The following is a 120,945-nucleotide window of genomic DNA, read 5'->3' on the forward strand; positions in this document are numbered from 1 at the left end:
ATTTGTTCAAGACTTTATAGATTATGATCCTCACTTTATAATTCTAAAATGATATTGGCAAAATTACAGAATCTATCGATGACAGATATTGATAGATAACGATAGAATGTGTGTCTATCAATGTTACTAATGGACACAAATAAAAGTCTATCATTGATCGAATTTGAAATTTTGCTATATTTTATAATTATTTTTGTTCATTGTCTTATATTTTCTTGGACAAATAATTATATTTTTGTTCATTCTATATTTCTTATAACAAATAATTATATTTTTGTTACTAATGGACACAAATTTCATACATTGAAAAAAATACCTTATCTTATCGTGATACTTATCATCGAAACATATAATTATTTCGTTAAACGCTCTCTAAAACATTTGCATTATTGGCCACCAAGTAAATAGGCCGTTTTACTTAAATATGGTATGACAGGCAACCAAATGAGAGGGAACAACCCTTAGCAAATTTTCTTGAGCAAATGACAAAAGTGAAGCATTTGGTGAAAAAACAAATCTCAAAATTTAGCTAGAGACCAAAGACCTCAAAACTCAAGAATAATAATGTAAACCAACGTTTTGAAACTTAAATAACTAAATTGAAATTAGATTTAAATGTCAAAAAAAAAAAACTTTTATTTTCATATATATATATATATATATATTAAATTAGCATTTTGCAGCAACATCATAGCGAAAGAAAAAAGAGGTTCATATATTAGGTTATTGAAAAAGAAAATAATAGTGTGGTGTGTTGTTATAAAATTGAGATCCTACCACCACCCACCTCATCACTATACTCTCAAATTTTGGTTACATTTATATTCTCCATATTAATATAATTTGTCCGTTGGAAAATAATTCATTGATTAAAGTATGATGAATTATTTGAGGAGATATGCAGGCACCATTGTCTTCTTCATCTTCAAATCAATCATATGTTAGCTCATATATATATATATATATATATATATATATATATATATATATATATATATATATATATATATATATATATTATTAATATAATACTATTGAAATATTTGATATTTTATCGACAAATATTGATAGAGTGGTGTTTACAAATATCACAAAATAAATTTAATTAGATTTTCGCAAGGTTAATAAATTTAGCAACAATAAATTTGTGGGTATTATTTCGCAAGGCTAATTATTTCATAGTAAATCATAAGAAAAATTATACACTACAATTATTAGTGAATGAATACTCAAATGGAATGAATATAAAATAAAAATTGTGGAAATAAATAAAATATCATTTTTAATTAAATATAGTAAAATAAACGAAAATATTTACAACATAGTAAAATTTTGGATTTTATCAATGATAGACACTAAAATATTAAAGACTTCTATTATTGTCTATCAATATGACTGATATAAGCATATATTAGTGTCTATCAATATCTATCACCGATAAAATTTGAAATTTTGCTATATTATATAAATATTTTGTCAAATTTGTCGTAATTGACAATTCCCCATGAATAAATAAACAACTTTGTTTATTTATTATACGAATTGCTACACTAAAAGGAAAAAGCAACTCTCCTCACTATTTTCAGAAGTAGCAAGCGAATAAAAACCTAGCGAGCTACCCAATTATAATAAAAGAAACTAAACTAAAAAGAGCAAAATCTAGTGCTAGACGTGATAGGCGGGTTGCATTGCCATTCCACATACACCTTGTGGGGACTGTGTTCCTCGTTGCGCTTCATATAACTATTCATTCCCCATCCAATTTTTCATTGGTTCATTATTATCCAATAATCTTCCTCTTCATCTGTTCTATACCTCGTTACCACTATTGTGTGGTCAATTCTATATCCACAAAAGTTACCCTCCCTACAAATAGTTATCAATTTTTAATTTAATTAAAAATAATATCTTACATGTTGAATTGATTTTTGTCAAAGCAAGTTTAAGCTAACTTATATAGGCAATTACTCAATTGTATGATCACTTCTTTTCCCCTAAAAACGGGTGTGGTTATAGAGTTTTTTTTTGCTTGATTATAAGATACGTAGTTAAAATTTACTCATTAATGTTATTTTTTAGTGGTTGGACGGTAGATTATTTACTTTTTATTAAAGAAAAACTAATATGGCTTTTCTTAAAACAACTACTCTAGTAAAAATATATTCTCTTTAACTACTTTTTAGTATTACATAAGTTTTAGATTTGTAAAGAGGAAAAAAAAAAAAGTAAGATTCTATCTTTGTTCATTCTTGAACAAGTGACATTAGTTTTTTAAAAAATTAATATGATTTTTCTTCAAGGAAACAAAAATTTTTAGTCCATTTAATTTTATATCAATCCAATTATTATTGCTAATCAATTAATTAGGTGGCACGCTTTTTAGGCATATAATTAAAGTAAATAGTAATATGAATCTTCTATTTTTAAACATAAATATCACGTTAATATTATTAGTCAACCTCACTTTAATCAGTAAATAGAGTTTATCAATTTTACTAATATGTATTTGTTTATTTAACTTTCAAAAGTATTTAAAAGATTTTATCTTTTTTTTTAAAAAAAAAAAAATCTTGAAATTTAAATTTTATATATCAAATAGTTTTTAATTTGGAAATGTTTATAAACTAAGGACATGTTATATATTAAAAAGTTTGTTTTTATTTAAACTCTTCTCATAACAATGTCTAAGATATAACCAAAGTTTGGTGAAACTATTTTGAGTTTTTCGTAAAAATATTTCAACCTTTTTTTTCTAAAATGTCTTATTTTCAAAAAAATAAACGCTTAGTTTTAATTTGAAATTTGATGTCTATTAAAAAATTACAAGAAATCAAAATTTTTTTGTCTACTAAATTCATGCAATGTTAACAAATTTAAAAGATGAGGAACTAAGTTTACTACTTTGCAAGTAATTCAATAACAGCCAAATAAATTTAAGCTTCAAATTTTAGAGGAAGAAAACTTGTAAGTACTTGTAACTCTCTACCCTAATAATCCAGTATTCCCCTTCATTCTCTATGACATGCATAAGTTATCGATTCATGCATGTCTTGAACATTTTTCAAAATGAAGATTATCCTACAAATTAACCCGAGTCTTTTTTACATGCTTTGTTCTCACTCATATATTTTTAAGGAAAATTTTTAGTAGGCCATCCAACATCTCCAAGCTTATAAAGCATGTTTAAATTTTGCAATTTTATTGATTGAGTCACTAAAAGAGAATTAAGGTGCAGTAGAAGTAGTAAACTTTCAATTCTTTTTAAGTCTTTATTAACCATAAATTCATATCCTCATGATCCCTTTCATTCAAATGTAATTTCGATTCATTCATACCAGTTTGCTCCTAAACTCAAGACATTATACACCATTTATATATTTTAAGGATTTATGTGAAAATTTTCAAAACGTGTCGTTTAAATAGACAACATGGATCAAATTTATAACATATAACTTAAGGAGAAAAGCTGAATTTCATAATTTAAAGTTCAGGGATACAAAAGATTCAAACAATAGATAATTTCATAGCTTCTAACAGATCTGTATGCCAATTGAGTTGTATTCATTTTAATACAAACACCGAAAATTTAAAGACAATAAAGTTATCATTTAATTGTTTTATGTCAATTAATATGTTCCAAATAGAGGATGGATTGGAAAGTCATCAAAACCATATAAATACTTATTTGCTAACTCAATTACCTGCCAAATCTTTTTGAGTTAACTCAATTTGCATTCTATTAACTTCAACTTCAAGCAGATGCTCAATCCACTCTCACATAGTGTCAAAAATAAAATAAATAAACATGATAGGTTTGTATATTTGGAAATAAATTCATAGTCATCCATTAAATCAATTAGTCAAAATGACAGTTAGAACTATAGGATATACTCTAATGAAAATGGAACTTCTCATGCCAACATCAAACATATATCGTATACTTACTTCCTGTGAGGGATATCATCCTCATCATTGTCACCATCTTTATCATCCTCTATCAAATGCCGAATTATTCTCTAAATAATATATTTCCACATATCTTTTGAGTACAGGAGAATTTGAACCATTCGATTCAAGGAAAATATAAATTAGTTTATAAAACTAATTATTATATTAAACATACTTTTTAACCCATATTTATGTTTAATTTGTTGAGCTGATCATTAATTCAGAAATCATGTTTCACATGATCTAAATTAGAAACGTACGTAGTTGGACAAATGTATGAGCCAATTTGTATTAACAAATTGAATATATAAAATATTAGAAGTGATTCATTCAACATAGTTTTATATATATATATATATATATATATGTACTTCAAAGATATAATATCTTTTTTCTTAAAAAAAGAAAGATAAAATATAATATAAAGTTAAAAACCTAAACACACTGATATCCATATTATAAAATACTAAATTTTCTAATTCAACATAGTTTTATATATACTTTAGCTAAATGTTAATCACTTTTATTATGCAATATAAAAACAACAAATTTTGTTTTGAAATAATTTAGTCTCATTTGTTTAAAAATATTCAATTTAGTCCCTTGTCATCAATGAAATGGAAGTGGCCAATGAAAAAACTACTTCACATAATATACAGAAAAGTTAGGTTTTAAAACCTGAAATAAATAGTGTTATTTTTTTAAAAACTTGAGTGGGGAATTGAAGTGTTTGGTCGAAACCACTTTTCTTTTCCATGACAATATATAGAAGGTAGATATAACAAAATGAACCAAAATATTTACAGAATATAGTTAAATTTTATATTGTATCAATATCACTAACGGTCAATTTGATGTGTATCACTCATAAACTATAAAATTTCGTTATATTTTATATATATTTTAAACACAATTTTGTTATAAGCATAATTGAAAAACATTAATAGTTATAGGAAAGAAAAGTTGTTAGATTTATCTGGTTGACAATTCAAATTATGTTTATGTTTTTTCAAATTCACTAAGCTGCAAATGTTTACCATCTAGATTTTATTTCTAAAATTTGTTTTCGGATTCTATAATCCAAACAATGTACAGAAAAACAATAACATTTTTATATTTTTCATAATATTCAAAATAATTTGAATTTTAAAATTTGCAATACATAATTATATCAAGTAGAGATAGGTTTAAATATGCATTATGCAATATGTTATAAATTATGTTAAAGTGCAAATTTGATCTCTATAATTTGGATAAATTTAGGAGTTAGTATCTATGGTTTTAAAAAAGTGGACATTAATCTCCATGTTGTGATATAACTTTATATCAAGGTCCTACGATTTGTTAAAAATCCTCTTCTATTTATGATTTATGAAGCTTTTATCAAACTTTATACATCATTAGATAGTAACTCAAATTTCAATTAATCTTATAGATCATAATATTATCAAAATAATACTAATTATACAAAAATTTTAAGAATCGTTTTCAAATATAACAAAATAAACCAAAATTTTTATAAAATTTAACAAAATTTTCGTATTCTATCCATAATAGATATTTTTTTATAGACATAGTTGAAGTCAACATATTATTAATAAAATCTAATTTTTTTTTTTATAATTTTTCAATTTTAGAAGATAAAACATATCAACAAATAAATTAATAACATTTTATTATCAAGTAATATTTTAATTTTGCTACCAAATATATTCGAGGAATTTTAAAAAATGTCAAATTTAACAAAATATTTACGAAACAAAATTTTGCTACATTTATAAAAAGTTTATCTATCGATATAGAATTTAAAATTTTGCTATATTTATAAATATTTTAATTTATTTTACTATATTTAAAAATATTAAGATTTCATTGACCTATTATAGAAAAGTAACTTGAAATTTTTTTGAAGTATATAAATATATTTTTGAAATGAAAATAGAGAGTGTCTAAAAAATCAGATACGTACGTAGACACTATCGCCATCCCAATTCCACTCCGTAGGAAGTGGTTTGTGTTTTATTCTACGATCTCTGTGATTTTGTGAAATTAAAGGAAAAAGAAGAAGAAGGTGAAGATGAAACTAATTTAAAGCAAATTCTCTATTTAACTAGCTAACCCTGCCTTTTCACTCAAGGGTCACTTTGAATTTCGAGCTACTTTATCCTCCTCATTCTTCTTCTTCTTCTTCTTCTTCTTCTCCTTCTTCTTCTTCTTCTTCTTCTTCTTCTTCAAATCCGACAAAATTATAAAACAAGCTTTTGTCTCCATCCAACTTTCAAACTGATTTTCTGTCAACCCCTTTTCATCTCTCCCCTTAAATTCATACTCAGAAACAAAGATGATCCAGAAAAGCTCAGAACGATCAGGTATTCCATACATAGTATATACATAATACCATTGATTATTGTACTAACTGTTCATTTCAATTCTAGTATTCAAACCCAGAAGAGAAAAATAAAACCACCATTAGGTAAAATTGAAATTACTTTTGAGATATGGGTAATATATCTTATAAAGAATAAACAATGTTTATGAGCAGAGAGAGTGTCTTAAATGCTAATGTCAGTCTGTGTATTAAGCTTAAAGAGAGAGAGAGAGAGAGAGAGAGAGAGAGAGAGAGAGAGAGAGAGAGAAAGAGGCCAGATGGAAGGCATATTATTTGCAGAGATTTGGGTTTTGCTTTAAAAAGTAGTTTCAATTTATGAATATAAGGGAAACTGTTTAAAGGATTAATAAATTTCAAGGTATTTGGGGTTGTTTAAAACGAGCTTAATCAGTGTTTTTGAAATCTGGGAGTTTGATTTTTTTGAAGAAATAATTTATGGGTTTTTTGCAGAGAGGAGAAATGATTGAAGGGTAAGAGATAGAGAAAAAAAATTAAGAAAGGAGTACACAAAAATTTAAGGTGGACTTTGCTTTTGGAAGAAAGGGGAAGAAGAAAAAGGGTTAAAGGATAGCTCTCTCTCTTTCCTGACTTGGAATGTGATATATCAACGGAGAGAAAAAGGGCTTTTTATCACTACACAGCCAAAGTACTCTGTGAGTTATCATCATCAATATGTATAGGACAGTAACCCCACCTGCACTCCATTCAACCTCCTCCTTCTTTTAAAGTTTAACTCAGAATCCCCATTTTTTTTTCTTTTTCTCTCTCTCTTAGAGTAAAAAAAGTATAATGGAATCCACTGTGTTGTAACCATAGGTCAAAAGAGGATGTTGTGTTTGTATAATTAGTCTTTGTTTCAGAAAGGAATGAAACTGGTATGGAGGTGGTGGATATTCAAGAACAAGCCTGTAGGTTTCCACGAATTGGTAATGGTAGAAATGATTCCAACAAGTTAGGGCAAAAGGGTATTGTTCAATACTCCCCAGATGATGAAGAAGACAAGGAATTTTCGAAAAGGGTCGCTATTGTTACTTCTGCTACTGTTAATCCCACCGGACGATGTGAACCAGGTGGCATCGGTGGAGTTGGTGCTAATCGTCTTCACGGATGGCATCACTCATCTCGTATTATTAGGGTTGCTCGAGCTTCTGGTGGTAAAGATCGGCACAGTAAAGTTTGGACATCGAAAGGGCTCAGAGATCGTCGAGTTCGGCTTTCTGTCGCTACTGCGATTCAGTTCTACGATCTTCAAGATCGGCTTGGTTTCGAACAACCCAGCAAAGCTGTTGAGTGGCTGATCGAAGCAGCTTCCGACGCCATTGCTGAACTTCCGTCTCTGAGTGGCTCTTTCCCTGAAACTCCCAGGCAACTCAGTGACGAGAAAATGGGTAGCGATGGGGCCGACCAAGGGTTTGATTCGCCGGAAATGGAGCTCGACGGTGACCCAAAAAAACACCAACAGAATCCGAGACAGCAGCTTTCATTGGCGAGGTCTGCTTGTAGTAGTAACTCAGAGACGAGCAAGGGCTCGGGATTGTCTCTCTCCCGCTCCGAAATCCTAGTGAACCGAGCGAAGGCACGTGACAGAGCAAGAGAGAGAACTGCGAAAGAGAAGGAAAGAGAGCAAGAATCTCGTGACGCTCATTGCATTCCCAACAACCCATCCTTCACTGAGCTTCTCACCGGCGGTATCAACAATAACGGCGCCAATAACACCACCAATCGGACGAATTCAGCCTCGCAAAACAATGTAGTGGAGCCGAATTTGTTCGACAAGGCAACGGCCATGGATTACTTAGCCTCTTCTGGGATTATAGCCCAACAACCGTCGTCGTCTTCATCTTCACGGCCTGGCCATAATCAATCTGCGGGATTTTCAGGGCAAATCTTTTTGGGGAATCCACACCAATTGCCGGTGTCGATTCCACAATTTAACATCTCAGCCGCTGAAAATACTCAACAGGATCGGCTTCAACATTTCTCGTTCGTCCCAGATAATTTGAACGACTATAATCTTAACTTCACCATCTCTGCCGGCCTTGCTGGTTGCAATAGGGGGACCCTTCAGTCCAATATTTCACCGTCTCTTTTGCCTTACCTTCAGAGGTTTCCTCACTTAGAGGGATCAAACGTACCCTTTTTCATCGGAGCTGCATCGCCAACGACGGCGACGACTCCCGTACAGTTGGAAAATCACCATCAGTTGACACCAGCATTATTTGATGGTAGCTGGCAACTCTGTTATGCTGATGGAAGCCATCACTCAGATCAAAAGGGTAAAGGAAAGAACTGATGAGTTCTCAGAAAGCACATTTCTTCCACCCCATTTCCAGGTATTCCAAAAACCCGTCACCCATTGTTCATCTTTAATAAAAAAATTCTTTTCCATCCCATTTTAATCAAACTTCATCATCTATGATCATGTTCCTGTTCCTGACTTCCTGTCTGTTTCTTTTCTTCATTCATCGACATGGTTTCCTTATTGCTGGAATTCTTGACATTTTGGATTCATGTGCTGCTGCTGTGTTGTGTATATCTGATTTGTTTTCTTGATAGTCACAAGAACAAGAATTATTGGACATATACTTTTGTGGGTTTCATATATTTTAATTTTTATTGGTTGATTTATTGTTTATTTATTAATGATTCCTGCATGGATTGGTGTGAGGGTTGTTGTCCCCCACTGGGCACTCCCCCATTGTGTTGTCTTGTTGGTTTCCCTTCGCTCTAGCATCGTATGGTTATGTTTATGTTTATATGTCCATGACAGGTGTTAGAAAGTAGCTCCGTCTAACTATGTTCATGCCATGTGTTTGTCACTGAGTGAAAAAAGCGCACTTTCACAAAACAGGACAACTTTTTACTATTTTCCTCTTCTTTAAATGGTTGTTTCAGTGTTTAGCCATCTAGGGTTTCATGGGGTTTGGTGAAATGCCCTAGGCCTAATTAGGTTCCTGCTGATTAGTGTTCAACCAACTAAAACGAGAGTAACTATTCCTTTGCTTTGCCCTAAGGGCTATAAATATAATATTTACCTGTTCAAGACAAGTTTTTTGAAAATATGTAGGTCACCTATTTTGAAAACCTAATAGGTGAGCTATAAATTTTACCGTTGTGGTTTATGAAATACATAAATCGTATCTTTATATCTTATAATATCTTTGAAATAACATATAGTTTATTTTAAATCCCATTTTGACGAACTACTAGGCGGAGTTTTTTTTTTCACGCTACTGCATAGGGTGCTTAAAATTATATTTAAACATAGGGATACAATTTGCAAATCTTATAGATCAGAGTGTCACTTGCATGTGCCTGACAAGTCAAACAGTCAACTTTGAATCACTTCTATGCCATTAGGTTCGTACAAGACCAGTCTCACAAAGATTATGCACGCTAAATTTAGGTGAAGAAGCCTTGGTGGCCAAAGTCATGTATCTAATAAAAGATAACTGCTAAAATCAAAAGAAGTTAGATATATAAAGTAAGTAGGATGTTTAGCTGGGAGAGGAAAAATAGTGTTTCAAGTTGTGGATGGGAAATGTAGGCAAGGTTTTTTGTTTTTTGTTTTTTGCATTTTGTTTTTTGTTTTTTTGTTTTTTGTTTTTTTGTTTTTTGTTTTTTTTTTTTTTTTTTGCTTGTAATGGTTGACTTGTCAATATCTTAGTTGGAAACCCTTTATCTAAGGAATTTTTCTTTAGATTTGATATTTTATATGCCCTCTTCTTTCTTTTCATTTCATTTTGAAGGAGTTGTTTCTATAAAATAAAATAATTAAATAGGATATTAAAAGTGAGTTTAAATAGAGTTTTTAAGATGTTCAAGTATTTCGTTGAGCTCGGTAGTGTGAGCTTGTAACCGAACATGGGTATTGAAGTGGTTGGATGTTGGTTCGGTCCACAAAGTAGGATCTTACTAGGATAATCTCTACCCTGCCTGTTCCAAGTAGGGAGTTAGGCCTTGGCTTTGGGCAAAAGTCCAAAGTTCGCGCCACTAAAGACTGAAGGAACCGCGTGAGGCTGGTTTCACCAAGGAGTGTACTCTCATCTTTACAAAAAAAAAACATGTTTTACTTTTTTGAACAATTAAGCATCAGCATATAGTACAATTTGACCTTTTGAAAATTTTAGAACAACTTTTTACTACAGTGTATTTCATGATAAGTTTGAACGATAGATTTAAAACAAATGTGTATTTCATGCATTTGAATGCACCTAGAAATGAAAACATAATATTGTAAATAAGTAGGATACATATTAAGGAGTTGATCGCAACGTTAACCACAATCAATTCATTCTTAGATGAGTGCAATGCTTGTAAGTATTTGTGCTATGCATGTGCATGATTCTTCTAAACAACCATTTTTAGACTCACCATATGTAGGCAGAAACTACTCGTGCCTTGGTATTTCACTATCACTATGGCAAAGCTGAACTTAGCCTAAAGAAGTAGGCCAAACGTTGAGCTAGTTTCTGCATACTCCAATCTCACAGGATACCCTACCCCAATCTTATAGGATACCCTATTAGACTCAAACATTTCAAAGTCAAAGAAACTCATAGTTCATTGAATCTTAGATAGGTGGCTATTGATGGATTGAACTCATTCCTTTTATGTTATTTATTATACTCATAGTTCTTTGACCACTAGACCAATGTATGATTGATAATATTTCAAAGACATCTCAAATCTTACAACATTATATAAATTGCTAACCTATGATCCTCACATTAGATCTAGATGTTAGATATCTTTAAGTTCTTAAGTTTTTTAATGTTTGTTTCCTGAGCTTTAGATGGTAATTTTTTTCCTGTTCAAGTATCTTCTTGAAAGAAATAGAAATATGGAGTACATTTTAGTTGTAGACAACTTGTTGTGAACACATGACACATTTTTGAGCATGCTAGTTTCTCTCACATCAACAACTTGCTAAGAATAGAAGTGCATGCTTTTGAGCCACTCTACTTTTTCCACTTTTCGTTTCACATTTTATTCTGATTTTGGTGGTTTGACATTCAAATTTGATTATTTATACCTCTTTCGTGGTCAATATGGAATAAATTACATGCAAATCAGAATTTAGCTAAGAAAAGTAGAGGAACAGCCTTTTAAGGGGAGAAGAATCGAAGTGATTTTAACTTTAAAAAGGAATTCATTTTGGAAAAATCAAATATAGATTCTTCTCTACGTAACTTTAGGGTTTTTAATAAAAGAAACTATAAGAAGATAGTTGAGGAAACTATTCTCTACAGTGGAGATTGTTCTATTGATACCATTTGATACCCCAGTTTAATCATGATCTTTTCAGCCTTATGGAGTTGCTGGTTCTAACTTTGTTCTATTATTTCAGAAAACATTGATGGGTATCTTCGAGAGAAAAGGAAATTAAAAAATCAAATATATTTGTCTAATGTACCAATTTTTATCATTGTCTATCTAACATTTCGATATATTTAAAAATATTTTTACTATTTAAAACAATCTCCTTGTTTTTTAGTAATATTATTATAATTTTTATAAAGAAAATTCAATCAAACAAGGTTCTAGAGTCAAGGTCCCTTGTGGGTGCCTGACTTTGGGTAAATCAACAAATAATTAACATGAACTGAAGTTTACAACATTTGAAATCGAGGTCCCTAGTTGGGTTTAAGTTGTAGCTCTTATTTTAAAACACTGATTAGTTCAGTTAAAGACGTCAGTTTGATGGATGATGGATAATTGTTCAATTATGAAAAAAAAAAAAAAGGAATCAATAGGATTTTAAAAAACTTTTTAGGATTGAAGTTCCCTTTTTCATTTTGGAGGTGAAGGTGTTGTCAAAATTTAACACTGCATGTTGGGTCACTGTGTAGTTGAATGTCCAATGGGCTATTGGGCTTAACAAATTAAAAAATGCTATTGGGTCATATGGGAGGGATCAAACAGATCTAATGAAAAATAAACAAATAACCATTTGATATAATTAGTACTGCTATCTACTTTCATTTTATTTTATTTTCCCTCTAGTTGGCACTCTCTTCTAAGTTCTAACTAGACATATTCAGCTGGCTGTTCATTTAACTACTCCATAGTTATTTTCTTGTTTTAACTGAAAAACAATCTAATAGCCCTTTCACTCTCATCTGTAATTAGAGGTTGAAAACAACCATTCCCTTTTTCATCTGAAATTGATGATCAAGAGAATCTTTTTACAATTTCTTTACTTACTGATATGATGGAAAGTTGAATATAATGATTGAGATATTATTCATGAACTTTTTCCCTTTCTTTGTTTTTTGTTCAAAAGGAAAGCTAAAAGTAATATGTTTGACTTTGTGGTGGTTAGAGGGCCCAATTCAAACGGCTGAACTTGTTAATAGGACCTATTATTTTTTAAAGTAGGGATTGAACTAGTCAATAGGAGCTATTGATTTTTTAAAAGTAGAAAATGCTATTCTTTGATTCTTAGTTATTGGGTACTACCTTTCTTTCTTTTAACAGATTCAAAGCCTTCCATGAGATGCAATTAACAACTCGTCAAATCTGGTGATGATTTGCATGTTACAGAACAATATCTTTTGAAATATTTTGTGCATTCTGGAAATATCCGCATCTTAATAGAAAATATCTTTAATGACACAGCCCTGTGATCTACATTTGGCAATCTGTTCCCAATGCTTTCAAGTCTAATTTTGGCTGAAAATTTTCACCCAGAAACCAGTTTGTAGTATTATTTTCATTGATTTCAGTGGATGCCATTTTCTCTGGCAGGTTGTGATGGTGGAAATATGAAGATGGAGCACCAGAGAGTGGCCCTGCTCATCGTGAGTCCTCCATGTTCAGATCTCCACATTTTTATGCTTCTGAAACACTTGATTTTTCTTTGCTTTATCCCATTTTGAGTTTCTAAATTCCTTCTTTACCTCTCGCATTGATTCTTATTATGTTTTCAAGTGTTTATGTGTAATCTTTCCACAAGCAAATGCATGTTTTGTTGGTATTGAAAGTAGAGACGTAGAACAAACACAAATTTATGTGGAAACTCTAGTACAGGGAGAAAAACCACGATGCTGATATTTCTTGTTATTTTTTTACGATAATAAAGGTACAAAGGGGAAAGTATTTATAGGCAACACAAGCCTAATTAAAATAATAAAAAATTAGGGTAAGGTAAATCTCAACTACCCTTGGGCTTTCAAACATGACCCAAGCTCACTATTTCTAACACTCCACCTCAAGTTGGGACGTAAATGTCGGAAAGAACCAACTTGCTAACACATGAATCAAAGTTTTGTCTGAAGAGCTCCTTTGTGAGTATATTAGTAATCTATTGGCTTGAAGGAATGTAAAGGGATGCAGATGCTACCACTATTTGGTCTCTCTTTGATAAAGTGTGTCAACAGTCTCTCTTTGATAAAGTGTGTCAATCCCACATCTTCTATCATATTGGATCAAGTTATTGGCAATGCTAATAGCTACTTTGTTATTGTAGAATAGTTTCATAGGCATCTCATAGTCTTGACAAAGATTAGACATCTTCTAGAGTCAAATTTTCTCACAAATTCTCAAACCCATAGCCTTATATTCGGCTTTAGTGTTGCTTTGAGTCACAACTCCTTACTTCTTACTTCGTAAACAATATCGAACTTGGGGTTGAGACTTGCATGAAAAAAAAAATATCCTATCAACCTCCTCGATCCTGGAGTACTTTATGCCATCCCTACGACAATTCCAGACAATTTCTCTGCATAGATCCATATTTTATCGGATAAAAGAAAGTCTGTTAAAGAAGGATGTCACATCCATTGTCCCTTGTTTGCATCCATGAACTTGTTTTTGCAGAATGTATAAACAAGTGACGTTCTGAAGCTTGGAATACAATTGTTGAGTCGTATCCCAAATGTCCTTAGTGGTTGCAGCATACAGTAAGAGCTTGTCAATCTATGGTTCTACTATTGATTAATGTGGACCGAATAAGAGAGTCTTTCCCTTTTTAGCATCGTTCTTGAGGGTCTCCCGATGTAGGACGAGGTATCTCCCTTGTCAAGAAACCAAACTTGTGGTACCCTTCAAGAATCATTTTAATAGACTGGGACCACAAAAAATAGTTGACCATTCAATGTCTCCCGTAGAAAATATCTTGTAGATTATGCCTCTGGATTAAACATAGAAGAGAACAAAACAAATAGTGGGGTTATTGGATTTTTAGAATACACCAATGAGGTCAAACGGTTGTTGGACGAAGCACCTAGCGTTACCTCAATTGCTACAATTTGCTGTCGTAGCATGTCTAGCTGGTGTGCGATGGACCCTACTCATGGGCCCTTGACTGTACTAAGGACTCACCTACCTCAAAGATCAAGTGGGCTAGAATTTCAACCTCGGAGCAGCCACTAAGGTTTGTGGCTAACCCAGCAGGAGGTGGTACAATCACACTAGCAGCAGAAGACTGAACAAAGGCAAGCAACTAGGCAAGTCCCAACAATGGCAGTGTGAGGGCTAGGCGGTGCGTATGAGGGAATCTAGATCGGCGATGTGTGAGGGGCCTATCCAGCTGCTAGTTGTCGAACGATTGTGGCTGGGTAGTGGGTTCTGAAGACACTAGAACAACTCATCCCTGACGGCATTGATTCAAGCATCAACTGCGGCGACAGTTGCATTGATGTCAACGGTTGTCCCCCTTCAGCTAAAGTTCCATTAGGTGTTTGATTTTTCTTCCTGTACTAGAGTTTCTACGTGTTTGTTCAATATGGTATCAGAGCTGGATATCAAAGAAACCCTAGACAATCATCCATGACGGCATTGATTCAAGCATCAACTGCGGCGACAGTTGCATTGATGTCAACGGTTGTCCCCCTTCAGCTAAAGTTCCATCAGGTGTTTGATTTTTCTTCCTGTACTAGAGTTTCTACGTGTTTGTTCAATATGGTATCAGAGCTGGATATCAAAGAAACCCTAGACAATCATCCATGACGGCATTGATTCAAGCATCAACTGCGGCGACAGTTGCATTGATGTCAACAGTTGTCCCCCTTCAGCTAAAGTTCCATCAGGTGTTTGATTGTCTAGGGTTTCTTCGATATCCAGCTCTGATACCATATTGAAAGTAGAGATGTAGAACAAACACGTAGAAACTCTAGTACAGGAAGAAAAATCACGACGTTGATATTTTTGTATTATTTTCTTATGATAATAAATGTAGAAAGGGGAAAATATTTATAAGCAATGCGACCCTAATTAAAATAGTAAAAAATTAGGGCAAAGTAAATTTCAACTATTTCTAATAGTTAGGTCATAGAAAAACCATTGCCAATAGCTTCGTTTAAGAGTGATTCTTTTGGGTTCCCTACAAACTAATCCTATATTCTTTTATAACACCCCGTCGGTATTTTCCCAGCTATATCCCATCTAAATCTAAGCACAAACTCCAAAAGCAGCTTATCTATATTTCTCTAGTCTAATCATCTCTAACATTCTTTCATGTCCTCTCAAACATTTCGTCTAAATCTCCATACCTCTGTTCTTATCAGGTATTTTACATTCTAAAGTTTTTTTTTTTTTTTTGGTTAAAAGTAGAACATAAACCAGTCCTAAAACTGACATGGATGAACAATCTAATCCGTGGAAAACTAGAAAAACCATTTTAATTGCACCAGAAATCAGAAACCACAAAGAAACTGCATTTCACCGCTTCAATTTGTGATAAGAAATGAAACAAAAACAAGAGCGCTTATATACTACCCTTTGTTATTTTCATGTGATTTAAGTTCATTTTGAACTTAGTCTCCGAACTCACTAAGATGAATCAAAATTGGAAGTGGAAGAACCAAAATAAACATATAAAATACTGGGAGTCTAAGTTGTAATTAAACTTAAGTTGTAAGATAGTGATTTTATAGGAAAGAAATAATGGCTGAAAAAAGTCAAGGGGGTGGAGAGAGGAGAGGTGGGAGGGGAGGGGGCGTGCGTTTGATTTCAATGAAGACTTTATTTCACGTGCATTCTCAACTCTACAAAGCTAAGAAAAAGAAGACGTTTCATGTGACAAACAGCTGCACATAACAGCTAATTCACTCATCATCATCATCATCATCATCATCATCATCATTATTATTATTATTATTATATTAATTATTTGCATTATTGTTTCAATCTATTGGCCAAGGGAGACAGAGTCTTAAGAAAATTTTGTAGATTTAAGCAGCTAAGCTTTCATTATTTAGCCAGTAATTACATGGATAATCTCCAACTATGACAGGGAAGCAAAAATATTCATAAACATGGGACACATGTGCTTATTATATTATTTCTCATTTCTATTAATATTCTAACAGAAAATCATGTTTTAATACTTAAACCTATATTATTCATTCAATAAATAAACAAATAATCTACATGTAATGTAATGACCATCTAATAACAATTATATAAGAGAAACAAGAAATGATTGGTTAATCCATTTGGTTCTTTTCTCAAGGGTATTGCAACGTTATCCAATTTGGTTCATTAAGGGTTGGATTCTTCTGCCAAAAGGAAAACAAAATCGAAGTAACTGTAGATTTGGACATTCTCAAATTGGTCAGACTTTCAACTTGAACTAGAACATAGAAAGAAATATGAGTGATTCTCATAATTTGCAATGATGGAAATGGGAGCACCACAGAATGTGAAAATAGGACTAGGCAAGGTTAGGGAGTGGTGCACTAGTTCAATAGTTGAAAAAAGTATCACTAGCTTACATTCTAAGCCGAGTCGCATGGGAGACGTGGATACTGTGTGAATCAATCCATCTCGCAATATATGGTACGTGCAAAAGCCTAAGAGCCACCTGCAATGCACCTACTAGCCGTCTTACGAGCTTGATGGAATTTTCTCCAATCATTTGAGTATTAGTCAAAACATTCCAACTCATTTTCTACACTATCATGATTCATGGAACAAGGAAAACGAAACTACTTTTCTTAAGTGGAAAGCAGTGGATAAGCCATGGACACACCTGACCTACCAAAAAAAAACCACAAAAAAGTTGTTTCCTCTTCCTTCACACTCAACAGTGAAAATGGAGCATAGGACAGATGACATATTAGGAACAAGATAAGGTCCATTTACAGCAGACACACACAAGGCCAGTTTTTGAGTGTCACTTCTAAACCTGGGTAATGAAAAGGCTTTAGCTTTAATCCAAGAATTTGGCACTTACAACTCAGCTTCTCATATTATGCCAATATTCCCTGTCCCACTCACATTCTACATCTAAATGATACGCTCAGTTGCATCATTGCACAATAATGAGAAATAACAGTGTACAACTAGCCAAGACTCACCAGTCTTTGTACCCCTCTTGTTAAATCTGTTCAAAGACTGTTGCTTAATAATAGACCCTTTTCCCAATTCCATTTGTTTTTCTCTCCTAGCCCTTCCCCACATTATGTTTCATACAAGAAAAAGAATTAATGACATATGTGTAAACAGCTTTCAGGCCACAATGAAAATTATTGAACTAAATTTAACAAAGGGCTTACATTTATAAACTTCAAACTATATCACATGAGATCATAATGAAGTCTTCTTACCTACAGTATTCACATATACAGGATGGACAGAAGTTAAAAGGGGCTACAAACTCAAAGCTTTTACAACATCATTCTCTAGCTGTTTGTCTGCACTCCAAATAGCAAATGCCTGTAACAAAAACAACCAGCAGATGCATTTTTTCCACTATCATCTTTACCAAAAACGGTCAACCATTTCGTATTATAATATTGCCAACAACGAATGAGTTTTCTTTCTTTTTCCCCCTCCAGTCAGAAGTTGGTTTCATTGTTCTTCCAATAAGAATTTCTTTCTCATTTTTCTGAAGGTAAGCAATCTCCTTCCCCCCGTTTTGCACCGTTGTTCTTCTCTATACCTGAAAACCCAAAACTCTAAAAGTTACAAAGTAAGAACAGTTAAAGACTAAGTTGAGAATTAAAACTTTGCAAAAGCCACTATTACATCAGATAACTAAGATTATTATAATGCATTCATATGATGTACTTGAAAAACATATATATTGACCTTTTCAAAAGTAGTATGAACTATAAAGTGAAGCTAGTTTTGGATTATGATCATGTTCAGCTAAAAAAGACCCAATAATTCATAATAATTGACCAATGTATTGTTGTATCATTACAAACCGAAAGAAAATATGCAATAATAATTATAACTTCCATATTCCTAAGGTTCATTTAACCCAAAAAAGAATCCAAATGAGCATTCTACAGACCATGGGGTAGAAGCCATGGACCACAAGCAAATTTGATTGTTCATATTCACAGACATAATATAACAAATATCTAAGTCAATTAATCTAGTCAACTTGCAAGAATCTAAGGCTAGGAAATGCTTGTAATTTGTATGCATTAAGAGATTACCTCAAATTGCTAATGTGGTTTTAGAAAGAGTTCATCTCAAGGCAGTATGTTCTCCTCTTCACTAACATCTTTGCAGCAGTCCTATATGGTTCTTCAAAAGCAGTTGAAGCCCAAGAGCAATCAGACACATCCTTCTTCGCCGCAGACTGTTCGCTGGGACGGATAGCGACAAGTGTAGCGCCCTTCAGTATCAACCCATTAGGCAATTCTAAGTGTGTGGCATACCAAAGTCTCATATTCAAAGCTGGTACGAGAGTTCTCTTCGAAGCGGAAGAAGCAGACAAGGGCTTCACCCTCAACTCCTCAAGTTGATCTTTGTTCATACAAAGCACCCCTTGTCCATCCGCATCAGTAAGAACCAAACTATCCAAAGTCTTGTGATCTGCTATTATTGGTTGCAGCAAATAGTGCCTCGCTGAAGCTGCAATAAGCGAACTAATCGTCCATACTACTCTCAATTTCAGACCACCATTGGTGTAAAAGGATTCGGGTATACTTCCATTATCGTCGCTAGCACCGCCATTGCCAATACAGAATCCCCCATCAGTCCCATTATCTTGACCAATTGAAGGTTTGATGGAGCCCGGTTGAATCACCGAAGAAGCACCCAAAATCACACAATTATCCAAAGTGGATCCGAAATCAGCTCGCCATTTCAACAATACCCCATCATCAATACCCAATTCCCCACTCGGAAGCTCGATCCGAAGGAATCGAATCTCATTGAAATTCTTAAGAACCTGAGTTGGGGAATGATGGGTGACCCCACCTTGATCAATTTCACCATCCTCATCGGTACCAACCGCGAGAGATGAGGTAGAGGAAGAGGATGCCAAACTAGAGGATGCTCGTGTCTGACCCAAAAACTGGCCCAACGCTTGAAGGGGCTTAACAATGCCACCAAATACAAAGCGAAAAATATTAAAAAAAGGGCCACGAGATTTACCAGACGAAGAAGAAGAAGAAGAGGATTCATCATCAGAAATAACACAATCCACACGAACAACAACGTTTTCCACTTGAGGCACAAGACAGTGAAACCTTCGAGAAACGACACAGCATCGACCAAGAGCCTTAACGTCACCAATCTTGTTGAAAATAAGAAGAAGAAGGGAATCAGGAAGACGATCAAAGTGGTCAATACAACAAGAGGTGGTGGAAATGGAAGCAGAATTAAAAGAAAACAGAGAATCAGGTTCTGGGTAGATCTTAGAAGTCAGATCTAGACGCAAAGACGACATTATTAAAGGGGAAAACAGAGAGGAAGATGAAAAAAATAGCGGAAATTGAAGAAAAAAGAAGACGGGTAAGGCTGAAATGAAAAGGGTAAGAAGAAAACAGAGATGGGAATTGCAGAGGAAGCTGAAATGGGTATATAAAAAAAGAGGGGAAACAGATCTGAGGGGGAATTAAAACCCTAAACTTTGGGGAAGAAGAAGGGAATTGAGAGATGGGGAAAGAAAGGGTGAGAGAGAGGAAGAGAGATTCATAGATCCATGGATTTGTCTTTTCAGAGAAGAGAACGACAGATGAAAATGAGAGAGAGAGAGAGAGAGAGAGAGAGGGAGAAAGGAAAGAGAGTTGAACAATGAATGAATTGAGATGAGAGCGTAAACAGAGGAAAAGCTGTGTTTTTTGAGAGACAAACAATTAGGCTTCTTCTCCTTCTTCTCGCCTTTTTCTTTTCCAAAAGTTTGTTCCTTTTTCCCTCTCTCGCTCTCTATTTTGCGGAAAAAAAGGAAAAACATCTTCCCTACTTTAAACCTTAGATTTAGGATATGTTTTCTCTCTTTAATTATTTGTTTCTTTACGCTCTCAATTCTTTTCTTTTAAACCTTTTGTTTAATTATTTACGTCAACCATTTCTCCATTTTGGTAAATCATTTTCCTTTTTTTCTTTTTTAAATTTAATTTTCAATTCTTGACTAAATTTCAAAAACATCAACCTTCTTTCTAAAACTATATTTTTTTAATTTTATAAAATTTATCATCAATAAAAAATCAATTTTTCGTTATTAAAAAATATTCAAAGTATTGTAAGGGAGTAGAAGCAACATATGTTTAATAATAAAAAATCAAGAATAAAAAATAAAATAGTTATCAAATAGAATCTTTAACATTTATGCATCAACTCACGTAATTTACAATGTTATTTATATAAATTGATATAGTGTTATTGGTATGAGTATAACTTAACTAACATGCAACATATCTTAGTGATAAAATTCCGTTGTTCTAATAAAATCTACTTTTAATATATTACTATAAGGGTATGAAACATTTAACCTTATGAAAAGTGATAGGAATTTTATTATTATTATTATTATTTTAGTTTGGTATGTTTTATTCGTAGAACTATTCTTGGATGAATTTATAAACATACAAAGAAGAAATATAAAGAGTAATTCCGTGGGGGTCAACCTATCCGTTTAAGAATAGAAGAAAAAGTTATAGGCAAAATCAATCTTTTATTTTGAAAAAATGAAATAGTTATGTCTAGATAATATCAAACTCGATTCAAATTGATACAACCATGGTATTAAATTTTTCATCATCGTGTCAACATGTCAATAATTTTAAATGTGAATAGATAGAAGATTGAACCTTAACTTTTAGGAAGAAGGAATATCATATCAATTATTGTCGAATTAAGCCTATTTTGACACAAAATTGAAATAAATTTAAATTTATAAATAATAAGTTAATTGATTTTAAAATTTTAGATAAATTACAAAAACTATTTTTAAATTATGATAATAGTTAAAATTATACCTTCAAATTTTCAATAGTAATAATTAGGCCTCCATATTTCTAAAAAGTGTTGACATTGGACCCTCAAGCTTTCAATGATAAATTAGGCCTCCATACTTCTCAAAATTAAATCCTCACACTTATATAATAAGTATAATTTACATAATTATATGAGTTCGGTGGTCCAATTTTAAAATTTAGATAAGTTTATAGACTCAATTTTTAATTTTGAAAGTTTAAGAGTATAACTGCGACTACCATCATATTTTAATTATTATGTTATAATTTGTCCTGAAACATTGAATTTCTTGAGAGACTTGTCTTTGGCACCACAAGTCGAACCGAGAAATTTAAAATATCCCGAAGAAGATAGTACATATCAATAATTATTATGTTATACTCACTTTTGTAAGTTTTAAACTAACGTGTAGATGTAAAATTGAAAGTTTAAGAAGCTATTAAGTAATTTTAGTGACACAAACCTCAAAATTCATTAACTAAGTTATTCTAAATGCTTTTTCCTTTGATAATAGTTTTTAAAAAGAAATAATAAAATAAAAAAGTTATATATTGAAATAAGTATAAAACTATTTTAAATTTAGGTATTATTGTTATATGCTCATATGATTTTGGCTACGTTACATTTAATTTTTTAGTTTGATTGATTCCATTATTATTACTATTAATATTAATTTCTATATGAAGCTATCGATCTTTGACGTGTATTACCCAAATTGATTGAATTAGTAAGTCTTTTTCCTTTTTTTTTTTTCTTTTAATTTCAATTTCCACATTTATATAATATCTTCATACTTTTCAAAAATGTTAAATCTTTCCCTCACCAAATTATGTTAACTTTCTTTTTTTGGAAAAAGAAAATAGATACAAGCAACCAATCATTTATATATTATACCTTATCAATCTATATTTTTAATTAATATGATCAACCACTCTTATCACTGTTTTTCTCCCTTAATCACCCCCCCCATTTTCTACCCATAATTATAACTATAGGTGAGAACTTTTTTCCATAAAAAAAAAATAATAATAATAATAAGAAACATCCTTTTAGAACAAATCTTTAATATGTATAGAAAAAAAAACTGGAATCATATAACTTCTTTAGCCTTCTTAGTAATGACAACATTCGCACACTAATTACAAAGTTTTGGAAGAAAAAAAACAAAAGAAAGAAATATCAATGGTGCTTGAGATTTTCTATGTTTCTTCAACCCAATCATACACATCTTCATTGAACATTGATTGTTTTCAGGATCATATGTATAACTTTCAAACAATCTATTTCATTAAAGATATATCATCACATTATATTATTTAGGTATCAAGAAAAAATGGTAAGAAATTAATTCTTAGATAGGTGGCCACCATAGATTAGACGCATGGCTTTTTAGTTAGTTATTGAGACTATTTTTTTTTTATCACTAGGTCAAACCATAATGGTTCATTCCTAAATTAGTATTAAATTATATTCAACGTAATATTTAGTAATTATGTTTTTATAGTTTTTTTAGGTCAATTCACGACCATTTGGTCATCAATATATTGAGTTCTCTCGTTGGTCATAAATACTTTATAGTTCATAATGCATTTGGAACCATTAAAGTTGAAATTTAATTTTAAAAATGTTATACCAATCAAATATCTAGAAATATGAATTACAACTTTATTTTAATTGAATTTCGTGTTTTCAAATTTATATTACCAAACTTGATAAAATTGTTGTTGTTCTAATTCTAAAACATAAGCCAATATCTTTTTAATCAAAATGATAAATGAAAATAAAGAAGCCAATTGTTGTAATAAAACCTACACAGTTTGTTCAAACGGAAGATAAAAATAAATGTAAAAGTTCGTTAGATGCCATTAGGAAAGAATATATACACCATTAAAGAAGAACAAACACGCTCACATAAGTTCAAAAAAAATAATAAATATAGCAAAATAACTACATAGCTCGATTTACATGCATCTGTAATATCAATCTTAAAATAAAAAGGTTAGATATAGGATTAGGTTTTGTAGCAGCGTAAATTTTGAAAATCTCCACTCTACGTATGTATGTATATATATCTTTTGTTATAATAATAGTAATAATTTAACGTAAATTTACTACAATCGTACTAACCCAAAAATATTTAAAATAAATCATGCAATAAAAACCAAAACTAAATCATCAAATAATACAAAGGAATAATTATTGATGGAATTAAAATGATAGAAAGAAAACAATACATATAAATATATTTATAGTACAAAGTAATGTAAATATACATACATCAACAATACCAGCCTAAAGTATTTAAAAAAAGGCACTAAATAGCCAAAACTAAAACATACTAAGAAAACTCCAAATAATACCCCAAAACCATTAATTATTCATAAAATTAAAACGGTCACATCAAACATAATATTCATTCTATGATCATCAAATGCAAACTATTATTAAATTTTGTAATATATATATAAATTTTTTTTTAAAAAAAAAGAAAAAAGTAAAGAGAGAGAAAAATGAGAAAAAGATATGGAGGGGTGTTAAGGTGGGGACAACCAGTGCATAAATTTGGTGAGGTGGGTTTAGGGTCAATATAGCCAAGTTGGGTTGGGCCAAGTGGTCTAGGGTCCTATCTTTAATTAATTTAATTTAATTTACAATGTATCACTTCCTACTTATACGCCATCATCATAACTAAAATACTAATCATAATTTAAACTACAACAATCATTTCCCATTAATAATTAATTAATATTCTTCTAACCTCATTCCTCAAGTCCTACATCCATATATGTGTACAACTGACTTAAGCATGTTTTTAATATAGTAAAATTAATCTAAATGTAACAATACTCTAGAATCTGTAAATGATAGACATTGATAAACACTAATACATTTTTATCGGTGTCTATTAAAGATAGATTCTAAAATTTTGCTATATTTATAAATATTTTCAATAGTTTTGTCATTTACAATAATTTTATACTTTATATTTTTCCTTATTGTTTCTTTTATCATTCTCACCATAATATTAAAAAAATGACATTAATAAACTAATATATCTAAACCAATTGAGTAGGGCATGCTCATTTTTTCCATAAAAATGAAGCCAAAGTACCTACGAGTAGGGATTCCTCATTTACACAATGAAATGGGAAGGGTGTGAAGAAAGCATTCCATACGTTCACTCTCGAATCTTGTTTATGTTGGTCTTTGTTGTGGGCTTGACGACTTTGACCACTAATTTGCTTCTTCTAGCTAGTCTAATCTTGATATTTTCTAAGTTGACTTATAAGAAATTCTCACATTGATGCGTTGTTAAATCTACTGCGCTTGATGCCTAAATTAGTAAGGAGTGACTAATGCATCTTAGCACAAAAATAGTAAAGTTGGATTTCTCTTTGAAGATTATTTAGTCTCTCCATTTGGGGTGGTCAAATGAGAATAGTTATAAATTTTTCCTCTAACACACGTCTACATTTATCTTTGATAGGTTGCAAAGTATCAATTTGGATCTAGCTCGATTATTTCTTGATTTGTACATATTCACTGACTTGACTAGTCAATCTAAACTTTAAAGCACAAACATTTTTCTTTTTGGAGCATGTGTTTTCTTATACTCCCTCTAGATATCCTATGGATTTGGACTTCCTCATGAATTTAGACTTTGCCTTTGACAACTCTTGACACAATATAAATTAAACGGAGACAATATTTATCATCCCCACCCATTTTCCTTTTTTCATATACACATATATTATACACACATATATTCATTTATTTATTGGAACATCTATGTAAAAGTTTATTGTTTAATAACTAAACGTATGTTTGAACCATATGGTCAAACATTTCCGTTATAGATAAATTTGATAGGTAAAGATTTCGTTTACTTGAAAGATTTAACCAATGTGTCTTTTAATTCAGAATTTTCATATGAAATTAACCATTTAAATGAAAAATTAACTATATAATTAAAGCATCTCAATATAATTTATTTTGTTTTATTTTAAATTCAGAATCTCCGAAGATGAGGCCGAAGGAGAAGTTTTTGTAGCACCTAGGCCAATTTGAAATCCAAATTTGGCAAGTAACAACTCTCACTCCGGCGATTTAGCTACAACATTCTTATTTGTTTTGAAGGCTCATAAAAGTTAAAGTTGTTTCCACAAACTAACAAGCATCTTATAAAATTTAATTATCTAGTAGATCACTCTAACATATTATTAATTCAAGCTAAGCACACTTAATTTTGAAATTCTTATGATTTAGTCACCGAAAAATAAGGTGTATCTTGTCAATATAGATAGTAACTTTCAATTTTCTAAGTATTTTTAAATCATACTTTCATATTCTTAGGATCCCTCTCATTCATATATATAATATCATTTTATTCATGTTTTCATTCAAACTCGAGGCATTACAACTTTATAACAATAGAATTAATTATAAATACATGAACTTATTTCATCCCTCCCAAGGTTATTAATTAGTTTTTTTTTTTTGTTTTGGAAAAAAAAGTAAAAGAAAGAGTTTGATAATGAGGAAATGTAATTAAGTACATTGATGGTACTAAATGAGAGAAATGGGGCATTATATTGTATATTTAAAAGAAAGTGGGGACAAAGGAGAGGTTGGGGTTCATAAATGAAGCACCACATTTTGCTTCTTCTTTTCTTTTGTACGGACCTTAATTCATACTCCTTTTCTTAATTAATAATTATGATCCCTTTCCCCTTTCTTTCTTCTTCTTCTGCTTCTTCTTCTTCTTCTTCTTCTTCTTCTTTCTTTTTTCTCTTAACCACACCACATGCATGCCTATGCCGACACTTATGTAATAACATTAAATTTTCCCATTCCCTCAAAGATCTCACGTGACAAATTTCAAAGTTTCTCTCTTGGGTACTTGTGCTTTCTCTACCTCGATTATAACAATACTTTCTCACACCCAATTTACTTTTCTACCCCCACCTTTTAATATATCAAATAAGATGTGCAACTCTTCCTTCTTTTAATATATCATTCTTTAGTAGAATAATCGTAGAACGAGAGGTCAAGTGTTCGAATCGTTGAGTTTAGCTTTGTAACGAATGTCTTTTTTCTAATTAACTTGGATTTAGAATTTTGATTCGACATTTTGTTGTCTTGACATTCTTTCTTGTCATCTATAATAGGATAACGTCATCTTTACTTGTCTTGAAGAGTTTTTAAGAGTGAAGATCTCATCCCACAACAATGATCTTAAGATTTTCTAAATTATTATTTTCTATATTGTCTTGATCTTTCTCAATGTGATTTTGATTCATTTATATATCTCAACTCATCTCAAAGAATGAAAATTGATTAAAAGAAAGTGAACGGTGAATCCCACCTAAGCATCAACCATCAAGGGTTGATTGAGTTAGATCTAATCAAAAGTAAAAGGAAGAAAAGAAAAACATAGTATTCTTTTTCACACGTGCTATGTCTTAAAAGCAATTAATACTAAATGAAATAAAAATAATTGAACAAAGAAAAGGAAAAACAAAAGAATAGAGTAAGAGAAAGTACAAAAATATAGTGTGGGATTGAATTTCCGTATGGTTTAAAACCGTACCATATCATATGAAAACACAATTCATAGGATCATATAGAAATTTCCAAAATTTAATGTTTGGTTACGTTCTTTGAATATGGATCTTTATTTTCTTTTTCATGATTCATATCATAAAAATTTATTATTCAAAATTGAAATCAAAATTATAGTTTTGTTATTCAAAATGTGAACTCAGGCACAAAAAAAAAAAAAAAAAAAAAATGAATTCAAACGTGAAGAAGTACACATAGAGTATCAGTTATAGAGATTTGAATGTTTTCAATAATAAAGACATTCATGTTTCTTGGTTTCAGAAAAGGAAAAATAAAACTTATGTTACTTAGGTTATAATAAAAAGAAAAAGAAAATGACGGTTTCTAATAGTTAAGACACTGTTAAATAATTATTTGGTTTTAATTAATTTTTAGTTTTTGAAAATTAAACATGTCGTTAGGGTTATTTTGGACTAAAAATTATTAAGCTCAAGAGATTGAAAATTCATGAATAAGATTAAAATAGTCATGTTAATTAATTACGATGAGAGCAAAAGGAGTGTAAAAAGTAGATCGAATAAAAACCACAAGAAAAGAGAAAATTGGACCAAAGTGGCCTAAGGTGCCCAACTCATCCCTCAGTCTCCCTCACGAGACTCACTTCTTTGTGGGTCATCATCTTATCGCATATATATTGACACCTCTCCAAGTACTTTCAAATTAAAAATATTAAGATTTACCCATCTACTATAATTAAGGTACTATCACGCTCTACTAAAAATTAAGTTCTAGTCCTTTGTTAAATACTAACTTATTGGAGGTTTTGTGGTAGACACCACACCAATATCACTCTTTTTCTTTGTTTTGCAGGTTGTCTTTCTTTTCCAATATTACAAATTTATTGATAAAAGCACGCAAAGGTCTACAGAACATAATACGAGTCAAAAGTGAAAACTAATAACAAAAATGGCCTCAACCAAGACCAACATTGAGTCTTGCCCAAATACCAAACGACAACATGCTTTGACCTAGGAATCATTTTAGGCTCGAGATAACACCCAAACAAGATCTACTCGGCCTTGACACTAGGTAGGCCCTAGATCACAAACATGACATTGAGCCCATCCCTTTTACCCGATAGGTTATTTCTAATTATCGCAACTCCGAAACTCTAGAGAACAAACTAGGTAACTTGAGTCATACTCTCAAACTCTCTATCCTCTACACATTGTTTTACTCTTCGTCTTAAGTATCAAAGTGAGTATGGAAAATACAACACCAATGAGGTGACTTTCTCTTTTACATGTTACATTTTCTCTTCTTTAAACAAATTCATTCTTGATGACATCATATGAAGGGTGATTAGATGCATTTTCCTCCATCCAAAAAAATAACTTTAACTATAGTTCAACTGCCATGTTATTATTCGCTCTCATAGAATCTGTCTCTTAGAAAATTTAAAAGCAAAAAAAAGTTTTTGGTAGTGTAGAAATAAATAAAGTAGGTTGAGTACTCAATAAAATTTCTAAAAAAACGTCGCATCTTCATTATATGAAAAAAAATAAATAACCAAAAAAGTGCACGGTGTGAATCAATTTTAAATACAGCAATCACATGATGCATTTTGTTCCCTTCTCTCCTTCCAAATGGATGGAGATCACTAGAGTCATGTCATATATATATATATATATAAGAAAGATACCATCAAAATATACAAATTTAATGCATATGTTGATGATTAAGTTATATGTCGGCCATACTATATCTCTTTAATTTCATATTTGATAATCATCCAACTAATTCAAATAATTCTTATATATTAAAAACTAATCCAAATGATTATATGAATATAAGATGCATGATAGCTAACAAATACAATTTTATAGGTACCATAGCCTAATTTATATTATTTCACTCTCACACCTTGTATTGTAGTAAGTGATCAAATTCTAAAGGTAAGAATCAAGGGGGGGAAAAGGCCAATGTAAATCTAAAAAGGGGAAAAAGAATAAACAAAGAGAAAAAACTTTAGGAATCCAAATAATTTAATGGAAGAGGTGTGAGTGTGGGGATTCCAAAGTAGATGTCAATTTTAGGAATACATTTAATATCAAATGGCCTAACCCTAAGAACATGTGAAACAAAAATGTGTGCATGTGATATTTGATGATCTCACACCTTTGCCATTCTTTTCCTTTTTTCTAAATTTATGAAATGAAAAGTGGACTTTTGCAATTCAAGTAATTGTGTGGAAGTAAGAAGGGTGTGGATGCCTATTTTTTATTATTTACTATTTTCTTACGTTAAAATATTATTTTTGATTGTTATATACTTTCGTGTTTAAATGGTTCGATTTTATAGATCACGTGGCTCGTTTATTGTTTATCTAATTGTTCAATTTTTACTTCAAAATTATAGTTGTTGTTATTTAACTAGCTTTGGTAAAATTTAAATTTAAAACACTAAATTTAAGACTTAACAAAATTATAAGAATTAAAATTGAATGAACTCCATAGTATAAGGATCAAAATGGTATTCTTAGACCATTTTTAAAAGAAATGAAACTTGAATCCTTTTAGGTCATTTCAATTATATAAGTATTTGTCATGTTTCACTTGATTTGATAATTTAGGGCTAAATCGGTCTAACATCTTATAAGTTGTTATGGAATATTTATAACAATAATATCGATTTGATTCAATAACTAATTGTTTGATTGTACTACGGGCACATATAATATAATATAATGTAATGTATTATAGACCTAAGAGCTATTTGGAAAATTCTTTTCTTAAAAATAATTTTGAAGTATAATCAAATGAGCGTAAAAGTTTCTTTCTTTTTCTTTTGCCTGGCTAGGTTTTTGTTCTAAAAAATAAATAACTTTTTGATAATCATGAAAAGGGACTTACATGCAAAATGTCTATAAATGTGTCCTTTAATAAATAAAAGTGCAACTAGGCAATGAAAAAAAATATGGCCAAAATACCATTTTAAATTTAGTCTATTGAAGTTAAATTTTATTAAAATTATTAGTTTGATAATAATAATTACAATTTTCATGTAACAAAATATAACATGTGAATATGTTTTCAAAGTTAATAATAAAGATGCTTGTAAATTATAACAACAAATTAGTAATAGATACTAAATTTAAGATTTATCGAGTTAGAAATTCAAAATTATAAAAATCAAAATTTAACAAATTTCAAATTAGTAGTATGTTAGTTAAAAAAAAAGTTTAAAATATCATTTTAATTCTATATTTTAAAGTTTGTTCAATTTCAACCTATGTGTTTTCAAATATCTAATATTAGGTTTAGTTGGTTTCAATAAATCTTAAACTCAACTATTACGATTAGATTAATTTTATTTTTAAATTATACATATACATTAGCATTTATCAATATAAGTCTTAGAAAATATATTTACAATATGGTACTTTCTTACATAAGAAATATCGTTAATAAACAATTTTCAACCAAACTTTAACTTTGAGATACTAATTTAAGATTTATAGAAAAATATAAATACTTAAATGGAACAAAACTTCCACAACCAAAAAGAATATTAAAGTATTTGTATTGCACTTACGTCATAACATAATTTAAACAACTAATGATTTTGAACTTGATTTTTAAACAAATCCAAAGTAATTAAGAATAAGAAAAACAGAGATAACGCCAAAAATAAAATTCTCAATATTTACATATAGAGATATGAAGAAAGAATAATTGGATAGAATTACATAAAATAAATCTAAAATGAAGAATGATTGGCCAAAAATATGATTAATAATCCAGCTAAGCTTTCTTATATACATATATATATATATATATATATATATATATATATATATATATATATATTGTCAACATACATTAATGTAGTCCAGCTAACATATCATAAGAAATTTCTAGGACATGACCCACAAGATTTTTTTTTTTTTTTAATTTTTTTAAACAATTCTAAATTTAATAGAGAAAGAGTATGAAATGCTTTTTCTTAATATAGCTAAAATAAAATAAAATGTTTTTATCTCTATTTGAGAATTGAATGTTGTAAAATATAAGAGTGGTGTGCTAACTCTTTTTCTTTTTTTTTTTTATAAATCTACAACTACCAAAAGCTTCTCATTATTGTGTCTCTAATGTGTCCCTTCTTTTAGTGTAAAAATGTTCATGTCTCTCATATTATATACATCATTTATTACTACTATTATTATAATAAACCCATTTGTCTAAAATTTTGAATGATTGGAAAAGTTAAACTTATCTCTAATTATATATTAACCTTTTTAAGTTTGACAAATCCTTATTGGATTAAAATATCGCTTTAGTTCCTTCATTAATAAATTAATAAATGTGATCAAAAGCGATGATTCAATCAAATCAATAAAATTACCAAATTTCCAATAGATGGCATCCTCTTCCTCCACCTTTTCTTTTATAAAAATGAGGATACAATAATACGATACTTACCAAAATAAATAAATAAATAAATATTCATTTTTAAATATCTGTGATAGCCTAAGCAAATCACATTTACTTATCATTAACAGAATCAGACACTAAAACCAAGAACAATTGATAACAGACAAAATTCTTAAAGCCATGCCATTGAACATTATATCTCAAGTAGAGTAGAATATCAAACCACAGTGTCGGTCTACACTCTACAGTACAAAATGTTCAAGAAAAACTTGAGAGAAAACCCACTATTTATAGGCTTCTAATTGAGGAATTCAAGTAGTAGATGAGAAGTTTAAGAGATTTTAATCTTCAGAAGCATAAAGGTTTCTTCCACAGCGATCACATATGTTGGAATCACTTGAGGAAGCAGTGTGTGGCTTTTCCTTCATCAGCTTTGGAAGATCAATTTCCAGCACATCATTAAGTGCCTTTGACCCTTCTTTCAGCTCATCCAAACTGCACAATAAATGCTTTACCATCATCAGAGCACAAAACATATAATCACTTTGGCAGACAGTATTAATTATGTTCATCATTTTCAGTTGTGAAGTTTTTCAATGCTATAATTAAAGCTCTCATTCAGATCATTCAGCTTGTTCTTGGCTTTTCAGTGACTATTTCCTCGTCTCTACATCTTTCCCCATTTATTCACTACAGCATGACCTAGTCCAATTTCTTGGCTTCTTGAAGGAGTCAACAGAGATAACTCTCTTTCAGGTTCTCTCTTACTTCCTCTCTTCTTTCCCCATTAGCCTACACCACCAAGTTTGTCTGAGATTTTCTTTTTAATATATTTATGAGTTAGTGTATATTTTGACCAATCTCATGGGACAACTCGCATAATCTTACAATATTTTTGGGTGCTGCGTAAATTCATAGGATATTAAATCTAAGATAGGTTACCAAACACAAGAACCTTCCATTATTTACTACTAGTTCAATCCATGATGGTTTGTCCACGCCAACTTTTGACTGATCTCATGTGACTGAGGTGATTAAGTTAATGCAATGATATTACTTTGAGCTTTTCAAAGCTTTCATCAAATCCATACAGTGGACAGATAGCGCAAAGCATGGTGCTAAAGTGAAGATAATTGTTTAGAAAATTTCATATCCACACAATTCTGAGTTCACTGACAGATAATGGAGCAAGTGAAAGAAGAACAGGTCACAAGGACGACCAACGAGTAACAGAACATTCAACCAAAAAATAGGAAGGAAATATCTAGAAGCACTTCAACCGAGCTATCCTACTTACTGTACTCCAAAAAAATCAGTTTACAATTTGTTTGTGTTAAATAGTACCCATTTGTTTCTTTTCTTTTCTTTTTCTCTCTGTCTTTTCTTTAATATTTCTGGAATATGATTAACAGTAAGGTATATAAGATTTGGCATACCTTATGGAGAGTGGAGGAGTTAACCGAATTATAGTATCATGTGTTGGTTTAGCAAGAACCCCTCTTTCTTTCAACTTCATGCAAATATCATATGCAGAAACAGGAGATAAAGCTTTTCCTTTGAGCTCCACAGCATTGAATAAACCTCTTCCTCGAACGTTCTTGATGTATTGTGGGAATTTTTCCTGAATCTTGATAAGCTGATTTCTGAGCTCCTCTCCTAATGTAGCTGACCTGCATATTATGTTGAAACCAGTGATCAACATTTCATAATATCATTCAGAGAAAAAACTAAAAGAGTGAAGGAAATTACACATATACATCTTGAAAGTTTCCTAGTTGTATCAATGCCTTGTCTTAAATTTATCATACCTCTCAGCAAGTCTCTCATCTTTGATCACTTCAAGTGATGCAATAGCAACTGCACTTGCCAATGGATTTCCCCCAAAAGTACTATGCATAGTAAGACAAGGGCCAAGGTCAGTCTTAATTTGACATCGCAATAAGAGCAGCGATTCCATAAAATTTGAGAAGAGAAGAAAAACAGATAAAAGATTGCCTCTAAAAAGGCTTTAAAAAACCCGTTTAACTAAAAGGTACATATGAACTATTCCATTGTTTGAAATGAAAATGTCTTTACACTCATTTTTACTAATAATCAGAAGCACTATTCAATTGTTCGAAATGTCAGATTTTAAAGTTAATTATTGCCGAACAATTAGCTTAACTCCATCCTCAAAGCAGACAACCTTTTGCCCCTTGTTCCCCTAAATTGTAAAATTAAAAGTACCAGAAACTAAATACAACAGTACAACAGGGACATGTGGATAATTCTCCTTTCCCATTGACTTTTCCATCCTTTCCCTTTTTTCTTAGCGGCTTTCAATTTAAATACAATTGATAAAGGACTGACATCCTATCCTGTTAAAAAAAGCAATAGTAAAACTTGTTCCCAATAGTACAAGAGTCCATAATTATAATATAGGACACAGTATAGATACAACGGAACGTGTAGCAGATATCTAGCTCATGTTACAAAGGGAAATATCACCACTGGTATATCAAACATCACTCCTCAATTAAGTTAAATACATCACCCCTCAACTCAGTTGAATACAAACTCAATAATGTACAAACTGCACCTGTATATATTTATAGTGATCGAAGTAGATAGCTCTTTGTTTAAATGTATTGGAGATAATATTTTCTTGAAAGAAAAACTTTTAGCAGTCTTTGCTGCCTCAAAGAAAAACCATCCTTCTAGATGGTTTTGGAATTGGAAACATTAGATGAGAAACACTGTGCTGCTGGCCAAATGGATCTGGTATTCTTCTTCCAAACAGATTCTTTGTTGGAAAAAATTATTGTGAGCAAATATGTTAAAGAAGAAAACAGGTTGTCCTCAAAAAGTTGCAACTAAAGTTAGCATTAGAAGCTCTAGGCTTAGTTTCTTTAACATAAAATCCTCACCCAATAATTGATGTTAAGGATGGGGACGATAAGACCAAATTTGGCTAGAAATATTTGGGCCTTGGCCTCTAACTGCAGCCTTTCCTGGATTATTCAATTTAGCTTAAAGTAAAAATGAAGCAATGAAGTGTGAAACGTAGAAAATTTCAAATTGGCTCTACAATTAAACTCCAATTTAGTGATGTTTCCCATGTCTTGTTTCTCGTTTCTTGTTTCTCCTTTTTTAATATGATAACTGTTTTTTGCCACTTTTTTTCTTTTTCATTCTGAACATATATATGTTTAGTAAACTTTTTTTTAATTCTTGTTCTATCAAATTCTAACTAAGATATCAAAAAAATTTATGTAGTATTTACGTTTAGATGTTTATTATGCACTTTATATGTTGACATATTTATATTTTGAAGAAAAGAAGGAAAGAGCAACAAGGAAGAAGGGGGAAAAACTTGATTTTCTTGCTTCCAAAATTTCTACAATTTCGGTGGCAATGGTCAAAAATGAGAAAGTAGAAAAATGAATGGTTACCTAAGGTTTTTGTTTCTCAAAGATTAGAAACAAGAAATGAAAAACAAAAGGCAATGAACCAGATTCAGTAGACTGGTCATTTGTGCAGTTGTGTGACCTCTGCTCGACAGTTTTAATACCTCTCTAAAATCTGATTAAATAACTACAGCCCATAAGATTCATTCTACTAATCACTGCCCTCAACTACCATAAATTAGAAAAGGAGCTCCTTTGGAAGTAAACAATTTTTCTTTAGAGGATAACTGGAGACTAGAATGCAACGGTTAGAAGGTAAGAACGTCTTTTTCTAAAAAACCATAAAACAAGTTACAAACCTCCCATGCTCTCCAGGTTGGATACAAAGCATTACTTCTTTGTCAGCAAGGACAGCACTTACAGGAATTACGCCACCTCCCAATGCTTTTCCCAATATCTGAAATGAACAATCATGTACAAGTTATATCTCAAAACAAACGTTTGGTATATCCACAAGACAAATCAATAAACTAATATCACAAAGTTCAACTCTATAGCAAAATACAATTCACATAGGTACCAACAAGAAAATATGAGAAATAACTAAATTAATTAAAAATATTAACTTAACACTAAATAATATAAAATGAACAACTAAACTAATGTTTATGCAAATATACTAACCATCCAACAATTCTCATACATCATTTCTTCTTAAACTTACAAAGTTTCTAATGCAAAATGATTTCTTTTAGAAATGAAGGTTTGGAACAAAAAAAGACTGGTATGACAAAACATGACTAGAAGCATGGTTAAGAAGCAGAACATACAATTCCTTTATTGGTCCTTTTTTCCTCCTTTTGGCCCCAATTTATAAGCCAATTCTCAAGTCTACATATGGAAAAGAAAAATAGCAATCTCCCTCAAAATAATAATAATTAAAGGAAAAGGTTAGCGATCTAAATATTTTTGTGGAGTAAGATTCTGGACAAGCTTTAGATACTAGATTCTGGACAAGCTTTAGATACTACATTTCTAATCTTCATTCAGAAAAAATAAAATGAAAAGATAACAAGGAAACAAGAATCTGAATTCTGATATAATATTAAAATTAAATTTCCAAGTGATCTTTGCAAATATCATACAAAGTGCTTTCAAAATAAAATACACTAGAGCATATTCTAGTAAGAAGTTTTCCACTCATGATATTTGTTCATAAAGTCAAGTGACCTTGAGACAAACTTTATTTTGTATCACAAAAAGATAACTTTTTTAAGAGAAGAAACATATTACGAAAAGATAGCTTGAATAAGAAACAAATTGGCTAAGGTATATAATTAAAAATGTATTAAATGACAACTTCACAAATTAGGGAAAGTAGTGGGCAGCGAGTTACAAAGCTGATCATTACTATATTAGGGAGATCTAATGCATTTTAGAATACTAAAAAGAAAAAAGGAAAAAAAAATAGCTAATTGGCCATTGCTTTTATTAGACTACCCTAATACTCCAGAATGAAACTACAAATGAGGAGTTTTGATTAACTACCCTTTATTATATATATATCCTTAGTAATGGCAACCATGAGAATCAAATAGAAAAATAAAAAGCTCTATCAAAATTCAAAAAGAGAAGTTCAATCATGCGGATTGTAGAGAAAATACTGGATGTGAAATAGGGTATAGAAGGAAAAGGGGGAGAATGCATTACCACTAAATCTGGTCTGACATTTTCCCAATCACAAGCCAATAGTTTTCCTGACCTTGCTAAGCCAGATTGTATTTCATCAGCAATCATTAAGATATTATATTTTGTGCAAAGATCTCTCACAGCTTTCAAGTAACCATCAGGGGGAATAATAACCTGAAAGAATATCAAAAAAAAAAAAAAAAAAAAACCAGAATTAAGGGAAAAAAAAACTGTACAAGGCAGATAGGAAAAAAGGTAGTATTTTGGACCTTTCATAAATAAATTAAGAGTTTGTTGAGGTTAGTTCTTTTAGAACTAACTTTAGGATTGAGTTAGTTTATTTTAGAACTAACTCAAGATACAACAATCAACTAAGAATAACTAATCTCAAGATACAAGAATGGTAATTCAAGGTACTCAAAAAATAGCTAAGAAATATTAAAGATCTTTAAAGAAACATCAAGAAAGGAGGATGTTCTACATCACATATGATTTTAGTTTTCCACTTTCCAGAACGCAAGATGATCCTTCGGACCCATTATTTTATTATTCATAGTTGGTGAAAACTTCCAATATAAATGCAGCTGAAAACATCTACCAATCAACCATCAGTAGTGTAAAAAGATTTATGTCCAATCATACATACCCCTGCCTCTCCTTGAATAGGCTCAAACAAAAACCCAGCTATTCGGTCACCGTGCTCTGCATTCATAAGAATCGCAAGCAATAAGTTAGACCAGATGCCAAGTATAAATCCCCATTGCAAGCAAAAAACAAATATATAGGGCTGTTTTATAGTGGAAATACACAAACAAGATGATTTTTTATGATTCTTTTAGCAACAGATTTCTTGACATGTGAATTGCAAACACAAGGGTGACGATGTCTTGGAATAATATATTCTCCCAACCTGTAAAGATTTTCTCAAGGGCAACTGCATCACCAAAATCAACTTTAAGATGTCCAGGCAACAAGGGACCAAATTCACGGGTAGCTTCATTGTCACAGCTCATGGAAATAACACCCAACGTTCGGCCATGAAAGCACCCACAACATGAAACAATAATAGCCTGCATATTTGAGAGAAATGATAGGATATCAAAGGTGGTCGTTTATTATGAAAAAATTATGGAGATAAGTTTGTTAATTTGTTAGCACAACATAACTTTTGACATGGACTTTTTTAATTGTAGATTTTAAGAAAAGTAATTCATTAAGCTCCTTATAGTAACCATGTGCACTTAACATCAATCAAGTCTGGATCTCAATGAAGCCTAATATGTTAAATATTCCCAACTAAAATGGAATAAAGACAAACTTTCAAATTTTGAAAACCAGAAAAAAAAAAAATCAGTACAAAAAAATTCCTCAAACTATACCTCATCTTTGGGAATTCTCTTCTTCTTGTAACCCCATTTCCTTGCCAACTTCAAAGCAGTTTCCACACCTTCAGCACCAGTGTTCATTGGAAGCACCATATCATAGCCAAAAAATTGTGTTAAGTAGTCCGCAAAGAGGGGGAATTTATCATTATAGAAAGCTCGAGAGCTAAGAGTGAGTTTTTCTGCTTGTTCTTGGAATGCTTTCACAATCTTTGGATGACAATGTCCCTACAGCCACAAGGCAATAAAATAATCAAGTAAACATTTAATAAATGATAAAAACAAGTCGGTTAGTGTTCAGTATTTAAAAAAAAAAACCTATAATCAGAATTAATAATGATAAAGAAGTTTGACACTTTTGAGACAAGTTTTCAAATAAGAATGACAAGAACCTACCCCCATTTACTTTGAGATGAAATAAGGAAGCACGTTCACATTTAGTTCACAGAACACGTGGAGATCAATTACACTTATGTACCTGATTGACAGCAGAATAAGCTGATAGAAAATCCAGATATCTCTTACCCTCTGGGTCCCATATTGAGGATCCCTTTGCTTCAGAGAATACTACTGGAATTGGATGGTAGCTGCATAAAGTTGTAAAGATAATCATCCATAAGGACAGAATCAGCGTAAGGAAGTACATTTAAAACTAACAAAGGACATAAATGTAGACAATCTACAGTCTACAAGACAATTCTTAGGGGAGAAAGTAACACAAACAGCAAATTCAAGGACATTTGATGTGGCATAGACTTATCTAAACAAATGCCTGCTGCAGATCTTCAGACATTCAATCAGTAACAGGGCTACAAAAACTTCTTTATCCAATCAACAATCTAAGCACCAGAGACTCACATAAACATAAATCTCCCAAGATAATTGGTATCTTCTGATAGACAGCTTTTTCAAGCATGGAACTCAGAAGCTTGCTGTCTCCACGGAGAAATCAAGAGTAGTATTTCTATAGAATGAGATGATCCACTAAAGACTAAGCATGTCACCAAGAAACAATAAAGGGGAGAGAAACAGAGAGAACCTACAAGCTAAAACATCAGAAAACCTACAGAATTCATTCAGTTCAAGATAAGGGCACGAGTTCAACAAGAAAAAAAAAACAAGAAAAAGACATAAAATGGTAAAGCGCAATCTCACTTATGGGCACTATGATCTTTCTCCATATCGATGAGCTTCTCAGAAACAGGAAAAGACGAGGCACTGCTTTCAGGAACCATAGAAAATGGCCTCCTTCCTCTACAAACCAAGCTGACCAAACACTTCAACTGCCTCCTGGACGCCATTGATGACAAGGTTTTTTACAGAAAAGATTGAAATTAAACAAATTTGCCTTCTGGATTTCACCTCACAGCATCCACACAGCGAAATATACAAACCCAGAACCAAAGATAAGGCCTTTTATACGGCAAAGGTACGCTTTTATGAGACGGAATCGAGTAGGTTAAATATATCTCTTTAAAAGCGATTGAACTTGGGAGCCATTTTGCTTAAAATAAATATCCCACTCGTGGTTGATCGCTGTCGACTGTTGCTTTTGCTTGTCTTGACATTGTAGGACCACATTATAAGCAGACAAATTTTCTCTGAAAATAATTCGTATTGTACATCTACATAGTACATACAGCCCGTGAAGCAACCTCGGTATTCAAAGAGCATAAATTTGCCTATAAAGTTTTGTATTATGGATTTAAATAATTAAAAATTGGATCTTTACTCCATGTTTTATCAAAGAAATGAAAAGAAATCAGGAGAATAATAGATATGTATAATCCTTTTCAAAGAACAATTTTTTTTTACTCGCTGGATTGTAACAAACTTTTGTAATTTGAAGGAAAATACAATATTTTTACCAAATAAAAGAAGAAGGTATAGTTGCCCTACAAACAACAACAATTATTAAAACAAAATGAAACAATAGTTTGTACCACATTTGAAAATGTTGATTTGTTAAAGAAAGGCTTACAAGTTACAACAAATCTTTCAAGTTGAGGTTAAAATTTGACATCAATATCATTTTAGTACTGTATCTTAACAAAGAAAGAAAAAAGGGTTAAAAATCACTTTTGTCTCCAAACTTTTGTATGAGTAACATTTAAGTCTTTGAATTTTGATTTATAATGATTTAATTTCTGAACTTTTAATTTTAATTGAATTTAATCAATGAACTTTAGTATGTAATAATTCAGTGCTTCTACTTTCAAATTTATAGCAATTCATACCTCAACATAAACAGGATTTATTAAAATTTGATGTCAACTTTTACTATTATATGATATAGATATTATATTTTAAAAAATTATTAAGTCCCTAATTAGTTTATCGATTTATTTATGCAATAAATCTCATTAAATTTTTAAACTCATTTCTACTGTAGGAACTAAATCATTACAAATTTTAAAGTTCAAGGGATTGTTATATAGTAAAATTTTAGATACTAAATTGTTATGAAATTGAAAATTCAAAGACTAAGTCGTTATAAACTAAAGTTTATGGATTAAATTGTTATTTCTATGAAAGTTTAAGGATTAAAAGTGATTTTAAACTTTCAAAAAACTGTAAATCCCGAATCTTAAGAAACTTGGGATTTCTAAAGAGTTTGTAAGGTTAGTTTTGAGTGAGATTAATGTGGAAAGGTAAGCTTGAGAAGTGTCATTGTAAGTGTGACATGGTAGGTAGAAAAAAGGAAAACTAAGAAGAAATGGTTTAATAGTTAAAGGAAGTTAAGTTGAAATGGGAAAAATTTTGGTCAAGTCCATGGATAGGCGTTTTGGGCTTGGTGAGTAGCCAAAAGAAGAAGCAAATAACCTCCAAAGAGGTTATCTAGGCAGTTAGACAAAGGTCGTACGCACCAAGCTTGAGTTGTGTGTGTAGGCGAGAAGGTTGAGATAACCTCCAAGTGTGCTTGGCGAGTTGGCCTTGCTAGGCAAGAAGGCATGTCTTTGGAGGTTGGTTGGGGCATTTAGGCTCGACGAGGAAGCTTGCTTGGAGGTTGGTGTGGCATTAAGAGGTTAAGCGTGGAGGGCATGGCTATGCGAGAAGAGATTTGCAGCTTTGTTAAGTGAGGTTAATAAAGCATTTCCAAGGGCTCAAGGCATTTTGGTTGGGCCTTTTGAGTGAGGTTAGGCAAGATGACGAAGAGGTGGTGTCGGTGAAGAACTTTACAGGTGTAATGTGCGTGCCTAGGTTAAATTGCGGCCAAGGGTTCACTACAAGAAATCGGAATTCTTCCGACGCAGAGAACAACGTCGGGAGAAAAAGCGTCAGAAATGAAAGGATTTTTTGAAGCCCAGTGTAAGATGTCGGGAGAAAACATTATTCTCGGTGCCGTAAAATATACGTCGGGAACAACTTCGGGCATTATATGTTTTCCCAATGCCATGCACCATGTGTCGGGGTAGGCGTCAGAAATTACATATTATCCCGACGTATCGTGTATGAGTCGGGAAAGATCTGTCTGAAATTAGGTCACATTAATTATGGTAGACATGTATTCCTGCTGACGCCATGGATCATGCGTTAGAAATAAGGAGTAGTCCTGACACTATTGTTGTGTGTCGGGAACGGTGTCGGAATAAGGGGCATTCTCGACATCATTAGTGGGATCTCCTGACATTTTCGGGCTGCATTGGGAGATCCCTATAAATTTCATTTCAATTATGTGAAACACAGAATCGAAATGGTAAAGAAAAAAAGAGAGAAGCAAAAGGAAGAAGGATTCGCCGCCGTGTGTCAAGGGCATATTTGTCCAAGGTATTATTTACCTATGGCCGTATACCCGAATACCCCCAAATCACTTTATCTTTATGTCTTGAAAGTAGTCTAGGTTAATTTTTTCATTTTCGTGTCACCGAGCCACAGTGTGACATTTCGGCTTTTTCATATGCAAGCGTGCCAAGGCCAAAAATCTCAATATGTACTATAGAAGGTACATGACTAGTCCGACCCCCACCCAAGCCTTGTCGCACTCTTTGCAAGTTAAGCTATTTTCTTTGCAATTGACAGTCTTCAATGCTTTCTTTATGATGTTTTCAACTATTTACCTTCTCTCTCCCGTTTTATAAAAACATTTTCTCAAGAACGAGGAGGGATGCTACATCATACCGCGAGTTTGTCCGCAGATTCCGAATTTCGAACGACTGACTTATTGATCGAGCTAAACAAATGCCACACAATCGTGTTGAGAAGTTACGATTGTGACACCGTGCCCCTCGTCCGTCATTGCGTCGTGCCCCTTGTCTGTCATTGCCCTCGCCGGTGTCTGCCGCCCTACATTGAAGTAAGTTTAAAATTGTTAGTTTTTAGGTTTATTTAGAAAGTTTAGGGTTTTTAAAAATTTTTGTTTTGTAATAGATTTTTGTTTGTGGAATGTATTGTTGTATTAAATGTGTGTTGAACTGAAACTTTCAATGTTGTTGAATTGAAACTTTAAATGTTGTTGAATTGAAATTTGAAGTGGTTTGAATAAAAATTTTAGGGGAGGGGGGTTTCAATGGAAAATTTAAAGTGGGTGGGGGTTGGTTTAATTTAAAATTTGAAGTGGTGGAGGATGAATTGAAAATTTGAAGTGGGTTTAGTTGAATTTAAATTTTGAATGTGGAGTTTAGAGTTGAATTGAAAATTTGAAGGGGGTGGGGGGTTTGAATTGAAAATTTGAGAGGGGCAATCCAATTTGTTTTCGTTAAAGTTTATGTAATATGTGTTAAAATTTATTTTGTCTATTTTGCAGTTATGATAACCTGTTTATGTTGAATAACTTTGTTGTTGATTTCAGATGGCTATCTTGCAGTTATGGTAACATTTTTTTGTTTTGAATTTTGTTCTATTTGGGATGGTTTCAAAGGTGATAGTAGGATAACTTGTAAGGTAGCATTGTTGGAAGGGGTGGGTAGGATGCGAAGATTGAAGTATTTTTTTGTTAATAATTAAGTTGTGTTGACTATCCTACAGTTACGGTAGCCTCTGTAGTTTGAAGTTAGTTTTAGTGAATTGAGAGATTGTATATTAGTGAAAAATAGTGAAAATTCAAGGGAGTAAGTTATGGATGTAAGAGGAGAGAGATATATTTCTAATCAAACCTATTTATGTTTTAGGGACTTAAACGATGGACAAGGGTTGGATGAAACTATGAATAAGTTCTCCCTTGAGTATAAAAAGGGAGTGACCCAATTTTTAGAATTTGCCAAGTTTCACGTTGATGCCTACGAACGATTAAGGTGTCCATGCAAGAGATGTATGAATTTAAATTGGAGCTCATTAGAGGGTGTGGAACGACATCTATGACTACTACTATACATAATGGGTGTATCATGGAGAGTTATTAAGCTTTAGAGGTACAGAAATCTTTGAGGAAGGAACTAGTAGTAACTCTTTTGATGAAAAACTAGTAGTAGACAATTTAATGAAGAAAATGATATGTTTGGTATGTCAAATTATTTACAAGTCTCAATTGAACAGGAGGAGGAAACGGAGGAACGTCATTTGGAAGATGAAATGTCGATGAATATTGGGGTAGATATAGATAAAACAAACATATTTCATGACTTATTGAATGAAGCACGTAATGAGTTGTACCCTGGTTGTTCTGAATTTTCGTCGTTGAATTTTTTGGTTAAGTTGATGTATGTGAAGGTTCTAAATGGTTGGAGTAACAAATCGTTCGACATGTTGTTAGAACTTTTAAGAGCAGCGTTTCCAATGTGTAGTAGTACTATCCCTAGTTCATTTTATGAAGCAAAACGAAAACTTTGTGACTTGGGCTTGGGATACGAGACTATTCATGCATGCAAATACAATTGTGTATTATATTAGAAAGAGTTTGCTGATTTGCAACATTATTCTACATGTGGCGAGGTCGGTACAAGGTTAATCATAATAGAGAAAAAAAATTATGCACGAGGTATTGTGCCACTTTCTTTTGGTACCGAGATTACAGCGCTTATTTGTATCGCAGGAAGGGTCTGCTAACATGAGACGACATAGTGATAAACATGTTGAAACAGATGATATGTTGAGACATCCAGCTGATGTAGAGGGGTGGAAGCACTTTGATTCTAAATTTCTTGATTTTGCTTCTGATCCACGAAACGTACGTTTGGGCTTGACTTCATATGAGTTTAACCTATTTGGTCAAATGAGTACCTCATACAGTATATGGTCGGTTATGTTACTTCCTTACAATTTACCACCATGGAAATTTCCTGTCCGCTGCCTTAAGTGGGCAGACGTAGGCAGAGAATACATTGAGGTCGTCAAGGGCAACCTCCAGGTAATTAAGTTACATTATACATTTATGATTTCATTTGAAACATATATAAGTTAACCAATCTAATGTGTTATTTTTGTAACGTGTAGCAGTTTTTTGTGCTTTGATTTCAATGATCAAGCAATGAATAGGTTTGTTGAGCATCAAATGCTCAACATCTTTAAAGAGTTTTGGGCTGACTGTCACAGATACTTCAAAAAGTACTGCGACTCCAAGGAGGCTTGTGCCAACCCACCCAACATATTGGTGGGACGTGATGAGGATTGACACTTCCTCTGCAACCACTACATGAGCCATGCATTCCAGGTGAATGATTGAACCATTTGTCATGATTAATTATGATTTCAACTTTTAATATGTATAAGAACTAAACAATATATAATTGTTTTCATGTAGGAGCAATCACGCGGACGAACAAGGTTACTAGACAGAAACAGTCTTACAATCATAGCAGCGAGTCAAAGTTGTTTCTACAACAACAACACGAGCTCGCTGAGAAAAAAGGGAAGTCGATCAACCGTGTGAAGTTGTTTCGAGAAACATACGTTCGAGCTGGGATGTTCGTGTTACAGGTCGCAGAGGATGCGCATGTAAGTTATTGAAGCAATACTTATGTCCTTATTAATTATCCTCTTTTTATGTTACCTAACTTAGTTTTTAAATTTGTTGCAAAATCAAATGCTGGAACTCCAGTCTCAGCTTCCCCCAGAGGATAGTCGGTTGCTCTCTGGAGATGAGATATGCGATCAGGTGTTGGGTAGACGACCAGGCTACTCAAAAGGCTTTGGTTGGGGACCCAAACCGAAGGTCTGCAAGACGATGAGTGTAAGCAGTTCCACGACGTCATGTCCGCAGTCCACAGAAAAAGAGATTGAGTTACAAGCTAAACTTAATGAAGCTTTGGAACAGATTGAAGTACAATATAGAAATTACCAAGCGTTAGCTTCAAAAGTGCAACAAATGCGAAAGCTGATACAAGACTTGACTCAGGCACAACAAGGACCACCACATGATCCCCAGCTTTGCGATACATATATATATGTCTCCATTATTCTTAAGTTTTTGCAATAATAGTATAAAGTAACAATATAGATTTATGTACTAAATTTAGTTACTTTGTATCATTGTAGGACCCACAGTGTAGAATGGTGCGTACGAGGCTCATTAGGAGACATATGACTTTCCTTGCGCTTTTTTGTATTTTGAATACTATATTTTTTGTATTATGAACGTTATTATGTTTTTCAAACTTCTTTGTATTATCAATATATTTTTTTTTATTCAATTTGTATTTGTATTTCGTAATTTACTAATTTATTTTGAATTTCCTTTAATTTAATCTAAAACGAATGTGATTATTTCACAAAATAGAGGACTTGTTTAAGGAAAATATTTTAGGAAACAAATAAAAATTTAAATATTAAAAAAACATATAAAAAGGAATTTCTGACGCAAACAACGTTGGAAATAGGTTGCACACGACACGTCAAAAATAGGTTTTCCTGACGCACATCAGACGTCGGCTATAAGTACGTCAAGAGAAATCATTTCCAACGCATAGAGGAACGTCGAAAATGATCACGTCGGGAATTATGATTCCCGACGTGTGACACGTGTTGGCCAATCAGATGTCGAGATAAAGTTAATTCCCAACGCATTGTTGGTGATGCGTCAGGAATACTTCTCCCGACGACCTTTTCTATGTAGGAAACGACGTCGGGATATCTTTCCCTGACGTTTTTTTTCACTTTTTCCGACGTTTTTCTGCATTGGGAGTCCCCCCGCTTCTTGTAGTGGTTTAAGCTACCATATGTGAGTGACGAAATGAATTTAAAGTTGATTTCTAAACATGATTTACTATCAAATGTTTTAAGCATGCTTTGATGTTTGGATATTTTAGTATACTGATTTAGAAAGTGTATTCCAAAGCATGAGTTTAAAAATGTTTTGACAAGCATGCATATTTTGATGAATTTGCTGATAAAATTTATAAGTAACAAAGCAAATATGTTCATGATAAGTTTCCAAAGTATTTAAGTTAAAGAATGATTTTAGCATGTTTTAGACTATACCTACAATGTTCTAAGATATATAGCAACCTTTCAGGGTTATTGCCTGTGCATAAAGGTTTCTTTGATGAAGGTATTTAGTAGATACCTAGTTTCCTATCACTTGGACAGATTAATGAGATGAGGGTTCTACAAATATGATATATAGTTTTTCCATCTCTTGAGATGAAGATCTCTAGGTTTCCCGCCTCATTGTAGCTATAACGACATAGGACACTACCGATGCCTAGATTCCGTCTCGTAAATATCATATCACAGAATGAGAGCTTATAAGAGTGTCTCAAATTCCATCTATCCTTGTCATTCATGTGGTATATCAATTGAAAAGGAAAGTTTGAGTTAAAGTGTTAAAGTTGATATCTATTTTAGAAAGTAAAAGAGCCATAAGATAGAAAGACTTTGTCAAGAAAGGGGTTTTAAAGAATTTATGTTTTTTGTTATATTTCATGGTTTATTTATGCAAAAGACAAAGTTTAAAGTTAATTTATTTCAAAAGTGTGTTTTACAAAATCGTCATTCATTGGGCTATTTAACTCACCATTTTCAAATGTTTACCCACTTTTCAGGTAGAGATCGTGGTCCAAGAGCCTGACCGTTGTCTCCAGTCTGATATGTAAAGTCGTTGATAGTTTTTGTTGTTGTTGGTCAGTACTTAGGTTCACTCATCTGTTGTACATAAGTTTAGGGTTAAGTTTAGTTGTTTAGTTTCTATTTGATCTAAAAATGTAGTATGTAATCCATGGCGTTTAACCTTAGCCTATTTTGGGAACAATGTAATGAAGTTTGTTTAATATATGTTTATCATGTTAATCTGCGCCATAAGTTAATTTACTCAAAGTTGTCTAGCATTACAAAAGGTTCAGTAGTCAAGGTCAACTAGTGTTGTTCAAAAGGGGATCGACATCGGTTGACTTCACGTTGTCTCTCGGGTAGAGAGTAAGTGATCAGGAGGGGGTGTGACAAAAGCAATCATTTTTATTTTAATTCCTTAAAACAAAATAAGATTCAAAATTAATCTTTTCAAAGACTAAGACCCCTTTGATAATCATATGATGTTTTGTTTTTGTCTTTTAAAAGTAAGCTTATTTCATCAAACATTATTTGCATATTTTTTAAGTTTAATGATTGAATTATTAGCCAAATTCTTAAAAAAAAAAAAAAATCAAATTTTATAAGCTACTCTTTAGTTCTTAAATTTTGGAAACTATCAATAAAAAAGTAGATGAGAAACAAATAAATTTGGATATGAAAATAGTATCTACCGAGTTTAGGGTTTAAAAATGAAAACAAAATAGTTTACATTCGGAGTCCTATGCTAGTGTGTGTTTATATATATATATATATATATATAGCATCTTAACTTAGTTGAGCTAAGTTATTATTTTTTTTTGCTATTAAATTGCCATTTAAATCATTATTTTATTTATTTAGGGGATGTTACTCCAACACTCTCTCTTTCATCCACGAGAAGCCAAGAATCACAATCGGCTCCCAAGTTCGCCTCTGCTACGCCGTCTACCACCCTCTCTATCCTTCTGTAACCCCTGTATGACTCTAAAACTTTAATCTCTTTTCTTTTATCCGTTTTAATTATCTTAGCAATATGTTTTCAATTTTCTACTTACTCCATTTCGTTGGATCCTTCAAGATTTCGAGGTGATTCTAAATTGATCGTTTCTTTTTCACTCCCATCTCATCATCGGGTTTCTTTTAGGCCTGAGCATGATTTGGTTGAATGTTTGATTATAAATTGAACCTGAATCAGACCAGCCTCTTAGTGGGTAATGGTTGAAGGGCATTTTATATATTAACTTGGAGATTAAGTGTTTAAGTTTCAGTAGATGCTTTCCTTCATAGAATACTGTGTTAGTTAATTTACAGATGATTCTCAATTATGAGAACAATGGATTAATCTCTGGCGCTTGACTTGTATTATAACCCTAATCAATCCACCAGTTCCGAGGATAGTTGCATTGGTGTGTGGGTATATGGTTATTAGTTATTGTGCTTTGTTGTTTTTTGTGTTGCATACTTCATGAGCTGCAGGCTTCTTGATGTATTCTAAAAGGAGGGCTAGTGAAGGTGAAATTTGATTGGATTGATTAAAAGCTAGATTGTTGAATTCATACGCTTGTTAGTGAATGTAGATTCTAATTCCTTACGCATAATTGCTTTGAAACCTGCTTCCACGTTCACTTTAATTTTAAGTATTTCCTTTAGTGCAAAGGACATTGTGCTTTCTTTGGCTTTACCCTGTCCTTATCGAAACACTCATGACTAAAAGAGGCACAACTAAGCTTTAGTTCAATTGAGTAGTTCTCTTCTCTTTATTCCTCCACTTTTCTCCTCTCTCTGTAACTTCAACTGGGCCTCCTTCAATACATCCTTATTGATCATTCTGAGAGACATTCTTTTGGTGGTGTTTTCTTTATAATTGTTTTTTTAATATAACAACTGTGAGATGGGCCTCCAACCTCTAGCATAGAGAAGATTATGTCAATTATGATGGAGCTGAGCTCACTTTGGCATCTCTGGTAAAGTTGTCATCATTTCCATCCATTACCTATTGCTTGAATATGCACTTATATATGGTAGTTCCTTATATGGGGATTGTTCTTTTGGTGAACACAGTTCTCTGTGTAATTGGGATGCAGCTCTTAAGGTCGATGTTTTTTATGATGGAATGTGCGATTGGGACTTGATCTTTCCTTCCGTTTGTTTTTCACTCGTTGCTGACGTTATAGAGGCTGCTCCCTTTTTCTTTGAGTGGATTCTATATCTCTTGTGTTGAGCATTCATTACTTTTATGGCTTTGATCTTTTCCCTTTCCACAAAATCTTCAATCCATTTTTTTCCTACAATTTCAACCCCCTTTTTTCACTCAGATTAGGACTTTAGTTGCAATTCTGATAATATCATTGGTCTTGTTCATCAACTACAACTACCTTTCCACTTATAGGGATCAGTTGAAGTAACCATAGATGGAACAAGAATCAGGAGGATCCATGGTTCAGGATGGGAGCAATTTTGAGTCTAACTCAGAGAGTTTAGATTGCATAGGAAAGGTGAGAAAGCTGCTGTTTCGTCGAATGCTCATAGGTATTAAAGATGGAAGGTTTTTCTTGGGCAACTTTTACTGCATTGACAAGCAAGGAAATATCATCCTTCAAGATGCAGTAGAGTATCGTAGCACTCGGCGTAGCTCACCTTCTCCGATGGAACAACGGTGCCTTGGTCTTATTCTTATACCCAACTCTTGCCGTGTATCTTGTCATGTAGATAGTACCATCGATGAACAATTGGCATTGCTATCAGTTTAGCAAATATAAGATCAAGCCTGAGATTAAGAGGGGATGAAAAAATCTGCACGCTTTTTTGATGAATTTGACTGTTTCTATTGTTACAGAAAAATCCTAAAACAATGTGATGTTTTTAGTGGAATTATGGGATTAGGAAATACGATTTGTTTCTCTTATGGGTAATCTTACACACAATATATTGTCGCTTTCTTTATTAAGTTTGAAGAGTGCATGCAAGTAGGAGGACCTTGAAAAGATTATGGAAGAAACCTGGAGGCTTGAGAGAGTAATTGTTTTTAGGGGAAAGTATCTCAAGTTTTTGAAGAATGTGGTTTGGCTACCCAAGTTTTAAAAGTCTACTTTTTTTTTTTTAGTTTCAGATTTATGAGAATAGACCCGTTTTGGTCCTCCAATTTTCAAAAAGTACATTTTAAAAATTCAATGACCAAGTGGATCTATTTTTATAAATATAGGGACTAAATGCACATGTTCATCAAAATTCGAAGACAAAAAAAAGTAATTTCTCCTTGTTTTTACTTTTAGATTAAGCTTTTTTTTCTTTCTTTTTTTTGTGTATTTATTCATTTCATCTTTTTATAAAAGACTTTTTGAGTTCTATAATTTGTTTATTTTGTAGCTTTATTCATCATCCTATCACAATTCTTGAAACACCCAGGGTTCTGTCTTTTGACACCATCCTGTTAGATACATAAAATTAATTGGGCTAAATTATAAAGGTTCCTCTTTGACTTTGTTTAGAGTGCCTCTATTCTTGTAAAAGTTAGTCATGTTAACATTGATGCTTGACAAAAGGTTTCGAAACTACGATTTGAAAAATTTGAATGGTTATTGCTAAAATTTTGTTTAAAAAATATTTTGAACTATTCAAAAGTTTCATAAATATTATTATGCTCAAGAAAATTTAAAATACTTTCATTAATTCAAATTTTACACCAAATTTTTTATCAAATCTATCAATATGATATATTTTTATTTGATTTATTATTGTTTTAATATGTTTTAGGGATAAATTTTTATTTTCTAATTTTGTGAAATTTTGTGTTTTAATCAAGATTTATAATATCGATATTGATGGATATATCATAGTTTTAATTTTACGAAAATTTCTATTTAGAAGAAAACTTTGGAAAAATTATAAAAAAATAAAAAATAAAAGATAAAAGATAAATTTAAATAATAAACATATTATTATTCTCAAATAAGTAAACATGTGTAATGTTTATATTATATTTCTATTAATTTCATTTTGAAGTTTATTTTCTTCATTTGTGGATGTTTTTACAATATAACATAAAAATCGATTAACTAAAGCTCTGAATATTTTTGGTGACAAGATACTGCTTCTTAGGGTTTGTTCATGATAGATGATGCAATTTTATCACGACGCCTTACTAGTTTGTTGACGTATGAGGTTTGTTCATGATAGACGATGCAACTCTATCATGACGTTCTGTTGTTTCTTCGATTTTTGGGCTTTATTCATGATAGACGATGCAACTCAATCATGACGTCCTGTTGCTTCTTCCATTTTTGGGGTTTGTTCATGATAGACGATGCAACTCTATCATGACGTTCTGTTGCTTGTTCAACTTCTAGGGTTTGTTAATGATAAACAATGTAACTCTATCATGACGTCCTACTGCTTCGTCGACGTATGAGATTTGTTCATGATAGACGATGTAACTTTAACATGACACTCTATTGCTTTTTGGGGTTTGTTTATGATAGACGATGCAACTCTATCATGACGTCCTGTTGCTTCTTGGAGTTTGTTCATGATAGACGATGCAACTCTATCATGACATCCTACTGCTTCGTCAACGTCTGAAGTTTGTTCATGATAGATGATGCAACTCTGTCATGACGGCCTACTACTTCGTCGACGTATTGGATTTGTTCATGATAGACGATGCAACTCTTCATGACACTCTGTTGTTTCTTTGACTTATGGGGTTTGTTCATGATAGACGATGCAACTCTATCATGATGTCCTGTTTTGTCTACTTTGCTTTCACCTATTTTTTGTTCAAAGACTATGTCATCAACAGTAACTTGCTTCTAGTGATCTTCTTTTGCAGAACGATGGTTTACTTCACAGAATGATTCTTGTCTGGAGTCCGACACTTCGTAATACTTTATGATAGAAATCAATCAAGAGAAGATGGACTTAGTCTCCTTGTGGAAAAGCCATAGGCTGGTCATTTTACAGATCATTGGTCACGCTTAGACCACAACTTAATTCTTTCTAGATTATTTGTGGAGATACCTTTGTTTGAGGAAAAAAACGCATGGGTCTTAAGTCTTTTATCCATAACGAGGCTCCTAATTCCGATAGAGCTCTCACTCTCAGACAATGTTTAATTGAAGGTCAAACACATTGGGGTGCTGTGACCAAGGTCCCTGGAGAGTTCTGTTTTACTGACTGCTATTGGGAGTGGCTAGAGCTTGTAGTTGGTCGAAATGTGTGACTTCTTTACATTGCTCGTTTACATAGCGTCGGAACTTCTTTGTACACTTATGATCGTAATAGTGATGTTGTTCGAGTATTTTGTGAAGCTTGGTGTCCTTCGACTAATACTCTTCATACTATGGCGAGCGAGTTATTCATTTCTTTGTGGGACCTATGGTCCTTTGAGGGTCTAAGGGAGATTTCTACGAAAAGAGATCCTCTTGCTTTAAAGAATTAATCTCCTTGCGAGACAAGACGAAGTGCCTTCCGACGACCTGTCAATATCTTTTTCAGGCGTATTATTCAATAGTTTGTACATAAAGGAATGATCGCTCGACATCTTTCAAGAATGACTCCCAAGTGACTATTAACTCCTGGATTTCGTTCTGGTACATTGGGTCTAAAAGCTATGATCAGCCAACCACACGGAAGCAAAAGAAGGCGTTGGGCTCCAAATCTACTCAAAATCCTGATGGCTCGAAGATCCAGGCTCAAGAATGGTCCTCTAGGGAGAACATGATATTTGCAGAACTTGGAATCAGGGGCGATTTGAAGGATGAAACGTATTTAGCTGCCTTCTTATCTTGTTGGTGGTCTCTCTTCGTATTTCCACATAAAGTATCATTTTTACGCCCCGGAGTATTTAAAACTGCAAGCTTAATGGCTATTGGCATTATTTATAGTCTTGCAGTTCCAGTTTTGGCGAACATATATCATAAGCTAGGTTTGATAACCAAAGCCTTCAATTCGATAGGATGCATGGACTTTCACTTTCCCATGTATTACGTCCATGGTTGGTTAGCCCATTATTTTGGCATGCATTATCCACTTCCCACAGAAGTTCGAGGTTCTAAGATGGTTAACTTTTTCGATGAAGGCGAGTTTATTTATTTTGACGAATATGAGACATGAAAACTGATCGTACAAGGATTCAGTGGCACACTAGCCTTTAGAATAGGAATAAACATGAATGCATGGTTGATACCCATGATTTATCGTTTATGCAAACTTCTTATTTTGTGAGCATGCATTCTTGCTACTTATCCTCCCCGTGTGGAAATACCTGGATCATAATATCATACAGTCCGTATCGTTTTGGGCGATAATTTGACTTTTATCAGGATATCATTAATGATATAGGAGGCATGCCACCTGTGATCATACTAGATAATATATTATATCATTGGAGAATATGTACGAGGCGCAACACTTTATCTGAGTTATACTTGTCCGCTCGTTCGTTAGAGCCTTGCAAGCATGTGATGCAGCGATTTACAACTTGTGGGCCATGAGACACGAGACATTTTTTGTAGATAACAAACACCATTTGGTGAATAGTGTCATTCCTCCCCTTCACAACTCAAACTATCCAACCGAGGGAACAAACTGGGTGGTAAAGAAATTCGCTTAGTTGAGGCGATGACTCTTACTCTCGAAGAGGTGGTGAAGGAGCATAAAGATGAGATCGATAGCAGCGAAAGTGATCGTCATTGGAAGAGACCTAAGCGAAGCTATCAGGTGATGATCCCGACGGAAGGGGTTCAAGTGCTTTGGGAGTCTCTGATGTTCCATTACTGGTTTGCACATTTTCCTTTTATAATTTTTATTTTTGTTCATCTTCTTCGCAAATGATTTATTCATTGTTTACTTCTGCAGTCACCTTTGAACAATCATCTTGAAGGACTTATAGCGCTAGGCAGCGATGAATCTTTGACAGGACCTCATACAGTTGATTCGGCTATTGAGGAAGTTGGTACCTCAAAGACTCCCGTCTCTAAATCAGCTGAATAATATTTACGTCCATCTCCTCTTCTTGAGGAGATTCGTCGAGGCAAGATGAAAGTGGAAGGAAAAGACATTGAGTCCATCCAAGGGAGATGCCTACCTTAAAGCGCCTTTACAGAAAGTCAGCTTGACTCATGCTTCTCTTAAGATTTCTGTACCGCCTTTAAACACTTTTAAGAGACAGACTATGAGTATTCCTAAGCCTTATCAGTGGGTTGGTGAAGAGGTGGTTTCAAAGTTCTTCTAGAAAATATCCTTATGTATATGGGAGGATATTCAAGATAAGATCATGTAGACTCCTTTTGAATATATTCCAAGACTTAGGCCAGAAATAGCAACGATTCTGTCGGAAATTGAGAAGATCCATGCATGCGGGGTAACTCCTCTCGAAGAGTATCTAAATAGTTACCATAATAGAGTAGACAATTTCAACGATGTGCAATCTTCATATTCTGCACAATTATTGTCAACAGATAAAAGTCGTCAATTAGAGAGAAGACTTCTGTCATCAAGGAAGCTTTAACTTTGATGGACCAACTACGAGGGGATGCCCAAGTTCTTCAGGAAAGAGTCGTGCAGTTATCTTTAGAAAAGAAGGAACTAGAGGAGACTTCAGAGCATAAATGCTGAGTCTGAACAACTGTCGATCTTATCTTGTGAGAAAGCAGAGACCATAGACCAACAAAAACTTGAAGTTGCCAAGCTTCAAGATGAAGTCAGCACCTTTGAAAGCACCCTTCAAGTTTTTGTTGGTCTATGGCCTCTGCTTTCACACAAGAGAAGATCGACAGTTGTTCAAACTCAACATTTATGCTCTAAAGTCTCCTCCAGTTCCTTCTTTTCTAAATATAACTACATGGCTCTTTTTTGAATAACTTGGACATCTCCTCGTAATTGGTCCATTAAAGTTAAAGCTTCCTTGATGACAGATGTCTTCTTATCTAATTAACAAGTTTTATTTGTTGACAACAACTGTGCAGAATATGAAGATTGCACATCGTCGAAATTGTCTACCCTCTTAAGGTAACTATTTAGATACTCTTCAAGAGGAGTCAGGCCGTCTGCATGGATCTTCTCAATCCCCGACAGAACCATTGCTATTTCTAGCCTAAGTCTTGGGATATATTCAAAAAGAAGTTTGTATGATCTTATCTTGAATATCCTCCCACATATATAAGGCTGTTTTCTGGAAGAACTTTGAAACCACCTTTTCACCAACCCACTGAAAAGGCTCAGGGTTTTCAGTAGCCTGTCTCTTAGAAGTGTCTAAAGACGGTTCAGAAATCTTAAGAGGAGCATATGTCAAGCTGACCTTTTGTAAGTGCACTTTAAAACAGACATCTCTTTTGGATGAAGGGCTTTCAATGTCTTTTCCTCCCACTTTCATCTTGCCTTGACGAATCTCCTCGAGAAGAGCTGATGAACGTAATTACTGTTCGGCTGGTTTAGAGACGGGAGTCTTCAAGGTACCAACTTCCTCAATAGTCGAATCAACTGTATGAGGTTCTGTCAAAGATTCATCGCTGCCTAGCTCTATAAGTCCTTCAAGATGATCGTTCAAAGGTAACGACAGAAGTAAACAATGAATAAATCATTTGTGAAGAGAAACAAAAATTTAAGAAAGGAAAATGTGAAAATCAGTGATGGAACATCATAGACTCCCAAAGCACTTGAATCCCTTCCATTAGGACCATCACCTGATAGTTTCGCTTTCTTCAAAGGTCTCTTCCAATGACGATCACTTTTTCTGCTATCACATTCATCTTTATGCTCCTTCATCTCCTGTTCGAGAGTAAGAGTCATCGCCTTAATCAAACAAATTTCTTTACCACCCAGGTTGCTCCCTCGATTGGGTAGTTTAGGTCGTGAAGGGGGAGGAATGACATTACTCACCAAATGGTGCATGTTATCCTTAAAATAGGTCTCGTGCCTTGTGGCCCACCAGTTTGTAAATCGCTGCGTCACATGCTTGCAAGGCTTTAACGAACGGGCGAGCAAAGTATAACTCATATAAAGTGTTGTGCCTCATAGATATTCTCCAGGGATATAATATATTATCTAGTGTGATCGCAGGTGGCATACCCCCTACATCATTAAGGAGATTCTCGTAAAAGCTAAATTATCGCCTAAATTGATACGGACTATATGATATTATGATTCAGATATTTCCACACCGAAAGGACAAGTAGCAATAATGCATGCTCACGGAATAAGAAGTTTTTAAAAACAATGAATCATGGATATCAACCATGCGCTCATGTTTATTCCTATTCTAGAGGCTAGCATGACATTGAATCCTTACACCATTATGGATCAGTTTTCGCGTCCCATATTCATCAAAATAAATAAACATGCCTTCGTCGAATAAGTTAACCATTTAGGACCTCGAACTTCTGTGGGAAGTGGATAATGCGTGCCAAAATAATGGACTAACCAACTATGGACGTAATGCATGGGAAAGTGGAACCGTAAGACTATAAATAGTGTCAGTAGCCATTAAGTTTGCAGTTCTAAATACTCTAGGGCGTAGAAATGATCTTTTCTGTGAAAATACGAAGAGGCACAACCAGCAAGATAAGAAGGCAGCTAAATACGTTTCATCCTTAAAATCGTCCCTGATTCCAAGTTCTGCAAATATCATGTTCTCCCTAGAGGACCATTCTAGAGCTTGGATCTTAGAACCATCAAGATTTTGAGTAGATTTGGAGCATGACGTCTTCTTTTGCTTTCGTGTGGTTGGCTTATCATAGCTTTTAGACGAAGGTACCAAAACGAAATCCAATAGCTAATAGTCATTTGGGAGTCATTCTTTATAGATGTCGTGCGATTATTCCTCTATGTATAAACTATTGAATAATATGCCTAGAAAAGATATTGACAAGTCGTCGGAAGGCAGTTCGTCTTGTCTCTCAAGGAGGTTAGTTCTTTAAAGGAAGGGATCATTTTCTCGTAGAAATCTCCCTAATGGGAAGACTCCAAAAGGATCATAGGTCCCACAAAGAAATGGATAACTCGCTCGCCATAATATGAAGAGTATTAGTTGAAGGACACCAAGCTACATAAAATGCTCAAACAACATCATTATTACGATCATAAGTGTACAAAGAAGCTGTTATGACGCTATATAAACGAGCATTGTAAAGAAGTCGCACATTTCGACCAACTGCAAGCTCTAGCCACTCCCAATAGCAGTCAGCAAAACAGAACTCTCCAAGGACCTTGGTCACAACACCCCAACGTGTTTGACCTTCAATTAAATGTTGTCCGAGAGTGAGAACTCTGTCGGAATTAGGAGCCTCATTATGGATAAAAGACTGTAAGACCCATGCGTTTTTTCCCTCAGACAAAGGTATCTCCATAGATAATCTAGGAAGAATCGAGTTGTCGTCTAGGCATGACCAATGATCTACAAAATGGCCAGCCCATGACTTCTCCACAAGGAGACTAGGTCCATCTACTCTTGATTGATTTCTATCAGAAAGTATTACGAGGTGTCAGACTTCAAACAAGAATCGTTCTGTGAAGTAAACCATCGTTCTACAAAAAAGATCACTAGAAGCAAGTTACTGCTGATGACATGGTCTTGGAACAAAGAATAGGTGAAAGCAAAGTAGACGAAGCAGTGCATCACGATAGAGTTGCATCGTCTATCTTGAATAAACTCTATACATGGACGAAACAGTAGGGTGTTATGATAGAGTTGCATTATTTATTATGAACAAACCCCAGAAGTCGAATAAGCAACATGACGTCATGATATAGTTGCATCATCCATCATGAACAAACCCCATACGTCAACGAAGCAGTAGAGCGTCATGATAAAGTTACATTGTCTCTCATGAATAAACCCCAGACGTTGACGAAGCAGTAGGACATCATGATAGAGTTGCATCGTCTATCATGAACAAGCCCTAAGAAGTAATAGGTCGTCATGAAGAGTTGTATCGTCAATCATGAACAAACCTCAAAAGCTGACAGTCAAAGAAGTAGGATGTCGAGGAGACTGTAACCCTATATATACTTGCATAGGACCTCTAAAGGCTTGTAAAAAAAATGTCTTAACCTTTAGTAGAGCTTCAAGTTGGTGCTACAAATTAACAGCTACTAAACCTGAAAATAGAAAAAATTAAGTTAAAAGTAAAAAAAAAAAGTAGAAAAAGAAAAAAGAAAGAAAGAGAGGGAGAAGATAAGTTTTTTTTTTTCCCTCAGACCTTTGTTATGCTTAATGAGGAAAGAATGATAGGTACAGGTTATGCTTGATGAGGAAAGAATGGTAAGGTATGTGTCTACTTATAAGGCTAACAATTTAAATTCTTAAGAGGATTTGGAATGATTTTAAATAATAAAATAAAATTATAATTGAATTATCTTATGTTATTTTATTTTGGAATAAAATCTCGGATTTCACTTTTGAGATATTTAAACATATTTTAATTTTTAAATTTTTTAAATAAAATTAAAATTCAATTATTTTATGTTATTTTATTTTGGAATAAAATCTCGGATTTCACTTTTGAGATATTTAAACATATTTTAATTTTTAAATTTTTTAAATAAAATTAAAATTCAATTATTTTATGTTATTTTATTTTGGAATAAAATCTCGGATTTCACTCTTGACTATTTAAACATTTTTTAATATTTTAATTTTTTTAAATAAAATTAAAATTTAATTATCTTAAATTTAATTATCTTATATTATTTTATTTTGAAATAAAATCTCGGATTTCACTTTTGAGATATTTAAACATTTTTTAATATTTTAATTTTTTAAATAAAATTAAAATTCAATTATCTTATGTTATTTTATTTGAAATAAAACCTCTAATTTCACTTTTTGAGATAATTAAGCATATTTAAATATTTCAAATTTTAGATTTTATCCCTAAATTAAAATTTAGATTTATCTCAATTTTTATCTCAAATTTTAATTGGAGTCGTAAATCTAACTTTATCCTAAGATTGAGATCTCGTATTTATCTCAAAATTAAATTTGGTCATTTTATCCGAAAATTAAAATTAATCATTCCAAATTATTATGCATCCTCAGTACTAATTAGGGTATGGTAGAAATCTCATCTTTGTCTCAAATTAAAATATGGTTTCAAATTTTATATATATAAAAAAATTATTAAATTTAAATTTTTATCCTCAAATCAAAGTAAGTCGAGGATAAAACTTTAAAATTTTCTCAAATTAAGGATTGACCATATTTATATTTATTTTAAATTTAAATCAAACTTATGTACTAAATTCATAGTTTGATTAATTTAATATGTCAAATTGAGTAAAAAAAATGCTCTTATTTGGATTTTAAATTTATCTTTTCGAGATTTACCCACCATACACGTGCATAAATCTTGAAAGGGTATTTGTTAAATAAGAAATTTTGGAACTAATCATAAATTGTTACGTCATTTACTAAAATAATTGTATTTGGGATTAACCAAAAATTGACATGCGTCCTAAATTAAATTTAGAGACAACTTTGATAATTCTGATATCACATGTCTTTATTATGACAATTGGATCAAATTAATTATTTTGGTTCAATTAAATATTATTTACTTGGTTCTAAAACTCAATTGAACCAAAAAATAAGCTTAATTTAGTCCAAAGTTAAATATGATCCAAATTCATGTGATTGAACCCATGGGTCTGGTCTATATGATTGAAGCCATGTGATTAAACCCATGTGATTAACTAACTACGCCCAAGTGCATAAAAGCCTTTTCTTCATTTGAGGGGTTGGAAATTTTTGACTCCAGAAGGTCTAAAGAGAATTCTCCCAAAAGCTAGAAGACTCTACGATTCCTGAAGTAGACCACTCTCGAAGATTGAAACTACTTTGAAGATACAAGCTTTCTTTCATGACTCAAACTTCAAGAACATCATGTGCTCCACTCGCTTACTCAAATCAAGAATAAGCATCCAACCAAAAAAGAATCAGAGGATCAAATTCTAGAGATCGAATAACTTCGCATCAAATTCTAGAGGTCGAATCACATCGCATCAAATCAACGTAAATACAACATCAACACAAGTTCAACTCCACGAATCAAATTTCTCTGAAAATCTCGTGTGAACATCCTTCTATCGATATCAAACCCATAGAAATCTATATTGACAAATCGATGTAAATTTAAACAACAGTTTTAACTTAAGTTTTTTGTTTTTATTTTGAGTGCTGAGAAATTTGGTTTAAAAAATGGATTAATGAGAGTATCTTTTAATTTTTTTTTTTTTAAGTTTAAGGGTACTTATGAAACTTTTTAGTAGTTTAGTGTATTTTCGAAACAAAATTTTAATTATTTCTATCCAAAACTAATGATAAGAATATTTTTAACTCTTTTTGAAGGCTTATGGGCATTTTAAATAATTTTGAAAGTTTAGGGATATTTTTTATAATTTAGCCTTTTGAAATGTTGAGAAGTAATTTTAAAACAAAGAGCAAAATTTAAAGATTGTTTTCAAATTTGACCAAATAGTTTTGACAATGTTTGCTTAAAATTACTTAGTTGAGAAATTTACCGATAGAAAAAATGTCATACTATTTCAAAATAAAAAAAAAAAAAGAAAAGAAAAAAACATAGATAGATTTCTATCAACTTCCGTTAATAACAAATTGTATCAAATTCTCTCACACCGATAGTGTTGGAATTTCTATCAACCTCGTAGTTTGTAATCATATTCTATTCAATGAAGTCATTATTCAAAAATTGAATACTATAAGCTTAAATCCAATAAACTAACGTCCCGATGCTATTTTTTAAGTAAACTCGAACTTTATGTTGAGACATAAACTTGGATCAAGTTCGAGTATATAACCTAAATAGTCTATAGTATATAAATAAAGTTTGGACGTCTTATTTATAGAAACTATGGATGTGACCCACTTTGTAGTTAGTACAAACGATATGATCCTAAATCGTTCGTGTTAAGACATGAAAGTGTGGGCATCGTATGTAAAGTGTTTATATAAGATTGAATCAGCAAATAGTCACTTTTACGTTATAACACCGTTCACAGATGAGGACAACTCATTAGCGGTGGCCCAATAAGCCTCCCATTTCAAAGGTAAGATCAGATAGATAGCTGGGAACATATGGTGGAAGATAGAATTCACTTCTACCCATTTTAGAGTTAGTAGATAGGTTGTTCCCTTAAGGGCTGAATTCAAGTCTTGAACAAGGGGCCCCACCCTTTCATTAGTTCAAGAAGAACTCGATCTGTAGGTTGGACCTTAAACCAATTGTTCAATAGTGGATCAGTGGGACTTAAGGAGCAAGATGTAGTTTCAAGGGTAAAACGGTACTTTAATCTAGCTGAGCTTACGAACAACCTGTGAAGGATTAACTTACTGATCATGGTTCTATCAAATGGACACAAATATATCTATAGTGAGGGGAGTACAACTACGGGACTTTAGTAGAATGACTCGTTAGTTAACAAACGTTGATTAGCTCGATCTAAAAGAGTTTAGCCAGTTAATCTCAGATCGTTGGAGCTCATGATCTATAGGTCCATTAGGTTTCCCTACTAGCTCATATAGAATAAACTTAAAACAATATGATGGAATGAGTTGAATTGTTCGAATTCTACAAGGAGAGAGAAATCGACAAGTATATGTGATATAGTCGGCAAATTTCAGTTTAGAGGTAGAGCTTTATGTTTAAATGAGATTTAAATATTATAAATATGAATGCGGATTCATACTCAAAAGCTAAAAAATGATGGAAATAGTCAAAGTTATAAAAAAAGTCAAAATGTTGATTTTTTTACTTTGAAAAGTCAAACTTTGACCGGCAATATATTCAAATGAGATTTGAATCTTTAGAAAATAAATGCGGATTCATGTTCGGAATGTCAAAATTAGTCAAGACAGACAAAATTGTAAAAAGTCAAAATAGTGACTTTTTTGTTTGAAAAGTCAAAGTTTGACTTTTTTGTTTGAAAAGTCAAAGTTTGACTTTGACCAAATGACAATTTTACCTTTTGATCAAAGTTAGTGGGAAAATCCAACATTTTGTTGGATAAACCCACTAACTATAGTGGGCTAGGTGCTAGCACACTATGAAGACATTAAGCCTACTAATGGTTAGTGGGTTATATGTTGTTGGCCCATATGTTTGCAAGCACATTCAACCATGCATGTGAATTCTTTGTAAATTGAGCTTTTAGAGCCTTGTGGAAAGAGCTTGGCAATTTTTTTAAAGCAAAGTTGGGCTTCTGAATTTCCTATTTGGTTTTCTAAAATCAAAATTAAAACCAACCCTTTTCCATATATTTTGCATCTTCTTTCTCTTCTCTCGATTTCCTTCATCCAATGGGTCCCACAATCAGATTCTGAGTCCGGAGGATAGCAGATAAACCCTAGTGGTGGTTCAAGCATCTATCGGGGCTTCAAACGTAAGTTTTTCTTTAAAAATCTATTTTTAATCTTATTTCGATTTAGGATTTATTGTTAATTAATTGCAATTAACTTAGAATTTCGATCTTTCTTCTGTCATGCTCGTTTAATCTCTTTCAGATAGTATCAATAATAGACTTCTGTTAGTCTATATTAGTAATAGGTTTCTATCATTTTCCATTTTTTATCACTTATAGACTCGTGTTAGTTTTTATCAACATCTATTTGAGTGGTAAGAAAAGTAGAAAATTTTACTATAATTTGTAAATAGTTTAAAGCTATACTTTCTATATTAGAAAGCCTCCATATTTGTTTCTATACCCAGCTACCTGTATTTTAAAAACAACCTGTATTTTAAAATTGTTTTCAAAGTTCTAAGTCGAATTTCAAAAACCTAAGAAAATAGTTTTTGAAATTTTATTTTCATCTCTAGAAATCAAATACCAAATACATAGTAAGCATTAAGCAAATCATCAATAATTTAAACTCTTTCCGTTGTATTTTATCAATACTAACTTCAATAATACAATTACCCTACAAAGAGAAGGAAGAATAACACACACAGCAAATAACTATCCAGAATCAAGACCAAGATGTTGAATGCTCAAGGATATTACACTTGTAGAGAGCAAATTCATTTCCATTAGCAAAATGTCATTTACAATGTGGTATATGGTCTTGGGGAGAGGAGTTGGAGCTGCATGAATGTTTGCTATGTTCCCTTGAGACAGTAAAATTTTGTTCAAAATCTCTCGCTGTAAGGTGTTCCATAAACAATAAGGTATGGCACAGTCCGTACAACTGTGTCTATTGGTATAGCAAAGTTGACACCAGAAGACATTCCAGTTCCTGCAATGTATAACCAAACATGAAATAACACAAAGATTGAACTCAATAAACACAAACAATACAATTATTTGTTCGTTTTTTCTTTCCTTACTACTCTGAAGACTGTTCTCTTTCAAGTGGCTATAAAAAGTTGAGTTAGCTTTGATAATTAAACTAATAAGCACCGCCAAAAAGATCAGCCACTTTTAAAGCAAAAGCCGGAAATATTAAGCATTTCATACTTCCTCTGATAAACTATGGCAGAAGAAGAAATTGAGATCCTTCACCTTTGCGAGTGAAAGTTGCTGTGTTGACTCCAATGACATGACCGTATGAGTCAACCAAAGGCCCCCCTGAATTTCCTGTAAAATGTTTATGCATCAAAATGTGGGTAAGTTATGATATAGTTATTATAATGGATGACTTGGGCAGCAATGAACCTGAGATGGAATGGAAAGATCAAAATAAGCTGGTACAAATAATGTACATGGAATTAACTGCTCAATAGTATATTAAAGATCAGTGGAATCAGTAACAATAAGGCTTACACTTGGGAGTGAATGATGGAAGTAAATAAGTTTGACAAGAGGAAGAAGAAAGAGCACGAAAAGATGATAGTGATTGAAATGGAAAAGTCTTATTTCAGGTAGTTGAAACACGAACCGGCACTAATAGCAGCATCTGTCTGAATAGCTCCCCTGATGGCTCTTCCATTTGGTGATGGAATTTCTCTACCCAACCCGCTGATCACCTGCTATCCAAACCCTGAATGATTTACGGTTCTCAATTATTTAGTCAATCTGCTATTTGACTCTGTTTTACTTGGAAGTGAACACCAATAGATTGTGACACTTGGAGAAACGCTTACTTCATTCGCTTTATTTAAAGCATACACGTGTGAGATGAGAGATACCATACCTTCTAAGACTAATGCGTTTATTGTAAGAGAAGTATTTCACTTTGGAATTTAGTTTTACATTTGAAATGGAAAATTCAAAGTGGGTTTCCTTAAAATAAATGGAGGAAGTAAAACTGTTGATTTCTTACCCCTGCTGTTAGTGTCTTCTCATACCCAAAAGGGTTGCCAATGGCATAGCAGCTTTGACCAACACGTAGATTTCGAGAGGTACCGAAGACTATGGGCTTTAGTTCATGTCCTTCAAGTTCCACCTGAATGATACAAGGAAAATTCAAACTCGGCAAATAAATGGTCCGATATAAGAGTTTGACTATATAGCTTGTCCTGTCTGCCGTATTTGCAACTATATTTGGAGCAGAAAATGGTATGAATATCATCAAAACACGATTCACTCAATCTGGTATTCCCCTCGAAACAATGGCTGGATGTTGACAGAATAAATGGAATAATCTGTTTTTTCTGCGTTGTTAGGTTACTGCTAGAGCTATTTGACGATCATTTCTTTCCAAAGAAAATATAGTCCCTTCCTCATATTAAATTTTCTGCAAGGTTATTTGTGATTGACGTACTTCCAAAATGACACAAACATTGTTTCTATTTCACAAATTCATTGGTGGCTTTCCAACAACATGAATCAGTTTTGATCAGCAAAATATTAGTAGCTTAGTTTTGATCAGCAAAATATTAGTAGTTTTTTGACCTTATTGTGAACAGTGTTAAAATGAATAGGGGAACCTTTTTTACTCATTTTAGAGAAAATATTCATCAGCGTTTTTCCAACATGTGTCTTAGATTTTTAAAAAATGACCTGTCACCATTTTTGTTTCGTGTCTCTCTATCCGTAACTATGCTTCTTAGAGACCTTTAGATGGGAAAGAAGATATGAGTGTCCTATACACGACTTTTGAACAAAGTAGCACATCGATATCAACTTTAAATATGGGCAACTATTCAAGGAGGGATTTCATGAATGTGGAGACTGAATGAAGCCATTCACTAAACCGACAGCACATAGCTTTTCACATAACGAATCAAACCAGAAACTTAAAGAAAACTAGCAGGAAACGAAAAGAAAAATACAAGCGAGCTTGCTATATTACCTTAAGAACAGCTAGATCATACTCTGGATCAAAACCAACAATATTTGCCTCTTTATAGATTCCATTTCCTTTAACATCGACTAAATTTACCTACAGAAGAGCCCAAATCCGAGAAATCATAGCGCTAGAGACTGCTAGCATATCATCCACTAAGAATGCACAACAATCCAAAACACAGTAACTAACGAACAAAACCTTACAACGCTGTGATCCACTATTATCAGTAGCCAATGCAGAAACAACATGGTAATTAGTAACCTGTGACAAAGCAGAAATGCTTCAACAAACGAAAATTAGGTAAAAAATCAGAGTTGGCAAGAATCAAAGAAGAGGGGCTTACGATATGGCCAAATTTATCCCAAACAAAACCGGAACCAGTCCCTTTAACCTTGACATTATCATCCTCGATAAGCATAGGTTCTTCAGAACGGTTTTGAGGGTTTTTAGCTAATTCAAGGTCCTTAATGTAAACGACGGAAGGCGAAGTTTCCTGAATTGCAATCGAGAAGAACAGAAGAAAACAGATAAAGGGAAGACCCAATTTGAATTGAAATAGAAGGATTGTAAGAGAACGAGAGGAGGGACCTGGAAAAGGGAAACGATTCGATCTTCTTCTTGTAGAAGGGGGTCTTGGAGGTGGGGAAGAGCGGCGTGAGTGGGAAGAGGGAAAGCGAGGAGGGAAGCCATTAAAGCAGTGGGGGAAAACAGAATGGCTCTTCGGGAAGTGAAGGGTAAGGGATTTTCAGAGGAATTCGGGGGAGCTGGAATCGGAAGAGGGGGAATTCCCAGTAAGCCCAACGCCATGGAAGGGATTGTGTTTTTTTCTCCACTTTGTTTCAATTGAATTCAACCTATCTTCTTCAACTAGCTGAGCAAAATCTCGTTATCTTCCTTGGCGGTTGAGATGTCTGTTTGTCGATTTTTAAGATTTAGGAAATTAGTTTACTACATACATAAATTTCTTTTTCTTTTTACTACATACATAAATTTCTTTTTCTTTTACATTTAACAAAAGCAAATTTTCATTAAGAACTATGAAGTTTCATACATCAAAACAACTAGAACTCATTCATTCATCATAATTGGTTGGACATCCAACAAAATGATACACCTTATCTGCTTACTTCATCATTACATTTCAACGACATTTGAACACATTTTTAACCTTTAAATTCTCTCATCTTTTTAATTTGGAAAATTGCAATGAGATAGACAAAATAATAATAATAATAATAATAATAAAAAATATTAGAAAAAAACAACCGATAGCACATTTTTATTTTTAGGGTTATCGGAGGATATTATAGGATTATTGAAAGGCTGTTAAAGGATTATCCACTTTTAAATTTGCTATTTTTATAATTTAGAAAATGTAGTGACATATGTTTTTTTTTTTTTTTTGCTATTTTTTAAAAGCTCCTTGTTCTCAAATTCATTATTAATTATTTTATAATTTTATTTTTGGAAACACCGTTAATTACATTGAGTCTCATCAAATAATTTTTTTTTTAAAAAAAATATTCAATTATTTCTTTTATTAACATTCATTTCAAATTAATGTTTTCTTACTTGAATGGGTTTGATTATTGTTTTCCGTATTTCTTGTTAAAAATCAATTATCTCCACATTCAGATTTCAAGTATGTGTGTGTACATATATATATATATATATATTTGACAATAGGGTAAATGTGTATTAAATGTACCGTTATCTTTTTTCGATATTTCTAAAACTATATTGAAAAATGTAATTATACATCATCACATGTATTATTCAAAATAGAAGAGGATATATTATATAAATTGTTTTGTTAATATACTTATAAAATATACCCTAATTTATTTTTAGAAAAATAGAATATACAATGGTGGATTCACGATTTCATATAATGGGGCACAAATTAATATAAAGTCATAATATTGTCAAAATGATCTTAACAAATGATATATGAACAATGGTATATCCTAAATTTCATGTTAGAGCTACAACTTTAGACATGGTTAAGATTTAGTGTTGTAAATGGTGAATTAAATCACTGAAATCTCGTTTGGTGTGCCTAATTATGCATTTCTTTTAAAAAAGAAAAGGTAACTACTTGCTACAAAATTGAAAAGTCAAGACTCGACTAGAAACAAAAAACAAAATTGTTCATATATAATACATCAACATTTTATTAGAAGACAATCTAATTCAACCATTAATTTGTAAGCATTTTAATATTTTATAAGATTTTTTTTTTTACTAAATTAAAAGTCTTTTAAATCGGTTAGACATTTTTAAAAGGTGGTCTTTTAAAAAATATAAAAGATAAAATATTTACACCGTATAGAATAATTTTGAAAACGAAAAAAAGTTCATAGACCAACCGTAAAAAATACCAAAAATGTCCTATTAACAATCCGTGCGTAATATGTTTGGTATATAATTGTTTAGATTTAGCTACAATTTATTTTTTCAATTCTATCGTTTAGTTTAGTTACTTTTAAATTTAGTTTACACGATCGTGTAGATTTGATCGTTTAGATTTGGACATGAATCTAAACGATTTTTTTTTTCAAAATTTGATATATTATCGTTTATTTTTTTAGACAATTGTTTAGATTTATTTACATGATCGTTCATTTTTTCAAGATCTTTAGGTACACAATCATTTACATTTGGCTAAACGATTTTTTTTAATTCTTTTGGTACAAGATATTTGTCTACGAGATGATTTTTTTTACACGATCGTTTACATTTGTCTACTCCAATTTAAATGATTTTTTTCAAGATTCTTTATATAGGATATTTTAGATTTTGCTATTTTTTGTACACGACCATTTAAATTTGGTTACTCAAATTTAAACCACGTAAAAAAAGAAGAGGAAAGAAGAAACACGATGAAAAGAAATCGCAGTGAAAAAAAGGGGGAAAGAAGAAAGACGATGGAAAGATTAAACGACATAAAAAAGAGAATAGCAAAAGAAAAACGATGAAAGAAATCGCAGCGAATAAAAGAAAAAGAAAAGAATAAAAACAATAAAAGAAATTGGAACGAAGAAGAGAAAAAAGATGAAAGGACAAATCTGAAATATTTAGAAAATGAATAACTTTATAAATTTTATTATACAGGTTTTAAATAATTTGATATTTTGTTACATTTATGAAAATTGACCTATAAAAATTAAATACATACATATATGAAACCCTTACGACTATCAAGTCTAACGTTGAAGAGACTTTCTAAAGTCATGAAAGGTCCAAATGTCACAAACATTTACAAATGCAATGGTGCATATAGCCACCTTTTTGCCACAATAATTGATGCAACAATGCATCCATTGAACTTAATGCCCTAATTAATGTCCATATTAAAAGAAAAAAAAAAGTTAAATAACTAAACCAACACAAGACAAACAATTACATCAAAACTATTGAATTAAATTAATTTGTCATGGAGACAAAAAAAAAAAAAAAATCATTGACTAAATTGCATTTCTTCATTCCAAAGGTTATGCATTTATATATTTAAATCAAATAACTGAAATGAAAGTTGTAAGTAGTAATGTTTGATGATTAAGACCTAATTGTTACAAAAATCATTATAATATGATCAAATGCTAAGGTGTCAAAATATTGTGTATTTAGTTACTTAATTATTAGGGGTTTGTGATGAATTTAATTAATTTACCTTTTGATTTGTGGTGTGAAGAGAGGTGTGGTTATGGGCCTCCACAATCTTTTCCTTTGCAATTAAAGTGGCTACGTGGCACCACAATTTTTTACATTTCTTTTCCCACCCACCAAATGAAAAGAAAAGAAAAGATTCAACACCAAAATAATAAATAAATATTAATGAATAAAATAAAGGTTCGACACAAAACCTTTTCCTAAAAAGCAAACTATTTTCTAGTCAATAATTTCTTATTCGAATTAAAGTTTATTAACACCATATCACTCATTTGCAAATATGGGTCTAAATACATTTCATAAAAATGCAAGCTTAGTATACGTTTCATAATCTAATTGATTGAGACATAGCTTAAGCTTAACAAAATGCTTTGCACGATGGATATTGCAAAAGACACACATGGATCCTTAATGGTGAGAAACTTGGCATTGCATGTTATAGAGTTTACTAATAAGTAGGATGTAAACGTAAACGTACAGTTTAACTAAGTTGAGTTAAGTTTATTTTGATTTTTATTTTTTAGTACAATAGTGGTAGGGTGAGAGAGATTAAATCTTAAACCATTAAAGATGGAGGTCATGCTAATATCACTGAGCTCGTAATTTGCATCATACATTTAATTTATGATTTTTAACATTGCATTTTATATGTTTGATAATAAGAGTTATGAAATGAGAAGATTAAGAATATTTTATAATCTACCTTCCAAAACTCACGAATAGTAGCCAAAATGGGTGGGAGGGTGAAAAAATGAGCGATAAAAACCCATTTCACGCATTTTTTTTCCTAAGAAAAACAGAGTTTTTCGAATTTTTCGAAATTGTCTTTTTGTGCCACAAATTTATGATTATAAATAGAAAAATGAAAAGGTTGTGATTTTTTTTTTTAAAAAAAGACGAAAACTCTCTAAATTTATTGTGATTTATAGATGATGTAAACTCCCTACGATGCTACAATCTTAATTAGGTATAAACAAATGTGGTCTTACATGTGAGTTGTGATTTTCCTAATTTTTGGTTTTATTACCATTTGTATTATTAGTCATTCATTAGAGGATTTAAAAATGATCTAACCCTACAAATCTTATTTAAACAAATTCTAATTTTCTAATAAGAGGTGAATAGGAATCAAAACTCTTAATTATCTTTTAAATTAATTGAATAAATTTATATTAGTTGAATGATGCTAATATCAACAAACCATATAAATTCTTAATTAACTTAATTTGTATTAACGGACTTTTATTGAATTTAAACCAATATGTTTCGTTGGATGATTGGCGGTCCCGTCTTCAGAAATCCTTAAATTATTTGTTCAAAAGATTTTCAACAAAAACTTTGGTTTTTTAAGAAAATGGTTTATTAAAAGAATATATTTTATATAAAAGATATTCTTTTATTTGATTCCTTACCTTCAAGATATTATCGTTAAGGAATGAGTCTGTCAGTCAAGATTTTATTTCCCTTTGTTCGTAGAATAAGGATAGCTTCTTCGAAACATATATTTCTTCTATTCGTCTTTCGTCATATACACATAAAAGAAAAATTGATTTACAGCGAATAAATCTATGAATTAGCAAGAACGAAAAGAAGAAACGAGTAAGTAAATGATTGTGTCTGGACTAATATGTTGTGTCCTATGATGAACGTTGATTAAAATATTAGCCTGAAGACTAAAAGCTTCATTGTGATGAAGAAATAATAAACCTTAATCCAAGGATGAAGAGTTACTTGATTAAGGGGAAGTATTGAGTGCAAAATTGATATTGTAAACTCCACAAAGATCATAAGGTTACATTTATGATTTATAATTACTTAAAGTTATAAATTCTCTATTCTCAAGTCAAGTACCCCCTAGACATAGATGATATATCATCGAATTAGGTTAACAATGATTTGTGTTTCTATTGTTTTTACTTACTTGCAGCATTAGCTGTTTATATCAAATGCATGTTATCGACGCTTTTCTTGTTTTTACTATTTCAAACTAAGATCATTGGAGACCAATTTAATGAAAATTATATTTCCAATAACTTAAAGTATGCATTATTATTAAACCAAAAAAAAAAGACTTTAATATATAAGATATTATCATTAATTACTTTAAGTCCCATCAAAGAGAGAAATTATTTAGGAAGGATTTTGATTAAATGGGAAATAGTTCCACGTGTCTCTTTTTAAGTTCAATCACAAAAACTAAGATGTGATTATATGTATTAAATTTAAGAAAATCAAACAATCAAATCAAGAAAAAGCTACCCTAATAGGTGTGTGGTTAAGTAACTTCATTGTAGATCCAACCTTTTCTTTTTTTTTTTTATTCAAAATATCTCAAACACTTTCTTTTATACATTAATAAAATAAAACTTTCTTTTCCTATTTAAGAAATTCATTAATTATGATTAGTATTGGTTGTTTAATTATAAGATAAAATTATATCTTTAATAATATTTGGGGTTGTTTAATTTAGGAAAAGAATTTCTATGTATTTTCATCCTTATAATTTTTTTTTTAATAATATAGATTTGTTATTCTTTTCATTTGATTATGGTTTTTTGTGGTGTCAAATTTACTTCTTTAAATTTTGTTCTTTTTCCATCTTTTATATAAGGTGGGTGGTAAAGTGTTGCCTTGTAATATAAACTATCACTAGAACAAACGAGAAAATTTGACACGTTAGCTTACTTATATAAATTGATTTTAACCAACACATTAGATTACTTATATGTAAATTGTGATAGGAGATTTTAACCGACTAAAATTAGAGGAAACATTGAAAAAAGTATATAAACAATTATATTCCACTCTTTTTAACGATATTTTAATCGTCCTTTGTAGTGTATATCGAATTTTTTTATATTAATTACCTAATGTAACAAATATTTTTTGGTTTGTCCCTCTCAAACAAAGCAACCAATTGGAACGTTGTGAAGTTTAAACAACACCAACTAAAAAGACTGGATATGTGGAATATTTATTATAAAACTTAGTAATTAAAGAAAATATTTGAACTTTGTTATGTTTTCTTCTTTAATAAATTAAAATGAAAGAAACACCAAAAGATTCAATTGAACATATTTAATCTCTAGAGTGTATCAATTTAAATATAATTTAACTACTAGTTAATGTATATATGTTCTATAAAGAAGTTGGAAGTGAGAAGTTAGAATCCTTAACTCAAATATATATTATTGTTCAAAAAGAAAAGGATTATGTCTAATGTTTTTTAGTGGTCTCTTTCTAATATCAATAAATAAATAAGTAAAAAAGAATATTTAATATTAAAATTACAGTTAATGATATCAAACTTCTTTTTTCTTTTTCAAAAGAAAAAAAAAACTTTTTCAATTTAATATTATTTATAGTTTGAAAAAAAATGTTGATCCTTTATTTTGGGGTTTTCTCTAATATTTTGAGTATTATTGTTTCGATGGACTTTATTGAAAGTAGAAATCTATTAACAATGAAGCCTATTACTTATAGGAGTCTATCAATAATTAAATTTAATATCGGTAGATTTTGTTATATCTTCAATCTTTAAAAGAACCACTTCCATAAATAAATGGCATTTAAGCCAAAAAAAAAAAAAAGTTGAATATATAACACAACTAAAACTGATTGCATATATAGTACACAAAATTAATAGCCACTTTTCTGGGCACTTCTCTACTTAAAATTTTCAAATTAAAAGTTATCACTAATAGCTGCTATTAGTGATAACTTTCAATTTGAGAAACGATTATTTCACCCACTTCTTATCGAGGTTCTCACGTTGATAGCTGCAATCAATTTTTATTATCGATATCTGCTTGTTATCATTTGTTATCACTAAAATAGGTACTATCAGTTATAACTTTCTATTTGTCACCATCATGAGTGCTCCTTTCGGGTTTTTCACATTAAAAGCTATCAATGATAACAACAATTAGCGATAGACGCAAATGGTAGTTGTTATAAGTTGTTATAACTTATAATGCTATCAGTTATAGCTTTCAATTTCAAAATTTGTATTATCAGTTGATATTATCAATAGTGGCTATAAGTAATAGCTTCTACCAATAATAACCACCGAAGGATAGACGTACCATTTTAAAAAAATTTATGACCAGTTGACTGGTCAACATTTGCTATTTTTCCAAATGTTTTATTTATGTGTTATATTTTTAGTTTATTTTCTAAATCGTGCCATTTGCTATAATTTTTTTAAAAAATATTATTACACACTTAATTATTATTCCTAAAAACGTTACTTAATGGCCTATGATATAAAAGAATTATCTTTCAAGTGATAAATATATTTTTGAGATAGTTGCAAATATAACAATTAGATTTGAAATATATATTAGCATATATAACAACATTTTAAAAAATTACAAATATAGCAAAATTTGTTAAAACTTACGACTGGGTCATATTGCAAATCTATCATTGATAGAATTTGTTATATCTACAAGTTTTTAAAAAAATTGCTACATACTTAATTATTATTTTTAAAACTACTATCCATTATCGTGTATTTTAAAGGTTTTTTAGTTTTTATTATTATTATTATTATTTTTGAAAGGTTATTTAGTTCAACCAATAACAACAAAGGATATAAATTTGAATCAATATTGTTAAAGTGGACCTATATGTTCTAAATCAAAGTTAAACTTAAAGCCTATAGATAAAACTAATATGGCTTTTTTTGGCATTATATTATTTTCCTAAATAGGTTTAACAAAAGGTAAACAAACATTGTTTATATATAATGATAAATAATTAGAAAGGAAGATCTGTCATGGATCAATTTAAAAGACCTATAAAGAAAATCAAACAAACACAATGAGAAGGGAGAATAATAATGATAAATTCATACATATATATATATATATATATATATATATGGATTGTGGTGGATAAAGACAGCAGCTCCATACATGAAAAGGGAGTATCAGTTATCACCATTAAAAGAAAGAAAAAGAAAACACTTATAGCTATTTGGAAAGGGACAAGTGAGGAAGGTCAAGATCACAACACACACACTAACTAAAGACAAAACAAAAAAGTTAAACTAAATCAAAAGCTATCCTAGTGTTCATTTATTTGTTGGAGTCTTATTTGTCTATTGAATCTTTCGATAAATTCTTCGACTCTTCTATTTAATTCTTCATCTGTCATTTTTGTAAACTCGTTCTTTTCTTCTTCTTCTTCTTCTTCTTCTTCTTCTTTCTCTTTTGTCGATGTCGCGTCCTGTCTTATCATTGTCTTTGATCTCTTCATCGTAATCTTTTTCGCCTTCCCTGCCATCCGTTTGATATCTTTCTCTGACTTGCTTCGTTGGTAAGGTTTAATTGGATTATTAAATTTAGGAGGAATTGAAATTTCTGAAATAATCGAAACACAAGATCAACATTAATTGATAAGCTTAGAGCATTATCTAATGTGAAAGAAATGGAATTATGGGATGCCTTTCTAAAAGAAAAGAATTTTTAGAGAATATAAAAGGAAAATGTCTTTAGTGGGTTTACCTCCACCAAAAAACATTGATCTCTATCATACTCCCAAAACTTCTAGCAGAAATTCCAACTTTTCAAACTCGAGATACGAACTATATGTTAATTGTCGGAGAGTACGATAAGTTACTAAACTAATACTTAAAAATAATTTCGTTTAGTTATTTATTTGTTTGTTTGGATAGATAAATCTATCGACTCGCGACTCTTACTTACAAAAACTAAAAAATAGAGAGAAGAGAAGACTCTTTATGTGAACTTTACCTGTGGTAAGTGGGATTGTTATTTCTTCTTCTTCTTCTTCTTCTTCTTCTTCTTCCTTCTGAGCTGGTATGGGTGAATTAGGAAGTTCATTAACGACTATAGTGTTATTAAAGTTATGTTGTGGAGAGGTTGGGTTGGGTTTTGCGGCGGGGATGAAGCTAGAAGGCGAAGAGAAGGCGCCGGAATCGAGGGCAATGATGAAAATGAGAGTGTTGGAAAGGAAAAACCAGAAGTTGGTATGGTTGAAGAAATCAGAAGAAAGAGAGAAGTAAACGAAGAAGAAGAAGAAGAAGAAGAAGATAAGAAACAAAGCTGCCTTTGCAAATAAATGGAGAAACTTTTTGGGTAATTTTATGTTCATTACTACTGATTTTGGTGCTGAAAATTCTCTCATAATGAAGAACTTTGTTTTGGGCTTTTGAAAAATTAGTTGGTGGTAGTTTTGAATTGCCAAAACACTCCATTTTATAGGGCGGATTTGGTTTACTTTTTCCTTTTCCTTTTCTTTCTTTTTTTTTTTTTTTTTTAAAAAATTTTGTTACTACTTTAAACCTTAATTCATTTTGTGTTAATTATAATATGTGTTTTTTTAAACTTTCGTTTTTGTTTGTTATGATTGATGGGATTATTTTCGTTTCTTCTAATTTATTTTTATATAATTTTAAAAGATAAAATTTATTATGAATCCAAATTGAAAGTAAAAATAAAAGTTTTAAAAGTTTATGTATTGAAATGAATTAAAATAAAATGTATATTTTGAAAATTTGAAAGTATATGTCTTTTTGGGTACAGTTTTTCTTCTTTGATTCAATTTAATTTAATTAATTTAGCTTTGCTTTCACTAGTGGAAGCTTTAATAGTTTTTCAACTTTACTGAATACATTTATTTATTATTTTCCTTAACAAGAGATGAAATGAGGGATTAAATATCTATCCCCATTTTTCCTTATTAAAATACATTTATTTCATCTTTCTTTTAATCACAAAGTTTTTTTTTTTTTTTTTTTCATGTTCATGACAAAAGCTCATTAAAAAAGACTTCATTTAGAGCTTTACAACTAACCTTAATTAATTCATAATTACATTACGGATCTTAAAACGTCAATAAATGTTTGTAACTTGACGTGATGCACCTCAAAAAAAATACTATTGACACAAAATACGAAAGTTAACAACTTCTCTAGATTAGCCTAAAAACTCTTTTAGACATGGTATATTGTATTTAACGATATACCCATGTTAATTAAGATTGTTATATTTTTTTTATCATATTAAAATTAATATAATTTTAATGAAAATTATTTGAAATAAAAAAAGTATTGAAAATATCTACAAATATAACAAAATTTTAGATTCTATAAATGATAAATAGCGAGAGAAGGGTAAGAATAGTCGTTATTGATAAGATTTGAAATTTTGTTATATTTTGTAAATATTTAGGTTCGTTTTGCTATATTAATTTTAATTTGATTAATATATTTATATGTTAAAATAGCTTTAAAATTTAAATAGAATCTAATAACCAAATGTGTGAGAGAAAAGTATTTTGTTACGTTATCTATAAATAAATTATAATTAGAGTTCATCTTTTCATCTCGTTGCTTTGCATAAATGACAAATTAATTAACAAGCTTAGTCCAATTGAAACTGTTAGTTGATTAAAATACCCTGATAGTTAAAAAAATAGAACTGTATTTGATTACCGTCTAATTGTTATCAAATTGTCATTTGATTACCACTAATTATCAATGATGTCGACTGCTACCATCTCATTAATATTTAATTTAATATTAATTGTTATTTAATTACAAAATAATGCAAATTGCTATTTCATGAACCTTACTTTTTTTTTTTTTTTTTTTATAATTACTGATTAGTTTCTGATTATAATCTCATTACCTTTCCGCTTTTGTTAGTAGTTTTTTTTTATTACAATCAAATTGTCATACGATTACCTTCCATTTTTCTGTCAATTGGTAATGATTTTTTTTATTACATTACGATTGTCATTTGATTGTCTTATATTTTTTTTCCAATTACTAAGTAATTTCTAATTATCATCTATATTTTATAATATACACAGCATTGTCGATTGTCCAATTGTCATTTATAGGAAGCTCTAACTACAACAAGAAAACAATGAGTTAGTCATTTGACTATATTTTGATTGATATCTTCTACTTTTTAATTTTTTTCAATTTTATTTAGCCTTATGAGACCATTATTTAATTTGATTACCTTCCGTTTTTTTCAATTTTAGTTAGTCTTACGAGATAGTCATTTGATTATATTCCTATGATAGTCTTCTACTTATTTTTTTTTAATTTTAATTAAGCACCTTGAGAAAGTCATTTGATTACCTTCTATCTTTTTCAAATTTATTTACGTATAGTCATTTGATTAATTACTTTTTTTTTCACAGTAATTTTTTATATTGTTTGATTGTCTTTTGATGGTCATGTGATTAGTTTTTATTTTTTGACTTTTCTAATTTCTGTTTGATATTAATTGTGTTATCTAATCACTATCGTATATTTATTTATGATGAGTTCTATATCCCAAACAATATATATCGGAAATGTTGCTAGCTTATTGCCTCCATTCTTCACCGTTGCTTTACTTGCTGCAGTAGCCATGTTTAGTCATCAATCTCTCTATTTATTTTTGTCTCTTTATTTCCATTTAGAAATAGAATTTGGGATTTTAGAAATTGAAATAGAAAAAAAGAAAATCGAAAGGAACATGAATGGGAAACAAACAAATTAAATGGAATCGAATTGGAAAGCTTGATTTCAAATTTTTTTCAACTTAACAAGCTTGGTTTTTGCAATATGTTGCGAAAAGGGAAGAGTACATACGAAGTAAGAGTAATTTTGGAATTTAAAAGAATAAATTAACATGATTAAAGATAAACTCAATTTTATTGAACTTTTCTTTTTTTTTTACTATGTTTGCAATACAAAAGTAGAGGAGACGAGGGTTCGATTTTAGTAAAAGATTTTTCTATGTAGTCCAAATCCCCAAATAATATTTTAATTCAAATTTTAACCGGATATGATTAATAAAAGTTGTTGTACTATAGTTATTAATTTTACAAGAAAATTGATGTGTATTTGATAATTTTAGTGTTTTATAATTACTTTTTTACATTTTTAATGAATTCAATATATATTTAATTATGTTTAAACTAAAAAATTAAGCTAATGATTATGAAACAAATTTATGTTTATGTTTTTTTCTATTTAAGAATTAGAAAACGGAATTGATTACCAAACATCATATAAAAATCTTTTTAACTTCGAAAACCCTTCCCAAAGCCCTTTTAAAGATCCCAACTGCAACAGCACTTCGTCTTGAAGGAACAAAATTTTCCAATTCATGGCTGTTCTTCCCTCTATCCATCCCATTTCCCTCTTCCGACCCAAAATTCCCACTCCAAAATCCTCCTTCACCCCTAATGCCGAGCTCATTAGACCCCAGAAAATGCGAGTTCCATTCAAGCTGAAGGACGAACAGAACCGCATTTTCCACCAACTCCCCTCTGGTCTTCAAATGGAGGTTATTGTGCAAAAGGGTTCTCCCAAATCATCCCAATCAATCCCTTCAATTCTACAACGCCCTCCTCTCCTCTTTCTCCATGGAAGCTACCATGCTGCTTGGTCTTGGGCAGAACACTGGCTCCCATTCTTTTCCGCTTCTGGGTTCGATTGCTATGCCATTAGCTTGTTGGGTCAGGTGGGTCTCCCTCTCTTCCCCCCCCCCCCCCCCCCCCCCCTAATATTGCCTTTCTTTATGAGGAGATATTTAGGGATTTGATTAGCATTTCTGACAATTGGGTTTGGATTTCTTTCTCATTTCATGCTTAATTGATGATTCTATTTTTAAATTTCTTTACTCAAACCATTTTCATTTCAATGTTAGTTAAGATTCCTAGTTCTTACTTGATATGGATTCTCAGGGTGAAAGTGATTCACCATCTGCATCTGTTGCTGGCACTCTCCAGGTAATTTAGCGTAGTTTCTCTGTTATTTGGACGTATTTGTGGTCGTCTTATTTATTGTTCGTTCCAAATCTTGTAGTAGACACATGCGAGTGATATTGCTGACTTCATTCGTACAAGTTTTGCAATACCACCAGTTTTGCTTGGACACTCGTTTGGAGGTCTTATTGTACAGTATTACATAGCAAACAGCAATCATGGCCATTTTTCAGGTAGCTCATTTTCATCAATCTCTTGTTGACCAAGTTCTAAATTGGGATAATTCACAATTCAATAGGTTTCTAAAATGTGGAGATTTTATCAATCTCCGGTTGGAATTATATGGTTTTAGGTAACGAGGTCAAATCTTTCACATGTATATTTTATATCTTATCCTAAGAATCCATTGCATCCTGATTTGAGATTTCATTCCTATGTATGATATAGATACAGAAGGATTGTTCCCAAGGCTTACTGGAGCTGTTCTTATCTGTTCTGTGCCTCCCTCCGGCAACAGGTAAATCCATGCTGCTCAGTTCAAAATTGTTTGTTCATGGAAATGATCAAACTAATTCAGAATGTTTTTTCCTTCTTTAGTGGACTCGTACGACGCTATCTCTTTACAAAACCCATTGCTGCATTTAAGGTACTTGATTGTGAAATTGAGAATAATAGCTAGTGCTGGGTGGCTTGTGCATCCATTTTTATAAGTATATAGACTGTTTATTTGGTATATCATAAGTAGGCACATTCCTTTGGTGGTGACTTCTATTTTCCCGTTCATATTTGTTTAATTAAGGCATTCCACAAAAAACATCAGTGAACGTGACATATTTTTACTAAATCTTAAACATTCTAACGTGTTACCATATATTTTAGCGATTCATGGCTATCTTGTTTCACTTTGAGTAGGTGACACTCAGTTTGGCAGCAAAGGCTTTTCAAACATCTCTTTCTCTTTGCAAGGAGACATTTTTCTCTGCGACAATGGAGGATCATCTTGTTTTGCGGTTTGTATAGTTTGAAATGGCTCAAACTAATTTAGTTGTTGTGTTCATTGTTATGTTTTCCAGTCCATAATAGCATTGGAAATTTGATGGCCTTATTGATATGGAAATTTGTTAGCTTAGTTGGACAAAAAGAAAAAAAAAAAAGCAAATGAACTATTGTAAGAAAGCAAGGGATTCCTTATTCACTAAGAAAAGGGAGAAGAGTGTTGAAGTAAAATGGAAATACCATTTAGTTCAATGAATGCTATGATTACTACGTTTAGGTGGAAAGGACAGAGAGCACGAGGAAGTATGTGTATTCCCAGTCTGAATGTTAGTCTATGACTTGCACATTTCATGTGTTCGATATGGAGTTACAGCAAGTTGTTTGAATTTTTTTTGCAAGTTGTATTTGGAGTTTTTCTGCTTCAGAACTCTAAAATCCCTTCATTATCTAATGAAATAAACATTATACTATTGTTCTTCCCAAAACCTTCTCTTTCAGATATCAAGAGCTGATGAAAGAAAGCTCAAGGATGCCATTATTTGATCTGAGGAAATTGAATGCATCTCTTCCAGTACCTTCTCTTCCCAAATCTTGCATTGAAGTACTAGTGCTTGGTGCAAGTGATGATTTCATTGTGGTAAATTTCAATGTTTAACATATTCATTCATTCAATTATTTCCATGTTTACTCATCTTCCATGACCTGGTTTGTATCAATTTCTCCTTTACCTAATAACGATTTTGTTTTTGGTTTTTAGGTGTTAATTTCAAGCATAATTCTTAAGACCAAATCCTTAATTGATAAATTTAAATTCAAACCCCCTTTTGTAATGGATGGAAATTGTTTCTTATTGTGTAGGATGGTGAAGGATTGAATGAAACAGGCAGATTTTACAATGTGACACCAATCTGCGTACAAGGAGTCGCTCATGACATGATGTTGGATTGTTCTTGGCAAAAAGGTGCACAAGCTATCTTAACGTGGCTTGATTGTTTAGGATCATAAAACATCATATGTTCATAACCCCAATTTTGTTATCAACATTCATCTTCTCTTTTTCCCCTTTTCGAGAACGAAATTTCCATTTTTGTTCAAAATAATATCAATATTTTCATTTTCCTATGTACCAGCTCCGTTTGAAAAGCATTCAAGTTCTAGATCTTCGTGTTTAAAGGTGGGGAGGGAAAAACAAGAGTTAAATGTGGCGAGATCCAAACAACCCAGACATAAAAAAAAAAAAGAGTTTTTTTTTTTTTTTTTTTTTCCTTTTTCTCTTTTTGATCTTTCAAAATTTTCATTGAAGAAGCTGCAGAAAAGTAAGTTCTTTACAAAGCAAAAGTCTAAATGTTGCTACATATATCAATCAGATCTCAGAAAAATAATAAAAGGAAAAAGAAAAAGAAGAAAGTGGATCAGTGGATGGTTAATAATTGTAAGGTGAAGCAGATTGAATCCTGTTCTTCCTTTTCTGTAAAAACCTCTGCAAAGATCGCTTCATAGAGAGCCCAGAACCGGAACCGGAACCAGAACCAGAAACAGCTTCGCGATGACACTGCTCCGGCGACGTAGATCGAGGTTTCAATTTCTGTTGAGGAATTGTCGATCTCTCCTCGACGTGTCTTGATGCAAGCATTATTATAGCTTTAGCCTGATCCTCTGTAAAATCCGCAACACAAACTCTACCATTATAGAAAATGGTCATCTGCTGCTGAGAATTTTTGTTACATTCATCATCCCTGCCATTAAAAAACAAATCCAAAATAAATACCTTCTTTCTTTCACCCAAAATATATATATATATATATATATATATATATATATATATATATATATATATATATATATATATATATATATATATATATATATAGCAAAATAGAAAAAAGAGGGCGAGGACTAGGAGGAGGAAGGGACTTACAAGAACTGGTGGAGACGAGGGTGGCTGTGGTGAGGGTGGTCGCCGGAATCACGATCAGAGAGAAACGTAGAAGAAGAAGGAGAAAGACGAAGTTCCAAGTTGCAATTTTGGTCCATGGAAATGGGGAGAACCGCCATTAAAACAGAGCAAATTTGAAGAAGATCGAGAGACCCAGATGAAAAAAGAAGAAAAAGAAAACAAAAAGAGAAAGAAGAAAGAGATTTGGCAGGAGAGTAATTGGATATTGCGGATGGAAATGGAAGAATCCGGCGAAGAATGAATGGTTATTTATATGTATGCGTGTAGAAGGAAAAAAAGAAAAAAAAGAAAAAAAAAAGGAAATAAAAACACGTTTGAAATGTTTAATGAAGAGGACACCAAATTAAGGAGGAAGACAATCCGCCGTCATTGATTTTGATTATGAGCTCTAAATTTATCTTTTTATTATTATTATTATTATTTTGATATTGATTTGAATCACGTGGTTAAGTCGGCAAGATTTTGTGTATCCTCTCCCGATTTTTAGTGGTTGGTAGTAAAGTTTGAATTTCTTTTAAACCTTCTTTTTAGGGGTCAAGTCCCACGTGTTAATATCTTCTTTAATGCTCTCTTAATATAATAATATTCTACTATTTATCAACCCCCCACCCTAAATTTAGTTTCAAATATTTTTATTACACTAACTAATTAGGTTATTTAGATTATAATAACATGTTACTTAATTCTGGTCAAATTTTATGATTTTCAAAAGAGCTTACTTTATGTTTTTTTAAAAAAATTTATTGGTGGAAAGTAGTGATTAATTAGTAACTTAATATTTAGAAGAAAACCAAATAATTATTAATTAACCAAGCTTAAATTAGCATCAATTGAACATTTCAAATTTTACCCTAATTAAAATGAAATTTGAAATTCATAGTCCTTTTTGTCACCTAATTTAGGTTATTGAATTTCATCACTTACAACACAACCACCATAGAGATTAATTAGTTAGGTTGAACATCTTTTTATAAGGCATTTTTTCCATTTTTCTTTCTCTTTCATAACAATATCATTCCAAACAAATTCACTATTTGAAGCATTTTTTATTTAACTCATGAGAAAAATACTTAACTTAGAGGTTTGAAACTTTAGATAAAAAAAAAACAAAAAACCAAAATATAGTAATTGGATACAATATTTTAACATATATAAAAGTATTTTTTAAAAAAATTGTAAATATAATAAAATATGTCATAATCAATCAACTAAACAAATTTTACTTCTATCATTGATAGATTATTATTCGTAAATAAGATCACATTTTTATTTTGAAATAAAAAGTATATATGATAAAATAATAATAATAAAGAGAAAATAAAAGGTTGATTTAAAAGAAAATGATTAAAATAGAAAAGTAAAGAAGAGTTGTAAAAGGTGAGAGTGGAAAAGGGAGGGGAGGCTGTACCAAAATATATTTGCATTTGACAATGATACCTCCGTCCACATCCACATCTCCACCTCTCTATATCTTTTGCCCTAAACAATTCTCTAATTTCCAACCTTTTTTTATTTTTATATTATTGTCTATTATATATATATATATATAAAGTTAAATTAATATTAGAAAAAACACCTTGGTTTGGAATATATATTTGAAAAGTTGAATAATGCCCCTACCTTGAAGTTTTTAATATTCTAATATCACACCCACACACTTTTTCTTTTTTGGGTTTAATAGTTTTTATAGTTTATAGCAAATTTGATTTTCACTTGGTTTTCGATACCTATGGGTGTAAAGGCTTTTGAGTGAAATTTTAATATAATTCTATTGATAATATAGAATAAATTGTTGTCAACTATGTTGATGTTATAAATTCAACCAAGAGAAGTCACTTGACTTTCACGTCTCGTACCAACCATAAGTTTATAATTTGGAGAAGAATTGAATTGCAAGACAAATTAAAAGATAACACATATCGGTATGTGGTGTTTGTCATAAACACTTCGTAGCTTATCAGGAATATGTAATTTTTATGGAGAAGTTTGAGTTTACATTTTGTAAGGTTGTCAAACCCTATTTATAATGGGATTATGGTCTATTTTAGATTTGAATCTACTTTCCTTTTTTATTTAGAAATCGAACACCTAGTATTAGATTTGAGCTACACTGATAAGGCTGAGGAGTATCGGTGGGTTGCAAAGGTTCAATTAGCCTTGGCTTCAACCTTCAAGGGCAAGACGGTCTAATTGAATTTTGACCTAATTATCCTTTTTGATCCCTATTTTGTTAGAAATGGGTCATGGACATGCTTCTCGCCTATTCTTAGATCTGCTCTTTAAGATTAGATAACTCTCTTTATTTTACTTTTTCTTCATCCTTTTACCGGTTCATAATTATCCATAACAAACTGAAAAAAGTTCATGGGTCAAAATGTATGAATAGTCACGTTGAGAATAGAATAACTAAATCATGAATTTAAGAATTAAATCGTCCATTTACCAAATTTAAAGAAGAAGAAAAAATAAAGAAAAAAAAAAAAGAACCGAAGAAAGTGTTGTGTTTTGTTGGTTTGTTTGTGTTTTTCTTTATATATAATATAATATAGTGAAATTAGTTTCACGTGGTGAAAGTAAGAGAGCACGTGGAAATGAAACTAAAAAACCGAAGGGAGTGGGTTCGGCGTTCGGCGTTCGGCGTTGGGTTCAAACTCCAACTAATTTTGTGAGCCGACAATTCGACATTTCTCCACCTCTTCTTATGGGTCTTCTCAATGCCATTAAATTTTGAATTACAAATACAAATTCAATTCTTTCCAACCCTAAATCCAATTATATCAAATTTCCTACCCCTAATTGCATTCTTTACTTTTTAAATTTACCCTTACACTTCATCTATTTCAAATTCTCCTATCATCAAATAAAATCAATTAACAAATTAATTTGTCACACATTCAATTTAACTTCTCAATTAATAAACAATTTGAACTACCCATTAACAAACTTCCTTTCCCTCCGTATGATCGTAACAAACTAATCAAAACAAGATCATTTTTAGTTTTTAAATTTTAGTACCATTGTGCAATGGAAATCTCTATTCTAAAACAAACTCTCACGTTATACTTTTTTTATTCGACCTTTTAATATTCTAACGTTGGACAAACAACTTCCTCTCATGTGGATAACATATTAACTAGTTTTAATACGTAGTGAAAAATTTAAATTTGAGTGTTCTAACAAAACTAAAAACAAAATTAATATTTGTTTTGTTTGAGGGGTTAGTCTTGTGGGCCATGGATATGTTAAATTCCTAGAAAAATCAAGAGATTATATGAGAACAACACATTCGTACATAATTAGTCAAGTCAAAAGAATCATACTAGAGAGTTAGTCTTAATACTGATATTCCTTTGCTACAACTATCCCAACATCGTTAATATACATGTAACTACAGACGTAAGACGCTATAAATAGTTTCATGTTTCATTCAATAGCCCATCAACAAAAGAAGGAAGTAAATATATTCCAAAGTAAATCTCTAACACTTTTTTTTACGTGTTTAACTAAACTATACACTTTTTGTACTAACTAAGACAATAAAGTCATCGGTAAATCTATATAATATCTACGGAGACACATGCCTCCTTAAAACTCAAATTAGGGGTTTGGTCCAACCATACGGGGGCACATGGCTAATCGGTAGATTATTGGTTAAAGTCTAGCTTTTAACACATTTAAAAATCCACTTTTGGAAAAATCTCCTTGCACTTGTGGGTCTACAAAAGGAATTTGGAAAATACAATATTTTAAAAAATATATCTATACTTTAAAAATAAACATTTTTTATATTTTGATAAAGTCAATTATATTTTAATAGAAATAATCGAGCCCACAAACTTTAAAAAATGTTAACATTCAATCTTCAACCTTACAATAATCGTAAAAATTGAGCCCACAAATGATAACAATTGAATTCTCAAGTAAATCAATATAATAATATAAAATTATGTGCGCTTTGTAGTCGAATTTTTAATTTTGGATAAGTTTGAGAGTTCAATTTTTTATTTTAGATAAGTTTGAAGGCTCAATTTTTAATTTTAAAAGCATAAGAATATAATTTGCAACTACCATCCTACTTTAGAGGTGGTTTTTGCACTTTGACCTTTTCTTTTTATAATTCAAGCAAGAGATATAAGATTAAAACAATAAATATTTTGGTTAACCTGCTCATATGTTAATGAGCTATGGTCATTTTGGCTATATATTAAATGATTTGAATATTAATTCGACATAATTTTATATGAATTTGTGTTCTACATAAAATTTTGGCTCCACTGTTAATACCTTACAAGTTGGAGTATTCCCTAAAGCAGGTAAGTTGGGAGAAGGAGATCAAATTAGAGGAGTAGGTGGGCGTAGATGGGAAGTTTATGGAGCCATTATGTTTGGTAGAAGAAGTTTGTTGATCTTGAATGAGAGGTAATTTAGCCCATTGTTCTTTTACATCTTGTTCAAAACCCCTAATTAGATTTCATCATTAATCTAATGATAAAAACTTAGGTGCCACATATGCCCAATAAATTTATTTTACCATGGGGCTTTTTTTAATTTTCTTTTTTCAAATTTAAACTTTTTATGATTTTTTTTTTTTGTTTGCACGATGATAATAAAGATAGAGAGATTATAACCTCTCTTTTGAAAGGTAGAATATATCGTATAAATTGAAGATGAGTATATAAAGTCAAACTATTTTGAAGTAATTAATTTTGATTAATTACATTTTAAAAAAAGAAATGGTTAATTTAATTTAATATTTATTTCAATGTCAAAAACACAACTATTAGGTAGAAAAGGAGACAATTTAATTTATAAGCCCTTATAAGCAAAGGTTAATTACTACTCCTTTGATATACTAAGGCGATTGTTTGAAGTGGAATTCTTTTGTGAGAATATTCTCGTCTTCTTCCTTTACTTTTACTATAAAATAGCACATTAAACACACATTTCAATGTTGAAATTTACAAAACTTGTAATCGAATTATTTAATATATTTTTTTTTTATTTAAATTGAATGAAAATTTTTACTCCTTGGTGATATTATTATTAAATAATTTTGAAACTAATTACAAATTCACATATGGTGCGATAATCTTTACCCTTCCATAAAATAAGCATAAAATTAAACTAAACATGTTTAGATCGTGATATATTGAGACTTCGATTCCAAAAAAGAAAAAAAGAAAGAAAAAAAAGCTAATTTGGTGTAAGGTCAACAAGATCCTAATTAGTCCAACTTACTTGGTCCAAAAGCCATCAAAGCCCAAAGTCTATAATATGCCCAAAACAGTATTGAGGTGTTCTTCACTTTAAAGTTAAGTTTTTGGGTGTCGGAAACTTTCAAGGATTCAAAAGCTAACTTATAGAGATTCTCTGGACTCTCGAGGATAAATCGCTATTTCAAAACTTTTAAGTAAAATATATTCTTTTTAAAATAGATTAGAACATCAAGTAATGGTAAAGACCACCATAAATCTACATGTAAATTCAAGTTCAATTCTATACGTTAAATTTTAGTTTTTTTTCTTTCAAAAAAGAACAATACGATAGGTGATTTTATTTTTCCACACATTAAATTTTACTACTACTACTATATGGTCTCTTGTTCTTTGGTTATTTGCTCTGTCAATTTAGTCTCTTATGTTGTAGCATTTTTAATCTTACGTAAATTTTGAACTTAGATTGGTAAAAGGTTTACATGATGTTGGTAAAAAAAAATAAAATAAAAGGAAATAAATGACACTTAAATCTGTAAACTTAAAGTGTGGTCTCTTTTTATTTTACTCCTGTTCTATGTTTGCATTGCTACATGAGGCTCGCTCCCAAATTAAATCTGTAAACAAAGACACAAGCAAATTGAGACGAGGTAATGAGTGTGCTCTATGTCCAATTGTGCATGAAAGTTATATCATATCATTATTCTTATCTTTATAATTATTGTTACAATTATCATTATTATGATCGTTTAAAAAAGAATTATGAAAATTTAACACTTTCGTTGTTACGATTACGATTTGACCTTAAGAAATAAAAGATAAAGGTAACAATGATTGTAAATGTGATAGAATTTATAAATATATATACGTAAATGTGAACATAAACAATCAACGATTGCGGCCCGTTACGATTGATCTATTAATGTAATTCTATTATGATCTTCCTCCAAGTTTTAATATGGATTGGTAAAACATGACCTAAACTGATTATAACTATAACATTAGACGTTACCAAGAGAATTGAAATTTTCTACTAACTTCCTAAAAATATAGGGCAAGAATAATTTCTCTCTAATTAGATTATTTTAAACTAAATTAACATTTAATAAATACGTTCTTTCTTAAAACATTGTTCATGTTACAATTTTTAAATAAAATTCATTGCACTATCATATTTACATTTTCTTATAAATGATTTGAAAACTTCAATATTTGATTATACATATATTCAAAAGTAATTATGTAAATGTGGAATGTGAACTCAAAATTAAGAAAAAGATACCTGATAAAATAAGATTTATTAGAACTAGTTTAAATAAAAAAAAAAAGAAAAGAAAAACTTTTACCATAAGATCATAGGGTGATGATTAATTAAGATACATTTTTAGTTTGTTCCCACAATTTTTTTTTTCATCTTGCATATTTAATTTTTTTCCAAACTAAAAACTTACTATTGTTTATACTTAAAAAATGGAATGTATTTTTCCATCTAAGTTACAAATTAAATTAGTTCTCCCTAACCTTTTGTATTTTACCTTTTTTTTCCCTATATATTGTCTCTAGGAAGACCCTTTGTCCAACATCTTTAACACCAAATTTCCCAACTATACTAACCTACCATTATTTTGCCTAGTCGATTTAATTTAACATATTAAAATTATTAGCTCTCATTATTGAAAATAGAGACAAAGAACACACAAATTTACATGAAGATCCAAGCACCGAAAGAAAAACGACAATATTTTTCTTTTTATTATACTCTGATAATAATACAATAGGTACGAAAGGGAATAAATAGAAAAAAATACAAAGAAATAAAAAGAAAGAATATTTAAGGTAAATCTTTCGATGGGCTAAGTCTACTAATTCTAACACTCATACCTAAATATGAAACAAAATAAAAATTTTAAACACAATATATAAAGAAAAAACTAAACTGAACATAAATAAATATGTAATCTCCACCACAAGATTAGATCAAACAATATGTATACTAACAACCCCTAATACTAAAAAGTTATTGATGTTTAGATTTTTAGGGAAAAAGAAAAGAAAAAGACAAAGCCTCTTTAATGTTTTAAATAATTGTAATAAATTTGTGACATTGAAAAACAATCATAAATTTACAAAAATTTGAAAATCTCTATCCTTTCTTATCAAAAACGTGAAATTTTACTTTTTGTGGATTTTGTTTCTCTCAACACTCTTTGACTATACTTTTATGTTATGAAAATTCAATTTATTTTCTACCATTTTGTTCTTTTTGTTTTTTGTTTTTTTAATGAATTATTTTAAAATTAGGGATTCTTTAAAAATATAAAAATATAAGAAAACGACAAAATACTTACACTGTAGAATAATTTTGAAAATGAAAAAGTTCACGGGCCAACAATGAAAAATACCAAAAAAATACTCCGTGATTAATTGGCACCCAACGGGCAGAATATATTTGATAAACGATCGTATATATTTAGCTATTCTTTATGATCCAAATCTAAACGAATTTTTTCTCAAGATTCTTGTCAACGAATCTTTTAGATTTGGCTTGTTCATCGTCGTTTAGATTTGATGTTTAAATTTGGTAGCCAAATCTAAACGATTTTCTTTTTAAAGATTCTTTGTACATAATCGTTTAAATTTGAATTTTTTGGTACAAGATTGTTCAAATTTTATTAGGTAGCCAAATCTAAATGATTTTTTGCTCAAGATTTTTTAGTACACAGTCATTCAAATTTGGTACACGATAATCTAAAACGATTATTTTAAAGATTATTTGTATACGATTGTTTAGATTTGACTATCTAGTATCCCAACCATTTTTACGATCTTTTATATCTGGCCATGGACAACCAAATAAGTGTTTGAAAAAACAGAATAGATAATATTTAATACACGATATTGAACCAAATAACAATTTGAAAAAAAAAAGAAAAGAAAAACTACACAAGAAGATAAAAAGACGAAAGAATGAAAGAAAAATTACAGAAGAAAAAAAGAATGGAAGAACAAACCTAAAATATTTAAAAAATAGATGACTTCATGTGTTTTTTATTTTATTACATCAAACGTAAATATTTTAGTATTAGGGTTATATTGATGAAAACTAACATTCAAATTACGGTTTTCCATAGTTATTTTGGAAACTCAACTTAATTGCATGTTAATATAGAGATGCACAACAATGATTTTGAACTTCTAAAATCTATACATTATATGTCTTGGGTATGTGTATATATATGTTTAGAATCAATATTTTTTTTCCTTAATAATAATAATAACAACAATAATATTGGAATTCCTTTGAAGGAAAATGACTTTTCTGCCCTTATTCATTAATTGCATGAAATTAACTTCTACCATAAAATGGTTACCTAACTTTACCTAACAACTTTTTTAGTAGTTCCCAACCAAAATTCAATCTTACATATGGAGGTTTTAATGTATTTTTTATTAGTTTTTTCTCCTAGCTATGAGAAAAGGACTCAAGGCCGAAATTGATCTATAAAATTGCTTTCACTCATTAGTTTAAATTTTCGGATCAATCAGTAGTTTAGGATGATATCGAAGCAGTTTGTTCAGAAGGTCTTCTCTTATGTTCGAGCTCACCCCTACAATGTTATTTACTCTCCAATTAATATTGATTTCCACATCACAAAAAGAAGTAAAGAGAGCCATTTCAAAGTATGGTTTTTAGAGAAAGAGTAGACATTTGCTCTACCAAATTAAAACGTTATATTCGAGAATGCCTCTTAAGAGGTTATGTCGATGGAGGGTATAAGTGGAAGAGACTTCTCATATATCTTAAGTTGTTGATTTAGTCTCGGCCAAAAAGAAAGAAATATATATATTAGAAGTCAATAGGGTCGTTATTTAAAAACTTAGAGATCACTTGGCCCATCAAATTCTTAAGTTTGTGTCCTTCAATTTTAATTTAGCAACAACTATATTGAAGGTTGTACATTTATCGAGTAACTACGTTAATTTTTTCCTTTTTCTTTTATACTTTTTTACTTGATTTTTTCCCTTTATCTTTATCTTTTATATTTAACAAGGGAATTCAAAATTTTCATCGATAAGCAATATTAAAAACTATTCACTAATTGAAAAGTATTCGTAGTACAACAATCAGATGACCATCATAATCAATTAACTAATTAACAAAAAAAGATATAAGATAATTAAATGATAATCAAATAACAATGAAATTTCATACTTGAAAATGAATTATAAGGATATTTTTGACTTTACAATTTCAATTTTCATTTAAATTGGATTGGACTGACCAAATTTTTCATTAATACAAAATTTAATACGGTTGGATAATAGACTTAAATTTTGTTAACTTTTTTGCCACTCTTGACGGTGCATGCCCCTGAGAGCATTCCTAGAATATGATTGAAGGAAAATACAAAATAATTCCAAAGCATAGTAGTATCACAATCAAAGTGTAAACCTCACGACACGACATGACCCACAAGTTGTATATGAAAGACTTTTGATGTTAACAAAAACTTAGCTTGCATATGATTGACTTTTCTAAACAAAGGAGAAGTCCAAAAAACTTTTTCAATTTTGTACTTTTTTTCGAAAAATTAATTAATTATCACATCAACCTCCACTCGTTGTGATGTATCTCAATAAAAATTAAAGAACGTAACTATACTATACTAGTATGAATATTATCCAAACTATATATATTTGTATATTATTATTATTATTATAAATGTTATGAAGTAATAATAAATACTATGGAACATGAAAATATGCTTAGGTTTGTTGTAGGAGTTAATAGTTGGGAAAAATATTTATTAAGTTAAGGCCAAAATAAGATTACAATAAAATAAAATAAATCTACAAAACTGTTTTTGTAGCTGTGATTTGGTCAACAAACCCCACAAGCTTATGGTAGTGATGGAAACCACAATTAATACAAATCTAGTTGGACGTACACTTCACTTTGGTCAAAGATTACCCCAAACAATTTAATAATTGTGGAAAAAATAGCATCAAAATTTTTTTTTTCTACATAGTCGTTAGATATTATATATTAAAGTGACCATAGTGACCATATTGAAGTATGAAATCCAATTTGTGGGTAAAAGAGATGGGGAAGATGATGAATAGTACCACTTTTGTGACTCTTTTCTTCATTGTTATAATGTTTGGTTATTCGCTTCAACTATCAACCGGATTATGCATCAAACAAGAGAGGGAATCTTTGGTTAGGCTTAAAGCAAGTTTCATTGATTCTTCTAATCGGTTGGGTTCTTGGAAAGGAACTGATTGTTGCAGTTGGGAAGGAGTGGGGTGTGATCGTGCCAATGGCGGTCATGTTGTCAAGCTTGATCTTCGAAATTATGAGTATTTCTATTCCTCTGCTTTGCTCAGCAATGGTGTGGACTCTAGTTTGTTTGAGTTGAAATATTTGAATTACTTGGATTTAAGTGGCAATTTTTTCAACTACACTCAAATTCCTAATTCTTTTGCTGAGTTGTTAGAACTAACATATCTCAATCTATCTTCCACTTACTTTCATGGAACAATTCAACCTTTTCCTGGCAATCTAACTAAATTGCTAGTTCTTGATTTCAACAACGAGGAGAACTTGAATGGTCCAGATTATTTTCCTTTGGGAGAGTTGTTTATTGATGGCCTTGCCCTTAGATGGGTTTCTGGTCTTTTGTGTTTAGAATACCTCCACTTGAGTGGTGTAAGAGTAGTTCAAAGTGGTAAGTTGGGTGTAGATTATTTGATCCAACTATTGAATACAGTTCCTTCTTTATTGTCATTAAAACTGAGTTCTTGTGCTCTTCAAAACGACCTTCTTCTTTATGCTCCACTAAATTCTTCATTTCTTTCCAAACTTCAACATCTAGATTTGTCTTATAATGAGTTTGATGGTCCAATTCCTATTATTCTTCAGAACATGACTTCCTTGAAATACCTAAACCTTAATGGTAATTTATATAATTCTTCAATCCCGTCTTGGTTAAGTAATCTTAGGAATCTTGATACTTTGAGTCTTGGATCCAACTCGTTCAGTAGCATTGAAGGAGGTTTTCCCTCAATGGTTAGAAACAATTGCCATCTGAAAAGTCTTGATTTATCATTTAACCATTTTGTTGGTGAAGATGTTTTTGGAAGTTATGAAAATTTATCTTCAGGTTGTAAAGAGTATGGTCTACAAAGGCTTTATCTGGAAAGGATGATTAGATTTGGGACGCATACAATTCCAAGTTGGTTGGGAGAACTAAAAAACTTGAAGTCTCTTTCTCTTCGAGAGAATGCACTTTATGGTCCAATTCCCTCCTCATTTGGAAATTTGTCAAGTCTTGAGGACTTGGATATTTCTTATAATAGGCTTAGGGGAGGAATTCCAATCTCATTTGGACAACTTCGAAATCTCAATTCGTTAGACGTTTCTAAGAATTCTCTCAAAGGTGTTATTACAGAAACACACTTTGCTAATCTCTCACAGTTGAAGATGGTAGCTATGAGTAGCAATGAGCATCTATCTTTTGAAATAAAACATGATTGGGTCCCTCCTTTCCAATTACAATATTTTTCGGTGAGATCAACTAAGGGCTTTGGATCAAATGGATTTCCTCGATGGTTGGTAACACAAAAAGATGAACTAGTTTTATATTTAGTTTTGTCGAACACCAGTCTTTCAGGACCTATACCAACATGGCTAAGCTTTCCAAATTTTATTTATTTGGACATTTCTAACAATCAAATTAGTGGACCCCTCCCATACAACATTGGCTATCAAATTCCCAATATGTTTGCCTTTTATATTTCCAACAACATGCATATCAATGGTTCTTTGCCACCATCTGTTTGCAAATGGAGGCATTTAATGCTTTTGGGACTTTCAAATAATGAATTATCAGGGACAATTCCTAGTTGTCTGGTGACACCAAACTTGACTGTTTTTGATTTATCATCAAACAAGTTCTCAGGGTTTTTTCCAACTAATTCATTCGACAATATTACTACACTAAAACTGGTAAACTTGGCAAACAACAAACTTGAGGGAGAGCCACTAGTTGCTCTGAGCAGTTGCACGTCCTTGTCTATTTTAGATCTTCAAGGAAACCAATTCTCTGGAAGTATTCCCTCGTGGATGGGTAGAAGCCTTCAAAGTTTGCAAATTTTGAATCTTCAAGGAAATTCGTTCAACGGCACTATTCCTTTGTCTATATGGATATTGCCTCGCTTACAAATTTTGATTCTTGCAGACAACAAACTAGAAGGAGAGATCCCACCAATTGGGGCAAAGTTTGCAACCAAAGTCGAACAATTAACATATATAGTGTGCAACCCTGAAGAAAATGAATTCGCAATATGTTATGTGAGCTACATTAGCCAAGTCATGAAATCGATCAATTTGAAATACTCTTATTTACAACTATATTCAATGGTGAATGTCGACCTCTCCAATAACAACTTGCAAGGACATATTCCAAGGGGAATAGTGACAATAAATGGCTTGTTTGCCTTAAATTTGTCTCACAATAATTTAACAGGATCTATACCTGTGGAGATTGGAAGATCATTAACATTGGAATCCCTTGACCTCTCATCCAATCAACTCTCTGGATCCATCCCACTCAACATGGCAAACTTAAATTCACTAGGAGCTTTAAATTTGTCCAACAACAATTTCTCAGGGCGCATACCTCGAGAAGGTCATCTTTCAACCTTTAACAATGCATCCAGTTATGAAGGTAATCCATATCTTTGTGGAGATCCACTTTTTGTTACATGTCCAAATGAAGATCCAAGTGACAATTTTCATGGTAACGATAATCATGAAGAAGATAAATTGGAGAAAATGTGGTTTTGTGTCATTGTGATGGCTGGATATGCCTTGGGATTTTGGGGAGTTGTTGGAACTTTGATATTGAAGAAAAGTTGGAGACATGCTTATTTTCGGTTTATGGATGAAACGAAAGACAAGATATCTGTTGCAATATTGGTGAATATGGCAACGATGAAATAACGGATGGGAGGAAATTACATGTTGTAATTAACTTATGTTCATGTAATAGTTTTGTTGTATTTTGAATCAGTCTGAGTCCATCAATTGAATCAAATAACCATTTTCTTTTCTTTTTACGGTTAATTAGCTAGTCGTTTCGTGTGGTAAAATTGAAATATACATTGCCAAATTGTTCGTGCAAAACTCATGTCTATTTCTTCAATGTTCTAAGTCTAAGAAACTTATGATGTTATATACCATAATTTCTATTTTTGTTATTTAATTTAAGAGTGTTTAAACTAAATTTAAAGTTAAAAGATTAAAAAACTTATAAAGAAAAATTATATCATATTTTGTCCGTATATTATTAATTGGAATTTCTGGTCTAGTTTAGGTCGATTTATAGAAAAGCGTGTTTAGTTTTCGTTAAGACTGTTGGCCTAAGGATTCTGTTGTGTAATAGACTATATTCACATTAACTTAATATTTATATATTAATTCTTCCAATCATATATATAAAGTTTAAATTTGAATCATACTCATAATTAACTATATAATAATGTATCTACATATATTATATTTTTCATTAATCATACCATAAACTATATGTCTTTCTGAGCTACCTTTGAATGATTAAAATTATGTTATTTTATATCAACACTCTAGTTCTTGTTAATCAATTGTGAGCTAGGAAGAAAATCTAATGGACCCTATTGATTATAAGCTCTAATGATTCAAGATTAATTAATTAAATAATTAATTAACTAACATTCAATAACTATAGAACAAACTACTATAGACCCATAGTTCCACTCTTATGCATTATAAGACACGTTACGTCTATAGATATAATAATTTCACATAAGTCGATCATCCATATGTTGTTTGTAATTACAATTTGATCAATGTTCATTTTACCCCTTTAATTACCTTTATGTTTTTAATTACCATTGATCATCGCATGAACAATTTGTTTATGATCCAACCATAAATTAAATCCTTCTTGGGTCAGTGAGAGTATTGCGCCCATTAGTTTTCGAGTCATCACTTAAGGGAACTACTTACTTACTCTAAACACCATCTTGTGAGATTACGTTCCCAATTTTGTATTCGGTCAAGTCCCTAAGACGGTAAACATGTTAAGTCGACGACTTGGACCACTCTCACCCATGTAAACTAAAGGGTGGGCCCTCATAGACAAGAGTTCATAGCTTATTCAGATCAAGATTGAGTTAAATTTGATCTTCCTGTGAAATATTAATCTCTTGTATTAACAAAATTACAAAGAGAAATTTTTGCAATCGAGTCTTATACAAACTTTTTGTATAGGATCTCCTCACTCGTACCTCTATACATGAACGATTTGGATTACATAACAAGTAAAAGTGGGTTGTATCCATTGTGTATCCGATAATCTAACAAGAAGACTCTCTAATTATCAAATTTAGATTAATTTAGAGAAGTTGACAAAAAAATACAATTTTCAAGCATATTATGTTATTAATAAATAATAATATAATATTATCACTAACTATTAGTGATATAGTTAGTGATAGAAGTATATCATTGACTACTCGGAAGCTTATTTAAAAGAGTTGACAAAAGAAAAAAAAAAAGAAAAAAATAATATCCAAATATATTATATCAATGATACGAGAATATCAATAACTATTCATATCATTAACTATTAAGGGTAGACTAATTTAAAGTAACAGATTGATTCAAAGATCTCGACAAGAAATAACATTTTAAAGCAAATCCTATTACTAACCGACAATGATACAACACTTTTTTTCCACTATAAATTGAAACTTAATTGCCAATCTTAATTCAATATATAAAAACAATTAAATTTAATTTTTACATATATTAAACTTTCTTTTTATTATCAAGATAAAACTTAAAATAAATTTTGAGAGTAGCTCAAACCAAATATTTCATGTATGGTTGAATTGAGTTTGGTGTACTGCTTAATTATAAAAAGTTATTTGAGTTGGATTTTATATTCTAAAACTTGTAGTTTGTAAATTATATCATATTCTATTTAATAAATATTGATGAAATTATTATTAGAATAAAATACTATAATGTTGAATCCAATAAATTAAGGTCTTGATGTTATCTTAACTTTTAAAATTATGTAGAAACATAAACGTGGATTAACTTCGAGTTCATAGCCTAAACGATCTATAGTATATGAATAAAGTTGGGCACTTTATTCTGGTAACATGACTCGCTTTGTAGTTAGTACAAACGATGTGATTCTAAATCGTCCATGTAGAGACTTGAAAGTGGAAACATCCTATGTAAATTGTTTACATAAGACCAAATTACGAAATAGTCACTTTTATATTATAACACTATTTACTATTTAAAACTGACTATTTCTTTGATTTGATGACCTATGTAAACTTAACCTTAATCCTAAGCTAAACATGAACTCTTGTTTATACGAAATTATCCCTTAATTTTGATCTAACCATGAACTTCTCTTTACACCATGTCCATCTATTAGCTCTTTATGGTTATAAAATTAGAATAGGGTGATCCGAAAACTCAAATAGTTTGAATTAACTTTCGTTAATAACATCTGAAATAATTAACAAGTTTTGTGAAACGAGCAATATCTAAATAAGATTTAAATATCGAAAAAATTTGAACAGTTTGAATTAATTTTCCTTAATCATATTTGATATCGTTAACGGACTTTTGAAAAACGAGTGATATTTAAATATAATTTGAATACTAGAAAATTTGAATAGAGATTCGAATTGGATTGATGGGGTTTTGATTTAATATAATTATTTTATTATTATTAATTAATAATAAAATATTAAATTAACAAATAATTATAATTATATTTGAGAATCGTAAAAAATGACAAAATGAACCAACTATTTGCATTTTGCACAAAATAAGTGTAATGAGTTTTTATTTTTAGTAGTTTTTTTTGCCATAAAGTATAAATAATTTAGGGATCTTTTTGAAAATATAAAAAAGCGGTAAAATATTCATATTGTATAGAACAATTCTGAAGACGGAAAAAGCCCAGACCCACCATGTAAAATACCAAAAATGTTCTGTCAACCACAACGCGTGTAATATAATATTACACGATCATTTAGATTTGGCTATTGTTTAGTACATGATCGTTTAATTTGGTTACATTTAAATTTGCTTACACTATTGTTTAGATTTGGACCCAAATCTAACCACACGAGGTTTGGCTAATCGATTTTTTTTAATTCTTTTGGTACATGATCGTTTAGATTTGTCTACTTAATGATTTATTTTTTTTACATGATCATTTACATTTGATTACTCCAATCTAAATGATTTTTTTTCAAGATTCTTTATAAACAATCTTTTAGATTTTGTTATTTTTTGTACAAATCGTAGCGAAAAAAAGATTTGGTTACCTAAATTTAAATGACGTAAAAAAAGAATCATAAAAGAAGAAAGATGATGAAAACAAATTGTAGCGAAAAAAAAGAAAGAAGAAAGACAATGGAAAGATTAATGAACGTAAAAGAATTAGAAAGGAAGAAAGATGAAATCGCAACAAAAAAAGAAGAGAAAAAGAAGAAAGACGAGTAATCGTAGCGAGGAGGAAGACGATGAAAGAATCGCAGTGAGGAAAAGAAGAAATGCGAAATGACAAATGAAAAACCTAGAATATTTAAAAAATGGCTAGTTTCACGAGTTTTGTTATAAGTGTGTTTTATTATATTTACGAAAGTTTTCAAATATTTATATATTTTTTATTACTCTTGAAAAATCCACTTTAGAAAATCAAATAAACTGAAATTATGAATTTCAATTTAAAAATCAAAATCAATTTGAAATTTGAAAATGTACTTGTAAAGTAAATTTTGAGTAAAGCTACTTGCGGGTAAGGCCATTGAACCACACTTACAAATTCATTTCAAGCAACTTAAGTGTCAATAATTTGATAAAACGGGTTTGCATTTGAAGTGTGTATATATTACTCAAATCAATCGAGTAATCGGTGGTGGTCAATGGAATTTTTTTGAATTTCGATTTCTCTTGAAAACACACCTAATTGATCATCGATTTGATTCAATAATCACATTTTAAAGCTTGAGAATACTAGAGAAGACTCTTGTGGTCGTCTATGGATTGACGAGGCGATCAAGAATCGAAGAAGAATTTCAAATTCAAAAGGTTAGTATTTTTATTTCTCATTTTTATTCAATTTAAATTTCACGATAATTAGATGAATTAGAATGTTTTTTTTCGATTCTTCTACTGACATGCTTGTTTATCCTTCAATTTGGATTGACGAAATTTACAACAAGAACAATTGAGTTGCATAGTTACATTTATAAAATGTTTTGTCGAACTTAATCCAACTTATGAACATCCCTAATGACCGAGTAAAGACAATGCTTATTTAAAATCTAGTTTTAGTGGGAAAAAAACATTTTTCATTAAAATAGTCAAATTTCTTGTGAAATTCTAATCATAAAAGAAAATTTTCAAATTAGAGCTCTAAACTTTGTGATTATATCAACTTAAAACTCTAAACTAATAATTGTATTAATTTACACCTTAAACTCTAGAGTTGAAGGTTTAAATTGATGTATTTATAAAAGGTTAAGATATAAATTAATGCATTTATAAAAATTTAAAATTTAAAATTGATACAGAAATTGATAACACTAAAATATAAGGTTTAAATTGATACCATTATTAGTTTAAAAAACCCAAACCCGAATTTAGTTGGTATGTATTTATCCTTGGAATAAAGTTTTGTATATATTGATTTGGAATTTTTTTAATCTAAAATTAAAAGTAAAAAGGAAAAAGAAAAAGAAAAAGAAAGAAAGAAAATGGAAAAAGAGGGGGCGATGAATACGAAGTAGAGCACGAGGATGTGGCTGTTGTTATTCCTCCACTTAAATCGCCAATCTCTACGAACAACCAAGAAAGAAAAGAAGAGGCAGCATCAGCACCAATTCAATTCAATTCAATTCAATTTTCCTAAAGGACACACCCACCATTATCAACTCTTCAAGCTCGATTTCATCTCCATTCCTCTTTTTCTCCGCCCCCATTTCCTATAAATCCTTCCTTTCCTTTATTCATCTTCCCTTCCGTAGATCCCAAATGGCCACTGTTTTCCACGCCCTTGGAGCTGGCTCCGCTTTGTCACCTCCCAACTCCTTACATTCTTCCAACACCTCCCTCCTTCACCCTTCCAGATCCCTCTCTTCTTTTGGTATTTTTCTTTTCTCTCTTTTGCTAAATCCCATGTTTTAGTTTCGTCTCTAATTGTCGTTTTTTCTTTTATTTGATTCAGAGAGGAAAGGTCGTTTCTTTATTGTTCGATCTGACGGAAGAGGAGCTAACCGTGCTTTTACCCCTAGATCTCGCTCCCAGCATTTGATCACTAATGCAGTTGCGGTTAGTTGGTTTTCTTACTTTTTTGGTTGATTAAGCCATGTTTGTTAGGAATGACACGTTTGTTTGTTTGTGTGTTTTACTTCTTTGTTAGACCAAGGCTGATACTTCATCGGCTTCGACTACATCGAAACCAGGGTATGTTATAGTTTTCTAATCTCTCAATGTGAAATGTTATTTACTTCTGTTAATTAACATTGCCCACTATTTATTTGGTGTTTTCCATCTTTGAATTTCAATGTTTGTACTTGAGTGGACTCTATTACTCAAACCCATATATAAATGAAGAGATTGGCGAGTTTGTTATCTTTTAAGTTTAACGAGACAATTTTGGGAATTGGGATCTCTTTTTTACTTTCTTTAAATTACATAGCATGTTTCGAATTGGGAACTCCATTGCATGTAATAGATGCGTAATTATCTTCTGATCTTTACTTCACAGAGCACGTCGCCAACTTTTTTATGAAAGGTTGTGATGGGGGGTATTAGACTTATAATTTTCTTGATGGTATTTGCCTTTGATGAGCAAGTTAGTGAAAACATTAGCAGCGACACCAAAGATAAAAGGGAGGAGAGGGTTGTCTTGTCCAAGACCTTTAGAGGCATTGACAGGCGGTTAGGGGGAAGACGAAGAAGGAAGTGGTAGAAGTACAAAATAACATCGTTGATGATCTCCATTTAGGGTCATGGCCTTTTCCTTTAGCAAGGGCTTCCAATAAGCATTTCTAGTCAACCTTGTTAAATGGTTTTAGCAATTACCCTTTTGCTTCCTAAGTTTGAAGGAGCAATGGTTTTATGGAGAATGTCCTTGAGTCTAGTGCAAGCATCTTAGAGGTGGCTACAAGCCATAGAATTACAAGTGTCAGTAAGGTTATTTATAGGCTGCATTTTGCTGACGGGGTTTGGGTTTTTATGCTTACCTAGTGATATGGTAAGAAGCATGGCCACATACACATGCTACAAATATGACAGATGGCACAAAGACATTGGGGATGTACACATTAATTTACTTTAGTTTGAAAAATTGTAGATTATAGATTGTAGGGAAATTGTCAAAAATAGCAAAATGTACAAAATATTTACACTTCATAGAATCTTGATTTTTGTCATTGAGGAGTGTAAATAGTTTGTTTGTTTTTATTACTATTATTTTTGAAAAAAACCCCTAGATTATATGTGTATATGATGTTATATTTAATACTTCAAATAGATGAAACCTCTAAATTAACAACGTTTTAAGAATTAGAAGATATAGAAGAATTTGGTTAACTATGTGACGAAGCAGGTGTGGGTTGGAGTATCAAAGTAAATCCATAGCCAAACAAGGAAAATCTATCCCTAAGAGTTGAGTGGAACTCTCCAAAGAACTATGTTCTATACTCACATAGGATTCTAAAACCATCCTATTGCAACACGAAGTGGCTATTTATAGCCTTACAAGGAAATAGGAAGAATACTTAATTAAACCTAAAATACCAACTAATCTAAATCAACAACATTACTATTAATTGCGCTATACAAATAATTTTCACATCACTTTACTTTGTAGGTTGGCGTTACATGGACTAGGCTTTAATTTTTTTCCCCACAGTGTGTCCAAGCCATGTTCAAATAAAAAGAAATAATTTCAAATGTTTTTTAGCATGTTGGACATGTATTCGAACCTCTTATGCTTGTAAGGACACTTTAACTAAAACAGAGTATCCATAATTCCTTGGTCCTAGGTGACTGCATGTGTTGTGTGTTGAGAGATGTGGGGAATTAGGTTCAGCTTCTTGATAGGTGCTTTTCCTTTACACAATTTGGTTCAAGCCCTCTTGGTAGTGCTTTGGCTTCTAATTCTGCATAGGAAGATGTGCTTTTTCTGGATGGATTGGTCTAACATTGTTCTCAGTTAGGGACTAGGGAGGGATTTTGGTTGGTAGGAATTATTTATCTTCTTTTGAGTTTAGGGGTGGCTGCTAGTGCACAAGTAGAAATTGTTGCTGGACTGAGTAGGGGGATGCCCTTTGTAAATTACTGTGATGCTAATTGTAATAATTCAAGGAGACGATTTATACCTGTGCATGTGCATGTGCATGTGCATGTGCATGTGCATGTGCATGTGTAAATTTTTAGCCACTCTGCATTTTGGACTCAGTATACAGACTCATAAAATATGGCTCCAGGACAGTCTGAGAGATTGAACAGATTGTGTACCACAGTAGCTCACGTTGTACTTGTTAGTTTGTTCAATAAATGATGGTTCTTAAATTCTGCCATGTTTCATGTGTAACTTTTATTTATGGGTAATTTTTATAGAGGTGTGATAGTTGATTGCATTAGCACATTTAGTTTAAAATAATATTTACATATTTTGTTACAAATTTAATATTTTGCGACTCATTTATTTGAGTCAAGTGGTTGGATCACCTTTCACATGATTGATCACAACCATCAATGTACGTTATCAAAATATCTTTATATTTAGTCGCTTCATTATTCTTTCTCAGGCATGAACTCTTGCTTTTTGAAGCACTAAGAGAAGGTTTGGAGGAAGAAATGGATAGGGACCCACGTGTTTGTGTCATGGGTGAAGATGTGGGTCACTATGGTGGTTCTTACAAAGTGACTAAAGGTCTAGCTACCAAATATGGTGATCTTAGAGTTCTCGATACGCCTATTGCTGAAAACTCCTTCACAGGTATGGGCATTGGAGCTGCTATGACGGGGTTGAGGCCAATTGTTGAGGGTATGAACATGGGATTTCTTCTTCTTGCTTTCAACCAAATCTCAAACAATTGTGGAATGCTTCACTACACGTCTGGCGGGCAGTTCAAGATACCAATTGTTATTCGTGGGCCTGGTGGAGTTGGACGTCAACTTGGTGCTGAGCACTCGCAACGTCTCGAGTCATACTTTCAGTCAATCCCTGGAATCCAGATGGTTGCTTGTTCAACACCTTATAATGCAAAGGGTTTGATGAAAGCTGCCATCAGGAGTGAGAATCCCGTGATCCTCTTTGAGCATGTTTTGCTTTACAACTTAAAAGAAAGAATTCCAGATGAAGAATACATCTGTTCTCTCGAAGAAGCTGAGATGGTTAGACCTGGGGAGCATGTCACGATATTGACATATTCTCGGATGAGGTATCATGTGATGCAAGCTGCTAAAACTCTTGTAAACAAAGGTTATGATCCCGAAGTAATCGACATCAGGTCATTGAAGCCATTTGATCTTCACACTATTGGTAATTCAGTGAAAAAGACTCATCGAGTACTGATCGTCGAGGAGTGCATGAGAACTGGTGGAATCGGTGCTAGTTTGACAGCAGCAATCACGGAGAACTTCCATGATTATTTAGATGCACCAATTGTATGCTTGTCGTCTCAGGATGTGCCAACCCCTTATGCAGGGACTTTGGAAGATTGGACAGTGGTCCAACCTGCCCAAATTGTCACTGCTGTTGAACAACTTTGCCAATAATTAGTTTATAAGCAGCTATAGCCAATCTGTGCTTGGACTTCAGTCATAGAAGAGTTATTTCTCTCTGTTCAACCCCCATCGAGTTAGTTTTAAAGAAAGTTCCGCTTTATATCTTTGAGCAATTTTTCATTGTTGAGAACTCTGTAACAGTTTGATTGTTTGTTTTCTCTCATTCCCCCCTGGTTTCATTCTTCTTTCAAACTTGTTTATGTAATTGTCAAAGTCAGAAATAGGGCCAAGCAATATGGGGGGGTCTTTATCAGTTCCTATAGGATCTATGAACCATTTTGTTTCTAATATTACCTGATGGATGAGTTATTCAATTTGGCTGTCACTCTTTTAGTATTTTGTGTTTTCTCAAGGACAACGACCGTGTTTATGAATCTATTATGACACATTTTTGTTGGTATCATATGCGATTTCTACTTGAAATGTTCATTTACAACCAAAAACAAAAAGAAAATTGACAAGTTCCAAATACTTGGAGAACACGCTCGATGAAAGATGCACATAAGAAAAAGTTAAGCAAATTCTGACATCATCACTTGGTCAACCTTCGTGAGATTCATAAGCGAAACCATTCTTTTTCTCTCTAACATGAAAGAATTAACATGTATGTTCTAACTTAGGCAATAGAGCCCCCATTACGTGGAAAGTGGAAACCAAATTAAGGTGTGTGGTTGTGGTGATGCACAGGACAATGGTCTGAAATAGACTAAAAACTTGTATACCTTTCACGAATAACGCTCATTGTCATCCATTGTTTTAATGGCCTCATATGTGCACAAAAAAAATGGCACATTCAAATAACGATTCCATTGAACTTTCTAACTAAGTTTCTATCAGGACGAAAACTGAGAATGACTAATATTGTATATAATTTTTCCAAATCTTACATAATCTTTTTGTATTGTCACGAGAATCAAAATTAGAAAATTGGATTAGAAATAGGAAATTTGAAGAAGACTACATACATAATATTTTCAAAATATTAAGTGAATACAGGGAGATTACACACAAAACAATAGCTAGCTCCGATAGAAATTCTATAGCGAAGTTAAATTTAGCTTGTTCCTGGTAGAAATTTTATAGAGAATGTCCAAAAGAAATGACATTTTGGATGTGTCATCTGAAGAAGTTCAATTTCTGTTTTGGTCTTGTTGTTCATTCTGCTATTTGTAAAAGTTAAAAACTTTAAATGTTAGTTTTTGACGATCATCAACGGGTGTCAATAACAAAGACAGATATATATATATAATATTGTGTTGTGGGTCATTTGTGAGCTGAGAAAAAAGGACGTACCGACCAACGGCGGCGGATGTGGGAGCCAAACAGGACCTTATGGCCTTGCCGCCGTGCTTCCTTTGCATAGGCTCCCATGTTTGACAGTTCTACTTTCGTTTATATTGAATCCATCTCAGGGGATGTTCACACGTGCCACACCATAGGTTGGCTTCTGAATTTTGGTGCATTAAATCAGTATTTGTTCATAGCTCACTCAGTTGCTAACTCCGAGGTTGATGACGACTCTGCCAACAGTACTGCACCCTTTCCACATAAATGAAAAGTCAAAAAGGCTTTTTCATCCCAAAATCAATTTCCTTCCTGTTGTCAAGGATTCTTAGATTCAACTTCATTATTTTAATTTTATACCACACCTGTTTGGCCAAACAAGAAGCACCAGATACTACTACATCATCATGCGCCAATTTTTAAAAATGTAAGGATCTATTATACTTTTACGGAGATATAACTACAATTAAAACGAAAAATAAAACATACAATGAAGTAAAGTTTGTTACTAATGATATTTGAAATCTTACGAGATATAAACATAACAAACTAGTCGGCCATGAAGATGTCATCCTAATATTTTAGGATTCATCCATGATAAATAAAGATTTAATCCACATCTCTTCTCTTTTTTTTTTTCCCTAATTGTTAGATTAAATATTTAGAGCATTTTCAAATATTGAATCAAAATATTTACAAAATGTAACAAAGTTTCAAATTTAATTAGTGATAGATACCGATAGATTAAACCATCAATAGTTTTTGCTCATCCTCAAATCAATCCTTCCTATAGATTATTGTCCCAACGAATAAGTAATTGTAGGAGTGAAAACTTCATTTAATTCGAAAAAGCAAGAGCAGCAAGTTCAAGTAAATAAAATACGAAAATAATATGTAATCTTTTTAGGATTAAACAAAAGGATTCGCAAATAAAAGTGCTAATAATGTCACAACCAGTCCATAAATTGTTAAAGTTTCTATAAAAGCCAGACTAAGCAATAAAGTACCTTGGATTTTTTCCTTTGCCTGAGGTTGTCTCACGATCCCTTCTACAGTTTGGCCTGCAACAGTACCTCGACCAATCCCAGGTCCAATAGAAGCAAGTCTGACGCCCAACCCAGGAACAATAACGGAAGCGTTAGAAATCAGTGGATTCATGATAAGTTCTTCCCACCAAAAGAAAGAAATGGTTAATAATACAATTAACCAATGAATTATAACTTATTATTCCATCAGTAAGATTTATCCAACTAGAAATTACGAATTGAAGTAATAATATTATTGAATCGTCCAAACTACTTCGATCTCTCTTTTTTAATTCCTTTTACCATCTAGGCAGTTTTTGTGAGTCCATACGACTTTTGTTCTTCCATTTCTTTTAAAGCATTCTTTGAATTCTCCATTGTTTTTCTTGATTTAATCTCTCTCTATTCATTCAATATTGAATTCAAAATTACGTTACAGCCGAAACAGAAGGACTTTCATTGTAAGCTCTGTCTAAATTCACAATCAGATTAGATATATCTTGAATTCGGCCTATATAACTAGTTAATATCTAATATAACATATACATGTGTTTCTTCCCTTACGTAAACCAATTATTCATATCTTGAATTCCACGAATTTAAGAATCATTCTTTGAAATATCCACAAGGGTTGCTTATAGCAATTCGATTTAATATATCTAGTTTGACTCCACTCTCCTCTCCCAATCCAATTCTTTTTTCTCGTTTTTTTAGAAACTCTTTCTTTTTAGGATTTTTCCACATGGAGACAGTCAATCTAAATGAATGAATTCATTAGTCCAAAGAAACTATGATGATACTTGAACTCATGCCTTATCAAAAATGTTCAATTTTAAAATTGGTTTACTTGACTAGCATGATTAAACCATCAAAATCTTCCAATTCCAAACCATTTGGTCATCTCCTCTCCTTTTCTCTTGTCTTCAACTATAGCCATCCTCCCCTTCTCTTGGCTTCAACTATGCTCTAAGACTAAGGGTCAACCTCCATGTTAGCCAAATATATATTGATGGAGGAAGGTTGGAGTTAAATTAATTGTGAAATTTTTTAATATTATCTCAAAGAGATTTGGAAACTAATGTTTTCTTCATATAAGTATGTACAAACTACCATTATTGTAAAAAATAATAATAATAATAAAAGGCGGGTGCATCTAATCATAAAAATATGTTCACATTCAAAATGATATAGAAAGTCATCTAAGAGACTAGAGACACTTTAAATGTGATGTTTACAAATGATATTTCAATCACTAAATTATATGGTGGGTAAGTTAACTTTTGACTAAGCTAGGATACAAAATAAGATACTATGTATCGGTCTGTTTAATATGAAGGAAAACAAGAAGTGTCAAATTCTCAAATGAAGAAAAAAAAGAACCAATAATCAAGGTAAGGATGTACGAGGGGTGATAGGCAAATGAGGACATATATGATTGCAATAAAGATATTAAGTCTAATAATGTGTTGACTAAGAGCGCGTCTGAATGATATTTTCAAGTGTTTAATTTGAAAAGTAAATTAATGTAGGCTCGAAATAAAATTTTGAAAAACAATTTGTTAGTCCATTCAAAGTGCCCCTAAATGTCATTACAATATCATTTTATTTTGTTGGGGTATGAAGATATATATTTGATGATTTTCATGTAAATTTTTGGAAAAAGAAGTTGTAAACAAACAAAACGTTGAATTGGTGGATTATGAGCATTATGGACGGTGGCGTTTTGTGGAAAAGGGTCTTTTAGAAAGAAAAAAGAAAACCACAATTTTGCACAGCAGCCCTCAAATAATTGCAAATTTCAGTAGGGCCTTTGAATAATTTGTGTGTTTTTCATTTTTCATTATTTTTATTTTTATTTTTATTTTTATTTTTCTAATAAAAGTATATTTGCATATTGGTAACTATATACTTAAGTTTCTTATGATTTGTTTTCTACTAAAAACAAGAAAAACGAAATAATAATGTTAACTAAGGTTTCTTTTTCAAAATTTAGATTAAAAATAAAAAAATTATTATAAACAATAAAATTGGTGAAAATATTTACAAGATATACAGTAAACTTTTAAATTCTTCGATTTTAATCAATCATTTAGGGGTCAAACAAAAAATGTTCTCAATGTGTTTGATGAAAGGTGGCTTACCATCGATAACATCTAAAATTGTATTATATTTTATAAATAATTTGATTCGTACCGCTATTTTAAAAATATCTCCTAAAAATTTAAAACTTATGCATAAAAGTCACTGGTTTTGGGTTAAATATATCAAATATGCATGAAAAAAATTATGTTAACATTAATACCTATTGTATATGTAAATATATAATAATAATAATAATAATAATAATAATAATAATAATAATAATAATATGTTTTAACTGTAATGCTTATAAGCTTAATTTAAAAATAAAATCCAAATGGTTACCAAACAGAACATAAGAAATAAGAAAAATGATGACCAAACATGTATTTTTTTCAATAAACAAAAAAGGAAAAGAAATAGGTAACTATTTTATTTTAGGCTATTTTCGAATGTAGCAAAATGAACTAAAATATCTATAAAATATAACAAAACATCACACACAGTCTATCTAGATGAACCACGAAAGACTACTTTACCTATAGCTATGTCTATTAGACACAGATAGAAGTCTAAGGTCTATATCACATTTAAATTGTGATATTTTGCTTTATTTATAAATATTTTAGAGCTTTGTCATTTAAAATTGAGATTTTTTCAAAAATAAAAAATCGACAAATTATTTACGCTCCATAAAAAAAATCATTAAAAAGCAAAATTAATTATATTTGACAAACTATTTTGCGAAACGTTCTATTTTGGACATATTTCCTTTAAAAGAATAGTTTTTCTTTTACTTTTCTTTATTATGAAGAAAACAATAGAGAAAAAAAAAAAAGGAAACAAAAAGTAAGAAATGGAAATGGGTCCTTATCAAACACTTCTATTTAGAAAATATTCAAAAGCAAGAAACAAAAATGTTATATTAACCAAACTCTAATTTTCTCCCAAAACAACAAAAAAACCTTTTGAATTTTCCATAACAAATGAAAAGAAAAAGAAAAAGAAAAGAAAAGAAAAGAAAAGAAAAGAAAAGAAAAGAAAAGAACAGTGCATTGAATCTCATAAGCCAATGTTTCTCAATCAAATATTTGTGTATTAATTAGAAAAACAAACAAAATGGAAATCTTTTTCTCTTCTTTTCCCATATTAATAAGAAAAAGTGTGCTAAAAAATTGACTTATGAAGTTTGATAGTGGAGTTCCCCAACTCTATGGAGTTATTTATAATGCATCTGTGTTTATTTGTTTTCTACCATAAATTTAATTATACCAATATTCAAAGTTTTGGAAATCTAGTTTTAGATTATCTAGAACCCTAGTTTTATCTATATTTTACTTATTTATACTTTGTAAATATCTATTTTAATTTTGGACTAAAAAGATGTAATCGATTGGACAAATTTAAAACAATCAAGCTCTTTAAAAAAACAAGTTGAAAAATATGTGTTAGGATTCAAATGAACATGACAAAAAGGGAGAACTGGTTCACACATCTTATTGTAATACTTAACCTTGATCAAAGGTAACATTTTGATCACTGAACATACTAATTGTATGTGTGTGATTTGGGGTTATGTCAAATTCATCTCCCAAGTATAAAAAATGAAGAACTAACGAAACCTAATGTTACCTTATATGTTTATGTGAGAATCGTAAATTACCAATATTTTAGTCTAATTTAGTTGTTTCTTTATTTCATTCTTTCTTTTGTATATTTGTATCCTATGCATCTTAATTTGTTGTAAAGCATTCATATACTTTGATAAAATATACACACATTTTCTTGACTAGGAAGGCCAAGTTTAGCCAAATTGTGAGTTTGATCAAGAAATTAAGTTTTGGGATAGGACCCAAACGAAGCCTAGACTCAAACTCGAGACTAATTAACCTAATTTTATTGGTACTTTTGTTCATATATGATTTTTTTATTTATCCATGACATATTAATGATATCTATGAGTTTTTCGATATGTAAATAAATTTTGATTATCGATTCAATTTACAAGCATTTATCAATTAAGTCGTTGAAGAAAAATAACAAAAAGTAAAAACAAAACAAAGAATAAAAACATTTATCAACTAATAACATAAAAGGAAAAATTTTGGGTGGATCCGGATGTACCAATCTCATATGGTCTCTATCTTTCCACGGCACAAAAAAAAAAAAGTTATATTTTTTAAAATAATTTCTAAATTTATTTTTGTGTTGTGGAGAGATGAGAAGTACATGATATAGAAAGATGCATTATAGGATGTACCTAATATGTTAACATGAGCTTTGATCAGTATAGTCAACATGAACATTAGGAATGGGACATTTAAAAATTTTCATAATTATTAAGTAATCAAATTTAGTTTGTTAATTAAAAAGGCTAATCATTAAATATTATAGACTAAATTATAGAGAGTTGGTTTGAAAAATATTTTTAAACTTTTAAAAATTTCATTAATACTTCCAGACTTAAAAAGTAATGGTAATTTCTTTTTGTATCTTTATTGATTTTTAATTACACTTGCTATAAAATTGTTGGGATTTCTCAAATAATTTACCTTCAGTCACAAAGTCTGTTTTCGATGTGATATATTTTTATTGCTACAATCTCATCACATTTAATTCAACAAATAAATAAATCCATTATACTAAACTTACTCAACCACTAAAATACACCACATCCCATCCTCCTACATAACCAAAACCAAAACTTAGGCATCAAAAACAATTCCTAATCCTACAAATTTTCGAATCTACGTGTTATGATTAACAATCACATTGTAGTAGCCTCATCCAACGATTCATACCAAGCTATGCCTGATGTCTTAAGTCATTAGCATGTACGAACGTGCCATGAAAACCATAAGGTACTCTACTTTTCAGTTCCACACAAGCTTCCAATTTCAAATCAATGGCGTTCACAATCTGAAGCTCTGATCTCCATTCCTTTTCATCGTGGACGAAAACCATTATATACCCATCATCTTCTTCCTCGCAACCAAAACCCATTTCTCTTCCCAAAAAATATGGCTCTCCGCCGTACCGTTCATCGCCATAAATATACTTCTTTACCTCTCCCGACGAAACATCCACCTTCGCAAACCCACAGGCCTTCGGCCAGGGATCTGTAATTGCCAAATAAACGTACTGGGTTTTCCTCCCGAGTCGTTTCCGGTTCACAACTCCGACTTCTAGGTTCATGTGCTCCGATTCCGATACGATTGGCCGGGAAGACGATTTCCCGGTTCTCAAATTGAACCGGATTTCGGTTAGGACTGCCTTGAATTCCTCGTCTCGTTCGTTGAAAATGGAATCCGGTGGGGTCATGCAAGACGCGATCACAAAGACGTCGTCTGACTCTGTTTCTTCCCACGCATTCCACAGATGGAAACAGAATGTGTCAGCGGGAGAATCAACCCACGTGAGATTCGACGAGTCTGTTGCGTTTTTCGGTAAGAACCCGAATCGGGGATTCTTTTTCTCGTCGTACATTACCGGAGATCCGCCGGTGAGCATTTTCTGAAGATTGAATACGACTTGCTGGTCTGGAATCACGACGAATTTCTCTGTTATGGCGAAATCGTGAATCATCGTCGGAATGTCTAATGGAATATCGATTTTCGGCGACATTTTCCCATCTGGTGTTAATCGGAAGTGTTTAAGATACGGCTTGCGAGTGAAATTGTAGCTGAGGGCAAAAAGTTCCCCAGATTCCGGATCGATTTTAGGGTGAGCGACCATCGGAGAATTGAGTTGGCCCTCGAAATTATACCTCCCGACGGTGATCAAGTCACCGGAAGGAGTGATACGGACTTGGTACGGAAGGTCGTCCTCTGACATGGCCAAAAGACGGCCGTTGAAGTAAACTAAACCCGCATTGGCGACTCCGGTGCCGTGACGGTGGTCGATTAATCCAAAAAATCCTCGAGCGTAGAATAGAAGGAGACGAGCAATGCCGGAATGTCCATGAAGCTCGCCGACGGCCTTAGGAAACACCGGCCGACCGATGGATTTTTCTTGGACGAGCCTCTCTGTTTCAGTGAACCTACAGGCGTAGCTTGCACGTCCTCCACCGATTGTGACAGCGTGAATCATGCCGTCGCCGTCGAAAAGGTGATGTCCGGCGAGGGGTTGGAAATATGGGTTTGCACCGTTTCGGAGATAGACGCCATTAATCCAATCGGGGATGACGCCGGTGACGGGAAGTGAATGAGAAACTGGTTGTTCCGGAACAGGAGCGTAATTTCCGACGATTTGGAAATGTGGGTCGAAGTTTTTAGGAAGATTCTGGTTGTCGTTATTTAGAAAGGTTTGTTCGAGGATGTCGAAGGCCGTGGAAGCTACTTTTTGCAGTAAATTCCAGTGGGAAGGATGACGACATTTGGAAGTGTGGTGTTCTGTGATTCTTGGGGGTTTATTGGTCTGTTTCGGGAAATGGAACACAAACGGGGAGTTTAGTGCGAATGAAATCACCTCTTTTCTTTGATTGGGCTTTTTCTTCACAATGTTTATGGGGTTTTTTGGAAACCCCAAGCCCAAGCCCAAGCCCAAGCCCAAGCCCTTTTGTTCAAGTACAAAGTGGGGTGAGGTTGAACTTGATGAGAATACCATAGCCTTTTTTTTTTCTTTTTCTTTTTCTTTTGGTTGAAAAGAGAGGAGTTCTACTTCTCTTCTCTTTTTCTTTATTAAAAAAAAAAAAAAGGAAAGAATTTGAATTTGTATAGAGAGAGGGAGAGAGAGATTGAAATTTTGGAGGGGACAATTGAGAGAAAGAAGAAGGCATTTATTTATATAGAGAAAGGGAGGGTTTAGAAATTTGGTCCACCTTAGACAAATGTTAGAAAAGAGCACGTGGCTATTTTGTTGGATTGGCACTTGGGGATGTCAAACCTCTTCCATTTCCAACTTCCCTATTCCACACATTATTACTCCCACATTTTTATGCTTTATTCTTACTCATATATTTCTTGGAAATTTTTTTTAACATAAAATGATTTAAAGTTAAAATACGCTTAACTAAACTTTGAAGTTCTATAGCTGAATCACCAAAAAGAAAGACACGGCTTATTAACGTAAGGTATAGCTCTAAATTCAAAGTCATCGAATTGAACATGAGTCTTTTTAAGATGTTTTGTCTTTTCACTCATAATTCTTAGAAAATTCTTAGGAGAACTGTTTCAAGTTAAACATACTTAACTTTGAAATTCTAATGACATGCATGGCCGTAATAAAAGAAGGTGATTGTTAGTATATGTAGTAGCTTTAAGTCTTAAAGCTTTTTAACCATACTTTCAAATGTGATATGTACCCTTTTTTAACACAAAGAGTTACTGTATGATTATGTTAATCATGAGCATAATTTTATTGATTATGGCATATATTTTTTCTTTACCAAAATGTCGGAACTTCAAAATTTTCACCCTCTCATACATTGTTGAACTAAAAAACGAAAGAAAATGAGTCTCCATACAACTATATCTCAACTCCTAATGCTAGTATAAACATGACCATAATTTCAATCATTATGTTAATTATCCACTTCTTTTAGATCACAAGTTATTAGTTTCTTTATTTTTTTTTCCTAATTTAATAAACACCAGAGAACATTTTGAATCTGATCCTTTTTTCATTAAAGAATAACAAAATTTATAGGGTTAATATACGAAACTCATTATTACTTTTAAGAAATGAGTGATATTCTAATACCAAACTTCCTTGAAGTATATCACTATCAATATTATTGTTTTTTTTTTTTAATAGGAAAAGTCAAAATTAGTAAAATGGTCATTTCTATAATTATTTGGTAAACATCACTCAAAAGTTCCAAATGAACAGCTCTTGTTTCTGTCCACACAAACTTTGGGAGATGTTCAACACATGAGAAAAGAAAAGGAGAGAAAGATCTTTGAACACAAAATCAACTTTAACTTCCTCTTATTCTTTTTTTTCCCCCCTTCTCCTTCTCACTTTATTTATTAATATAACTACAGACCCTTTTTCAAAAGAAAAACTCAACTCCTCTTATCGTTTCGTTTGTTTTGGAACTTCCTAAAATGGCCCTCCCTGGATATACCTTTAAAAACCGCTTAACTATATGTTCATTTAATTAGAAAGATATAAACTAATTTTAACTTCAAATTAAAAAAGATAATATATACCAATTATCGTAGAGTTATATACTTATTTTAGCAATTATCGACCATAGAACTTTCAACTAGTTTTTGCTTTATAAAAACTATATTATAAAATTCATAGACTTTTATATTCTTTTAACAACTAGTAAAGGTAAAGACTTGATTTCGAACCTACATTAAAAAACTAAAATTATTATTTAACCCTAGTTCACCTATAAACCCTAATAATGAGAATGAAAATAAACAAGAGCAATACATGCCAAACATAAATAGTAAAGTTATTAGAACCTTTTCTAAGAGGGTGTAAATTCAAATTTTTACTCTCTTATTCAACTATTAATATCTATAAATGGAAAAGAAAACAAAAACAAAATTGAGTTTAGCTTTGCTGATCATAGACTACCAATTAATATATAAAAATGGGTAATTTCTATGTTGGTTTTCATTTTACTTTGCACACATATTCTTTTGGTCATAATAGTTATGCAAATAATTGATCTTGTGGAAATTTGAAAGCAGTAAATTATTGGTTTTTTTTTTCAAAAAAGAAATAGAATAAAAATAAACTATCCCTATGTTTTCAAAAATTGTAATAATATTATCTCTTAACGTTCATAAATGTCTCAAAACTATCTTTGGAATACAAGTTTTTAAAATTTCAAATCAACGTCAAGATTTAAAATTACGATGTTGATCTAAAAAAAAGAAAAGAAAAAGCCATTCCCAACCTTACATTAATTAAATGTTAACAAAATATCACTCACCTAAACTTTAACCCATATATGATGACAATTTTAGTTCTAAATGTGGTTTAAAAATTCTGGGAGAAATTTTAAAAACATAGCATGGAGTTGCAATTTTTTTTCTTTTGGAAAAATATTTCAATTGAAATGTGTCATAATTTTTTTTTTTAAAAAAAGTTTTAATTATTTTAAGTTTTAAAATGTTTATTTTATTTTGATTTCTACAATATAGAATAGAATATTTTTGTGATAACCAATAACATGACTAAATTTCTTTAATAATAACAAAGAAGAAATGAGATCAAAACACATAAAGAGAGATGTGTTTGGGATATTTGTTTATTTATTTATTTATTTTTATAGTTCACTTGGTATATTTTCTATTGTTTTTGTTCTTTGATAACGTCACATGTTTGTTTTTCTTAATGCATATAATTGAATATATGTTGGATCTCCTTTACCACTTGTTTGGGTTGGTGGTTGATATATATATTACTCCTTGATATTTTCCAATAAAAGTTACCTCTTTTGGTGTTGATGATTGAGTTAAATTGTAGTTTAGTTCGTGATATTTGGATTAAAAAGAAAGAAAAGCAAAAGAGAAATAAGAACAAATTTTTAAAAATTATAATTTTTGTAACTTGCTTACAAAGTTATAAAATATATTTTTATACTTAAAAACATAAACAAAATTTTACGAATACAGTAAAATGAATTAACATATAACAAATTAGAATTTACCAAGGATTGATACTAACATATAGTGTGTATATATATATATTAATATTAAAATCTATCATGGATATAGATAAAAATTTATTATTTTTGTAAATATTTTTAGCAAATTTTCTATTTACAATCATTTCTCAAACATAACTAATAAAAAATTAGTTGGAAAGAGCAAAATGTTATTAACTCAAACTTTAAAAGTAGAAGTAATCCATGACGTTCCTATTAAGCGACTAGTACACATAAGCGGCCAACTTCAAGCTTTCTTTACTAGCTTCCTTTCATTTACTTCTATGATTCGAATTAGGGTTCAAACATGGGAATGTTAGAAAGTATTTGATTTTAAATTCAGGAATATAATCCAAACGGAAAACCTAATCTAAAACTATAAGTGTAATCGTTCGTCTATTTTAATTTTCCTAGGAAGTTGAAAAGCCGATTTTCACCTTTTCTTTTTCTAGATTGTTATTATTTGGTTAAGATTTCAAGTAAGTTACCGATCAAATGAGACAAATAAATAAGTTCAATGATTAAAACTTATTACTAGAGTGAATTTTGGATACTAATTCCAAGCACACATTGGTTTACATGAGAATCTTTCATAAAGAAAAGCATAACAAACTAAAACACATAATATATAGAGATAAATATATACTTAAGTACTATTAGCTGAACAAGAATAAAATCATTACATTTTACAAAGTTACGTGAGAGATATGTGTGCACACTCTCACCAACGTTGAAACTATGGAACACTCATGGGGAGGGAGAATTGCATGGATTCTTATGGTCAAGTGGGAAGATACAAACAAAAATGTTAATGAAATGATGTGAAAAACACATGTGGCAGTGAATAAAAGATGAGCAAAGAGCTCAACTTTATAAAAGAAGAAATGACAGTGTCTTGAAGCAAAAATAGGAAATATGCTCTATCTTCTCCACTCCACTTGTTGTTGTGCATTTGCTTTCATTGGTTCTCTCTGCTTGGGGGCTCCCTTTTCTAATCCCACCATCACTTCAATTACATCTCACCCTCCCCAACTTTTCTTTTATATATATATTACAGAGATATATATGCCAAACGTACAAAAATCAAGTCATGCTGCCCTGACTACATTTATCTTTTCAGACATGTTTAATTTATCACGTGACAATTTATGATTGACTATTTAGATAGATTGCTAAAAAAAATGAGTGTAGTTCGAATACACCCAAGTATATTTTATTTTTTTATTGTAAGTTTTTTCCTATTGTGTCCAAAAATTCTTCAGATAAATTTTCAATACAAATGCACCATTTTTGTCATAGCTTTTTGGTTACATGTGTGATAATGGTGAAGAAAACCTCAAGCTCTTGCAAAATTCAACGTTTACCTAACTGACAATCAACTTTGGGAAGAACATGATCTTTTCATTCACATGAAAGAGAGTGGACCCAACAAGAAAAAACAAATCATAGCATTATGCAGGGGAAGTTAGATTGCCAAATCTATACCTAATTTTTCTATGTTGTGAACTTTCTGTTATCATACGTCTAAACTAATATACATACTTCATAAAATAAAAGCATTATTTATACACATGCATATACTGATGTGTGATCATCTTTATTATAGGTTATAAGATATGTTATGGGTGACCAAAGTATATATATGTATGAGTGATATAAACATACACTATATTACAAGTAGTAAATAATTAAGGTTGTATTTTTCCAAAGTATTTTATATATCCTACGAGAGACTAGCGTTAAATTCAATCATCTTTAAGAAAATTCTTTCAATGGAAAACCAAGAGTAACCGGTGTGAATAAGCGAGTTTGTGATTGGTGTGGTTGAATATTAAAGTAGATGACAACAAGGATTAGATGTCTAAGTTTCAATTTGCAACTAGGTATACCTTAAAGCTATGCAACCCCATCAAGTACACAACATCTACCAACTATATGAATAGATAACTACTTCTATTCAGTTATGTTTCACAAGTTTTTGTTAGAGCCTAACCAACCAAACCTATTTTTCTATAGCTAATTAAATTTTATGTTAATTCTATGTGATCCCTAAGTTTTATATAGTGTACCTTATCGCTAAGATTATATGACAACCTATGTCTAGGTCATTGGTCTCCATATTCTTTTGTGAAATCCGATTCGTTTTGTCCTCACCTTCATTGGTTCGACCTTAAGGCTTTGCTAACATGCTAACCCAAACAATTAGTTAATCAACCAAAGAAAAAGAAAAGGATGATGTGATCATGTGAAATTTTCTTATAAAATTAGCTCATAAGCATAGATGAACAAGAATAAACTTCCTTAATCAAATTGTCATGGGGTGCAAGCATCAAATTCAAGGAAGCTAGAAAAATAATACGAGCACTACTCCTTTGAGTAATTGTTGATTATTGAGGCATCCATCATAATTTATCGGCTAAAGTGTGGTTGCTTGCTTGATGAACGAAATTCATGGCTTGAATGATCCTTCTAAATGATTTCAATGCTGGAAAACGGTTATTTATTGATTGCAAAACCTACAAGAGAGTTGAACAACTGAGACTTTGATTTGCTTTAGAGTACAATGCAAATGCATAAGTGATTTTTTCTACAAAATAGTCAATCAGCTATAAAAACTTATAAAATAGGTCCAAATCAGTCCAAACTGACCTAAAGATGTAAAATGACATAGGTTCACACATTTTACACAAGTTAAGCTATCGAGAGGTCAAAACATCATACTAGTTAAGTGAAACTTTTACTAAATAAAATTAACATAAAAGGAGGTTAAAACACGCCCTTTGAATATTTATCAATTATATAGTATTGGTAAAAAGTAGGAAAATATTTTATACTTAGAGATGATAGAAAATAGGGTCCTCGAGAAAGGGTATCGCCCTTGTCTTTTTTTTTTTTTTTTTAATAAAACATTAAAGTTATTAAATTAACCATAACAGATATTAATGTTAATTATCATTTGGTAGTAATTTTATTTTTTGTTTTCACAACAATAAATTAGGCTTTTGATGTCAGTCAAAATCTAACATTATTGAGGTATGATTTCGACCAGCGATCAACTTTGAAAAGAACGATGTTAAATATATGCCCAATGTTGATCACCTTTAATGTTAGTTTTGTCTAACATTATAAATAATTTTAACGTCAGTTTTCAGTTGATCTTAAACACCTTTAATAACACATTTTTCAATGTCTTTAATATTGGTAATGTTAGGGTTGATGTCTTAAATCTCGTGGTTTTTTAGTTTGTAATTGTATTGTACAAACATTTTATTATCTAATAAAATAAAATATTTTTTTATTTGACATTTAGTTGTATTAACCTACAAAACCAATAACGGTATGTAGTAGATAGATAAGGTTGGATACCTATCTTGGTGTGACACTACAAATACGACTCGCTTTGTAGTTGTTACCATTGTCCTAAAGTGCTACATTAGAGCGAGTGTATTCTATACAAAGAGTTTATATAAGACCAAACCATAATAATAATAATAATAAATAATAATAATAACAACAACAACAACTCTCGTGGAGTTATTTTCACGTCAGTGGAGGGTGAGAGTTATTTGATTATTTTTCTCCTCCATCCCTCTTAAAATTTGTTAAGATATATATAGAGAGAAAATGACATTCTACATCGTTGTACAGTTCTATGCAAGATCTATCCAAGAAATAAAAAGATTTTTTCCTTTCGTCAAAACGAAATCACAGAAGCTCACAGCTCTTTATAATTCTCACTTGAAAATAACGAGGAAGACTCTAGTGGTGGTGTTTTTCATATTGGGAGTGATTTACGTGAAGAAAGAAAATTCTACAAATGTTAGTTTCTTTTTTCCCTCCCTCGTCAGAAAAGTATACTAATAAGTTTGTTTTTTGTTTTTCTTTTTATCTTTCTTTTTTGTATTCTCTGTATTTTGTGTTGTCCTAAATTGAATTCCATCTGCATACATTCACACACTTTTGCTATTGGAATCCTATTCCTTCATGTAAGAATGTGACACATTAAAGAAAATCAACATTTAAGACCTTTAATAACACTTATAGCCGAATTCTCTACTACTATCTTAACAAAAGAAATAGAACAAATTGGAAACCATTTTTTCCTATATAAAAAAACCAGTCAAATTTAAGTGTAGTTACAGAATAGATAACATAACAAACACTTAAAATTGGAATTAAAGAGATTTATGGGCTTAATCTTTAAAATTACACAACAAAAAACAAACAATATATATCAAACGAGGTTTTTTTTTTTCTTTTTTACAATAATAGTAGTAATACTTTTCACATGGTAGAATCCTTTTGGTTCGTAGTTCATTCTCCTATTTAGAATTTTTCTTCGTTAGCTCTTATATTTTCACTTTTATTTTGAATTTCTATCTTATTTTTTCTACTTTTTACCATGGTAGTAGTGGGATATTTTTTTTCCAACAATATGATCTCTCATAGCACAAGTTCACTCTCATGATCATTTTTTGAATGGGAAGATCACCAATTTCATTGATCCTATTACTGAATCTTCCATTTCTCTCTCCCTCCTTCCTATACCATTATATAGTTGTGTCTACAATGAATGATGTGAACAAACTCCCATCATGCACTCTCAATTACCCAATTGGGGCTTCCAGTGACGTTTAAGAACCATAACATGATATAGTTAATTACTTATGATTACACCAACATTGATAACCCTCAAACAACTCACAAGGAATAATAGTTGTGGGAAACATTTAGGCTTCCAACTTCTTCCATACAAAACCATCTCTCTTCATTTTAAAAAATTTGTGAGAGACGCTATATTGAACAACTCAACGTTGTCCCCTCGGGTCCACCGACTCTTTTAACAAGCTAACGTTTTGGCTCTACATTATCCTTACAAGACAGAATCATACTATATTTTTATGGACAATCTTTTTAAGTACATCTTGACAAAAGTAGGATCCCCATATATAAGAATATGGACACAAAAGAAAGAAGAAAGCATTACTTGTAGACAATAGCTATCGAAAGAAATAAACAAATTCTTACATGGACCAATAGTATAATGTGTTTGTATGGTGATGCTACTTGGTGTACTCTCATTAAAAAAAAAAATGATGTTTGATGAACAAAAGACAAATTGAGAAGGAAGTTAATTTTCTAACAATATGGAAAGATAGATAGTTGCAATAATAATTGAAAGTGAGAGGAATAGAATAATAGTGATGAAGCTAAGTGGAAAAATGTGAGATTATTATTGGGTATTAAAAAGCAAGTTGGGTGCACTTATAAGTCCTTCCCAATTTGAGGAAAATGTCAACTAAACTCACATTACATTACCTTTCCTCTTGTACTACGTTTTGCCAAGTTTTGAACCAAAACCCATTTATAAGGGTAAGAATT

The 120,945-nt window shown here is 31.4% G+C and overlaps 11 protein-coding genes across 14 annotated transcripts; 5 read left to right on the top strand and 6 right to left on the bottom strand.

Moving 5' to 3' along the window:
- Positions 1 to 5,982: 5,982 nt before the first annotated feature.
- Positions 5,983 to 13,392, top strand: LOC103487819 (transcription factor TCP2-like). Of its 2 annotated transcripts, XR_537341.3 has the most exons (4): positions 5,983 to 6,317; positions 6,788 to 8,670; positions 12,818 to 12,862; positions 13,088 to 13,392. XR_537341.3 is itself a non-coding variant. In XM_008446308.3 (3 exons), exon 2 carries the CDS (start codon positions 7,215 to 7,217, stop codon positions 8,628 to 8,630), a length of 1,416 nt encoding a protein of 471 aa, XP_008444530.2. In that variant the 5' UTR covers positions 5,986 to 6,317; positions 6,788 to 7,214; the 3' UTR covers positions 8,631 to 8,670; positions 13,088 to 13,392. The 2 variants fall into 2 exon arrangements, 1 of the variants encoding a protein (XP_008444530.2); XM_008446308.3 differs by lacking the exon at positions 12,818 to 12,862 and having other exon boundaries at positions 5,986 to 6,317.
- A 4,416-nt stretch (positions 13,393 to 17,808) lies between these two features.
- Positions 17,809 to 20,517, bottom strand: LOC103487806 (F-box protein At5g46170-like). 2 transcript variants are annotated; one of them, XM_008446298.3, is made up of 2 exons: positions 18,730 to 20,517; positions 17,809 to 18,240 (listed from the first exon to the last, which is right to left on the bottom strand). In XM_008446298.3, exon 1 carries the CDS (start codon positions 19,968 to 19,970, stop codon positions 18,750 to 18,752), a length of 1,221 nt encoding a protein of 406 aa, XP_008444520.2. In that variant the 5' UTR covers positions 19,971 to 20,517; the 3' UTR covers positions 17,809 to 18,240; positions 18,730 to 18,749. The 2 variants fall into 2 exon arrangements, with proteins under 2 accessions (XP_008444520.2, XP_008444512.2); XM_008446290.3 differs by having other exon boundaries at positions 17,809 to 18,224; positions 18,730 to 20,461.
- An 11,134-nt stretch (positions 20,518 to 31,651) lies between these two features.
- LOC103487792 (ornithine aminotransferase, mitochondrial) lies at positions 31,652 to 39,643 on the bottom strand. Of its 2 annotated transcripts, XM_051080521.1 has the most exons (11): positions 39,107 to 39,253; positions 38,810 to 38,990; positions 38,430 to 38,538; positions 37,949 to 38,179; positions 37,480 to 37,639; positions 37,216 to 37,271; positions 36,591 to 36,743; positions 35,240 to 35,337; positions 33,303 to 33,383; positions 32,931 to 33,164; positions 31,652 to 31,989 (listed from the first exon to the last, which is right to left on the bottom strand). In XM_051080521.1, the coding sequence occupies exons 2-11, from the start codon at positions 38,815 to 38,817 to the stop codon at positions 31,836 to 31,838; spliced, it is 1,284 nt and encodes a 427-aa protein (XP_050936478.1). In that variant the 5' UTR covers positions 38,818 to 38,990; positions 39,107 to 39,253; the 3' UTR covers positions 31,652 to 31,835. The 2 variants fall into 2 exon arrangements, with proteins under 2 accessions (XP_050936478.1, XP_008444491.2); XM_008446269.3 differs by lacking the exon at positions 38,810 to 38,990 and having other exon boundaries at positions 39,107 to 39,643.
- An 8,037-nt stretch (positions 39,644 to 47,680) lies between these two features.
- Positions 47,681 to 49,775, top strand: LOC103487784 (uncharacterized). The gene is made up of 2 exons (XM_008446255.3): positions 47,681 to 47,846; positions 49,260 to 49,775. The coding sequence occupies exon 2, from the start codon at positions 49,282 to 49,284 to the stop codon at positions 49,618 to 49,620; it is 339 nt and encodes a 112-aa protein (XP_008444477.1). The 5' UTR covers positions 47,681 to 47,846; positions 49,260 to 49,281; the 3' UTR covers positions 49,621 to 49,775.
- A 12,964-nt stretch (positions 49,776 to 62,739) lies between these two features.
- LOC103487774 (protease Do-like 5, chloroplastic) lies at positions 62,740 to 66,133 on the bottom strand. Its single transcript, XM_008446234.3, has 8 exons — positions 65,697 to 66,133; positions 65,452 to 65,601; positions 65,307 to 65,369; positions 65,112 to 65,201; positions 64,140 to 64,262; positions 63,756 to 63,843; positions 63,380 to 63,454; positions 62,740 to 63,113 (listed from the first exon to the last, which is right to left on the bottom strand). Exons 1-8 carry the CDS (start codon positions 65,913 to 65,915, stop codon positions 63,007 to 63,009), a joined length of 915 nt encoding a protein of 304 aa, XP_008444456.2. The 5' UTR covers positions 65,916 to 66,133; the 3' UTR covers positions 62,740 to 63,006.
- A 7,478-nt stretch (positions 66,134 to 73,611) lies between these two features.
- Positions 73,612 to 74,960, bottom strand: LOC103487765 (uncharacterized). Its single transcript, XM_008446223.3, has 2 exons — positions 74,540 to 74,960; positions 73,612 to 74,146 (listed from the first exon to the last, which is right to left on the bottom strand). Exons 1-2 carry the CDS (start codon positions 74,931 to 74,933, stop codon positions 73,851 to 73,853), a joined length of 690 nt encoding a protein of 229 aa, XP_008444445.2. The 5' UTR covers positions 74,934 to 74,960; the 3' UTR covers positions 73,612 to 73,850.
- A 2,861-nt stretch (positions 74,961 to 77,821) lies between these two features.
- LOC103487757 (uncharacterized) lies at positions 77,822 to 80,636 on the top strand. The gene is made up of 8 exons (XM_008446210.3): positions 77,822 to 78,274; positions 78,498 to 78,542; positions 78,622 to 78,751; positions 78,966 to 79,035; positions 79,116 to 79,164; positions 79,431 to 79,528; positions 80,013 to 80,151; positions 80,373 to 80,636. Exons 1-8 carry the CDS (start codon positions 77,918 to 77,920, stop codon positions 80,517 to 80,519), a joined length of 1,035 nt encoding a protein of 344 aa, XP_008444432.3. The 5' UTR covers positions 77,822 to 77,917; the 3' UTR covers positions 80,520 to 80,636.
- A 110-nt stretch (positions 80,637 to 80,746) lies between these two features.
- On the bottom strand, positions 80,747 to 81,768 carry LOC127144481 (protein TIFY 5A-like). The gene is made up of 2 exons (XM_051080522.1): positions 81,433 to 81,768; positions 80,747 to 81,250 (listed from the first exon to the last, which is right to left on the bottom strand). The coding sequence occupies exons 1-2, from the start codon at positions 81,567 to 81,569 to the stop codon at positions 80,938 to 80,940; spliced, it is 450 nt and encodes a 149-aa protein (XP_050936479.1). The 5' UTR covers positions 81,570 to 81,768; the 3' UTR covers positions 80,747 to 80,937.
- A 10,020-nt stretch (positions 81,769 to 91,788) lies between these two features.
- LOC103487751 (receptor-like protein EIX2) lies at positions 91,789 to 94,689 on the top strand. Its single transcript, XM_008446198.3, has one exon. It carries the CDS (start codon positions 91,789 to 91,791, stop codon positions 94,687 to 94,689), a length of 2,901 nt encoding a protein of 966 aa, XP_008444420.2.
- A 4,796-nt stretch (positions 94,690 to 99,485) lies between these two features.
- LOC103487742 (pyruvate dehydrogenase E1 component subunit beta-3, chloroplastic-like) lies at positions 99,486 to 103,880 on the top strand. Its single transcript, XM_008446186.3, has 4 exons — positions 99,486 to 99,910; positions 99,992 to 100,095; positions 100,187 to 100,230; positions 102,585 to 103,880. The coding sequence occupies exons 1-4, from the start codon at positions 99,799 to 99,801 to the stop codon at positions 103,555 to 103,557; spliced, it is 1,233 nt and encodes a 410-aa protein (XP_008444408.1). The 5' UTR covers positions 99,486 to 99,798; the 3' UTR covers positions 103,558 to 103,880.
- A 6,621-nt stretch (positions 103,881 to 110,501) lies between these two features.
- On the bottom strand, positions 110,502 to 112,692 carry LOC103489449 (9-cis-epoxycarotenoid dioxygenase NCED2, chloroplastic-like). Its single transcript, XM_008448634.3, has one exon. The coding sequence runs from the start codon at positions 112,557 to 112,559 to the stop codon at positions 110,760 to 110,762; it is 1,800 nt and encodes a 599-aa protein (XP_008446856.2). The 5' UTR covers positions 112,560 to 112,692; the 3' UTR covers positions 110,502 to 110,759.
- Positions 112,693 to 120,945: the final 8,253 nt, after the last annotated feature.

This window comes from Cucumis melo, chromosome 12 (genome assembly GCF_025177605.1).
Source record: "Cucumis melo cultivar AY chromosome 12, USDA_Cmelo_AY_1.0, whole genome shotgun sequence".
Classification (NCBI taxonomy): domain Eukaryota; kingdom Viridiplantae; phylum Streptophyta; class Magnoliopsida; order Cucurbitales; family Cucurbitaceae; genus Cucumis; species Cucumis melo.

Coding starts and splice junctions, on each gene's coding strand:
- LOC103487819 (XM_008446308.3), top strand. CDS start 7,215: ATGGAGGTGGTGGATATTCAAGAACAAGCCTGTAGGTTTCCACGAATT.
- LOC103487806 (XM_008446298.3), bottom strand. CDS start 19,970: ATGTCGTCTTTGCGTCTAGATCTGACTTCTAAGATCTACCCAGAACCT.
- LOC103487792 (XM_008446269.3), bottom strand. CDS start 39,252: ATGGCGTCCAGGAGGCAGTTGAAGTGTTTGGTCAGCTTGGTTTGTAGA. Junction 38,180..38,429: donor CTTATTCTGCTGTCAATCAG/GTACATAAGTGT, acceptor TTGTGGCTGTAG/GGACATTGTCATCCAAAGAT. Junction 31,990..32,930: donor ACTCCTCCACTCTCCATAAG/GTATGCCAAATC, acceptor TTTATTGTGCAG/TTTGGATGAGCTGAAAGAAG.
- LOC103487784 (XM_008446255.3), top strand. CDS start 49,282: ATGGAACAAGAATCAGGAGGATCCATGGTTCAGGATGGGAGCAATTTT.
- LOC103487774 (XM_008446234.3), bottom strand. CDS start 65,915: ATGGCGTTGGGCTTACTGGGAATTCCCCCTCTTCCGATTCCAGCTCCC. Junction 64,263..65,111: donor ATGATCTAGCTGTTCTTAAG/GTAATATAGCAA, acceptor TGTATCATTCAG/GTGGAACTTGAAGGACATGA. Junction 63,844..64,139: donor AGAAGACACTAACAGCAGGG/GTAAGAAATCAA, acceptor TTTGGATAGCAG/GTGATCAGCGGGTTGGGTAG.
- LOC103487765 (XM_008446223.3), bottom strand. CDS start 74,933: ATGAGAGAATTTTCAGCACCAAAATCAGTAGTAATGAACATAAAATTA. Junction 74,147..74,539: donor AACAATCCCACTTACCACAG/GTAAAGTTCACA, acceptor CGATTATTTCAG/AAATTTCAATTCCTCCTAAA.
- LOC103487757 (XM_008446210.3), top strand. CDS start 77,918: ATGGCTGTTCTTCCCTCTATCCATCCCATTTCCCTCTTCCGACCCAAA. Junction 79,036..79,115: donor GTGCCTCCCTCCGGCAACAG/GTAAATCCATGC, acceptor TTCCTTCTTTAG/TGGACTCGTACGACGCTATC. Junction 80,152..80,372: donor CAAGTGATGATTTCATTGTG/GTAAATTTCAAT, acceptor CTTATTGTGTAG/GATGGTGAAGGATTGAATGA.
- LOC127144481 (XM_051080522.1), bottom strand. CDS start 81,569: ATGGCGGTTCTCCCCATTTCCATGGACCAAAATTGCAACTTGGAACTT. Junction 81,251..81,432: donor CCTCGTCTCCACCAGTTCTT/GTAAGTCCCTTC, acceptor TTTTAATGGCAG/GGATGATGAATGTAACAAAA.
- LOC103487751 (XM_008446198.3), top strand. CDS start 91,789: ATGGGGAAGATGATGAATAGTACCACTTTTGTGACTCTTTTCTTCATT.
- LOC103487742 (XM_008446186.3), top strand. CDS start 99,799: ATGGCCACTGTTTTCCACGCCCTTGGAGCTGGCTCCGCTTTGTCACCT. Junction 99,911..99,991: donor CAGATCCCTCTCTTCTTTTG/GTATTTTTCTTT, acceptor TATTTGATTCAG/AGAGGAAAGGTCGTTTCTTT. Junction 100,231..102,584: donor TCGACTACATCGAAACCAGG/GTATGTTATAGT, acceptor ATTCTTTCTCAG/GCATGAACTCTTGCTTTTTG.
- LOC103489449 (XM_008448634.3), bottom strand. CDS start 112,559: ATGGTATTCTCATCAAGTTCAACCTCACCCCACTTTGTACTTGAACAA.